At 41.1% G+C, this 144,179-nt stretch overlaps 1 protein-coding gene across 3 annotated transcripts; it reads left to right on the top strand.

Moving 5' to 3' along the window:
• The first annotated feature begins 38,909 nt into the window (after positions 1 to 38,909).
• LOC124723071 lies at positions 38,910 to 140,383 on the top strand. Of its 3 annotated transcripts, none has more exons than XM_047248246.1 (5): positions 38,910 to 39,020; positions 105,484 to 105,524; positions 112,634 to 112,873; positions 113,939 to 114,061; positions 139,784 to 140,383. In XM_047248246.1, the coding sequence occupies exons 1-4, from the start codon at positions 39,017 to 39,019 to the stop codon at positions 114,023 to 114,025; spliced, it is 372 nt and encodes a 123-aa protein (XP_047104202.1). In that variant the 5' UTR covers positions 38,910 to 39,016; the 3' UTR covers positions 114,026 to 114,061; positions 139,784 to 140,383. The 3 variants fall into 3 exon arrangements, with proteins under 3 accessions (XP_047104202.1, XP_047104203.1, XP_047104204.1); XM_047248247.1 differs by having other exon boundaries at positions 113,939 to 114,069; XM_047248248.1 differs by lacking the exon at positions 113,939 to 114,061.
• Positions 140,384 to 144,179: the final 3,796 nt, after the last annotated feature.

Below are 144,179 nucleotides of genomic sequence, written 5' to 3'. Positions count from 1 at the left end.
TGACTAGTTTGAACCTGGGACCTGTTGCTGGTAAGGACACGCCAGACCACACATGACATGTTGAGTTCAGAAGAGTTCAGTGAGACTAGCGATGATATAACCAAATACTTAATGATTTCAGTGTCAGCTCCACTGCACTCCCTGTAAAAGAATCTTAATACTAACTAAATTTAGTGGAAGGGGTTCAAGGCTTTACTATTTTTAGTTAGCTGGTAAAATAACGTCGAAAATGCAGTTAAGTTTACCATTGGAAATTTTATTCTACTCACAAAACATTGTTTATAAATTGCACTATTAATAAAAGGAAATGTTTTATTAAAGGATGATAAAAACCAACTGCGTTCAACAAAAATGTGAACGAATATTCCCTGAATGGGTTTCCAAGTTCTACAATGGATCGAAGGATGACCTATGCCATATCACATCTATAATCTAGGTATAAATTAAGTTTCACAAAAGAGAAAACTATCAAAATGGTCTACAGTGACCCTCAATTACCTTTAATTACTTATCTAACTTGTCGTAAATTACAGTGGCTGATGTGGCTTCTTAATAATTATATAACAGAAAAATCATCGCGTTTCAGATTTTTACTTCAAGTAGCAAATGTCAACACCATGAGATTTAATCGACGATCGACACTGGTATTATGTAAAAAGGGGGTGTAACAGATGAGACTTCTGGAGTTCTGAGTGAAGCTTTATGCGCTGTTATCACGTGCGTTCATTACCTTGTCGTTGGTTAGGCAGCATCAGGGGGCGGCGGGGGGCACAGCTCCATACAGCTCGCCGTCTGGGAAGCAACTCTCTCCTAACTTCTCCTTACTACAATTTACCGAAGTTGGTTTAAAAAAAATATCTGGCTGTGTTTTCATCTGACCAATCAGGGTCTTAATGTTAACCTTAAGCTCGGCCTACAAAAATTCTGTCTATCCAATGAGAAACGTTATACTTTTCGTGGTGGGGCAAGGTTTTTAACGTTTGCAACGTAACAGAGACGCGAAAAAGTCTCACGCTAAAACTTGCAGCTGGTGTGGCCCTTTTAGTGTTATCGTAAGATCTATACTGTTTTTCTGGAGGTCTCTATCTTTTAACATGGGCTGGGGGGTGGTCCTGGTGGTCGGCAGGCGATGTGGGTGTCCGTCCCTTATCGTAGGGCCTTCTAGCTTAACAAGGTTCTGCTCTCGGCTTCTGTTCTCGTTTCTTCCCTCGGAACTGCCTCTGTTTCACGGTGGGAAGGTATGACACGCATTTAGGTGTTCCTGTGTTAGTCTGTGATATTCCATTTGCTCACTCGTTGATCGTATTACTTTGGTTAATTTAATGTCAGGATTTATTCAGAGCTATGTGACATACTGCCGGATTTGCTTATCATGTCAGGAAGGTGTTGGATTTGCCTGACACCTTACAACTTCATTTCAAAATTTAGTAACTAGCTGATTTTTTCCTTGAGTATTACCGAGCTACACCACAGTAAAAACTGTTGTGTATATAACAAGATATATTCCACATGTTCATGTCGTGGAGCTACAATTTCTTTTTCTTTGTTGTTATTGTATTGTTCCCGTCCCAAATGGTCAGAGTGTTGGTAGTCAGCAGTACACAACATTACGCTCTTCAGCCAAAAACTTAAAAATAAAATAAAGACGAAATAAAAGGAGTGCAAGGTGAATATTTTACACACGCTTTTAAAGTTTACGGAAGGATAACTTTTGTTAGTGTTTACATAATCTTAAAAGTGTTGATTTCCTTCTTAAAATTAGGAAATGGAAGGAATAAAGAATTAAGAAAAAACAAAATAATATATATTTAAGGACTCGATAACGTTCTTTTAAAAAGAAGCATTGTACTTTTACTGTAAAGCTGATGGACCTGCACCTGGAAAGAAGGATTCAAATGGTTAAAATTGCTCTGAGTATATGGGACTAAACATCTGAGGTCATCAGTCCCCTAGAACTTAGAACTACTTAAACCTAACTAACCTAAGGACATCACACACAATCATGCCCCAGGCAGGATTTGAACCTGCGACCGTAGTGGTAGCGTGGTTCCAGACTGAAGCGTCTAGAACTGCTCGCCACTTTGGCCGGCGAAGAAGGATTCTGGGAGGGGAAAACCTGCTCTATTGGTTTGAAGAATGTAGATACAAATACGGCGGTCCGTTCGGTAGTACCTATGCATACGAAGGTCAGTGTTGGGGTGGATAGTGAGAGGAGACAGGATGAAGAAATATGGAGAGGGAAGACGGACGGAGCGGGGCTGATAAGTGGAACAAATTGGAAAGAGCTATAGTTAGAAGGAAGGATAAATACCGAGGTGGATTTCTCTGTCTCGGAGAGGAAGTCTGTTGAAGGAGAAACATTTTTTCCGTCATTGTTATTTCGGGCCCCTCGCCCCATATGGACGGGGAATGGGCTGTCAGCGGTACAATCAGTCCACTCATCAGCCAAAGGAGCTGTGAAGTACACAAAGGCAAAAAAACAATAAATTAAAAGATGAGATATTTGCAAGTCATTTTAAAACTTTGTTAAGGTAAATTTATTGAAGATTTTGTATAAAAGAAACTTGTTATTTGAAGTGTTGCTGGCTCGGACCACTCCGACAAGTAAACGTAAGAATAAAGTTCTATCTCCATCTGACAACAAAATGATTTTCCTCAACTTAACACAAAAGATCTTCTTAAACCGATACTGAACTCAACACAGACCAAGTGCAAAAATGTCAGTAACGTGGAAGGAAATCTTAGACTACATGGTAAGTTCATTGAATGTTTCATAACACAATCCTTTTATTACTGGAATACCCAAAAATATTCTCTATGATACGATACAGTCCCCACTCTTAGTCCACGCTCCCACTGGGAGGCGTAAGTCTGAACGGAATGAAACTTAAGTTTCCGTCAACACCGGTATAATTTCATAGTCCCTTCAATCTCGCCGGAAGAGTTTGACGATAACTAACGATACAAATAGTTCCCGCGAGCACGTCGACGAACTTAGAGCTGTCCACTGGAGGATAAGGCAGCGTGCGGTCGGATGCAGTGCGGGGTCCGTACCAGAAGACATCAGTTAACTGGCTGCGACAGAACTGCCTGAATCAGGGCCTCCGGTGTCTTAAATACTGACATGGTGGAGGTATACTTGCACGTAACACAGCGGATCCAGCAAAAGGTCCACAGCAGGAGCGACCCCTGTTGCAGTTGTGCGCATCACCTGTTCTCATGTCTGGTGTTGGCGAAGGCCCTCTGCAGGTCGAGCTGCAAATTTCTTGGCTCGCTGGGCAGTACAATCGTTGAGCTGCAGGGGATGTGCTTGCTGCAGCCCGGTTGGCAGACGTGTGTTGCAGAGTGGCGTCGGTTCCTGATGCCAGCCGCAACACGCCAATACTGTTTGTTTTTAATTAAATACAGAAATATGAACAGGAAAACGAAAACAACAATAATACGTTTAAAACATTTAAAAGAAGGTGTAGAACACTGATTGTAAAAATGAGGTACTTAAGTGTCACTATAAGTTGAAGAATCTTCCCTGGAAAAAATCATCTGCTGCTGGAGGGGGAAAAGTTAGGAATATAGTAGGGTAAGAGGGAGTGATTATAAAGATGGGGTGCTGATCGGTTTATCGATGGCGAAGGAGTGAATGTTGGGGGACAGGGAGGAAGAAGTAGTTAGGGGTGTCAGTAAGCCAATAACATGAAGGTGAAAACAGGGATTGGGAAAGATGGGGAGGGAAAGGAAATGAAGTCTTAGCCTTGACAAGGTAGATGGCAGTAGTGGAATTATAGTTGGTATGAAGGGTACATATGGGGGCAGAGTTCATGGTCTGGGAAAAGGATACGGTTGAAATTTCGTTGGGAGAGAATATGGAGAATGTGGAGGGTGTACAGGGGTAGAGTCGGTGGAATGTGTGTATAGGCGTGGTAACAAACTAAGACTGAAAATTAGAGGGCAGGCAATAAAATTACTGGAGTCGAGATTACAGATGATGTTGGTTGTCAAAAGTGTTCAATGTGAGTGATGAGATGAGGGCAGTTGATGACATGGTAGAAGATCCATGCGAGGGAAGGTAAACACATGCAAGAAAGGAAGATGGAATGCGTGACATTCAAAGATTTGGAGGGTCTGATAGAACTTAAGAGGAGCGGAAACCCATACAACATTTGCGTAAGAGAGGATGGATCGAATTAATGATTGGTTGGTGTAGAGAACAGTGGAGGGAGAGTCCAACCAGTTAATAGTTTTAGTCTATTGTGAGCTTTCTGCTGAATGGTTAGTAGGTGAGGTTTCCAATTTATTTGCTGGTTGAGAGTTAGTCCATTGTATTCTAGTGTGATAGTTGGCTGGTTAGGGCGATTGCAAATGGTGTGGTAGTAGTCCCTGAGTCGGAAGCTGCAGGTGGTTCCTCCTATAGTTAATGTCATGGTTTTGTAAGAGGGGATCTTGAAGAAGAAAACTGATTAGGATGGATTTGGAGGGATCTTTGGGATTTCTGGACGTACAGTTGAAAGCGAGGAAAGTGGTGCCATCATCATACTGAAGAAGGTGGACTAGTGGTGGTGGTCTGAGCCAATGGGCAATGTAGAGGAGATAAAGGTGAGGAGAGAGGGTGGTACCTTGGGGCACATGTGCAGTGGGATGTAAGGCATGAAAATCGATGTTAATACTAGTAACATGGGATGGGCAATTAGATAGGAAGGATGAAATGAGGTAGACATAGTTAATTGAAAGTACGTAGGTTTGGAGTCTGAAAAGGAACCAGAATGCCATGCAGGATCACAGGCATTCCCCATGTCGAGGGATAAACAAATATTGGATTTCTCGATGTTGAGGTGGTGTGGTAGAAGATGATTGAGTACAGGATTTGGTCATCAGAGGAGAGGTTGGGATGGAAGCCACACTGGTTAATAGAGAGGAGGTGGTGTTGGTTCACGGGATGGATTTTAACACCTTGCTAAACAATGAGGTTCTGAAAGGTACCGACAGTGATGTGGAGCCATACGACTCCAGTGCTGTGCTAGGTTTGTCGGTTGAGAGCCCATGGTGAGTACAGCGTGAGCGAGATGGTCCCACAGATTCTCAGTTAGGTTTAAATCGGGGGAGCGTGGCCAGGGGAGTACAGTAAATTCATCCTGATGCTCTGGGGAACACTCACACACACAGCTAGCCGTGACACGTTGAATTGTCCTGAGGCAGATGACAACATGCAGAGGAAAAACAAACTACACGTAGGGGTATACACGGTCCTCAAGGATAGACGAATATTTATGTTGATCAATTGTGCCTTTCAGGATGACGAGATCATCCAGGAAACGCCTCTAAAACATTCCCCAGATCATAAGGCTTCCTCCTGCGACCCGGACCCTTCTGACGGTTGTTGCAGGGTGTGTGCTTTAAGGCATTTCAAAAACGGTTCAAATAGCTCTGAGCACTATGGGACTTAATATCTGAGGTCATCAGTCCCCTAGAGCTTAGAACTAATTAAACCTAACTAACCTAAGGACATCACACACATCCATGCCTGAGGCAGGATTCGAACCTGCGACCGTAGCGGTTGTGCGGTTCCAGACTGTAGCGTCTAGAACCGCTCGGCCACTCCGGCCAGCTTTAAGGCATTTCGCACCGTACATGCCAACAGCTTAATTCATCTCAAAAGGCCATCTTTCACCTCTCAGTGGACGTTCAGCTACGGTATTGGCCGATAGATAAGTCAGCATGGGTGCATGAATCAGGCGCTTGCTGTGGAGGCCCATACTCAGCAATGTTTACCGAACGGTCGTTGAGGAGATACTGCAGGTAGTCCCTTGGTTCATATGGGTGGTCAGGTGCTCCACAGTTGCACGTATGTTCGCCTTTACACATCTCTGCAACTGTCGTTCACCCCTGTCTCGCCGGCCGGTGTGGCCGAGCGGTTCTAGACGCTTCAGTCTGGGACCGCGTGACCGCTACGGTAGCAGGTTCGAATCCTGCCTCGGGCATGGATGTGTGTGTGTGTGTGTGTGTGTGTGTGTGTGTCCTTAGGTTAGTTAGGTTTAAGTAGTTCTAAGTTTTAGGGGACTGAAGACCTCAGATGTTAAGTCCCATAGTGCTCAGAGCCATTTGAGCCAACCTCTGGCCTGTGAGGCACCACGGTAGCCTCGGCACCGGTTTCGGATAACGCCATTTTGCCATGCACGGTATATTTTAACAACGGCGGCACGCGAACCCTTTATAAACTTAGCCGTTACGGAAAATGCTACCATCCCTGGCCTGAAAGCCAATGATTGTTCCGATTTGGACGTCAGATAAATCATTCCGTTTTCACATTACGATAACGACTGCACTGTTTTTCGCGTCCATTCCCCCCCCCCCCCACCGCCCGCCCCCTCCCCACCACCTCCCCCCCCCCACCCCACCACCCACCAAACACGCTTTATATAGCCTCCACTACTAGTGCTGACACGAGTCGTCAGTGATTGGTTACTGCACGCGGACGTCGAACATGGGCGGTGGTCACATTAACACCACAACACTTCCTCTTCGAAACGTGAAGACCATTTTTGGCACCGAGCGAGGTGGCGCAGTGGTTAGACACTGGACTCGCATTCGGGAGGACGACGGTTCAATCCCGCGTCCGGCCATCCTGATTTAGGTTTTCCGTGATTTCCCTAAATCGCTCCAGGCAATTGCCGGGATGGTCCTTTCAAAGGGCACGGCCGACTTCCTTCCCCGTCCTTCCCTAATCCGATGAGACTGATGACCTCGCTGTGTGGTCTCCTTCCCCAAAACAACCCAACCGAACCATTTTTGGCGTCTCACATACTACACAAATTTCCTCCACTACCCTCACCCCTCCATCCAATTGAAAGCGAACGATAGGTCGTAAATGTTTGCCTTTTTTCCACTTGACACTCCAATTTCTATCAGGTGATAACATTAAAAAATACAAAATTCCATATGCAACTGCAATAAAAATATTAGATCTTCTAATAAAAAAATTGCGACTTATAAAATACACTCGTAGCAACATTTCTACCAAAACTCCAAACAAAAACGACGTGAAATTATACGCCTACCTGATATTTTAAGATAAATTTTAATCGTGATGGTTGTTATTAAATTTCTCAATGTTCCTCACGTCATATTCTGCATGAGAAATTGTCACACAGCTGTTACTTCGCGGTGTTTACACAGTTAAGTAAAAATATTTCATGCAGAATCTCACACTACAGTAAAAAACAGTTTTATGCTAGCCAAGCGAATGCAACAACACGTACTATATACACTCCTGGAAATGGAAAAAAGAACACATTGACACCGGTGTGTCAGACCCACCATACTTGCTCCGGACACTGCGAGAGGGCTGTACAAGCAATGATCACACGCACGGCACAGCGGACACACCAGGAACCGCGTTGTTGGCCGTCGAATGGCGCTAGCTGCGCAGCATTTGTGCACCGCCGCCGTCAGTGTCAGCCAGTTTGCCGTGGCATACGGAGCTCCATCGCAGTCTTTTAACACTGGTAGCATGCCGCGACAGCGTGGACGTGAACCGTATGTGCAGTTGACGGACTTTGAGCGAGGGCGTATAGTGGGCATGCGGGAGGCCGGGTGGACGTACCGCCGAATTGCTCAACACGTGGGGCGTGAGGTCTCCACAGTACATCGATGTTGTCGCCAGTGGTCGGCGGAAGGTGCACGTGCCCGTCGACCTGGGACCGGACCGCAGCGACGCACGGATGCACGCCAAGACCGTAGGATCCTACGCAGTGCCGTAGGGGACCGCACCGCCACTTCCCAGCACATTAGGGACACTGTTGCTCCTGGGGTATCGGCGAGGACCATTCGCAACCGTCTCCATGAAGCTGGGCTACGGTCCCGCACACCGTTAGGCCATCTTCCGCTCACGCCCCAACATCGTGCAGCCCGCCTCCAGTGGTGTCGCGACAGGCGTGAATGGAGGGACGAATGGAGACGTGTCGTCTTCAGCGATGAGAGTCGCTTCTGCCTTGGTGCCAATGATGGTCGTATGCGTGTTTGGCGCCGTGCAGGTGAGCGCCACAATCAGGACTGCATACGACCGAGGCACACAGGGCCGACACCCGGCATCATGGTGTGGGGAGCGATCTCCTACACTGGCCGTACACCACTGGTGATCGTCGAGGGGACACTGAATAGTGCACGGTACATCCAAACCGTCATCGAACCCATCGTTCTACCATTCCTAGACCGGCAAGGGAACTTGCTGTTCCAACAGGACAATGCACGTCCGCATGTATCCCGTGCCACCCAACGTGCTCTAGAAGGTGTAAGTCAACTACCCTGGCCAGCAAGATCTCCGGATCTGTCCCCCATTGAGCATGTTTGGGACTGGATGAAGCGTCGTCTCACGCGGTCTGCACGTCCAGCACGAACGCTGGTCCAACTGAGGCGCCAGGTGGAAATGGCATGGCAAGCCGTTCCACAGGACTACATCCAGCATCTCTACGATCGTCTCCATGGGAGAATAGCAGCCTGCATTGCTGCGAAAGGTGGATATACACTGTACTAGTGCCGACATTGTGCATGCTCTGTTGCCTGTGTCTATGTGCCTGTGGTTCTGTCAGTGTGATCATGTGATGTATCTGACCCCAGGAATGTGTCAATAAAGTTTCCCCTTCCTGGGACAATGAATTCACGGTGTTCTTATTTCAATTTCCAGGAGTGTAGATCACAGGTGGCGTATGACGGGTCACAGTCATGTGGCATCCAGTGACCGGCATCCGATAACGGTTTCCGCTGCAGCGAGAGCAAACTTTTTGCTAGGGGAGTGGGCGTTTGTATTGTCCTAATCATTTTGTCTCATCCTCACCTCAAAAACGCCTAAGTCGCCGAAGCGGTATCATATAAAGACTTGCACCAGGCAGCGAAATAACTCGAACGGAGTCTCTCAGCCAATAGTGCCTTACGGTCATTTCATTTCTGTAGGAGAAAGTATTATGAGCTGGACAGACAGCCACGAGCCTTTTCACGATTATGGAAGGTTTTGTTTTTTCTGGAGTCTAAGAAAGCTTGTGATTCCAGCAGAAGGGTGCTTCTAACATACAGACGAAATGTGGTTTAAAAGGACCTCATGATAAATGGGCAAGAACGCTCGCCTTCGCTTTCACATTGCGCTACATTAAACCCGAGACCACGAATCCATATAGTACCACAAATACTCGAGCGATAGGTATGACTTCCTCCAGAAACTCACACATCCTATAACGTTTCTAGGGGAGGAATATATTGGTAGTAGAGGCCAGAAGTGTGCACTGAGAATCCTTAGGGATATGTCTAGCGTATGTTGAGAATACTGCTCGATTTAGTAATGATAATTTCTGTGCATCAAAAAGTTTTGAGATTTGATGATCCTATTTTTTTGTTTCATGCCTCTGTTTGTTTTCTAGTGATGCTAAAAATGTTTAATTCAATCCTATCTAATGACCCTCTTATTCCTGTCACGCGAAGGCTGAACACAGAGTGAGGCAAAACATGCAGTATGGGAAGAAAATCTTCGGCGAGCAAACTGTCAGCTCAAAAAGCAATACAGTAATTTGAATGACGTTATAAAGACCTTGCAGATGCTAAGTTTTTCTGTATTTGACTTCTGATTCTCGGTGCAACTTTAACGGGCGTTTCATTCTACCTTGCGAAGTGCATTAATTTTGTCAGACTTGTGAGGCAAGAATTAGAAAGATTTGATTGTATTAATGTAGGTTTGACTGCATACTTATCTTGATGGGGTGTGACATCCCATTCCGTAAGTCGAGTAGCAGCTACTTGCAGTGGCTTGGATGACGATAGGGCTTTTATTAAATTTATTTAGAATAGGAACCTGTATCTCAGACTCTTAGACAATTTGATTAGGATAGGGCAAAGAATCTGTTGGGGTAATTGGTACTTGCGTTCAGCTGGTGAAATTGTCGGCATGTATTAGATGAGACTGTTAACTCGTAGAAGTCATTACGTTTGAAGGTTGTGAATCGTTACGCAGCCTACAGAATTGAGCTTGTAAATGATAGGTGTCTCCACATGGCGCGCAAGTGCTATGCCACCCGTCATAAATCACGAGGGCCGAGAAACCTACTATAGTCAGACACGAGGGGATCCTAAAAGGGTAGCGGGATAGGTTTAGATTACTTTTACCTTTTGAATGGGTTTACTTGGATACAAGGATCCTCGAGTAGAAGGCACTGAACTATTAGATTTCCAAACCTTTATTATCACAACCCAAAATAACGCAATAAAATTCTTGTAACACATACAGTGGTAGTATCACGAAGAATTTATGTCTATGAAACAACCCTTTTTAATAACAATAATAGTTTCAAGAACAGAGATGATGGAACTAGGTAAATGACGCAAGTAAGCATTATACTTCTTCGATTAGCGAGCTTTAAATAGCCCTTAGGGATATCGTTAGCACTGTTGTCGTATACTGTGCTCAATAAAGCAAATTTGACAGCAAACAGTATGTTTTTGCATTTACACATAACAACGAGCACTACCTCAGACTAACAGGTTAAATGTACCGTCACACATAATTTAGCAACCAATAGGCACTTTTTAAACATTAATCATTAATCACTGAAATGGCGGGCATAGTTTGCCCCAAATAATCAGGTCGAATAGTCAGTAAACACAACGGCACGTGGCTCTAGGAAAATACAAATGGATACTCCAGCTAAGAGCACTAGCCCACTAAAATTCACAATTGAAAGTCATGTAAGAGGGCTTGCTCACATGAATTAACAAATTTAAAAGGTAATTTTTAAAGCAGTAACTTTCAATCAATAAACTCACAAAGCTACTCCGCCGTAATTAATTAGAGATGAAACAGCTAACAGATTTGCTGCTACTAAAAAAGCGTCAGAAAATAGCAAAATCTTTAAATAGCTGTTCAAGCTAAGAGCGACAGACTCTTAAACTGACAACTGAAAATAACTTCTTTTTAAAAGTAACAGTAACCTTAAATCAATAGGAGGAGCACTAGCTAGCGTAAATTAACGAATTCAAAAGGCAATTTTTAAAAAGTAGCATCTAACCCAGATAACAGTGCATGTAAGCCTTAACCACTAGTTAGGGCAATCTGAGAGGTAACTCTAACCTGTTTTGTGGTAGAAGGATTTTTAAACAGTTGCTCAGATCAAGGGCGCTTGCCCAATAGAATTAAGAAACTGAAATGACAATTTTCATTTCTTTTTAAACAGTGATAATAGATTAGTTAATGACGGACTTAGTACTTTACAACCGCTTTCTAGCAAATAAATGTTGCAATAAACATATTCTTGACGTGCCGAGGATTCTTAATGAGGGATGTATCGTTTCTTATTTGAGCAAGTACACGCATCTTACAGCTTACTGTACCATCAGCCATGCTGAGCGGTGGAAATTAAGAACGCCGTTAGATAAACATTCTGCCATCGGTAGAGCAATGAGTGGCGTGAACAGGTGTTCAACAAGAATATGATTCGCCAGCTAGTACGCCACCACACTCACGTACAAAACTGATCTTATGCAGCACCTTGACCCACATGTTTCTGTAACAAAATAAATCAAGTTCATTCGTTCACAGAAGTAGAACAAGATCCCAAAGTTCGGAAAGCACGCTCTGTACAAGTTAATTCAGAGACAAACAAATTAACCGGCAAGCACCAGTTCGCACACAATGAGATGCAAAGGTATTACTCAAAGCATGAAACTGTTACGAAGAAACTTCCCTCATGGTCATTTCCCACATCAGGCTCAAGACAAAGTACAAACAGTTCCTGGAAAAATAGCTCTGGACGGATGTGTACACAGCACGTGATTCCGACTAGAGCACTGTATACGGGATCCACATCTCCCCTCCACGGCCGCACGCCAACTGTCTGCCGACCCGCACCGCCTAAAATCTTTCTGCTCTCGCGGCACGCTGCCTCTGGGTACCGTCCGACACAGCAGTCTCTCGGCCAATCGGACGACGGAGCGGAGTCGATTTACACGTATCAGATAAATTTCGTCACCACCATTCTTAACACACGAATCCCTTTTTCAGTGTTAAAGTGGCGCTTCAGTTTCCAACATTCTTGATGAATCTGATATATCTGACCATTTGTGATGAGTGACTGTTGAATAGTCTCATTTCGAATTTCGAACTCAGTCCCACGTAGCTTAATAGATCTGAATCCTAATACGTCATATTTAATAAGTACGGTAACGTAACGTACTTATTTCGTCCTTAGATGAAACAAAACCTGCCTCTTCGTTAAACCGAGAGACAATACACATGCAAACACCGTCGTTAAACTCCTTAACGTAAATGGTGTTCCTAAAGAAATAGCCATTTTTCCATGATTAGTTGGAAAACCATGGTACAAAGTGGTTGGAAGAAACCCATCAATGTGTGCAACTATGATGAACGTCTCAAATTTATCACTGAAGCCAAATTGTATATACTTACGCTGAAAATGAAAAGCACTGACAAACTGATCACTCACTCGAACAGGTGAACTGGATTTGTTACCATCCTAGATTGTGTCTGAAATTTACTGCATCATCATTAGAAAGTTGTAGAAGATTATATTTCTGGTGTGTTTGTTACAATAATCTGATTGCAAGGCAATTTCTGTCAGTGTAAAAGAAGGTTCTTATAAAATATGAGCTGAGAGAATCTAAAAAACTCTATTGTATTGAACTTGAGCAAGTACAAATCTTAAGTCTCAAGACGTTTCATGGGAGTGGTGTGTATCAGTTTGACACCAAACGGAAAGTTTATGCTTTCAGATCATACTGACTGCGCTGTTGCCCACGAACATGTTTCCGTCGTTGTTGCTGTGCAGCTGAGACTGGGGTAAGTTGACAAGTGAGCTGAGATTCGTAACCACTGAGTCTAAGTTCATATATATGGATAGCGTCATCTTACGGATTCTATACTGTCCAGCCACATGTCAGCTGCCTGAATAATCACCTTTTGTAACGGGATACGCAACGACACGCGCAGGAAGAGAGTTATGGAGATTCTGGAAGGTACCGACGGGGATGTGGAGTCATGCTGACTCCAGTACCGTAGCCGGCAGTGCTAGGTTTCTCGTTTGCGGATCCATGGCGCGAACAGCCCAGTCGAGTTGGTCCTACAGATTCTCGATTGAATTTAGATCCGTTGAATTATGGTGCTATTTTTCAACAGGACAATACTCGTCTACACATGGCTCTTGTCTCTCTGAACAGTCTGATTGATGTTGAAGTACTCCTCGGCCAGTAAGATCCCATATCTGTCCCCAACAGAATATGTGTTAGGCCAGCTTAGATGTTAACTCCATCCCAGAGCCTGTATTCAGGATATCAAGGACCAGTTCCAACGGGTGTGGACCAGCTTGCCACAGTAAATGATACAACGGCTTTATGGCACCCATCCGAACTGAATCTGTGCATGTATCCAGGCAAGAGGTAGTGCAACGTTATAGTGATAATTGGTCTCATATTGACAAATCCTTTATAAAATTGACTCGATTTTGTTGTGAGTGAAGTAACATCTCATACACTCTCAATACACAAAGTTTCATTTCATTTCGTCCTCCTCTTATGGGAGCTATAAATGTTTGTCAGACAGTGTAGTAATGGCAAACAAAATATACTAAAGAATCACTAGTTTCCCTACAAGTGCTCATAAAGACAATAGAAGGACTTTTAAAGAAGGTATTTTCTTAATTTATATTTAAATGTAGTCAAGAACTTTGATATCTGATAGAAGAGAGTTCAAAACGTTTGGAATAAAAAAGCATTTTTGTAATAGACTTCAGTGTTTTAGATCACTATCTAAATCATGTTTTAGACCTTGTATTACGATAAAGGTACGTACTTTTACGAGAGCGGGCTGAAAAGTAATGCCTCCGAAATTTTTATGTGAAAAATCTCTAAGCTTTTTAAACAAAACAAATTTTATTGACTTTTACAGCTTTATTCTTCATGTCTGCATATTTATTAATTTAGTCACCCGAGTGACGAACATATTTCTCCCAACGAGAAATTAATTTGTTGATACCGTCACTGTAGCATGTTCGACTTCGTTAACGGTGCCACAATCTCACCTCTCCTTGCACCGCTTTGTCACTATCAAAGTGAAGTCCTTGAAGGTGTTCTTTAAATTATGGAAATAAATCAAAATCAGATAGGACCAAGTCGGGACTGCATGAAGGATAATCGATGACAATGAACCCAGGGCATCGGATTGTTGCAGTTCTCACAGCGCTCGTCTGGCATTGTCTTGGTGAGGAGAGGTGCATCATGTGTGGGCGAACTCTTAAAATTCGTACTTCCAGGTTCAGTTTTTCAGTCTTGAAATTTTCGGGCGTCGGCGATCCTCTGTGGATGGACTCCATTGATGCCCTCTTGTTTTCTGGGTCGTAATGATGAACCCAGCTTTCATCATCTGTCATAATCACCGCCATACAAAACTTTCATTCTTCTACAGATTTAAATTTGAAGCATGGTTTCTGTGGCTAGAAACTCGATTACAGCACGCTGTTTCTTACTCATCGCCATCGTTACGTTACACACTGCCTCTAGCGGCAGAGGGGTACAATTTGCGTCAGCGAAGCGAGAAAATCGACCGAGTAATATAAATAACATGTAATACCTCAACCGGTATTGAGAACAGAATAAAAATTCAAAGGCATTACTATTCAGCTCGTCCTCGACTATGCAAAAAAAAAGTTATGGGAGACAAAAATCATCAACGAAAATAAGTACGATTAATTACGAGTCCTTGTGGGTTGGCCTTTAGGTGCTGCAACCTGAGGAGTAGTTTCCTGTATCTGTGTCGTCAATAACAAGAACACTGGCAGTGCTTTTGCTGATTGGCGACTCCATGGAGTGCTGTGTGCACAACGACCATATATGTTAAATTAAAAGGAAGGTCAGCGTTGGCCATAATATTGATGTTTTATTGACAGCAGATGCGACCTCTCATTTCTTGAAGCCATTAACAGCAGCACCGGCTGTCGCTGCTTTGAAACAAACAGAGAGCATTGATGACGAGGTCATCAACATGCCCCAATCGGCTATGTTAAAACTGTGAGGATGAGTTCTATTAGATGACACCAACACTGCATTTTCATTTGGTAAGATACAAGAAATCTTAAATATAATTCTATAATCAAATATCTAGACATTTATTTTGCAATAAATACGAGGTATTTGTTTTACTATTTCAGAGAAATAATTTTTTGAAATGCATCTGTGTTATTAGCCTGGACGGTTTGAAATAGACTGCTGAGATCAGTCTTCAAAGTCTTAACATTATTTTAAATAGGAGAAGAATATGACTTGAATAAATACTGTCTTTGGAACACATCTTGTCTATTTAGTCATCTATCAACAAGGACTGCGCACACAGTAGTGTTAATCACTGTGTTTTGCAGAGTGGAATAGTGTTATTTACGAGTGACGCTCAGCAAAACATGTATAGTATTTTTGTGTGTGCGCGTATCAGCAACACATGACGATGCAGATGAGAAAGGATTTTCGAACGCTGACTATGACAAACAACTAACATTCAATATCGTACAAAGGTTCCTACGTAATAAATGGCTCTAAGCATTATGGCATTTAACATCTGAGGTCATTAGTCCCCTAAACTTAGAACTACTTAAACCTAACTAACCTAAGGACATGCCCGAGGCAGGATTCGAACCTGCGACCGTGGCAGCAGCGCGGTTCCGGACTGAAGCGCCTAGAACCGCTCGGCCACACCGGCCGGCCTTCCTACGAAACACAAGAAAGTAAAATTTAAGAACTGAATAAAGAATACCCTGTGACGACGGCACAGAGGTGCTGAAAAATGTTTGGATTTTCTACGAAAAAAACAGTTGTTCTCATTACAGGCGGACCTTATATCCACGTATTACTATTTATTTCACAATGGTGAACGTCTTGAAAATTATAACTCGTCAAACAATGTACACAACATTATCTAGTCCATCCGGAACTGGTGGCAATGATTTTACGATGTATTTAGTGGCTTACCGTGTGAAGTGTTAGTGCACAGCCCAGTCACATTAATGTGACCACCGCCTATGTTCGACGTAAACGTGCAATAACCTCTTACAGACGGCAGATGGTACTACTAGCAATGGAGGGTATATAAAGAGAGTTGGGGGACGCAGAAAAGGAGTGCAGTCGTTGTCGTAAAGCGGAAACAGAGTGATTTATCTAACGTCCAATAAGGCATGCTCATTGACAAGGGTGGAAGCATTTCCGAAACGGTTCGTGTACCGAGTGTACCATGTATGGATAAATGGTGCTATATAAAACCGTGGTGTACCAAGGGCCATCCCCCTCCCTTCCTCTGTCCTTTCCCCGGGCTCTTCTCCCCCCCCCCCCTTCCATCCTGTTTTTTCCCCAGCTACCCTCTCTCTGCCTCACTTCTCTCCCCCGAGTCCTTTTGCATTGCCCTCCTCTGCCTTTCCCCACTCTCTCTCGCGTCTGCCCTGCCCCCCCCCCCCCCTATGAGTCATCTCCCTCGTTGGTCCCCCTCCCCACTTCGTTTTTCCTCTCCTCCCCCTATTTTTCCCCTCATCTGTCCAGCCCCCCCCCCTCAATCTGCCCTTGGCTGTGGTGTGTCATCTTCATGCCAACTTTTTAGTGCAGTGTTTCAAGTGAGTGTTAAGTGTTTTGTGTCTTTTCCAAAGTGTTACGAATGGAAATCATACTGTCGCTGGGTGTGATTTTTATATCTCTTGCGAACAGAAACCAGACTGTGCCCTGTTTTTTTTATTGTTTGTCTATTATTTTACCTGTCTGCTTCCTGTGTATTTTGTTAGTATCGCCAACCCTTTGTTTTATGTTTTAACTTCCACAATTTCCCGCCATTTTACAATTTAAGTCACCGTTTTTATGGCCTGCTTTTATTGTTTATTATCTTCTTCTTATGTTTTAAAAATTCTGTAGGCTGAAGAGCGGCGTACTAAGCTGCTGCCAGCCCGTCCCCTTCGGGGGGAATCAAAACTCAATAAAGGAAGAAAAAAACAACAAGGGCCATAGATGACAGGGTTCAATGACGGCTGCGGAGATGTGTTCAGGCGAAAAGACATGAAACTGACGACCCAGATGAACCAAGGGGCTACCCATAGTGCTTCCTCAACAACCGTTCAGCGAACATTGCTGCATATGGGCCTGTGCAGCAGGTGCCTGGTTCACGCACCCATGCTGACTGCTGTTCATCGGCGACGAAAGCTGAAATTTGCGTGCCAGTACCGCAACTGAACATCCACTGAGTAGTGACAGGTGGTTTTTGTCAGGTGAGCCACGTTTTATCCTCCAACGGACAGAAGCTCGTTGGTATGTACAGTTGGAACGTCTTAAAGCATACGCCCTGCAACAACAGTCGGAAGGGTCTAGCCTGCAGGAGGGAGTGTTATTGTCTGAGGAATGTTTTCGTGGTATTTCCTGGGTGATCTCGTATTGTGGAAGGCAAACTCACTAACACTATCCTTGGGGACCATGTCCACCCTTACATGCAGTTCGCTTTTCCTCAGCTCAATGACATCTACCAGGAGGACAATGCAACATGTCACACAGTTTGCAGGGTACATGTGTGGTTCGAAGAGCTCCAGGATGAGTTTACCTCACTATCAGATGAGACGTGATACATGAGTACGCAGGATGTTCGTGATGTACCATTGTGCTATCAAAGCTCCCTCAGTCACTATGAACTGTGACGTGATGTCATACCCAATGGTTCTCTCACTGCGATGCCGGAAATAACACTGCTACCGCTTTGCAAAACATTGGAAGAATGTGTCCTCTCTCCAGGTAACCATCATACCAGTCGATGACGGTCATCTGGGTTAGCTCGGAACCACTATTCCTCACTGAACACTGTGCGATGCAATTCATCAGCAGTCCATGCTTCCTGGTCATGAGAACTCCAAAATCAGATGTTTGTGTTGTAGTGTTGGTAACCTATGCGTGGGATGGTAATTCCCTAGCCTGGCTACTGACCAGTGGTGCAGGATGGCAGAAAACATTGCAGGGAATCAATTACTTGTTCTCCTATGGCCGTCGCAGATGGGAAAGGGTAAAAAGTGCTTGGTGCACAATACAGTGATCCTTCCTTATGGTGTTTAGACGTGTTTGACCAGAAACTTCACAAGTATGCCTGCCCTCACATTTCCATGCAGTCCAACATCAAGCCCTTTAACAATCGAACGCCACACAAATCTGTGTATTTCATGATTCTACCACTCGGTCAAATGGATATCCACAAAGAAGCCCCTATCAAACTCTGTCAGGTGCTGATAACAATGTCTCACACGAGTGCACACCATTTCTGAGTCCTTCACAGTGGTCACTCAACATCAAAGTCTTCGAACTCCTTATATACTCTGCCACGCCTGGTAACCACACTAGACAAAAACTACGCTAATGCACTGTGGTGGCCTTTCTACCTGTTACAGAGAGTTTCCGTTTTAATTAGTCACATACCCATTGATGGTGTGTACGCGTACAAAGCTATGTTGACATTCAGCCATTTCTTCTGGTTGCTCCACTGTTTTGCCAGGTAGTTTATTTTATGTCAATGGCCTTGCCGCGGTGGTAACACCGGTTCCCGTCAGATCACCGAAATTAAGCACTGTCGGACTTGGCTAATCCTTGGATGGATGACCATCTAGTCTGCCGAACGCTGTCGGCATGCGGGGTGCACTCACCCCTTATGAGGCAAATTGAGGAGCTACTTCCGGTCACGAAAACTGACAACGGCTGGGAGAACGGTGTGCTGACCTCATGCCCCTCCATAACCGCATCCATTGATGCCTACAGGCTGAGGAAGACACGGCGGTTAGTCAGTACCGTTAGGGTACTTCGAAACCTGCTCGGGCGGAGTTTAGTTTAGTTATAGTTTATTTTATGCTTTGAGACTTTCTGTTTTTGATCTGTTAGCCAAAACTCATTTTACTTGTTTATATTGGCACTTGAGCCTAATGAAAGAGGGCTCGTTGCCACAGGCAGCCACTTGCTGCAATCTGCTGGTGTGGCATTATGCCATGGCACCCATCTAGGCGCCACTGTCCACCTGTCAGTTGGTTACCGTTGTGTTACTGAAACCAACGATACATTAGCACATGACGTAATGACATTTGTGGCAGCTGCACAACAAGGAGCTCCCTTTGGCGTGTATAATTACTGGCAAGCTGGCCTGGCTGGCAGTAAGATTGAACTGGAAAGTCAGCGTCCGCCGTAGTGCTGGCTTGATTCATGAGACCGCTATCACTCCACTGTCATACTGACAGGACTATCTTCCAGAGGTCCAACTACAGCACTGTTGGGCGGAGGTTCGTACTACGGCCCTCTTGGCCACTTAGCCATTGAGCGTATGCCAGTGCCAGATGCCAAACCGACAACGTCTGATACATACGTTGCCAATACTTGCCATAGCTGGGGTAGGTGGCCAGCGCAAACTGTACTCGGCCGCGTATGCCAGTTTGCCACATTCGCCCTTGAGGACAGGAATTTATTGTGGTCAACACAGTCTGAGGCTTCAGCATGAACAATAAATCAAAGATACATATAATTCGGGAATTCTCTTGCCTCCCCTATAATCACTCACATGTTGGCGCTTTGATCTCTGGTCCCTCTTCTTTTACGATATCCAAATTGTTCTTCAGGTAGCTCTCGTCAATATGTTGCGCGACATACTGGTGAAAAGAATGGAATGAATGAGGAAAGCTTAGATCGCTTTTGATTATCTTGCATGAAACAAACCATTTGCGACTTACCGAGAAAGGGTATGATGAAGACTGGTATTGGGCAATGTGTAGCTCAGATTAGATATTTGGCTCACCATTGTTATAGAGGATGAGGCCCCATGTCAGCTTTAACGCTCTGCAGTAGCTTGGCTGCGTAATATACATCAATTGCGAGTGAGCTTACAGCTTAATTTACAGACATTAAGTAGACATAGACAATAACAAATAACATAAAGTGCAACTGGTTGCATTAAATAAAATAAATTATATCAGATAATGTCACAATTAAATGATGTAGTCGACCAAGAAGGTTTTAACTGAAATGTTTGATTTATTAATTCAGTAGCGCTTTGGAATAATTAAAAGTAGTGAACCTATAAAAATTATTTAAATAATTAATAATGAAATAAATCCCTCAGTAAATTTTACTATAGTCCATTAATGTAAAAATGTATCAGATTCCCCAATCCTAACTGTTCATACAGCTCAGTTCGACAACACGTCTCCACTTATGCGTTCTAAGTTCCACATCACACGAATATTTTCAAGTCCTGACAGTTGTTAAAGTATCTAATGCGACCGCATGCCGCCTAAGTCAAATCATCACTTGAAAACTGTTTGACGACTCCCCAAACGTAACTGCTTCTTCGCTCGTGTAACACTAACTCTCTTGTTCCCATTGTTCGCTGGCTACTTGCTGGCTTCCGGCCATCCCACTAGCACTACTCAGCGCTAGTGAAACGCGCAACCACATAAAACTCCTTTCCAACTTAACAGACTTTCTTTTAATAGAATGGAATACTTAATAAAATGGACCATCACACTTTGTCTTATAATGTTGCAATTTAAGTATTTACATTATACAAAAGTTCATTTGTTTCCGGTTCAAATGGTACCAGACAACATATATTACATTCAATAAATTCATATAAATAATTAATTATGCACTTCCACACAGTGCGGTATTAAAGAAATAATAAATAACTAGAATGCATGAATGATTGATGACGAACGTATTATTCTGAATTCATGATTGTGTTCATTTGGAAAGCACGATGTTCAGATATTGGTATGCACTAAATCTACGTTATAACTTAACGGTAGACTTCACGATCGATAGCTGGAATGCAATTCTACTGTCGGATATAATGTCTGTCTAGATCGTGCGTAGCGCTTGCTCGTGATTAAATTTTATACAATTCTTAACTGATTTGCTTGGATTCAAAAGCTAACTTCTGTATTACTAAAGACATCACAGATATCAGTATTTCAATAGAAGTGTTATGACTGCTTGGTGATTTCGGTGTACTCAACTTAGTTCTACGAAGTGCATTTGAATTACTGTTGGGTCATTAATATTTGGATATTCCTTCACTTTTAAAAGTAACACAAGTCTCAGTTCTTAGCGCTGGCCAAGCATTCTATCCGCCGCTGTCCCTTTAACGAGCATGTAATTGCCCGGTGCTAACAAGTCCTTTGTATCAACTCGCTAACAGCCGCTGGGTTAGGAATTCCCCGCCACTCAAACTGGACCGTCGCCTCCGCGGCTGACTGATGTTTTCGTGCTCTCCAGACTTTAACATCTTAACTTAGCTAGCTGGATCTTCTCCAGCAAATGTGTTATGTTACAACTGGCGGAGTAAGCTATTTAAGATTATGAAGCATGGTTTTTCTAGCTTGTGAGGTAAGTGTGATTGCTCGGTGATTCGAACATTCTTTACAGACTACCGTCTTTGAAATTGAGATGAATATTGAACTTTTCCAGTATATTCGCCACTGCTTGATTCTCCATATTAGCTGAAATACTGAATAAAACACTTTCACTGCATTCTCTCCAGTGATTCTGAACAATTCTATGGTAAATTCATTATGTCCACTAACCTAGTTTTTAGCGATATTTTCCAGTGCCCATTTGACTTTAGTTTCCAAAATGTTTGGTTTTGGTTCTATGCCACATTAATTTCATCATGACCAACACGCAATTCTTTCCTATATAGATCTTATACACATTCCAGACATATTACTTTAAGGACCTATGCTTGACTTTTGCTTTCCTTCGTCCTTCTGCAACTTGAAATATACCTGGCCTTGCTTTTTTATGCTGCCTCCTTTTTTTTTTTGTTCAGTTTATTGACTTTCGGGATGTGGCCGTTCAGCCATCTCTGTAGCAGAATGTCAGTGATGACGATACAAGTGTAAAGACGACACGACATCCAGTCCACAAGCAGAGAAAGTCTCTGACCGGGCTCGGAATCGATCCCAATCCACTTCACTTGACAAGCTGCCGCACTGACTCTGCAGCTACTGCCTCCTTGACAACACAGGATATTTCTGTCCACAGCTCTTCTGGGTTTTTGTCTTCTAAATCTGATGCATCAAATACGTGCCTGACTTCTACTGTATAATCAGAAGACACGCTCTTAAGGCGGTATCTATAAGACAGAACTTGCTTTAACTACTTTCGTTAGGTTTAGCAGGAATTTTGTAGTTAAAAGCTCATAAACTGATGTTCAGTCAGCTTCAGATATTGTTGTAGATCACTGGGTAGCACTCATACACCTCTGATTTCAAAGTATGAATACTTGCCATCCCAAACCGGTCGTCAGTAAGTTATATCGTGGAAGTGAGACTGTATACTACGTACTTTGTTCTGGCCACTTGCTGTTGTTCCTTGCCATCATGGCAATACACTTTTTGAGAAAAGTACGGAGCAGCGGGAAGAGAAGGACGAAACGAAATGAAACTTCACGAACTTAGAGGGTATGTGATGTTATTTCAGTGATTCAAACAACGAGTCAAATATTTACAAAGAAATTGGGGGTATGAGCCCACTTATTACACTCCTGGAAATGGAAAAAAGAACACATTGACACCGGTGTGTCAGACCCACCATACTTGCTCCGGACACTGCGAGAGGGCTGTACAAGCAATGATCACACGCACGGCACAGCGGACACACCAGGAACCGCGGTGTTGGCCGTCGAATGGCGCTAGCTGCGCAGCATTTGTGCACCGCCGCCGTCAGTGTCAGCCAGTTTGCCGTGGCATACGGAGCTCCATCGCAGTCTTTAACACTGGTAGCATGCCGCGACAGCGTGGACGTGAACCGTATGTGCAGTTGACGGACTTTGAGCGAGGGCGTATAGTGGGCATGCGGGAGGCCGGGTGGACGTACCGCCGAATTGCTCAACACGTGGGGCGTGAGGTCTCCACAGTAAATCGATGTACCGCAGCGACGCACGGATGCACGCCAAGACCGTAGGATCCTACGCAGTGCCGTAGGGGACCGCACCGCCACTTCCCAGCAAATTAGGGACACTGTTGCTCCTGGGGTATCGGCGAGGACCATTCTCAACCGTCTCCATGAAGCTGGGCTACGGTCCCGCACACCGTTAGGCCGTCTTCCGCTCACGCCCCAACATCGTGCAGCCTGCCTCCAGTGGTGTCGCGACAGGCGTGAATGGAGGGACGAATGGAGACGTGTCGTCTTCAGCGATGAGAGTCGCTTCTGCCTTGGTGCCAATGATGGTCGTATGCGTGTTTGGCGCCGTGCAGGTGAGCGCCACAATCAGGACTGCATACGACCGAGGCACACAGGGCCAAAACCCGGCATCATGGTGTGGGGAGCGATCTCCTACACTGGCTGTACACCACTGTTGATCGTCGAGGGGACACTGAATAGTGCACGGTACATCCAAACCGTCATCGAACCCATCGTTCTACCATTCCTAGACCGGCAAGGGAACGTGCTGTTCCAACAGGACAATGCACGTCCGCATGTATCCCGTGCCACCCAACGTGCTCTAGAAGGTGTAAGTCAACTGCCCTGGCCAGCAAGATCTCCGAATCTGTCCCCAATTGAGCATGTTTGGGACTGGATGAAGCGTCGTCTCACGCGGTCTGCACGTCCAGCAAGAACGCTGGTCCAACTGAGGCGCAGGTGGAAATGGCATGGCAAGCCGTTCCACAGGACTACATCCAGCATCTCTACGATCGTCTCCATGGGAGAATAGCAGCCTGCATTGCTGCGAAAGGTGGATATACACTGTACTAGTGCCGACATTGTGCATGCTCTGTTGCCTGTGTCTATGTGCCTGTGGTTCTGTCAGTGTGATCATGTGATGTATCTGACCCCAGGAATGTGTCAATAAAGTTTCCCCTTCCTGGGACAATGAATTCACGGTGTTCTTATTTCAATTTCCAGGAGTGTAGTATGACTTTGTACTTCCTCTGGTCTGCACGTATGCACTTATTTGGTTGGAAAGGGTACCCTAAAACCATTGTGCCCTCTCCTGGCGCAAGCTGGTCCATCATATTCTGGATACTGGCACTGGGCCGGAGTTGATAACCGAGCTGGTGCCACACATATTCTTCCGGGGTGAGATCTGGAGATCTTATTGACCACAGTGGTACCTCAACATTACGGAAACAGTTTATAGAGACACGCGCCATGTGTGAACGAGCATTGTCCTGTTGAGAAATGGCACCGTCGTACTGTAGCATGAGAGGTAACGTATGAGGACACAGGATGTCTATGACATAGCGCTGTACCATCAAAAGTTCCCTCTATCGTTACCAGTCGTAATGTGAAGTCATACCAAACGGCAACCCACACCACGATGCCCTGAGTAACAAACACTGCTGCACCTCGCCAAAACATTTGAAGAACGGGATCTCTCCCCAGGTCGCCACCATCCTCAACGACGGTAGTCATCCGGGGCAATTCATTACTGAACCCAGTGCGACGCCATTTATCAGCAGTCCATGCTTCCTGATCATGGCTCAAAGCCAAACGAAGCCGATTTTGTTGTGGTATTAAGAGCAACCTTTGCATGAGACGGTAGTACCCTAGTCCGGCTTTTTTCTCGGATGGCAGGCGCAGATGTGAAGGGGTTACGACGTGCTTGGACAAATAGTCCTGAACAAATAGTCCTGGACAAATAGTGAGTATCGTGACGAATACAGGGATTAGCGACCACAAGGCAGTAGCTGCTAGGCTGAATACCGTAACTCCTACAACCATCATAAAGAAATGCAAAGTATATCTATTTTAAAAAGCTGATAAAAATGCTCTTAACGCCTTTTTAAGAGACAGTCTGCACTCCTTCCGATCTGATGATGTAAGCGTGGAAAAGTTGTGGAATGATTTCAAAGAGATAGTATCGACAGCAATTGAGAGATATATGTCACATAAACTAATAAGTGATGGTACTGATCTCCAATGGGACACAAAACGGGTCAGATCGCTGTTGCAGAAACAGCGAAGAAAGCATTCCAAAATTTAAAAGAACGCAAAATCTCCAAGACTGGCAAAGTTTTGCAGATGTTCGAAATATAGCGTGTACTTTCAATAATTTCCACAACAAAACTCTGTCTCGAAATCTGGCAGACAACGCAAAGAGTTTCTGGTCATACATAAAGCACACCAGTGGCAAGACGCAATCAATACCTTCACTGCGCAATAACTGGAGTGGCAGTCATTAAAACAAAGGTGTTTTTCGTTGCGACGGGATATTCTCATGAAATTTCAATCACCAGTTTTCTCCTCCGATTTCGAAAACATTCTGTTGGAACCCACCTACAAAGGGTGAAATTGTCATCACGATAAAATGAGAGAAATAAGGACCCGCACAGAAAAATTTAAGTGCTCGTTTTTCCCGCGCGCCTTTCGAGATTGGAACGGTCGAGAGACAGCTTGAAGATCGTTCATCGAACCCTTGCCAAGCACTTTATTGTGAATAGTAGAGTAATCACGTAGATGCTGTAGATGTTGGTGCGCAAAACGGTGATCCTCCCTTGTGGTGGTTGAGCGGAACCTTGACGACAATTATGCCAGCCGTCTCGTTCTCGTCAGTTCCAACATCCAGCTACTGACACATCCGAATGCCCCATAAATCTGGATAATAAACGATTCTACAAGCGGGCTAAATGAGGACCCACTATGAGATCCCTTTGCCGGCCGGAGTGGCCGAGCGATTCTAGGCGCTACAGTCTGGAGCCGCGCGACCGCTACGGTCGCAGGTTCGAATCCTGCCTCGGGCATGGATGTGTGTGGTGTCCTTATGTTAGTTAGGTTTAAGTAGTTCTAAGTTCTAGGGGACTGATGACCTCAGAAGTTAAGTCCCATAGTGCTCAGAGCCATTTGAACCATTTTGATCCCTTTCAAACTTAATCAGGTGGTGATAAAACTGTTCCACCCGAGTACGTGGCATCTCCGTGCCCTGCACAGTGATCGCTCAACAACTGACGCTGTTCATCCTCCTTATGACACCCTACCAGTCCTGGAGATAATGCTAAACACGAACCACTTCAGTGCACACTGGTGGCCGTTGTACCTGTCACAGTGAATAGCAACTCCAACCATTTACTTACCCGCTCAATATTTGTACAAGTATAAAGTTACATTGACATCCGACCAAGACTGATGTGTGCTTAACGTTTTGTTGTCTGACAGTGTATTACCAGGGATGCGGAACAACATGGTACTCGATGTCACCTAGCGGTAGGTCTAAATTTCACAGATGCGCGCAAGACATTCACTATCTAAAAGGCCGCCTTTACTTTGGGTACTGCTCTGTTTTTATATCGCAGTAAATTTATTTTCTTGTCTTCATACAACTTAATCCTTCAGTCACTGGTCTTCTTGAACCTAAGTCCACACGTTCGTAGATGTGCATCTTATGAAAACCTTCTTGGAGCAGTTTATACTGAAATTAGCTGCTTCATTTTCAACGCTACACGTCTGTGAACAGACTAGCTCGATGGATACTACTATTCATTTGCCGGAAGTTGTGGGCCACTTTAAATTACTTGTGTGACGGAACACATGGGCTACAACACCAGCGCTAGTTCACCATCTCCTGCAGATCATCGTCGTCACCTTGGCGTTAATCATGTTTCGGGACATGGACTAGTGAAATTAGGAATTCTGTCAATATAATTGCTTAATCTTAAATGTATAACGAACTTTCTTTATTCTGCAGCGTTGAATATAGAATACGTAGCTGTATGTTGTCCATAAGTAAACCGATTTCCGTGTTAAAGACAGTTAAATTACAACATTGTAGTTTAAAGATAGAGACAGCTCTCATTGTTGAATTTTGAAAAATGCTATGCCACCCACAAATTTATTCCATTTCGACATACAAACTTTTGCTGTAATTGTGATGTTTTATTGTAAATGCTTGTATGAATAAAGTTGGAGCTGTTTCTTTGTGCTATGTTGGTGGAAACAGCGATATACCAGCATTGATTTGTTTGTTCCTAAATGAGTGAAGTACGTATTCAGATGTTAATAGATAAAGTTCATGAAAATGTTGTGTTCTTATCTGAGATGGCAGATACGAAGCATTTTCAGAAGTATACATTGACTTGAGGTAATATAATTTGAGTTACAGTAATAAAATTCTCTGATTGTTAATTAGTTTCTGTCTACAGAAAGTCTTAGCTCATTCGAAGTACAAGGTGACCCAAAAGTCCGTCAACATTTGAAAATTCAATACTTTATGCAATAATGTAGGTAGAGAGGTAAAAAATGACACACATGCTTGAAATGACATGACGTTTTGTTGAAACCTAAAAAGAGTACACAAAATGACCAACAGATGCCGCTTCATACTTAGCATTTGATAATAATAGCAACAGCAATATCAATAATTAGCAACTGATTTTTAGCAAAGACGGCGTTGTTTGTAACAAATGCTCAACCTATTGGCCGTCATGCATCGACAATGTTGTGAACAGCACTGTGTAGTATAAAAGTAGCTATGGTGAGAAATTGCCGTCGGATGTTTTCTTTTAGCGTCCCTAAGGAGGTCGGACGATCGTGGTAGACTTGCGACTGCGGATAGCCCCACAACCAGTAATCACAAGGATTGATGTCTGGTGGACTGGGAGGCCAACCATGAAGGACGTAGCGTCTTAGCACGCGATCCTCACCAAACTATGTCCACAAGACCTCCAGCAGGTGTTTATGAGCTAGGTTAGCTATCATGCCATTCTCTAAAATATATGCGTACCTCGATCCCGTCACACTGACAATTCGAAAAACAGCATCCCTCATTTCCTCGAAGAAAAACTGTCCAGTCATGTTTGATGTAGTAAATCAAACCACATTGTGACTTTCTCGTCATGCGGTGGGGTTTTCACGACAGTTCTAGGATTTTCGGTTGCCCAAATTCTACACTTGGTGTTGACATACCCTCGGAGTGTCCGCTGAAGTATCCATTTCTTCCTGAACTGTCCGGCCAACAGTAGCACTTGTGTCTGGTCGCCCACTACGTGGCCAATCGTTTAAACAGCCCGTGCCTTCGACTTACTTCGTGATCATTTTCTTCACAGCGACACTTGTCACATGACCTTCTCCCGTTCGAATCCCCTTTTTTGGCGACAGGAGTGTAAAGCTGCAGCAGCGGATTCTCCATTCTGATAGAAAAGCTTTACCAACAGTGCCTTTTTCTGGTAAAATTAACATGCCGCGATTGCCGGCACACCTCTCTCTCTCTCTCTCTCTCTCTCTCTCTCTCCCTCTGTGTCTGTCTCACCAGCACGTGTTATACTTAATACACGAGTCTTATGCGGCGTAGCTGACGTGTTGCTGTCCAGTGCCATCCGTTGACCGGTTTATGCACTAATTTTTGGATTCAAGAAAACTCCATATCATTTCAGGGTAAAATTTTACTTCTAACGTTATCCCATGAATTATTCCATTTTCAAATGTTAACGGATTTTTGGGTCATCCTATACGTTGTAATCAACTTGCTCTCTGACATCACTTAAATCGATTATGAAGCTCCGTTAACTGATTCAGAAAAAATGGGCGTGTTAGGCACTAGGAGATGTAAGACGTGGCCTGACGAGTCGTTTTTTAACTAATTGTGCGAAGTATTTTTCAGAACAAAACGTTTAGAAGAATCTCATGTGAGTACCTGTCTCTGGCATCAGTTTTAAACGCATGATTTTCCCATTCCATAACTGTCAAAGAGAGGCTCTCCTGTTATATAAGCATAATTTACTCACGATATAATCCAAGTTTTCATCTGAAGTTCTCTGCTGTTACAGGTTCTGAGACAGGCAGTTTATAAAAGCACCCGATTGCCATGTTTGACCCACGTTCGATGCTTTCCTTTGCCCATATTATTTCACGTTCGGGGTATGAAATAATATCAATATATATAACCGAATTCCTTATTGCAGTAAGTACGCTTCCGCCGTTCGATTCATCGGTTATGTCAGGTAATTCGTAATTGACTTTACGAAAGGATTCTTTAAAAAAAGAAAAAAAAGCCCCTTCTGCACGCCACATTTACTCTCTACCAGCGCCGGCTCGTGACCAAAAAAGATGGTAGTGCACTTTACTCACCAAGAAATACATTAACAACGGAGAGAAAATCAGCGTACTGCTCATATTGTTGTAATGCATGATATAAAGAGGTCGCTCGCTCATGTTACGACAACATCTACTTGTAATAACACCATGATGTGTAGAGAGAGTAAAGTATTACTGTGCAGGATAAAAGAAGTAAAGATGAATTACAACTCTATGTACACAAAAAGCAGTAAGACTGCCTCAGTAATCTTTTTCAGCAGGAAAGATGTTAACGCCGATTTTCTGTATCTCTGTATTTTGTTATGGTGATGATCAAATGGTTCAAATGGCTCTGAGCACTATGGGACTTAACTTCTAAGATCATCAGTCCCCTAGAACTTAGAACTACTTAAACCTAACTAACCTAAAGACATCACACACATCCATGCCCGAGGCAGGATTCGAACCTGCGACCGTAGCGGTCGCGCGGTTCCAGACTGTAGCGCCTAGAACCGCTCGGCCACCGGTGGTGATCACTATTACAAGAAATTCATTCTTCTTTCCTTATATCTGCAAATTTTTCAGTCACTCTTTGACTGACGTCAGGAATTCCTAAAACGATGTCTCTTGATGTCCCGTTCATTAGAGAGCATTGCGAGTGCTGTCAGTCTTTCTTGGTCCACAGTATTTCGTGAGAAGGTTTTGATGCGTTTCAGTAATGAAAAACAACGTCCTGCTTCTGATGTGGTCATTGGAACTCTAACTATCGTTTGCAGGAGTTTCACAGTTTCGCTCAGTATATCACAAAGATTATTATCTGTTATGTAATCTAGCAAGCTCAAGCTCCACTCTTACTCCTCCCTTCCATGAATAGTAGAGAGTTCGATTCGCAGTTTCTTTGCCTCCATGAAACAACAGCCTTCAATAGCAGCTGTTACAGAAATTTCTCGAAAACTTGAAGAGTAAGTGGTGCATTTGTCTGATTTTTAAAGAGGCTGCAACTAGGTGTCCAGTGAACTTGAATCTTGCTTTTGCCTCGTAACTTACACATAATATACTTCTTTTGCTTCCCACGGTAGATAACACATCACTTCTCCATATTTAGTACTCCCTCTTTTGTGATACTCATGCAAATCTGTTGAATTTTCATTCACTCCTTCACAATTTTTTTAATTTCACAGTCAAAAGCTGTCAGCTGATTTTGTGCATAAGTTGACTCAATATGTCTTTTTTGAAGCTGATTACACAAAATATCCACATAGATCATAATTTTGTGAAAAAAGGAGAGGTAGAGAATGAACCTTTCACCTTTTAAAATCGTTACTAGGACACAGGCTTGTAGGATGGTGTTTTCATTGCACAGTTTTAATTCATTCCTCTCATTATTCATGCACTTGATAACATCTTCCCTATATTCGGAAACAATATTGACACTCCTTGACGCGAAATTACATCAAGGAGGTACTGAACGTGGCAGTTGTTTTCGTACTATTTCCTCGAGAACTGATGTTCTTTGTGGAGATGCTGAAAAGAAAGTTGCAAAGTCCCTGAAGCTCAGTGAAAAATATTCGCACATTTTTATTAATCAATGGGGCTATAATCATGATGAAATTCAACTACTGGACATAACAATGGATGTATCAAGCATTGGAAAACTTTTCCTTCACAATAGCTAGCATCCCACGTGATGAGCCACTCATGACTGTCTCACCATCAAATGTTTGTGCTATTAGTGTGTGTGGGCAATTCTCACAGTGATGATATATCTTCTCTATAATGTACACTGCCAAAAAATCTTTCAGCTAGCTTTCCATTAATGATGTACGTATATACTACAACCATCTGTAAAACGCAGGCTGCATCACTGTTTTCGGCAGCTATTACAGGCAAAAACCCCACATCCTTAAATTCCTCTTTAATTTCCTCTTAGCATACTTGAAGCACGTATTCGAGGAAGTCTTTCTGAATGATTTTAGAGATGCCTTTGAAAACTGTTGTTTTTTCAAAATGCGATTTTAATACTGAGCGTAATTATGCACTAAAATTCGTCAAGAAACGAAAAACGAAATGATTGTAAGATTATTCAGTCTCACCATGTTCTAGTATACTTGCCAAACTGCTTCCCACACGCGCGGAGAAGTAGTTTCTTGATTGGGATGCCGACTGTGACGCCAGAGGACGCACCGATGGACGCCTATTCCTTGTCATGTATAGCGGTAGAACTGGAGGAGGAGAATTTGCTCATCTTCTGGGGAGAGGCTGCACGAAGAGCGGAGAATTTTTGTGATTGACATTTGAAAGCTCTGGCGAATTATTGTTGGTCGTTTTAGCTTTTTGAGAGTGCAACAAGTGGAGTGTTTTTGGAAAATCATAGTGAGGAGATGGAGAAATCATTTGGGCAGAGGCCACGCTATGACTGAGATTCGGGCTTACGCCGTGAGAGGTGCTGGATCGAATTCTTGGCCAAGGGCCACGACAGACGTTAGAAAGGGGATTCGTTACTTGGGCGCAGAGAATGAGACGGAGGTCCACTGTTCGAGTGGCTGCAGATGTGCACCGATCGCTGCATTGCTGACTCCAGCTGGTGTTTCGTGTGCATTCCGCCGTTCTGGCATAGTAGGAAGTTTTAAGGTGAATTTTCGCCGCCCACGGTGAGCGCTTTCAAACAGCAGCAGTCGCTGTCCAATTTGAATTTCATGGTAGCTAGCAGCTTTGCAGTTCACAGTCATTGTTAACTAATCAATTTTAGTCAGATCGCGCACGTTATCCATAGTTAATCTTGGAGTATGATTTAATTTTTCACCCACTCCATAACTTCGTCAACCATACATAGCTACACACAATTTATTTCATTGCACAAGGACTTGGATATAATGGATGTTGTTTATGTCAGTTTATGTCCAATTTCTCCGCACCCGGTAGCTGAGTGGACCGGCACGGTAGCTCAGCGTGCTCGGTCAGCGGGTTATCTACCTTCTGTAATAAAAAAAAACTGAGTGAACGTATCAACAAAGAACCTGAACGGCTGTCATCGGACGTCCGCCACGAACAAATTCATCGATCAATAAAGAGCAAAATGAGATTTAAAAAAAAAAGGTGGTCAGCGTGACAGAATGTCAATCCTAAGGGCCCGGGTTCGATTCCCGGCTGGGTCGCAGATTTTCTCCGCTCAGGGACTGGGTGTTGTGTTGTCCTAATCATCGTCATTTCATCTCCATCGACGCGCAAGTCGCCGAAGTAGCGTCAAATCGAAAGACTTGCACTCGGCAAACGGTCTACCCGACCGGAGGCCCTAGTCACACGACATTTTTTTAATGTCCAATTTCATTCTCTGTTAGTGTTATAAATCTGTAGTTAGTTTAAATCTGATACGTTATTTCAGAAGATATTGTTAACTTAGTCATTTATTCATTTCAGTCATTTATGTGGTACTTGATAAGAATTATTATGGAATATTATATGTAGTGCCAACTTCAGCTTCACTGCGAAGGGCAAAAAACAGTTATTTGCGTATTGTGTAACATTCTACAGTAGTGTAACTGAATGGTAGTTCTGTGCCGTAAGGTATTCTGAGGCAGAAGATAAGTAAAGGTACCCCACTTACTTTCCTCCAAACTAGACACGTTGTAAAAGATGGGTCTAATTTTCGCACAATTTTATTTTGGTCATGTCCAATGAATAATTTTTGCCTGGTTACCTCCAGTTTCTCCCCCCGGTGTACAGACGAATCTCGTTGCCAACGGTTTCGACAATCTTCTTAGGGTACTGGCGGGCAGGGCATTTCACGAAAATAAAGTCACTTACATGGAATTCCGGGTGATCAGGATGCCCTTGAGATTGTCGGGGATTCATTGTTGGTCTTGTTCGATGTGTGCCGTTGGCATCTTTTTTAGGTTCTCCAGGATTGAGGGGAACTGTAGAAAGAGAACCGCCAAGATCAGCATCGTCTAGACAGGAGGCTGGGATGGCAGCTCTTCGCCGCATCACATCGAAGTTTTCTGGGAAGTTTTTTCTTCTTCGACTTGTCAACCTTAGACGTGTCTCCCTTAGTGACTGTATATGGCTTTTTCTTCTTATTGGCCCTTTCAGCCACAATTCCATCTTTGATGGGATTGTCTGTTGCAATAGCAATAAACCTTATTTTTCGGCCATGACTGTATTGCTGTTGTGGTCCAGCTGAGCCCAGAGGGAGAATTTTCGTTGAGGTAATGGGTATTTATTCTTTTTTTTTTACAGAAATTGTTTCTTTTTTAAGGAAAAGTAATTGAGACGTTAGTTGGCATAAGTAGGGGGGGGTGGCGATTTGTCATAGGTATGGCAACGGACCCCATATTTAACTATGCCAACTTTGCCCACGACGGTATGAAAAACGAAATGGATACCACACGATCTCAAACATCACAAACAAGAGATTATGATACACGCATGCAACCACCGTTAGACACTCTTTCGAAAACCGCTATCAGTGGCGCCTCAGCTCGATTTACAGGTTCACCAAACAAAAAAATTAACAACTGAAAAATTTAGTCACCAGTCAAAAAAACGATGAAACTGGAGTCCTTCCTCCGTGAAACTTCCAAACAGACTGAAGTAACCGTGGATGGTACACTCTTCGACAGCACGACGACGGCGCTCTACCTCCAAGGTGTCAGGAAATAGAAGCTATGTGCCAATTAGCCCATTATGCCAACCATCTCCAGTCTCCCCTACAGCTAAGTAGTTTTCTGTTGTGAGGGAAGGTGGTGCTTCTGAAATTTCACTTATCGCAATCACAAGCTCACTTTTCCTTTTGAGTATGTGGTATGATAGACACCTCTTACATCAGTTTCAGCTCTTTTCTGAGCATTTCACAGTTGGTCACTGACAAGTGTGCAGGCAGGAAAAAAGGTCACAATAGCATTTGTTTTCAATATATTTTCTGAAAATAATTCTACTTTAAAAAATCTTGTACTGTTAAGTTGATGCAGTGGGCAAAACAGGGCGAATGTCGAATCTTCAAGATTTCGGCATTTTTTTGCATAACTGAAGTGTTGTCTGTACCCAGTACTGCTGTCTTATCACTGTCACTGACAACCGTACTTCTACGGATCTCGGTCCATCGGCCGTCGCCAGCAGCCATAATGGCGGTGATAAGCCTGCTAAGATGGTCTGAGGAAGTGGTCGAAACTGGTTTCCAACAAATAAAAAATCTGAAAACGCGATCTAGACTGTTTTTATGGATTTTTAACATTTTATACCGATCGCTGTGCTCCAGTCAAGACTGCTTTCTAAAATTTCAAATGATGATTTGACTTGCATCTGAACCTCACTGATGACAGCCATACAGCGGTTGAAATCTAGACCTTCAACAAACAGATTATTAGCGATCGATTGCTGTACATGCTATCAGCATTAAATGCACAAAATTGCTAAACATAATCCTTACATATGGAATCTAACCTGATACGACTTTTTTACATTGCTGCCGACACCAGCGATTCGACAATTACGTGATGAATAACAATTGTGTGGCGTTTAAACAAAGAAATGAGTGACAAAGAAGCTACTGTTGGCACACTAAGGTCGCCTCCTGCGGTACTATAAAGAGCTAGAAGCTTGAGGGGCAATATTTTTCCACGTGATCCTCGAAAAATTATTAATCTGGTCTCAGAATGCTGAAAACTCGAAAAAATAAAAAAAGTAAAATTACGGGGAGTTAACTCATCCGACGCACAAGTTTCAATAAGAGGTTGCAGCAGTAACAGGCAAGTGCTTAAGAAGTCTCTACAGGATTAGGAGTTTTTGCAGAAACATTCTCAGACGTTCACCGTGAACTCCTAGCAAGAAGAGGTTATTTTTGTCTCAGATCCATTGAAACATACATATTTCGTCCAAATTACTTATGAACGTGCATTGCATAATGTGAAAGCAGATAGTATGTAACTGTAGCTGTATATTTTAATGATTATGTACAGCCGCTATGCAAATAAAGAACCTGACACCCGACGGATTGTGGAATCATGTGTTTTTACGATATTCAGTTTTTCGGGAACTGGCGCGCCTTTGAGGGAACAACCTCTACAATTCGAACACAACGCAGGCAACCAGGTCATGCACGAGACTTGTGCTTTTATAAAAGCAGAAATGACGTAGGGGCGTTAGGGTCGCGTCGATGTATTGTGCGTTCAACTCGTCTTATACATTAACATATACAGCTTAAAACACTTTTAAGTACAGTGAGGACTTAGGAATACAAGAGAACAGTAGTGGGTGTGCTTAATTAAGAACGATAATAATCATATTTATTTTAAAATGCATTACGCGACACAATCACAAACGCTTAACAAATCTTTAAAATACGTCTTTCCCTCTACCAACAGAATTGTATTATAACAGCCGTATTTACATTTGCATTCCTTGTTACAAATAAGTAGGTTTACAGATGTGAAGATGACCTGTGTAATGCGCATTCACGAATCCATGCTACTTAAATTTGTAATTCTTAACGTGGCAGCTGATCGACGCGAGACGCGCACGCTTGTGAGTTATCAGCACTGGAAGACAAGGAATAAACATTCCTCCCTCACATCCCCTCGCTTGCAGCGGTAATCTGTTAATACCTATAAACAGAATAGAATGGCTAAGGCCCAGTCATATTTTATGTTGACCAAATCCTCCTTGCTATCTACTTTTCCTCTGCACCCCGCACGCCATGGAGGTAACAGGATCGGACAACTTTTCGCGAGCCAATTCACAAAGAATTATAAACGATACGACTATCGATAGTTGAAGCAGATATTACCAACTAATCGATAGTTTAATGATGTTTACGTAAAGCTAATTTAAAAGTACTTGCATCAGTGACTGAAAGTATGTACTGCAGTAGACGGTGGTCATTTCGAACACATTATTACCTACATGGAATTTTAAGGAAGTTTTTATGACCACATTCTTCTGTAATTTACTTTTTGTTGCTGTTACTGGTGTATCTTGACGTTGAATACACGACAAAAACGTACACCTTCCTTTCAAGGCTCAGATAGAAACAAGAGCTGAATTGTTACCGTATTTAATATTAACTGTTGAAACATACTTTGATGCCACGTCCTTCACCCTGCAGTTAGTGTATTGGACCAGCCGCATGCAGCCAAGTATTATTAATATTAGTTTTGAATTAATTTTTTCTTCGCTAATCACATTTGTATGTGGACTCTCTTAGCCGCGTCAAGCTGGAGCTCTACATCAGCGAAACGCAACAGTTCAGTATATCAACAAGAACTTCCGCATAAGACAGCACTCAGTCTCATGTCCAAAACGGATAAATCCTGAGATATAAATATTACAATTTCTCCAAAACTAACAATCACGTTTTGAAGAGTAAAACGACGTTGAATCTGTTTCTTTTAGAACTACGATACAAGCAGCAGAAATTTCCGTAGTTCGATTTGAAACAAGGAAGTTGCCACCGATATCTCCGTAATTATTACAGATATGAAAAGAGATTTTGCTCACAATTCTTTCGGGTGAAAAGAAAGTTACGGTATCTTAAACTGATGAGGAAATATTTGAAGTGAACAGCTTAACTGAATCAAGACTGTCTTGAAAATACAGGATGGTCAGGTGCAGCCTGAAAAGCTTGTAATAGTGTTGCAAGGTAGGTTGTGCATAGAAATAACTGTTAAGAAAGAAATTCGATATGATGTTCAGTTTGAGAGTTAAGTAACACTTAAGTTAGTCACTCAGGACGTTGCCTGCGCGAATACAAGCGGCATGCCAGATACAGTTATTGTCAGTTGTTCTCATTGCGTGAGTAACCGCGCGCGACACTGCTCAGCCTTTGACTCGGGTTCGAACCTTACTACCGTCCCATGTCCAATTTTTATATCGCTCTCTTCTTCGGTTTTAGCAAACCAAACGAAGAGCACATTTGGCGACACCGTCTCTGGCGGGCCACTTGAATTTGTGCGCGCAACGGCCTGACTGGCTAACTTCAATGTTAATTAACTTGGAAACGGCGCAACGTACTGAATTTTTTTCTGAACAGTTATTTCTCAGCACATCCTACCCCCGCAACACCCTCACGCACTTTTCAGACTGTTTTTGACCAACCTCTAACTGTGTGTTGCGTAGCCTTACGTCTACCTGAAACGTGGATGATAAAGACTGCAGACAAGAAAAGAAAAAAGTTGTAGAAATGTGGTGCTTCAGAAGAATTCTCAAAGTTAGATGGGTTGATAGGATAACTAGCCAATAACTGGATAACTACTGAACAGATTCTGGGGTAAAAAAGCTTAGTACCGTAGGTTGAGTAAACGACGGGATAGGGCGATAATGCTTGTTCTGAGGCTCCTAGGAACAGTTTATTTGGTAACGGAGGGCGAAAATATTGTAGAGGGCGCTCCTATTTGGCCACAGTAAACAGAAACAAACTGTTGTAGGCGCAGTAGTTATAACTGCATCAAGCCGGCCGCGGTGGTCTTGCGGTTAAGGCGCTCCGTCCGGAACTGCGCGACTGCTACGGTCGCAGGTTCGAATCCTGCCTCGGGCATGGATGTGTGTGATGTCCTTAGGTTAGTTAGGTTTAAGTAGTTCTAAGTTCTAGGGGACTGATGGCCACAGATGTTAAGTCCCATAGTGCTCAGAGCCATTTGAGCCATTTAACTGCATCAACGTCTTCAGTTGCGGGTAGACATACTGTATGTGTACTTCGAGTTTTCACTTCGTAAAATTATTAAACGGCTTTTACCAACTCGAGATCTGTATGAAACATTCATGCAGTCTGCGTAGTTTCTATTTGTCCTGCTTGATCGGACCACAATCCGCGTCCGGGGCCACTTACGAAAATTTGAAAATATAGCTCAGCGGAGTGGTTGTCCACAGCGCGCGTTCTGGAGGTATTTCGAAGCAGTGCGTTACTCTATAACTTAAATTTAACTTATCTGTTGCCTTTAATACGTGAAAAGAGTCGTTTATTTGACTGATTTTATATATGCTGGAATTATTTCGTATGTTGATTACAGCAGACGTCGAAATTCAAAGTACAAATCGTGTACTGCAAATCATATCCTCAAAGCTTTTCTGTATTTCCTATACGGTGTAAATAGTAGCTCTTTATTTTGAGTGAGGAAACCCTCATCATTATGAAATGCTTTGGCTATATGTAACTTGACTGTTAGGAAAGATAGTTGTAATGTCAACGATTACTGTAGGTTACTATTTTCACTTATCAACGGTGAAGAAATACTGCCGGCCGTGGTGGCCGAGCGGTTTAGGCGCTACAGTCTAGAACTGCGTGACCCCTACGGCCGCAGGTTCGAATTCTGTCTCGGGCATGGCTGTGTGTGACATCCTTAGGTTCGTTAGGTTTAAGTAGTTCTGAGTTCTACGGGAGGGTAAAAATCGTAGAGGGAGACCAAGAGATGAATACACTAAACATATTCAGAAGGATGTAGGTTGCAGTAAGTACTGGGAGATGAAGTAGCTTGCACAGGATAGAGTAGCATGGAGAGCTGCATGAAACCAGTCTCAGGACTGAAGACCACAACAACAACAACAACAACAATAAAAATGCGTATCAAAACGATGTAATTTAGAATGCAACTGTGTGGAACCACAATAAAAGACACGATGAAAACATTTTTATTTGCTCATTTCATCACCGGGACTGAAGAGGATAAACTGATCTTTGGACTGAAGACTATACCAACAGAAGAGTCGCTGAGATGGCCCGGCCTAGTCCGGTGACAGGGTAGTGGCGTGTTGCGGAGGACGCGGAGCAGCGTGTTATGTCCTTCTGCTTGCCTGATGCTGGCGCCAAGTGCGGACTGGGGAGTGGAGAGGCCGTTTGGCGGTGGCTGTGTTCCGCGTGCTCCCACCACCGCGCCGCACAGGTAACGGGTCGCGCGCTGATTGGAGGGGGTACCCGGCACCGTGCGCCTTGGCCGTGTGCACATCTTTGGGCAGTAGCGTCCAGTGTTTCCAGGACAGCCGACGAGCGCAGCACTGCATCATGAGTGAGTCACACTTCTCATTCCTTCTCATTGTTTGTCCCTAACTCTTGTCTCCATACTCCATAAACGTCACAGAATGTGTCATTCTTCTTTGGTGCAGAGATCACACTGGCTACTTCTGTCACAGCTTACTTTTATGTTCGTCGTTGGACTGACAGCTCCAATCCAATGCATCCGTTGGCCAGTACAAGCTTCTAAACGTTTTAGTATACGCTAATGCCAGTCAGTCCCTAACTATTCTCTCTAAATATTTATTTGCTACCACCCAACATTCGGGCCTCAACTGCTCCATCTTCATATGGTGGTATTTACAGTACATTACTTGAAAGAACCGAGTACAGATCTAGATGTTTCTGAAACATATAGATAGAATCTGTCACCAGAATAAGTGCAATTAAAAAAATCGTCATCATTGTTAGGTGAATAGATGTGTGATGGACAGAAGAAACACTTGAGATACTTACATTATGCAGCTGTGAGGAAAAATAGTGTGTATTACAATGTAACATTAGCTGTTGTAAATGCCACTCACCAACGAAGATCCAGCTGATGACTAGAAGTTAGCTCACGGAGGAAAAAATGAGTAGAAAAGTAAAACGCGACTGGATCTGGTTCTGCTGGAAATGCTTTATTTTCACGCCACATTCAAAATACTCAACAGTGTTTACAACAGACAACATGACTTCCCGAAAATTTTGTTTCCGTGATTGATTAGATGTGTCTTCGATGTTGCGTCTCTTCACTACACTAACCTGTGAATACTCACTCACCTAAGTATTAGGTCACTAGTAGTACTCTGCAACTACTGCTGAACACAAATCACAATGATTTGCACAGTGTCACAGGATGCCGTAAATATTTAAGCCTAGTACGGTACGTGCAGATGTTTATTATGCTTATGACAATTCGTGTCTGAGTTGAGAAAGTTATATTTTAAAGCGAAATGGTAAATTTTCTGAAGAATAATGATTATATCGCACAGTTACTCACTGTTGTATTCCAAATGACTAAAATTTAATTTCCTCTGTTATATTCGTGGTAAAATACATTACCTATCTTAGAACAAAGAACTATAATTTATATGTAACCCGATGTCTAGACATACCTAACTGATAAAATATATGTCATTTTCAGCACAGAATGGACTGCACATAACCTCTTATAAAAATTTAATGGAAATGGGGAAAAAACCTTTCTTGTTTGTTTCTTTCCTGGTTTCTTTTATCACTTAGGAGGTATTTTAGACAAAAGAAGGCAACTTCCTGTAAGGATTCAAAAAATGGTTCAAATGGCTCTGAGCACTATGGAACTTAACATCTGTGACCATCAGTCCCCTAGAACTTAGAACTACTTAAACCTAACTAACCTAAGGACATCACACACATCCATGCCCGAGGCAGGATTCGAACCTGCGACCGTAGCAGTCGCGCGGTTCCGGACTGAGCGCCTAGAATGTAAGGATTCCCTTGCAGAACTTACCGTGAGAGGCGGTGTCGTATTTAATCGGGAGGAGCTGAATCAATCTCCTTCTTCTCGATCTACGTTTCCCATAATTTCCTCAAATTACTTGTGGTGAGTGCCGTGATGGTTCCTTCGCATACGTCATGGCTCATATCCTCCGAAACCTTGTCCAACCGAACTAGTTCTAGTTCACTAACCGTCGGTGGTGACCTTATGTCTGCAAGACATTCTAATTTTTTTCTTCCTCTTCCTTCTTCTTTGTTCTTTGCTTTACTAAGAATGCAGTGGGTACGTTCGTGAGGCAGTATCTGTAGGCGGTAGAAACTGGCGAAGCGTCTGAGAATATATCGCATACGAGACTACAATGTAACATCAGTTCTTCCTCCAGCCTCGTAGATCCAGAAACGGGTGGCTCTGATCGCTCCAGACACTAGCATTTATATTTCTTTTGCAAAACCAACTGGCTGAATACATATGAACGTCCTATCGTATCAGTAGATACGATCTGTCATAAAGACTAAAAGCCATGGATAGAAGTTACCCAGTGGGCCAGGAGTTTTTAGATTTTTGAAAAACTTTCAGTTCACTACCACACTGACACAAAAGAAACTACTTTCATATGAGATATCTAGCCAGGCTTGCGTATGGATGGAGGACTTCTTGACAGGCAGCTCGTATGAGATTATCCGGAATGGACACACACTCATATACATCCAAGTAATTTCGAAAATGTCCCAGTGAAATGTGATGGAGAAATCAACGGTAGTGTTATTTGTTAATGGTTCAGAGGGCGCTGTCTGTTGTGACGACAGATTTTTCGCAGACGTCTCAGTTGTCTGTGATAATAAATGTAATATCCACTCAACGTATCGACATGACACAAAGACTGATATCTAGCTCTTATGTACAAAAAATTTTAAGTTGCTCGCTTCAACAAAAATAAAATTGCACATTTATTGAGTCGCAGCTGTGGCCACACATGTAAACTAAGTGACAAGATTCGGCCCATTGGTGAGATACGTGGATATTCTAATACATCTATTACAGAAATTGCTTGTAAAACAGTAGTAGGGGCTGTAATGCAATACAGCTCAAATTTGTCGCGTCCATATTAACTGCGCTAACAGAGGACACTGAACATATACGAGGAAGAATTGATTAGTTGGCTTGTTTGATTAGCGAGAGACAGTAATAGGAAAGCTACAAAATCAGAGCTGGTTGGCTCTTGATGAAAGACGACCAATGCCTTGCGAACGTACTCTTAAAACATAAAGTACCGATTTTTAGGACAAACTCTACGAATTTTCTTTAACGGTAGGAATTCTTAACATAAGGAGCAGGAAAAAGGAAATTTAAGGATTAACGCCCCGTAGAAGAAGAGGTGATCAGAGACGACGCTTAGCATAAGGTGAATGGAAAGTTCTCTTTGTCACCCGCCACTCACAACACTGAGTATAAATGTGAACTTACATTTGTTGCTTTAAATTCGGAAATGTTCTCAACTTGAAGGACGCCGCTGGGATGTTGCCTGCCGTTTCTTTTAGCCAATGCGGACAGCGGACAAGATGGCCGCACTGTTGGTCAAGGCATGAGTCACCCGCCACCCACGGGACGCCGCCCACCACCGCCGCCCCCACACTGGCTCGCTGCGGCCTTCCAGGTCGCGCCGTCACCGCTACGTGAGCGGTTGCGCCAGCCACTACCGACACACCTTCAGAACAGGTGTTGCTGTCCCAAGACTGGAGGTTGTCTCTTGAATCTGCGATGTGTGTGTATAGAACGTCCAGCTCAAAACTAAACCGCTGACAATCCCCGATTTGCCTTAGGGCACGTGAACGAAATATACTCCTGGCTCTACCTCACTTGAGTAGAAATGAAAAATTAGTCCCAAGCTGATAAATCTTAGTGGGAAGCTTTTATAAGTGAGTTATTCTAGTAATGAATGCAACAATATTTCGTTCTCGGAGCGAGCACTGGTATGATTCCTCTCTACCTGTTTTCACCAAATCCTTACTCACCATATGGGACGAGGGAGATCAAACAACACTCACCGACTCCTACCGACCCAACAGCCTCATCTCAGTGTTTATAAAGGTCTTGAATCTACACTCTTCGCGTGCAACCCTAAAGACCTAGAGGAAAACGCAACCCTTTATGTCAAACAAACTGGTTTCCGTCCTAGCTTCTCGTCCTCCGACCTGCGGCTGTGTTTTACCGACCTCCTATTTTACCATCTCAATAATTATAAATTTGCCATTTTTATGTTCCTTGACACTGAAAAAGTGTAACATCTATGGTATTCCAGACTACTTTTCGAGTTCCAAATTATGCACATCTAATAAACTACGTCTACCCTATTGAACCTTTTCTGTCCAACCACACATCCCATGTAACCAAACATCGCACCAATGCCCGTGTCTACCGGCTCACAGCGAGTGTGCCAAAGGTTTTATTCATTAATCAGTGCTCTGGAGCCTCTACACTGCTAATATGTTTAAACCGTCCTACTCCAGAACGTCGACAGCACAGCTTTCTTAGCCCTATACCACACCGTCCAGAAATCCCAACAATTCCTTCAACTCAGTCTCAGACAATTTATCTGCTAATGTAATCAGTGCTTCCTTTAGATGAACACTTCCACGACCCAGGCAATAATTGGAAGACGAACCATCTTCAACTTCCACCCCTATGACTTGGATCTCACCATTTACAACCATGCTATTATGTTAACTTCCGGCTGGTGTGGCCGTGCGGTTAAAGGCGCTTCAGTCTGGAACCGCGTGACCGCTACGGTGGCAGGTTCGAATCCTGCCTCGGGCATGGATGTGTGTGAAGTCCTTAGGTTAGTTAGGTTTAATTAGTTCAAAGTTCTAGGCGACTGATGACCTCAGAAGTTAAGTCGCATAGTGCTCAGAGCCATTTCTATTATGTTAACTAATACACTGAAATACCTAGCGCTAAAACTTGCCGTAGGTTAATATCTCTGAACCACAAAACAAAACGGTAGCAACAGACCAGAACTATTAACCGGACGAACATGGGGAATACATCCCTCCACTATAGCTCACAACTAAAAAACTTTAATCCCAGTTATCCTCTTTTGTGCTAATGTTGTTTGCATTTCTGATGCAAGAAGATATTTTCACTCCCACAAAATCCCCGAACGCCATGCACTCCGCTTCACCTTCCGTAACCGACTACTTTCCCAACTCGAATCCAGTACGAAATTAATGACATCTCGTCCCACCTCCTCTCCCACACTGAACACCTTCAGGTTTCTCTCACGTCCCGCAAACACGGTACCAAGTAGCATTCAATCTTTTCATCCCTGCTTATCAACCCTCGTACTCCGATTCGCATGCAGCACCACACCCCTTCTCCCTTCCCCCCCCCCCCCCCCTATCACACTTACACACACTCCGTTTACTACCCCAACGGAACTTCAATCATTTCATCCTATCTGACCGTGAAATCCGCCCACAGTTTTGCGCTTCCTTTCAGCTGTAACAAAACATTACCTTCCTTCTCCATGTCACGACACCTCTTTTCCTGACTTTTCCTTCGTCCATTTACAGTCACCTTTATTTCTGTACCACATATTTTCCAACATATTCCCCCACGAAAGCTTCGTCAGATTTTCTCAGTTTTTTTCTCAAACTCAAGAAAATCTCATTTAAACTCCTACTGCCTTCCTGTCCCAAAATCGTTCATCACCAACAATGTCAAACACTGAACACCAGTGGAAGACATCAGTTTCATTTATGTATCTATACAAATTCCTTTTATCTTTTAAGAAAAGCTCAAGGAAACCATCTATATTTTAGCTTATATACCTTATTTAATGAAACAAATTTTAATGTTTTAAATCATTTTTACATATTTTTAGATCTCTCTGACGGAAGAGCGGGTGTCTTACCCCTAAAATCCTCGAGAGAAGTAACAAGGATGAAAGGAAAATAAAGGAAGAAAACAAAACCTTACTTACTTTTGTTAAACAGCTGCGTGTTAAAAAATCCTCAAATGAAAATCAGTCCAATGTCTTTAGAATTAGACTATCGAGAGAGAGACATGAGAGACTAATATCCAGGAGAAGCGGTGTTGAAATTGCCATCCGAATAACTTCAGGCGAATGTCGGGATGTTCCCACAACTAGGCCATTGGCCATACTTTGCTGCATACTTGTCAAATCCGAGCCCATGCCCAGTCTGTAAAGACCTAGATGTCGTCCCGACATTAAAACTTCTGCCTTCCTGTGCCAATCTTTGTCTGCAGCGGAGCGCACAATGCAAAGAAATTTCCTGTAGGTTAAAATTGTTTGCCCGATCGGGATCTGAACCTGGACTCTTGAATTTCGCTCTCACCAGCTGAGTACTCACAGCGTGATTCAAAGCTCCACTCTGCTAGTATCTCACCCAGAATTGCTGAACGCCGTAGAGGTTCTGTTCCAAATCTTCCTAGAATAGTGCCCCTGAGAGGTAGATTATGATGGAGAGCGGTGAAGCCACAACCTATTTGTCTGCTCCACATCACTGTCACTTTCTCCTGAACCTTAATAATCGCCACGAGGTCATATGTGCGATATGACTTCATTTGGTTTTAGTTTACTTTTCCTACAATACAAATACTGAACGTATGCGCTCTGTTAAATACGTGGTAAATTGTTTGGTTTCTCAGTGTACGATAGTTACGAAGTGTTTGTTCTGTGGCGTCTGTTCTAAATACTACTTATTCTACACATTTTCATGTCTGACTGCTGGTATGTTTTTATCCCGAAATATGCGCTTATGTTGATAAACAGAACATAGGATGTCCTACCCCCAACAGCCCCGTGTTGGGTAGCGAGGACGAAATGAAAATAAAAGAAAAAAACAGAACTTTATTTGCTTTTGTTAAATAGCTGTGTTGAAATAATCCCCAAATAAAAAAAATTCAGTCCAGTGTTCTTCGGATTAGATTATCGAGAAAGAGAAACGCGAAACTGGTATCCGCGACAAGCGGTTTCAAGTTCCCATCAGGATAAACCGATTTAAACAAGAGATCAATGGACTGGAAACAACAGCTAATCAGCTGCAAAATACAGGTTTGTTAAACATTGGCCTTGGTTTCGACAGTTTTAAAACTGTCTAAACCATGGTCAAGGTTTAAAAAACCTTTATTTTGTAACTGGTTGGCTGTTATTTCCAATATACTGAAGGTCTTCCATGAACAGTTGCTGGAGAGGTGCAAAAGAGTGGCACTAGTATCGGCACTATGAGGATGTAAATCAGGTTTACCTTAAATACAGGCTGTAACGGTCGTGAGCGTCAGTTACCTTTGAGATTGGACGTCGTGAGCTGACGATAGTCAAGAATGCCTTTAAGACGAAAAAGACGCCAGTATCAACACCTCATTGAGTTTCAACGAGGTCGTGTAATACGGCTACGAGAAGCTGGTGGTTCCTTCTGCTATGCTGCAGAAATACTTGACAGGAATTTAGCCACTGTACATCACCGCTGGCAGCGGTGGTCACGAGAACGTACGGTGGCAAGAAGACCGGGCTCTGAACGGCCACATGGTAATAACGAGAGGGAAGACCATCGTGTTCGGCGTATGGCTCTGATGCATCGTATTGCATCGTAGCAGCAATATGAGCAACAGCTGTCACCACAGTGACACAACAAACTGGTACAAATCAGTTATTTCAAGGACAGCTCTGAGCCAGATCCCCTGTACTGTGCGTTCCACTCACCCCCAACCACAGCCATTCGCGACTTCAGTGCTGTCAAGCGGGAGCTAATTGGAGGGCAGCGTGGAGGTTTGTTGTGTTTTTTGATGGAAGCTGTTTCTGTCTCGGTGACAGCGATGGCCGTGTCTTGGTTAGTAGGAGGCCAGTGAAGGGCCTGCAACCAACCTCTCTGCGTACTAGACACACTGGACCGCCAACTGGAGTTATGACGTGGAGTGTGATTTCATATGACGGCAGGGGCACTCTCGTGGTTATTCCATGCACCCTGACTGCAAATTTGTACGTCAGTCTGGTGATTCGACCTGTTGTACTGCCATTCATGAACAGAATTCCAGAGAGTGTTTTCCAGTAGGATAACGCTCTCCCACATACCGCTGTTGTATCCCAGTGTACTCTACAGAATGTCGACATGTTTTGGCCTGTTCGATCACAAGCTCTGCCTCCAGTTGAGCACATATGGGACATCATCGGAAGACAACTCCAGCGTCATCCACAAACAGTATTAACGGTCCCTGTATTGACCGACCATGGAACGGGCATGGGCAACGGGCATGGAACTCCATCTCACAAACTGACATCCGGCACCCTTAAAACACAATGCACGCACGTTTTCAGGCTTGCATTCAACATTCTGGCGGGTAAACTGGTTATTTATGTACCAGCATTTCACATTTTCAATGGCTTATCTCGCGCTAACATTAACCTGTGATCTTGCAATGTTAGTCACTGAAATATGTTACCTAGTTAAATATATTCCCGAAATTTGATTACTCTACATTAATAGTTTTTTGATGTGCGACTTTTTTTCGTCAGTGTAGTTCTGGTGTGAAAAAAATCCTGAGTATATGACCGTTGTCGCCACAGAAAGAAGGGAATGTTACGATTTAATGTTCCTTCAAAGTCGAGAAGATACGAAAAGTAGGGTGGATTGGACAGTGATGGTCAGGGAACTGTGCCGTGGCTATGTGCATGTAGCTAGTCCTATATTCACCTGAAGTGATTTAGGAACGTACGGGAACACTAATTCAAAATGGTCGGAAGTGAGTATCTTGCTATTTCCGAACAGAAGATGGAAATTTAAGCTTGAATTAATGTCCTGTCGATGATGAGGTCATTAGATACTTGGGAAAAGTTCGGAGTCGGGAAGGAAATTAACTGTTGAAAGGAACGCTCCCGACATGTGCCTCAAGCGATTTAGGGAAACCACGGAAAACCTAGATGTGGATGATCGAAGGGTGATTCGAATTCCACTCTTCTGGAATAATCGTGCAGTGGCTTAGCTACAGTGCCTTGAAACTCGCCTTCTTACTGATTAGGCCCGTAAGTAACCAACGCTCGTGTTTGAAGGTCATATTGGTCACGTACGTATAAAGTGCTCGGTGATGCAGAGCTGTTTGCTGAGGGCGGATCATACGCAGGCGGACTGGAAACCCAGAGCAGCGGTGCGTGTGGGACGCGACTGGTACAGTTAGGCGCTAGCGCCGCTTGGCAAATCAGATTTCCCCCACTCAGAGCCCCATCGATATAGCTAATTACTGAACTGCTATTGGAATGCCAACCGGGGTCATCCTTTATAAGAAGAAACAGAGTATTTTATTCTTGACGACTGGTGAACGAAAAGGTATAACAAAAAGGTAAGTCCAAAGTTTCAGGACACATTCCTGTCACATAGAAGGAGGAAAATATGTTGTATGGAATTGAGTCCAGAAGCACATTATTTTCGTGTTGGAAATCATTTTCTACAACTCTTCATAGTATATCAGTCACGGTAAACATACGTAAACAAAACTTACCACCAAACCGTATGAAATTATTTCTTTCACAAAATGTTTGAAATACCCTATTTGTTACCTCTGATAATTCACAGGTTAATTGCCAGTGTTTTGTATTCCATTTCGATGAAGGTATTGTTGACATGCGGCTTTCGTCATTGCTTGTACTGACATGTGAACCACTTCATTTCTTAACGGCACGTAGTATTACCTGATATTGTGACCATTATGGACTAGGCGAACATATAGCTTCTAAATAACAAGTTCTGTGGTAGATACGTACGAGTAAGTGGACCATTTATCTGACTTTCGTGTTCTACGGAACTAAGCTCACTAGACTTACATTTATTAGGGGATTTGAAAGCTCTAGTGTATTTTGTAACACATTTCCAGGGGCAGATGTGGACTCTGACCACAATCTATTGGTTATGAAGCGTAGATTGATACTGAAGAAACTGCAAAAAGGTCGGAATTTAAGGAGATGGGACCTGGATAAACTGAAAGAACCAGAGGTTGTACAGAGTTTCAGGGAGAGCATAAGGGAACAATTGACAGGAATGGGGGAAAGAAATACAATAGAAGAAGAATGGGTAGCTCTGAGGGATGAAATAGTGAAGGCAGCAGCGGATCAAATAGGTAAACAGACGAGGGCTAGCAGAAACCATTGGGTAACAGAAGAAATATTGAATTTAATTGATGAAAGGAGAAAATATAAAAATGCAGTAAATGAAGCAGGCAAAAAGGAATACAAACGTCTCAAAAATGAGATCGACAGGAAGTGCAAGATGGCTAAGCAGGGATGGCTACAGGACAAATGTAAGGATGTAGAGGCTTATCTCACTAGAGGTAAGATTGAGACTGCCTACAGGAAAATTAAAGAGACCTTTTGAGAAAAGAGAACCACTTGCATGAATATCAAGAGCTCAGATGGAAAACGAGTTCTAAGCAAAGAAGGGAAAGCAGAAAGGTTGAAGGAGTATATAGAGGGTTTATACAAGGGCAATGTACATGAGGACAATATTATGGAAATGGAAGAGGATGTAGATGAAGATGAAATGGGAGATATGATATTGCGTGAAGCGTTTGACAGAGCACTGAAAGACCTGAGTCGAAACAAGGCTCCCGGAGTAGATAACATTCCATTAGAACTATTGACAGCCTTGGGAGAGCCAGTCCTGACAAAACTCTACCATCTGGTGAGCAAGATGTATGAGACAGGCGAAATTCCCTCAGACTTCAAGAAGAATATAATAATTCCAATCCCAAAGAAAGCAGGTGTTAACAGATGTGAAAATTACCGAACTATCAGTTTAATAAGTCACAGCTGCAAAATACTAACGCGAATTCTTTACAGACGAATGGAAAAACTGATAGAAGCCGACCTCGGGGCAGTCAATTTGGATTCCGTAGAAATATTGGAACACGTGAGGCAATACTGATCCTACGACGTATCTTAGAAGAAAGATTAAGGAAAGGCAAAACTACGTTTCTAGCATTTGCAGACTTAGAGAAAGCTTTTGACAATGTTGATTGGAATACTCTCTTTCAAATTCTGAAGGTGGCAGGGGTAAAATACAGGGGGCGAAAAGCTATTCACAATTTGTACAGACAGCAGATGGCAGTTATAAGAGTCGAGGGGTATGAAAGGGAAGCAGTGGTTAGGAAGGGAGTGAGACAGGATTGTAGCCTATCCCCGATGTTATTCAAACTGTATACTGAGCAAGCAGTGAAGGAAAAGAAAAATTCGGAGTAGGTATGAAAATCCATGGAGAAGAAATAAAAACTTTGAGGTTCGCGGATGACATTGTAATTCTGTCAGAGACAGCAAAGGACTTGGAAGAGCAGTTGAACGGAATGGATTGTGTGTTGAATGGAGGCTATAATATGAACATCAACAAAAGCAAAACGAGGATAATGGAATGTAGTCGAATTAAGTCGGGTGATGCTGAGGGAATTAGATTAGGAAATGGGACACTTAAAGTAGTAAAGGAGTTTTGCTATTTGGGGAGCAAAATAACTGATGATGGTCGAAGTAGAGAGGATATAAAATGTAGACTGGCAATGGCAAGGAAAGCGTTTCTGAAGAAGAGAAATTTGTTAACATCGAGTATAGATTTAAGTGTCAGGAAGTCGTTTCTGAAAGTATTTGTATGGAGTGTAGCCATGTATGGAAGTGAAACATGGACGATAACTAGTTTGGACAAGAAGAGAATAGAAGCTTTCGAAATGTGGTGCTACAGAAGAATGCTGAGGATTAGATGGGTAGATAACATAACTAATGAGGAGGTACTGAATAGAATTGGAGGGAAGAGAAATTTGTGGCACAACTTGACTAGAAGAAGGGATCGGTTGGTAGGGCATATTCTGAGGCATCAAGGGATCACCAATTTAGTATTGGAGGGCAGCGTGTAGGGTAAAAATCGTAGAGGGAGACCAAGAGATGAATACACTAAACAGATTCAGAAGGATGTAGGTTGCAGTAGGTACTGGGAGATGAAGTAGCTTGCACAGGATTGAGTAGCATGGAGAGCTGCATCAAAGCAGTCTCTGGACTGAAGACGACAACAACAACAACAACAACAGCAACAACAGTGTATTTAACCCCATTGCAAGATACAGTGTGTTCTTCTGCCGCTATTCGGGAAAACTGATTTTTTTCCCTTTATTGCTGTTTCAATGCCCTGCTCCTTATGGGCAGGGGAGGGCTGACAGCAGCACAGTCCGCCGCTCTTCAGCCGAGTTGCTTCCTAAAAAATATAAAAATGGTAACTCCACATAAAAGGGGCGGAAAAAGGGGATATAAAAACACAGTAAATGGAAACAATGGAAGTTAAAATATATGCTAACACGGGGACGTTCATTAGGGACAGTTAAAAAAGTCGGCATAAAGTTAAAAGAGCACAATTGGCGATTTGTGGGGCACTTAAAATACGCTGTGGAACACTGAAACCATACGCAGTATATCATGGATACATTAGTATATCTGTGATTCGTTACGAGGACTATTGAAGCGTTTATCATTGCTGAGGGAATTTTCGACATGTATGTTTGTTGGTGTGTTTCCTATGATTAACGTAGTAGAAAGAGCTGTAGAAAATGAATTGTAATCTGTCCTGCTAATGTTGTTGTTGTTGTTGTTGTTGTGGTCTTCAGTCCTGAGACTGGTTTCATGCAGCTCTCCATGCTACTCTATCCTATGCAAGCTTCTTCATCTCCCAGTACCTACTGCAGCCTATATCCTTCTAAATCTGCTTAGTGTATTCATCTCTTGGTCTCCCTCTACGATTTTTACCCTACACGCTGCCCTCCAGTACTAAATTGGTGATCGCTTGATGCCTCAGAACATGTCCTACCAACCGATCCCTTCTTCTGGTCAAGTTGTGTCACAAACTCCTCTTCTCCCCAATTCTATTCAATACCTCCTCATTAGTTATGTGATCTACCCATCTAATCCTCAGCATTCTTCTGTAGCACCACATTTCGAAAGCTTCTATTCTCTTCTTGTCTAAACTATTTATCGTCCATGTTTTACTTCCATACGTGGCTACACTCCATACAAATACTTTCAGAAACGACTTCCTGACACTTAAATCAATACTCGATGTTAACAAATTTCTCTTCTTCAGAAACGCTTTCCTTGCCATTGCCAGTCTACGTTTTATATCCTCTCTACTTCGACCATCATCAGTTATTTTGCTCCCCAAATAGCAAAACTCCTTTACTTCTTTAAGTGTCTCATTTCCTAATCTAATTCCCGCAGCATCACCCGACTTAATTCGACTACATTCCATTATCCTCGTTTTGCTTTTGTTGATGTTCATCTTATATCCTCCTTTCAAGACACTGTCCATTCCGTTCAACTGCTCTTCCAAGTCCTTTGTTATCTCTGACAGAATTACAATGTCATCGGCGAACCTAAAAGTTTTTATTTCTTCTCCATGGATTTTAATACCTACTCCGAACTTTTCTTTCGTTTTCTTTACTGCTTGCTCTATATACAGTTTGAATAGCATCGGGCAGAGGCTACAACCCTGTCTCACTCCCTTCCCAACCACTGCTTCCCTTTCATACCCCTCGACTCTTATAACTGCCATTTGCTTTCTGTACAAATTGTAAATTTTGTTACGCTATGTGCAGCTCCCTGACGCCTTCATAATTATAGGAGACGTCGTTAAATTATCATGCTATAAATTTAGTCGCCAAGTTAGCAGCAGACAAGCTAACAAAACAAAAATAGCTAAGAAAAACGGTCTGTTAGTTTCAGCAATATTATTTATTCTTCAGGTTTATTTGAAGCCTTTAACTATATTGGAACAATAAGTGTTCTTGAAATAAGTGATAATGAACCAAAACATTATTAAGACCGTCCACCGCATGACTGAATGCCGCCTAGTGGCATTGCGGGCAGGTAACACGATAAGGAAAGTATATAAACGGAGGGCAGACGAAAGGGAAACCATTATAGGAACGAAATCCACTGACATAAGCAACGTTGACAAAGGGCAGATTGTGATGTGCACCTGTGGAAAGCACTGGAATGGCGGTGAAACCACGAGCAGGCGACAGGGCGTTTTAGGTCTAAGCCTCATCACAAAAAGTGGAGGTTGGAGATTTACACCCTCTGTAAAGCAAAATAGGCGGCAATATGTGACAGATCTGACGACGGAGTGCAGCGCTAGTGCAGACAGAGGTGTTACGGAGCACACCTTTTGGCAGGTTGTTGAACATGGAGTTCCGCAGTAGACGACCCCAACATGTTCCCATATTGACCCAATGACATCGACAATTACGATTGAGTGTGCTTCGAATCATCGAGATTGGAACGTGGATCAATAGAAACGTCTCGTCTGATCAGATGAATAACGTTTCTTGCTACACAGGTCGATGTGTCAGGATACGCTGTCATTCAGGCGAAAGGCTGCTGGAATATGCACTGAGCCACGAACGAAGGCTAGTGGGGGAAATATTCACATTGGCTTCTACGGGACCTGTGTTGGCAATAAAAGGCACCGTGACAGCTGTAAAATTCGTGAATATTATTGCAGACCACCTTCTTCATGCTCGATGTCTTCCTCGTGTGTGAATTACGTGATCTGTGCGTAGACATCTGGTTCCAGATAACTTTAAAAACACACAAAGGGCTCGTCGAATCCGTATCATTGAAATCGCTTCTTTATTGCATTCCAAATTGGATCTATACGCTACCAAGCAGATAATCATAATACTTTGGTCCATCAATGTGTATCCACTGAAGCCGCTTCCAGACAATTCCACGGAACGAGATGGCACTTTGGTATGACACTGGACTCGTGTTCGTGAAAACGGCAGTTCAAATTCCCGTCCGGTCGTCCAGATTTAGATTTTCGGTGATACCTTCTCACTTCGAGATGGCGCTCTGGCTCTAATGACCTCGTCGTCCCTTTTGTTTGTTTCCCTTTTTCTCCTGGTAGTTTCCAACATGCATCCCACCATGGCTCGCTGAGCATTCTCCTTTTATTGGTTTTCGCGTAAAAATTGGTGTCTTCCTGTTGCAGTCCAAAACTGATTAGAGAGACTTTAGAAACATCTGAAGCTTGGATATAGAAACCGTAGTTAGTTGACCAAAGGCACTCTATGCCATTTTGACTCCTCTGTTAATTTTCTCCTTTCCATTCAGTCATTACAAACGACTCTGTTGTCAGTGCTTCCGAAGCTGTGGTAGTAAATTTTGTAGCCAGAACTCCACAAACAGCTTTAGTTTGAACCAACGCCACGCGGAGTAGCCGCGCGGTCTTGGGCGCCTTGTCGCGGTTCGCTCGGCTTCCCCCGTCGGAGGTTCGAGTCCTCCTCGGGCATGGGTGTGTGTGTTGTCCTTAGCATAGGCCTAAGTTAGTTTAAGTTAGATTAAGTAATGTGTAAACCTAGGGACCTATGACCTTAGCAGTTTGGTCCCTTAGGAACTTACCGCAATTTCATTAAGGCAAACAACAAGGCGAAGACTGTAGAAGGCCCAGCCTTCTTAGTTAAAACCGTAACGTCCGTAGTGCGGGGAGTCAATGAATAAAAACTTGGACGACGGAAAACATCCACATATCAACATTAAAACTTCACCACGTTTCTTACCGTGTTATAAGTTCATGTGGCCAAGCGGTTCTAGGCACTACAGTCTGGAGCCGCGCGACTGCTACGGTCGCAGGTCCGAATCCTGCCTCGGGCATGGATGTGCGTGATGTCCTTAGGTTAGTTAGGTTTAAGTAGTTCTAAGTTATAGGGGACTGATGACCTCAGAAGTTAAGTCCCATATTGCTCAGAGCAATTTGAACAATTTTATAAGTTCATATGTAGATGTTTTTCCTCGCCCAACTTGTTGTTTATTGCCTATCCGCCCTACAGATATTGTGTTTTTAATGCAGGACGTTAGGCCTTCTACTAGTATACTCTTCGCCATGTTGTTTACCATGTTTTAATGTTCAGATGCCGCTGTTTATGTGGCTACAAGCCACGTAACCGGCAGTGCCTATACAAAATTGGTTCAAATTATATATTATTCATTGATTTAGACTTGCTGCAATTGATTTTAAAGTCTACTTTCAAACTCTATCAGTTCTTCGACTCATTGCTGGGGTTTATTTGTGCTAGAAACAAGCATTAAAATATGATCAGCAAAACGAACGTGGTTCAGCTACGCTCTTCGCGTTTCTGTTAATGGATTTGAATACGTGCTCTACAAATACCGTAAATAGTTTTGATCCCATAGAATGCCTTTGCTTCACTACAATTACAATTCTGAACTTCTCTCTATTCTGATGAAACCTAATGAAACTGTAGCACTCAGGTATATATTCTTCATGGCTGAATCAATGCTTTGGTTTTCAGGAATTGTCAATAAGATTTTGTTGAAACAGTCAAAAACTTTCTCAGAATCTATGAATCCTGACAAAATGATAACTCATTGTCATTGCTCCATTATACACTTTTGTTGACGAATTGCAAATAGACCACCGCACTACATCAACATCTAGAACTAGCTTATTCAGTGACCTGATTAAAATTAATTTTCTTATGCTGTTGGTGATGTTTGCACACTACGGAGAGGAATCTGATTTAGAAAAATATATTAAATGTGATATAGCAACGTACATGAAGAGTTATATGCCAGCGTAGTGAGCAGGAAGTGAAGTGTGAAGCGGTTACGATGGAGAGGGCCTGGCGGACCGGAACAGACCGCGGCGGCCGGCCCGTGACTGGAATTCTCCCGGAGCGGCGAGCTCCCCCTTTCCTCTCTTCATACTTCCAGCGCGTGGCAAGAGTAACACCAACTCCCTCGTCTGAAAACACTTTAGGTCACCGCCTTGCAGAAAACACGGTTAAATGTTTGTGCTTTTAATACAGTGATGGAATACTATAATAAGTGGCTTCTTTTGTTACGGTGGAAAGTACGTTCTGTTGCATACCACCCACGTACTGGTACGAAAATGGTCAAAAACTGCACCGAAAATTTAGGAAACGTATGTCATGGGCTCAAATTTGATTACAATGATTTCGTTTGCGATGGTCTGCCCTATTTAATACACTCGTACGTTTGGTACAAGAGTAACCAAAGTAAATGAATTGTTATTGCAGATGAGAAGTTATTGTTGATGTATGTCTGTACAAACCAATGCAGGCTGCTGCATATAAAACCAAATATGGGATTGTGGTACAGATTTGATTAATTTCCACGCCTGTATGCGCTTGTGTTTAAACAAAACATTTGCAGTGATAAAAGATCTCACTTGTGATAGTACAGTAGCATTGTAGCGCATCTGCGCTGAAATAATAACAATAAGAATAAGAAAACATTCTGTTTTTGAGCTTCAACAGCGCACAAGAAGATTACCTGACGTTTTAATTAACACTGTTACTATGATTACTTTCACAGGCTAGACGAGTAGAAAAATATACACAAATTATGGCTGTTTCTTATTTTAATTAACTAAGCTGTGGCAACGGTTCCAGATACAACAATGTACACATAATGCTAACGACATTCCAAACTACATGTAAAATAATTTGTATCAATTTTATGCGAAAACGCAAAAATAATACGTATTAATATAACGTGTCTGAACCATATTCGTTTTGTTGATGGCACTACACTGTTTGCCTCTATGCAGATAAACTTAACAACAAATGGAAGAACATTACTGATAAAGTTTGAAAACAGGCCTAAAAGTTAATTAGGACAGTACTAAAGTAACATATAAATAAAACGTCGGAAACAAAATAGTACAAATTACCCATGAACTCATAGAATCACTTAATGCGTTTTGGTATTTAGTGCACTTGAAGGCAAGACAGATGGTTCAAATGGCTTTGAGCACTATGGGACTTAACTGCGGAGGTCATCAGTCCCCTAGAACTTAGAACTACTTAAACCTAACTAATCTAAGGACATCACACACATCCATGCCCGAGGCAGGATTCGAACTTGCGACCGTAGCGGTCGCGCGGTTCCAGACTGCAGCGCCTAGAACCGCTCGGCCACTTCGGCCGGCGGCAAGACAGAATACAGACCAAAAGGAATAATCAGAAGATTAAAAATGGGTGAAATACTTTTGGTAAATTATGTAAGGTTCTCAAATCGAAGGTTCCGACATGTCTAGAAAAGGAAGGAAAATTTACAACCAAAGACTGTTAACAATTTTTGATGGACTTACAAAAACCGTTCAAAAATAGAGAATTACACAGCGAGTATTAGAGAGATATATTTTGGGAATGACAATGACAGGCATGAAAACGAGAAATGGATCAGGGAACAGACTGGAGTGGAAGGTGTTACGAAAATGAAATGTAGTTTACGTGACATGTAGACAGGTGACCGAGTTGGTTCTTTGCTTGATACCATGAAACCCGCTAACATCGGAACGACAACGTAATTGAATGTGGGCAGACGACATCAGAAAGCTTAATGGATCAACTTGACTGCTTAGAGCGAAAGACCGAATGCATGGAAAAGTCTAAAGGGGGTCTTCATATAGCAGTGGATTCCAAACTGATAATAGATTTGAAAGGTGAGACAAATGCAGAAAATAGTAACAGCTTTTTCACTTCATTGTTGAATATTGTAGGAAAGGAAGAGTTGATATTCCCGTCTACAAGAATATCATTAGACAAGGAACGAGTTGAGCAAGAATGGGAGAGAGATTCGTCCGTTATTTCGTTGAAAAACCATCTCGCTACTCGCACAAGATAAACGCCGATAGGTACCAGTCAGAATGAGAGGTCCGTACTCTAGCTGGTCAAAAGTATCCAGACGCCTATAAGTGGACATTAATGTTCATAAAGGCTCAGCTCTCGACCGTGGTGGCCATGCGGTTCTAGGCGCTGCAGTCCGGAACCGCGCGACTGCTGCGGTCGCAGGCTCGAATCCTGCCTCGGGCATGGATGTGTGTGATGTCCTTAGGTTAGTTAGGTTTAAGTAGTTCTAAGTTCTAGTGGACTGATGACCTCAGATGTTAAGTCCCATAGTGCTCAGAGCCAAAGGCTCAGCTCTGTCCGCGCAGCTTTTTTTTCCTTAATGGATGATATTACAGAAGTGTGTACCGTGGAAAATGCTATATGCTGACAATATAATACTTATGCCAGGTACCATGGAGAATCTTGAAACTCAAGTCTAGAAATGGTATGATTGTCTGCGAAGATTTTACCTCCGTTTAAACATCCACAAGACTGGGCGCCTCGAAACGATTTCATCTCCTGGAACTATACAAATAAATGGAGCTCTTATTATCAAGGTGGACGTATTCCAGTACCTAGGTTCTCGACTACAGAATGACGGGGCTATGTGAATGAATATGTGCGAGCAAGAATCAAAGTGACCTGGATGCGATTCAGTGAAGTCAGTGGTATTTTTTCTGACGAGAAGATTCCTATCAACCTAAAATCAAAGTTATGCAGCACAACGGTATGGCCAGTTGGATTATAAAGTACTAAATGTTGGCCTGCACCTAGAAGTGCTGAGCACTCACTACGTGTTAGGGAAATGGTGATATTGAGAAGATCATTAGGCATTTCCCTGCTCCACCAGATCAACAATATAACGATACGACAAATAGCTGGAGTGGCTCCAATCAATGGATAGAAGTAAGAACGGAGACTTCAGTGGTATGGATACGTCATATAGACATCATCTACTTCAGTCATCAGCCCTGCCTATCATCTGACTGTCGAAGGCCAGAGACAACGTGGAAGGCTTAAATTAAGGTGGCTAGACACTACAAACTCACATCTAAGCTCAAGAAAGATAATCCACAGCAAGAAATCACGTTTGACCCAAAAAGCAAAGCACGATCCAAGAAGAGGACTGCACAAAAACTAAAAGACATGCAAAAACAGACGCAGGTCAGTGGACAGAGCACCTCTCCAAGTTTTTGACATACATTACAGGTCAAAATTTTTGATAACATTTTTGGGATCAGCTATCTTGTAATCTATATAAAATCAGTGAAAAAACAGTTTAGATCGCGATAGGTATTTTACTAAAATTATCGGTTTCAGCCTAGCCTGAGGCCATCTTCAGACAGCACCATCAGCTGGAGTCGACGGTGCGTTTCCAAAAACGAAAAGCCTACAAGTATTTGAAAGTTCAGTGGGGCTGCACCTGCCCGGTAGGAAGGAGCCCTGTATCAGCGCATAGGAGCATTACTTAACTGGAGGAGGTGTCTGATAAAAGTAATAGGGATTACAAAGTGCAATTGAAGCCAATAAATTACATTTGTTTCCGTGGAAATTTGAAACATGATGTTTTGCGTAACTTTTTAACGGCTGAGTTTGATCTGTTACCCTGTTTTGTCTTTTTGGAAGTTATACTCATAAATTGCTAGAAACCAGCTGAACGCGATATTCTGACTGTTACCTATGTATGGATTCCAGTCAAGTGGTCGAATCTTGCAATCTTGCTGAATGCAGTTAGATAGCTGCAGAGCTCTAATCATGGATGTTGAACCATGTTAACCATGTCTCGTGGGTCAAAGTGAAGCTGGAGACAATTATTTAAGTGGATTTAAAAGAATCCCAGTGCAGAGACTTAATACGGGATCGCTAGTAAATGTTTCCTAAGCGAACCTTCGGACCAATACATAGCGTAATTTCTCTCGCAAGCCGCACGTCTTTAAGCGTGCGTGATTCTTGCCGAGCGCGCGAGTGAAACTTCGCGAAACGAAATGGAATCTCCTAGAACGAGAGGAAAGAACGCTTTAGCTTACACGTTTCCTTGAGGAACTATGAAACTAAAGTCTGAGCAATAGCAGCTCGCCCAGTGATATATAAACAGGTATTCTCCCCGTGGTCTACCTATGAATGGAGCGGGAAGGAACAGTAATATGCTGTACAGTAAGAAGTACTGTCTTTAATGCATTTTACTGTGACCTGGAGAGAGCAGATGTCGATTTAGACATAAAAGATCATCTAATTCTCTCAAGTACTGAAGTTATGGAGAGTTACATCTTTTCAATTCGTATGTGTTTCTGTCACCTACTTTCTTTTGTGGTAATGAGAATATAACCTGAAATGAATAAAATGTGGGATCGTCTTTTTATTTTCTCCTTTATGTCTCAAAAGTAAGACGTTTCATCTTATGGAACTGTAATAACAGTGATCAGTGTTACTGAGTGTAGTTCGCTCTGTTCTTTCAATGGGACTTCCAGTTGAACTAGAAATGAAAAGAGCAGAGCGCCAAGGGGTCTCAAAAAATAACGTACACCTACAAAAAAAAAAATCTGTCTCCAGTAATGCGAAAATTATTCGTAAAACCAAAAAACACTCTAAGCAGCGGAGTGCATTTCCACACTTGACTTAGGACGAAGAAAAAAAAGAAAGGAGAATCCTTCGAAAAACTCTGGGGCCTGCCGTAGAAGAATATAACAACTATAAATTAAGAAGCAACATAGAACTCTACCAAAAAATTTCTAAATTCTCAGACCCAATCTAGAAAGGCGGTTCAGTTCCTTTCGACATATGAAAGGAATTGAGCACGATAAATTTACTAAAAGAATCTAATATTTCAGTAACAAAAATCAATGGATCACAGATACTGAGAGAGACTTAGAAGAAATGAACATAACTAAAGAATACATTCAAAACAGAAAAATTCAGAACCAAAATAGCAAAATTCAAGGGTTTTCTGTAAAAAGAGAAGAAACGTGGAAGTTTCTTTACTCAAAAAACAAAAACAACACCAAAGCGAGAAAATAAAAAAGCACTGCGAAGATAGGAAGAGGAACCTCATTCGAAAGATCAACTCCTCTTATCTGTTTTTTATAGTCCACACAAGAAGAAAATACATAACAGAGAAACATTTTCAGGTAAAGAGCACAAGGACGTGGTACAAAGAGTGTAGCACAAGAAAGTTAGATATAAGAAACAAGAATCGCATGTAAGCATTTTGAAGAGCCATTATTGCTTTAAGAAAAATAATAAAACTTATATTTTGAAGAATTATATTTGACTCACGCATTAGTAAAACTTATTCTTTTTGTTTTGTTGACCGTACCTCGTTTCCTCATGAAAGGATCTCCGAAATTTATTCTGTGTTGAGCCCACTGGGACATTAAATTCCTATATACGTAGTGTTTCACAATTCATGTTATACACTTCTAGGGAATGTAGAGGGGACTTAGAAGATCAAGTTTTACATGGGAACCCATGTCCGGGAACGTCATCTAAGGATGCTACATAGCGTCAAAGTTATAGGCACCGGCGCCTGTAAATGTATGTATATACAGGGTGATTATGTGATGACGCAAAAAACTTTCGAGGATGACGCAGAAGGGTAAATGTAGCAATCTGGGATTAGGGTTCCTGGTTCGGAAACGAACGAGTCGAAATTTACAAGCGAAAATAATTCTGACACCTCTGATTGTGGAATGCTTGCACTGGTTCTGTTGTGACTAACAATGTAGGATATGGAACTTTCAGTGGTGGTAGTGTGGACCAAGAAAAGAAAAAAATGTCTTGCAAACGTAGGCTCTGAAATGCATACATGAGGAGCCAAGAGCAGTTGTTCATCTTCGCTACTGTGAAAAACACAACTCCTCTACTGATCACCTCTAGAAACGTGTAACGTGAATTGTGAAACACCCTGTGAAATAATCATAAAACTATATAAATAATAGGTGGGACTTGCAAATACTGTCTTACACACCATGTATTCTAGAAAGAGTTCACAAGTTATTGCAGCGTTATGGGGTATAGAAATTAATTTAATCTTGAACACGTTAAAGTGTAATTTCAATGTGTCTATCATATCCCCTCCGCTGCTTCACACTTTTTGCAGGCGTAGCTCGTCTCAGTTGTTCTCAAGCATTTCTGGGATCTGGCGGCGGTATTCGAAGTTAGGACGCAAGTACACAGACATCGCGTTCTGAGATTGTCCAATGCCATTCGAGACGATGAATGACAAAAATTTTTATTTATTTTTTAACTACCCATTTATTTTACTTTTGACTAAATTCGAGCTTTTCAGAGGGCAAGTGATTGTGACTAGATTAACATGGAATGACGAAGAATTGGCTGCGGCGTTTCTGGAGACTGGATCTCGTGGTTTGCAGCTGTACGTCAGGGAATCCAGTGGTACGACAACATAATCGGGAGTGTCGAAGAAGCCAACATACCGGCGCTCTAGCAGCAAGGCTGAGGTGTCCTTCGGGCGGAAGCGCTAACCAAGGCAAAGCAGTGCGTAATGCCAGAGGTCTCGGCCGCACCTTGCTGTGATTAGCGGAGTTAGAGATAGATTCACAAATGCATGAGACTTCCTGACCCCTCTGGCGATAAGCCTTCATCTCTTCCTCGTTTTGGTCTTCCTCCTTTAAAACTGAAAGGTAAATTCTCACGTGAACATATTTTTTGTCAGCGCAGCGTCCTTGTTGGAGGTACGTGTTTACAATGACTCCCTGTAATGACTGCATTAATACCTTTCAGTAATCCGTACAGATGTTGGAGAAAACTATGGAGACACCGAGAGATATGTTTCCTTGAACAAAAATGCAGATGCTTGTCAAGCCTGCAGATAGCGCTGCTGTCTTTTACCACGAGCGACATATGTGCAAATGTCATTTGTGGTCAGAACAGGGTTCTGTGTAGTTGTGAGGAGCTGAGTAAATTCGAACTTGGGCAAATTGTTGGTGTTCGTATGGTGGGTGCTTCTGTAACCAAGGTAAGCGATGTGTTCGGTGTTTCAGGAGGCACCGAATAGAATTTATACCGCATACAGGAAAAGTAAAAAAACATCATCCGCTAAGTCACAACACGGACGAAAGTGAGTGTTGACTGATTGTGACAGTCGGTCATTGAAGAGGAGTGTGACGAAAAATAAGAGGACTACAGCTGTAAATGTCACAGAAGAACTGAATGTCCAACTCGCGAACCCTGTCAGCACCAAAACAACACGAAGGTAACTCCGTAAGGTGTGAATTGCAGGGCGAGCTGGAACTCCAGAATCACTCGTCAGTGATGCCCTTAACAAGAAAACGCGTTGCCGAAACCATAAAACCTGGCCTATAGAGCAACGGAAGAAAGTCATTTAGTCGGATGAATCTTGTTTCTTACTGTTTCCAACTTCTGGTAGAGTTTACGTCCCAAGACTGAAACATGACGAGGGTTCTGTGGTGATTTGGGTAACTATACCGTGGTATTCCATGGGCCCCATGACTACTCTGCAAAGTCGCATTAATACCAAGAATTCGTAAATTTTGATTCGCTAAAACTAAAATTCTCCCTCTCTCCGCACATAAATTTTTTTCGCAGTTTCGGATAAGTTTTGTTTGTTTGGGTCAACATTTGTAAAACTCTAATTCCTCTCCCTCAAACCCCAGCCTATGGGGAGAGAGGGAGTTTTTTAGTTTTAGCGAATCAAAATTTACGAAGTAAATAAGTATTTTTTATTTAGCCGTAACCATTTTCCACGCAAAAATGAGAACATGGAAATTCTTTAATTAAAGCGCCAACTACCAAGAATAGAAACAAATGTTTAAGACAAAATGTACGTAGTTTTTATGTAGAATCTGATTTTACAATAAAAAAATGGGGGTTCCCATTTGAAATTTTAAAGTTGTCTCCCGCCCCACCCCTACGGGGCTGGGGTGGTGGGCTAATTTTAGCACCAGCAGATGTCCCACTCGAAAATAATAAACTTTGGATTCTACACATTTTTTTGTTTGAAGCTTATTTTTCGAGTTATTTTGGTTTGTCAACTTAAAATTTACACCATGTGTAAGCCACTTCTTTTGTGGGTGAATTATTAGGCCTATATCCTTAGGATTCTACTGCAATCAGCTTAACGTATCTAAACAACACATATACTTACTTATGTTTCTGGTACAGATATTGTTTTTACGTAAGCTTGAACAAACCGATATAACTTAAACGCACAAAGATAGATCAAGACTATGGGCAATTAGAATTTCCCTTTTTTGTTGCAGTCAGTAATAGTGGAAGAAAAGCGACTTTCTGTCACTGTGCGCATTATAATGTCTCATATTTTGGTTTCATGGCACGTGAGATTTGTAATGGGACGGTAAAATCGTTTTGTATGTTGTCTCGACTATTGGTGTATGAAACATTCCAACTAACGTTTGTCGAAAATAAGAACGCCTTTCTTCCAAAGACTCCCATGTACGTTCCCTGACTGTCACTGTAACACAGAACTAGCCTACTACAATCCTGGCAGCATGCCTCAGATTTCTTCCTATCCTCTCCGTTGAATCCGATTTGGTAAAAATCCCAACTCTCGAACTATATTCGAGAAAAGGTAACGCAAGGATCTTGTTCGTGATCTGCTTCATTTTCCTAAGACACACGTAATAAATCTGTCATCCATTGTCCTACCTGCAATTGATTTTCTATGTGCTTACCACCTGATATCGCTCTTTAATACTGACATTTAATCACTGTATGTTATACCAGCGGCAGATTATTATGCTGTGCTCATAACCTACCGAATTTATGTACCTTCTGGTGGTACACGTAATTTAGAATTTTCCTATAGTCATCAATGACGAAACTTTCTGGTAGTCTACTGAGTCGTCAGAATACAGTGTGAGTGCGTTTGTAACACAGGGAGACTAGTTGTGTCTGTGCTGAGGATAATAGTGGTCCCATCACTCATTCTTGGGACACTCGCTACGTCACCTTTGTTTATAAAACTTCTGCAGTCTAATGAAACGCACCGGGTTCCATAAACAAAAATTCTTCGTGTGAATCAGATTACTGCGAAGACATTCGGGAATTCATCCATTTGATATTAGTCGGCAATGTGCCACACTGTATATCTCTCGCACGCAGGGAATCACTCGGTTATTCCTTCGAGACTAGCAAACCCGTGTTCTGGAAATGAAAAAGGAAAACGATCGCGATTCGTGCAAGAAATATAATCTCAGATCCACACGCGCATGTTTATCGACAGATAAAATTAAAAGTAAATGACACCTCCCACAAATAATCCTCATTTGCATCACTAGTGATCCAGAGCTATTGAGCTATTAACATCCACGAAGAAACACACAGTTACCAATTTACCGATTAAATTACATGGTCGAGCGAGCGAATAAATTTGTAAGAAACAAGATGCGTCAGAAACAGGCAACAGTACAGGCTATATTGCAGGATACCTGTCAACTTAAGGACCCCCCCAGGATCCACCCACAGTCAAACGCGACCTGAAGCAGGAGACAGCCTAAATGAATACTGGCAAGTGTATGCGTTCCTTAGTCGCGGACGACCAGCAGAAAGATTACTCCGGCCACAGAGCGTCTCCCAGATAAGGATGTGAAAGTCCTTTCAATTTGTCTGCCTTAGATTTGGCCTCAATCGTGAGAAACTCGTTCCTGTAACATATGCATATTGTTCATGGGTGTTGAATAAATCTATGCTTTCAAATGTTCCCTTAATCATAAATACGAAGTATTAAGGTCAGGAGAAAGGGGAGCCCATACTACTTGACCCGCTCGGCCAAACCATTGCTGATGAAACTTTTTTGTTGGGTACTGTCGTACGAAGCGTGGAAAATAGGGTGGTGTCTCACAGTGCATAAATCATGTTCGTTGTTTCAGTGCTGGAAATTTCTCTGGAAATTAATAGATAGCACTTGCTGATGTGTTCGATAAAGCGCACGATCTTACGAGTCCGTCACTCACAACTCCTGCCTAGATGTTGATACCCTTAAACCTTTCCTCCATGATCGATTGAAGCTTTGCATCTGTCCACATGTGGTCATTACGTTAATTTCTGCCCATTTTTACAGTCCCTCCTATCCTTTTGCTGGTGTCTCATGGTTTCCATACAATAGCACCAGGAGAACGCTGACATATACTGGAAAATTTTAAAAGTGTGACGTATATATCCACTTGATATTTCTTGACACAAATACTTTGACAGACTTAACAAGCAAGAATTACAAAGGCACTTAATAAATAGGCCACCTTCGTCAAATTAAGAAAAAAAGTAAAATCGTATGGCAATGTCGGCAGGGAAGCCGCGAAAGGCAGATTCAGCCTTTTCTCTTCTTCGTGCACACTGCACCTGGCCTTCGCGAAGTGTGGGTTGGGTTGTTTTGGGGAAGGAGACCAGACAGCGAGGTCATCGGTCTCATCTGATTAGGCAAGGACAGGGAAGGAAGTCGGCCGTGCCCTTTGAAAGGAACCATCGAGGCATTTGCCTGGAGCGATTTAGGGAAATCACGGAAAACCTAAATAAGGATGGCCGGACGCGGGATTGAACTGTCGTCCTCCCGAATGCGAGTCCAGTGTCTAACCACTGCGCCACCTCGCTCGGTACGCGAAGTGTGAATTGTGTGTTTAAGTGTATGTGGTACGTGCGGGTGACTCTAATGGACGTGTGTATCGTGTGGTGTCCTATTTTTTGTTGGATAATGGTGTGCGAAGGGAAAAGGTGAAACTCGCTGTCAGCATATAGCCTACTCCTCTCTCGTAACACCAAGGAGCCGCTGAACTTAACGTCCCCATCCGACGGAAGGATCACCATCAACAGCGTTGCATGCCCTCACTTCATCAGACACTGCGGAGAGGCTTGGAATTTTATCCTGAACAGTGGATTAAGGACTGATGATCACGGACTTCCTCTCCTTTACCGTAAAGGCAAAGGGAAGCAACCAACAGCATGAGGTGTACTCAGGAAGTTACCCATCTATGTTATTGGCAACGCCCATCGTTGCTTAACTTCGGTGATCTGGCGAGAACCGGTGTGTTCAATGAAAAAATGTCGTTGGTTCATATTAAGAAGATTACTTGAGTTGACAATGAAGGGCACAAGACAAAAGTAAAGGTAAGAGATAAAATAGCCTAAAAATTGGCTTTACAGTTGGTGAGAAGCAGGTTGATGGTTTTCTCTGCCGTCCTGTTTAATTTATCACTGCCTAGGCTGATACAAAAATAGACAAAGAGACACAATAAGAGTGTCTTGGCTGGCCTTACCAAACTGGAGATCCAAGGATGGTGGAGGAACGCGGAGAACAGAGATGTGTAGACCCAGACTAATGTGGAGACTAAAGCCCGTCAAGGGCTGTAGTGACAAAGAAGATGGAGAATGAAAAGGATAGGCGGCCGCATTGGCCGAGCGGTTCTAGGCAGTTCAGCTGGAACCGCGCGACCGCTACGGTCGCAGGTTCGAATCCTGCCTCGGGCATGAATGTGTGTGATGTCCTTAGGTTAGTTAGGTTTAAGTAGTTCTAAGTTCTAGGGGGCTGATGACCTCAGATGTTAAGTCCCATAGTACTCAGAGCCATTTGAACCAATGAGAAGGATAATAATACCAAGATGAATTTTCCGTAGGGTCACGGCCGATTTCTTCTCTCATCCTAATGGTGAACCTAAATCACAAGTTTTTCCTTACCGTTCCAATTTTTAGTAGTAAATTCGGCGCAGGACTCTAAGATCTAATCGGTGGCAACGTTCTCAACTTTACAGACTGGAAAAGCTGATAACCTTTCAACCGCAGCGCGTCAATGAACCTTGACGTAAAATCTGAGGTGAAAGGTGTTGCATCGGGGCCAAACGTTTGTTTGGTTGATGTATCCGTGCTGCATCTCATAACGTCAATAGCTGACTTTCAGAACCGCTGCACTGTGTGCAAGTCTCTGGCTTTTTTTACTGGTCTCGGATAGTACGGGTGGGGGCGCAAGACGAAGGCCAGGTGTCCCGCGTGACGTAGCCTGGGGCACAGAAAGGCGTTGCAGAGCTGGCGCAAGCAGCTGGCGGTCGCTGTGACTCTCTTCCAGCACTTCAGGCGGCGACCTACTCCTGCGCTGTGATGTAAGGACTGACCGTACGTGTCCAGCAGCAGGGCACCGCTACAGAAAGGGAAGATTCGAAAGTTAAACTTGCACGCTACGATGGGGCATTGGATCACTAGAAAAACGGTAGGGAAGCATTCGGCAATGGCTTTACCAAAGCAAACAACCCAGTATTAGTCCGTAACGATTTACAGGATCCATGTGAAAATCAAATCAGAAGAACTGCAAATCCACTACCCCTGAACACGTATCGAAAGAAGATGGCTGTCGGAGGTCCCTTTAGCCATTTCTTGTCTCCAACTACTCGTGGTAGCTGCCTGACTCTACTGCAGCCTGCGACAGATTCACTATCATATATCAATTTGTAACTGGATTATACTTACACATTGATTAAAAAGCTTATTACAGCTGTTTAAATTACATACTTGTTGTCTCAGAGATCCTATTACAAGCTTCTAGAGACTACAGAGCTGAGTTAGAAGCTCCTAATAGATAAAGTTTTGTTAAGGAACCTATATCCGGAAATGTACCATTTGGATATAAAGTAACTTCGAAGATCGGATCACTTTCAAATATTCCACTTCACAATACACGCACATACTGAAGGGGACGTCGTCAATCCCTGTTGTAATTAGGACATCACATTGCATTTTCGTCAGACTACAACGGCTGCACGAAATTGTTACGCTCACCGCTAGGTAGATTGACTGTGGTGCTCCACGGACGCGCAGCACTCTCGACTTTGTAGAGGACATCCTTTGTCACGCAGAAGAGAACCCGGCGACGAGTACTCGACAAAATGTCTGTGCCATGAGCTCCCAAGGAGCACACAGGTGAGAGCTCATTATCTCCGCTGTGAGCGTACCGTGAAGCGGAAGATCTAAGAGTGATCCGATCTTAAAACTTATTTTACCTCCTAGCACTATATTTCCGGACTTGGGTTCATAATCAAAAATTTATTTACCAAGTAACCCTCTAGAACTCGTCTATACTTCAGTTCATACGACAGGGCCAACGCGTTAACAGCCGACCATTGTAATAAGTAAATAGATAAATGTGTAGAAGATTTACTGACATAGATTCCAGTACTGCGACGAATCTGTGCCCAGTATAGGTGTAACGCAGCATACACGTTACGTGACATTTAAGAATGTGTTCAGAAATTGATTCTGCTAAAAAATTTTTCAGTGGAATAGAAGCAGCTGTCCATCAATGAATCCTTTAAGCCCCTGTTAAACTGTATTTTATCAGGAGTAAAACTATTTATGATTGCATGCAAGCTAACGAATGGGTTTGTTCCTGAATAATGGATATGTTTCTGGACCAAAGTAACTTCATGAAAACTGTTCTTCTTCCTAGAATTGATTCTGTAAACTTAGCTTTTGGTTTGAATGGGAAATGTGTAACTTACGACAAATTTCACACAAAAATAAATGTAGTGCGAAGCAGTAGCTAGTATACCTAGTTATTTCGATAGACCTCTGCAAGACGTTTTTGAATTTACACCACCCTATATGCTATCCGACCGAGATCGCATTTGATTTGCTTGATGAGTTACTGAAAAAAATGATACCGTATGACATCATTGAATGAAGGTCACGTTTTAAATAAAAATTGTTTAGGCGTTTCAGTACTTCCGTTTTACGCGTTTTCCAACTGAAACGACTGAGCAAATGCGTCTGCTGTTCCGTCTGGCACCTATCGTAGGAAGTTCTGGTCTTACGTTAAATCAGTAAGTGGATCGAAACAGCATATCTTGACACTCTGGGATGATAATGGCATTGAAACAGAGGATGACACGCGTAAAGCTGAAATACTAAACACCTTTTTCCAAAGCTGTTTCACAGAGGAAGACGGCACTGCAGTTCCTTCTCTAAATCCTCGCACGAACGAAAAAATGGCTGACATCGAAATAAGTGTCCAAGGAATAGAAAAGCAACTCAAATCACTCAACAGAGGAAAGTCCACTGGACCTGACGGGATACCAATTCGATTCTACACAGAGTACGCTAAAGAACTTGCCCCCCTTCTAACAGCCGTGTACCGCAAGTCTGTAGAGGAACGGAAGGTTCCAGATGATTGGAAAAGAGCACAGGTAGTTCCAGTTTTCAAGAAGGGTCGTCGAGCAGTTGCGCAAAGCTATAGGCCTATATCTCTGACATCGATCTGTTGTAGAATTTTAGAACATGTTTTTTGCTCGCGTATCATGTCCTACTCTGTAGGAATCAACATGGATTCCGGAAACAGAGATCGTGTGAGACCCAACTCGCTTTATTTGTTCATGAGACTCAGAAAATATTAGATACAGGCTCCCGGGTAGAAGCCATTTCCCTTGACTTCCGGAAGGCGTTCGATACGGTTCCGCACTGTCGCCTGATAAACAAAGTAAGAGCCTACGGAATATCAGACCAGCTGTGTGGCTGGATTGAAGAGTTTTTAGCAAACAGTGCACGGCATGTTGTTGTCAATGAAGAGACGTCTACGGACGTTAAAGTAACCTCTGTCATGCCACAGGGGAGTGTTATGGGACCATTGCTTTTGACAATATATATATAAATGACCTAGTAGATAGTGTCGGAAGTTCCATGCAGCTTTTCGCGGATGATGCTGTAGTATACAGAGAAGTTGCACCATTAGAAAATTGCAGCATAATGCAGGAAGATCTGCAGCGGATAGGCACTTAGTGCAGGGAGTGGCAACTGACCCTTAACATAGACAAATGTAATGTATTGCGAATACATAGAAAGAAGGATCTTTTATTGTATGATTATATGATAGCGGAACAAACACTGGTAGCAGTTACTTCTGTAAAATATCTGGGAGTATGCGTACGGAACGATTTGAAGTGGAATGATCATATAAAATTAATTGTTGGTAAGGCGGGTGCTAGGTTGAGATTCATTGGGAGAGTCCATAGAAAATGTAGTCCATCAACAAAGGAGGTGGCTTACAAAACACTCGTTTGACCTATACTTGAGTATTGCTCATTAGTGTGGGATCTGTACCAGGTCGGGTTGACAGAGGAGATAGAGACGATCCAAAGAAGAGCGGCGCGTTTCGTCACAGGGTTATTTGGTAAGCGTGATAGCGTTACGGAGATGTTTAGAAAACTCAAGTGGCAGACTCTGCAAGAGAGGCGCTCTGCATCGCGGTGTAGCTTGCTGTCCAGGTTTCGAGAGGGTGCGTTTCTGGATGAGGTATCGAATATATTGCTTCCCCCTGCTTATAACTCCCGAGGAGATCACGAATGTAAAATCAGAGAGATTCGAGCGCGCACGGACGCTTTCTGGCAGTCGTTCTTCCCGCGAACCATACGCGTCTGGAGCAGGAAAGGGAGGTAATGACAGTGGCACGTAAAGTGCCCTCCGCCACACACCGTTGGGTGGCTTGCGGAGTATAAATGTAGATGTAGGTTTGGACATAAAATCTTCCCTGTTAAGTTTCAGGTATAGCACATTTATTTATCGGGGCTCTAACGGTTTATATATTTGTTTGTGTCACAACCAGTGTATTCTGTCTACCTACGGGATAACGACATGCATTTTAATCGCAGCTACTTGCTTCAGTATTTTGTAGACACGGCACACGGATAGGAACCTCGTGGATATAGCAGCGACGACGATAGCTATCGTTATATTACAGGAAAAGACGCCACCGGACTTTCCTGGTAATTACAAGTGTAGCACCTCGCTCGGTCATACCTCGCTCGGTCATACTTCGTTTAGTACTGCAGTAATTACCTTGAGCAGAGGAAGAATTCAGAAGTTCTCACTTTCTTAAGTTGAAGCACGTGAGGAAGACAAGTACTTTCTTTGATCTGGACATAGGTTTCCGTAAACCTCTTAAGATAAATCCCGGGTTAATTGCTTTGAAAAGGACACGGCCGGTTTCCTTCCCCAACTAGAGCTAGTGTTCTGTCACTAATGGCCGCTTCGTCGACGGAACGTGAAACTCTAACCTCCTTTCCTCTATTTTTGTTTTGTTTGTCTGTATAAGTTTCACCTTCGAGGAATTTTTTTCTGATTCTTTTGAAGTCAGCAGAGCAATGGAGTCTGTAATTGCGAGCTTTATCCCGTACTTTGCGCTTTGATAAATCTGCTAAGGTGAACCACTTTTTCTGCACCGAGCTCGAGCCGGACGAATAACGGCAGGAAGTACTTGCGTTTTGCAGTCACCTCTTTGAAACAGCCTTGCAACTGGAAACTGGCTGACCTCGCACCAGCGGCGATATCCTTTCACACAGCGGAGAAAAGAACGTAGAAGCAGGTATCACTCCCGTCATCTTAGACAAGACGCCACTCATATGCATTGGAAATGGATCACGTTCCGGAGAAAGGTCACAAGCTCTGACCTATGCAGCAATAAAGAGCAGAGTCTTGGAGCAGCGCCTGGATTTTCCAGCAAACAGAGGGGGCGTCCTTGCAGGGCGCAGCATTCCACCTGCCTGTTGGCTCGCCATGTCAGTGGGGCGCAGGCCAGCAAAAAACTTGCTCAAGGCTGTGCACCGCATAGCAACAAACTAGAGTCGTGTCTTCTATCGTAAATTTACGTTACTGAACATTTTCAGCTCCAGATCAGCGGCAGCGACAGTTATGTCGTTCGCACGCTGTGATCGTGAGCCTAGTTAGCGGAATGCTAATAGCTATTCGCGGCACTATCAACAACTAGATCATTATTTATATCCTATGGATCTCTATACATCTCAGACTTTTAATCTGACACAGTATACAGTGGATGGGTTTGAAACAATTTCTATTACAGTTGTGCATGCATCGACCTGACAGCTGATTACGATACTGTCAATCGCCATATACTGAGAAAAAAATATTTATGGGCATACCAAAAACTACTGTTTCACCAAACTCATTTAATTTTTCTTGGAGATATATATAGACTTTGAGAAACAACGCCTCTTTTCTAGATCTGTATTAAAGAACAGCCACTTCCAGAGTACATCATGAATTTTCTTTATGCAGATGATTTCGCTTTGCCAACTCAGACTAAGTAGTTTGAAAAAGTGGGAGTTCATATGACAAATGTTTTGAAGAAGATGAGTATTTATTACTATAGCAGTCTAGATCGACCAAACCCAGTTAACTCTACTGCGTGTTTTCCATGTTAAACACAGACAGGAAAAACGTAAGCTCTGTGTCTCATCGTAACGAGAGCCTACACCATGTCCTACACCATACAGAAAATATTTGGATCTCGCACTTGATTGCGCCTTAACACAAGGCTGAAAGTGGGAGCCAGAAAAACATCCTAAGGAAGATAATTGGCAGGATATTTGTATCTCAGATAAAAAATTTAACAATAATGCCATTATCAGTCTGATACTCTGTGGCAGAATACGCATGCCCAGTCTGGTACAGGCCTGCCCGTGCCAAAGAAGTCAACAAGACGCTGCGCAGAATTACCACCTTAGGGTGGGCGTTAGGATAGGAGGAGAATTTAGTGCTGATAAAAGGCATACTTAACACACAAGTGGTTTGTTCAGAATGGGGTACAACGGAAAACTTCAGTCTCTTGAATGTCAGGATTTAGGATAGGTCCTTCGCGATCAGGGAAAGACAGAGCGAGCAGCCACTCAGGTCCACTATAAGTAAAACGATCTGCTTGGGAGGAGGTGGTTGGTTGACTGTGTAGAGCCGCACCATCAGTGCAGACACTACATCGTCAGCAGTGGCGATACGGCACGTGGGCGCCCGCTTCTCTGTCCTGGCATGGGTAGGTGGGTTGGTAGGTATCGAGACTGTTACAATAGTTATTAATAGCTATACATTTCTAAACATTCTGCGTGGTGTCTGTTTGTTCTATATCGTGTCTCCCTAACACTTTCGCGCAACGACGCTCTGAGCGTGTTTTTTAGGGAATTGACTAGTTTGAACATGGGACCTGTTGCTGGTAAGAAGACGCCAGACCACACATGACATGTAGAATTCAGAAGAGTTCAGTGAGATTAGCAATGATATAACCAAATACTTAATGATTTCAGCGTCAGCTCCACTGCACTCCCTGTAAAAGAATCTTAATACTAACTAAATTTAGTGGAAGGGGTTCAAGGCTTTCCTATTTTTAGTTAGCTGGTAAAATAACGTCGAAAAAGCAGTTAAGTTTACCATTGGAAATTTTATTCTACTCACAAAACATTGTTTATAAATTGCACTATTGATAAAAGGAAATGCTTTAATACAGAATGGTAAAAACTTTCTGCGTTCAACAAAAATGTGAACTAATATTCCCTGAATGGGTTTCCAACTTCTACAATGGATCGAAGGATGACCTATGCCATATCACATCTATAATCTAGGTTTTAATTAAGTTTCACAAGAGAGAAAACTATCAAAATGGTCTACAGTGACCCTCAATTATCTTTAATTACATATCTAACTTGTCGTATATTACAGTGGCTGATGTGGCTTCTCAATAACTATATAACAGAAAAACCATCGCGTTTCAGATTTTTACTTCAAGTGGCAAGTGTGAACACCATGAGCTTTAATTGACGATCGACACTAGTATTACGTAAATAAAGGGGGTGTAACAGATGCGACTTCTGCAGTTCTGAGTGAAGCCTTATGCGCTCAAAAATGCGGCATCGCGTGCGTTCATTACCTTGTCGGTGTTCGTCAGGGGACGGCGGCCGGCGCAGCTCCGTCCAGCTCGCCCTCTCGGAAGCAACTCTCTCCTAACTTCTCCTCACTACAATTCACCGAAGTTGGTTTAAAAAAAACTATCTGGCTGTGTTTTCATCTGACCAATCAGGGTCTCAATGTTAACCTTAAGCTCCGCCTACAAAAATTCTGTCTATCCAATGAGAAACGTTATACTTTTCGTGGTGGGGCAATGTTTTTAAAGTTTGCAACGTAACAGAGACGCGAAAAAGTCTCACGCTAAAACTTGCAGCTGGTGTGGGCCTTTTAGCGTTATCGTAAGATCTATACTGTTCTTCTGGAGGGCTCTATCTTTTAACATGGGCTGGGGGTGGGCCTGATGTAACAGAGACGCGAAAAAGTCTCACGCTAAAACTTGCGGGTGGTGTGGCCCTTTTTGTGTTATCGTAAGATCTATACTGTTCTTCTGGAGGGCTCTAGCTTTTAACATGGGCTGGGGGGTGGTCCTAACGTAACAGAGACGCGAAAAAGTCTCACGCTAAAAACTTGCGGGTGGTGTGGTCGTAGCGGTTAGCTGGCGACGTGGGTGTCCGTCCCTTATCGTAGGACCTTCTCGCTTAACACGGTTCTGCTCTCGGCTTCTGTTCTCGTTTCTCTCCTCGGAACTGCGTCTGTCTCACGGTGGGAAGGTATGACATGCATTTAGGCATTCTTGTGTTAGTCTGTGGTATTCCATTTGCTCACTCGTTACTCGTATTACTTTGGTTAATTTAATGTCACGATTTATTCGGAGCTATGTGACATACCACTGGATTTGCTTATCATGTCAGGGTTTTCATGGAAGGTGTTGGATTTGCCTGACACCTTACACATTGCGCAACACTAAATGAGATGTGCAGGCTTATTACTCAATGTTTGTATCCTGCACTACTTGCCAAAAGACGCCATATGGTAGGTACTGCTGCTCCAAACACCCATTGTGAGGTTTCCGCCAGTGTGAAAGGAACAAATTTGGTCAGGAAGCCTAGCCATTTATCACATGATTACGTGCCTACCGTCCAGAGATTGAGGTCCAGGAAAACTTCATGAACACCAGCAACATATTGCAAATGACCCCCATCCAAAACAAGAATGGCAATACGAAAACGTGGAAAGTACAGGTTGCAAATGCTACCGATTGGTCTCAACCATCTGAAATCGTCCTAGTGGTCAAACAGACGTAGCGTTCTCTCAGTCGCCTACGCTCTGGATTCAGAAGATCTAGACATGATCTCCAAAATTGGGGATTGCTAGTCAACGATGAACGCATCGTAACATGGCTAAGCTATTGGGGTCAGACATTCATTTATATGAACACGTAACTATACAATGCTTCAAGGAATAGGCTAGAGTGGAAGATGTAACTATGACTGTAATGAAAATAAATGGGAGGTGGCGGAACATGTAACTAGGCGAATGGCTTTTAGCTAGGTTCAAAGAGCTAAGAGAAGAACGAGACGACGTCGTGATGGAAGGTGCATGTGAACCAGAAAACATGCAGGAATACGTGGATGCTGCAAGCCATATTGCCTGGGTGGGGAAAGAGGCCGGGTTGGTTCAAAAAATGGTTCAAATGGCTCTGAGCACTATGGGACTTAACTTCTAAGGTCATCAGTCCCCTAGAACTTAGAACTACTTAAACCTAACTAACCTAAGGACATCACACACATCCATGCCCGAGGCAGGATTCGAACCTGCGACCGTAGCGGCCGCGCGGTTCCAGACTGTAGCGCCTTTAACCGCTTGGCCACCACGGCCGGCCCGCGTTGGTTATCAATAAAGAAAAAAAGCAGTTGACTAAATCCGCTTGCTCATGGAAATATGGCTATTAGATATACAGCTGTTACTGCTGCAGGCTCGGTACGTAATGGATCAACAATATAGGCATATCGCTTTATTCTTCAAAAAATGGTTCAAATGGCTCTGAGCACTATGGGACTTAACATCTGTGGTCATCAGTCCCCTAGAACTTAGAACTACGTAAACCTAACTAACCTAAGGACATCACACACACCCATGCCCGAGGCAGGATTCGAACCTGCGACCGTAGCAGTCCCGCGGTTCCGGACTGAGCGCCTGAACCGCTAGACCACCGCGGCCGGCCTTTATTCTTCATCCCGAATTCTCCTCTACTTAAGGTATGTATCATGTCTGTCCCCTTTCTACAGATATTGATTTAATATTCAGTAATTCTGTCAAATTAAGCCTTTCTTGGAGCATTTTGGAAACTATTTACGCGTGGCATATACTAATGAAACGGAATATGTGGGTCAGTTTATCAGCCGTCTAAATTTCTGTAACGGTTCGGCATCATTCCCGAAATGTTCCTCATTAAAACAATTACATCAGAGCGACGTTGAGAACTAAACATAGTTAAAAACACTTATTTTGAAATCGAATGTGGTACATTCAAGAAATGCATTGGATCCTCCGTGTGCTGTCAGAAAGACTATAGCGATATAACGAATTTGGTTTCTATAATGAATTAAAAACCTCCCATGAAGAAAGAAAAGTTGGAGCAGCCACAACAGGAACGATATAACCAATAGAGTTTCCTTCAATGAATTAAAAATCTGCAAGGAAAAAAGAAGAGTTGGAGTAGCCACAGCAGGAACACAGCAGCGTCGAGGAGCTGGTCACAACACGAACAAGAGCTCGAGGGCAGCAAACAGCTACATGACAAGCGTAGAAATAAATCACAAAACCTGAAGAAGACAAAGGGAGAGGATTACCGAGATATCATGGACTACCTATTGCGAGGGCATCTCATCGATCTACGGTTCCAGGGATCCAGACAGGCATCGGTAGGTACGGTCGCAGGACGCGTCCTGGTGTGTTACGTGCAGAACCTTAAGAGAGAGAAGGCCAGATGCGTGGTAAGACGAAGGACATAAGCCACCATGCGGATAGCTGGCTATCTCCTGGGTTCAACTTACTGTTTACTGGAGACGAACACAGTCTGAAGTGTAGGTGCAAGTGCAAGAATACGAAACGCAAAACTGATGTAAAAAACATAAAATCTTTTACGTTTTTTAAATAAATAAAAGTAAATTTAAATAAATACTTCATTTCATTGAGGAAACCCCACTATTTATTCGAGGAAAAAAACAACTAAAGTATAGTTTTTCTCAAATTTTTAAGGCATAAGACATAAAATAGACCATAACTGACTGCCCTTCCCATCCTTGTCTGGGTGAACTAATGTAAATAATAAGCAGGCCCTAAAAGTAAGGGACCGATGACCTCGCAGTTTGGTCCCTTCCCCCTCTCTTTTAAACCAACCAACCTAAAAGCAAGTATATGTGATAACGATAATACTTTTAGAGGGCTGTGAAATACTGTACGGCAATGTGCAAAATAAATAAACAAATAAATAAATAAATAAAAAACAGTACATAAAAGAAAAATTTTTCGGCCACGGCTGTTGTTTAAGGAAATCTCTCAGTGATTCAACTCGGGTAATTTAGGGAAGTCGCGGAGAACTCGACTCTGGGTGGCCAGACGGGGATTTTAATCCCGTGCCAAACAAAAACGACTTAGAAGCGCTCTATCGATGCTGGCCTTCACTTCGAGTTTCTGGACAAAAAATGTTTTCCGGTTTCCTAAAAAATGCATTCCATTCACTAATTGGTAGCAAAAATTCAAACGTATGACACTGGTGGCCAGGGATTAAATGTTGTTTCCAGAATGAACCTTTCACTCTACAACGGAGCTGAAGGTTCTGAGTCCGAGGCCCGGCCCACCACACAGTTTTAATCAGCCGAGAAGTTTCAGAAGAGCGCTCACTCCGCTGAAGAGTGAAAAATTAATACTGGAAATAACCCTCAGGCGACGCCAAAGCCCCCACGATAGCTTTTATTCCAGTAACTCTAGGCTTGCAAGGTATGCAGGAGAGAAACTGTAAAGTTTCCAAAGTTAAGAGAACTTACAGGCAAACTGAGGCTGTAACGGCAGGTCTTCGTTTCTACTAGGATAGCTCAGTCCATAAGAGCATTGTGCGTGAACGATAAGGTTCCAGGTTCGAATCCTAGTTCAGCACACTGTTTTAATATTTTTATCTCTGCCAGAAAAAATTCATAGTAAAATTGTTCGTTGCCTTTCTGTGCTATCTGCGAATGTACCGCTGTCTGCAAATCTCTGCACACACTTTACGTGAAGTAAATTAGGTGGCACCAAAAGACTTAAACATTTATCAGTGTACAGTGAATACAGACTTTTGTAATTCTGTCGAAATACTTTCATTGAAGTGAGGCAAGTTTTTTTTTTTATTTTTTCTTATTGAGACCTACGTGTGAGACACTTTCGTATTCAGTACACGAAACCATTAAGATCTGAGCGCTGTTATCGTTTAGTTTTATCTGTTCCGTCGCGTCGACTTTCCACAAGTATGATACATTAACTCGCGTTTCGGGAGTAGCTTTCAAGAGGTTCTGCGGATAATCTTTTCAGCAGAACAAGCTCCACTATTTTGTTTAGAATTCACTTTAAAGATTGTCCATTTAACGTGCACGTGGTCTTACCTTCTCTTTCCTCTGAGTTAATAAGTGTAGTGAAATGTCCATATTCTTGTGATGCCTGCTGTACACCAGCAGTTCTTTAAACTTTCATGTGCATCGTAACAGCTTTTGTGTAATGGCTTATAAGTGTACGGCTAGATAATCATCATAGGATATAACGTGATAATTTCATCACACGCATAACGAAAAGACAGTAGTCGCTCGGGAAGTAGCGCCAGAAATTTATCCGGATGTAGTGGCTGGTTGTGATGAGGAAACAGGTAGCAGGGACCTCATTAGGCTCAACGGCGCATCAAACGATGTGAAAGCGGCTGCCACGTTCTCACCGTCTCCTGTACATGTCGGTACCTCACCCGGGGAGACTCGTAATAGAACCGTAGAATCTACTCTCTGTGTTTTCAGCTTGGTCACGTGTTCGGCTCCAATAGTAAGCAAGTGTGAAGTTTTTTACACGTATATTTCGATTGCGTAGATTCTGGTCTGCGCTGGCCTTAGACAATAGTAAGTGTCCATAAATGAGCTTATCAAGTAAAGGACACACTGTGGTGCAGTTGATGGAGCAAGAAAGAGCGAGAGAGAAAGAGCGAGAGAGAGAGAGAGCGTCTCTTCCTCCGACCTATGAACTTAATTATTCGGACAGTTGCTGACGGGCCCATATCGCTTTTCTGGTTCCCGGACGGTCTATATAACAACGTGCTTGCCACACGGCTAGCTACCCTGTGTTCAAGAGTGATTTATAGTAACTACTTCTTTTGCGATTGCTTTAAGATGTAGTCAGTGCCATGGGGATTCACTGAGTAAAGTAGCTGTCAATACGAAAAGATACATTTTTCGACTCGGCTCACTAAAGTCACTGAGAAGTCGTGCAAAAATCATGGATAAGCTTCGAGTTAGAACTATGATTTATAAATTACCATTGTCATCAGTGAACCATCTCATTGTCTGGCAGAAGAGTTATGCTTCAGTAGAAAACAAATGGTTAGATGTGGTAAGTAACAAATTGCTGTCAATTAAATCGACCACCCACACATGGCAGACCTCATGCCAACCACACCGATGGAAGGAAGTGCTGCTCACCAGAATCAGAATAGACACTGTCCATTTTCACAGTTTATCTGAGTGGAAATGGTCTAGTCATAAGATACTTCATCGTAATCGAATATTAAGTTCTGTTATCGTGCTTGCAGAAAATAATAATGAATTAAAGAAGGTCCGTCTTCTTACAAGAATACGATTAATTTTTGTTTTATTTACTCCGAAATATACATACAAATTTTATGTAGGTTAGAAATACGTTGACATCAGATTTTGTTACTATTAAGTGAATATTGCGAATATTAATGGCACCAGAACACTACCTTGGGGTACACTCGAGGTTAATTTTACGATTGTATTGGTAATATTCTTTGTATCTACGAAAAGGTCTTCTGGTGTGAATTGGGTCTCATATCAAGGGGCATGCATCATTGCAAGCTCGGAAAGAGGATGGTATCCACTGCTGCAGGAAACACGCTTAAGCCGCTCCCTCACAGGACGTGAAAGCATTCGTGGAAGAGGAGCTGATCGAGCTGTGTGACGTCACAGCGTGGAATTCACGTTTCACAGCATTCTGAAGCGTGAAAGACTGAATAAAAGCCGGCCGGAGTGGCCGTGCGGTTCTAGGCGCTACAGTCTGGAACCGAGCGACCGCTACGGTCGCAGGTTCGAATCCTGCCTCGGGCATGGATGTGTGTGATGTCCTTAGGTTAGTTAGGTTTAATTAGTTCTAAGTTCTAGGCGACTGATTACCTCAGAAGTTAAGTCGCATAGTGCTCAGAGCCATTTGAACCATTTGAACTGAATAAAACAAGTCAGGCTATTGCTTCGTGGAGATTAACGTGACCAGTCAGATGCAAGATCATGCTTACGTCACAAGCAGGACTTGGAGACGCCATACTGGATTACGTCGTTTGCAGTTAAAGCCCATATTTGGTGGGTATTTTAACTTACGTCCTATGCATATTTCCTCTTTAAAAGCATGGACACGTTGAGGATTTCTGGAAAAAGCGTCGTTCCTGTTATGATCTATTGTAACAAAATGGTGGGTAACATGATGTTGGTGGTTTTTAGTAGTTCGTTGTTTTCGCACTGTGACTTGCGTGTTGTGAAAATATGATTTTCAAGGCAGCGCTGCATAGAAGATTTATCAAAAGCGCTTTATTCTAGGTACGATTTATTATACCTGTCAGTGACATACAGCTGGTTAAGCCTTTTGGGTATGGCAACTATAAAGACATAGAAACTACGGTAGTACGATGTGGTATGGTGGATAGAAGTGTGAAGTTGTAACGTAGTTGGTTCTTTTCCTGCTACGTCCAAATATAATTTTATTCACCTTTGTGTTTCCTAAAATATTCTGGGACTTGGTTATTAATTTAATAGAAGTATGTTCTGTAATATTCGATGTTATGTATACATAGGAGCATTTCCTCTCAGGATTGAGTTTGTTCGGTGCTAAGAACTATCCACCTACAAATTGCAAGATTTCTTTGTTGCAGTTGCACTATTCCATGGCAGTTCAGTACTCATTTATTCATCCAAGAAGATTTCCAGGTTGTGGGATTCCTCTGTAAATATTGTGACTGACTGAACACACACACACACACACACACACACACGCACGCACACACGCACACACAACGCACGCGCGGGCTTGCGTGCACACACACCCTACCCACACACTCACATGAATCATAGAAAGGTGAGGTCTAGTTGTTTTTCCAAGGTCGAGAAACTGAAACCACAATAAAAATCCGATTAAGCTTTGCGCAGATAAGTTGCGCAATGTATCTATTCCGCCTGTCAAATGCGTCACATCACACTTTTCATTTCTGAGTGCACACTGAGCACGTAATAATGCCTCTAACAATAGAGTCTCTCGCCAAGTGTGAAGTGCGTGCTGTCATTCGATTTCTTCATGTTCAGGCATGCCGCCTGATTTCATACAGCTCACGTAACATAACTGTCACGTGTGACAGCAAGGGGGTTGATTCGGCGGAAGAGACCAAACAGCCAAGTCATCGGTCTCGTCGGATTATGGAAGGATGGGGAAGAAAGTCTACAGTGCCCTTTCAGAGGAACCATGCGACATTTGCCTGAAGCAATTTAGGGAAATCACGCAAAATCTAAATCAGGATGGCCGGACGCGAGAATGAACAGTCGTCCTCCCGAATGCGAGTGCGTGTGCTAACCACCGCGCCAGCTCGCTCGGTCTACAGCGGAGGTGTGACGACTAAGCAGGACCTTTGAAGCAGGATGTGAAGACGTTCATGATGCAGGCGGCCAGAGAAGGAAGCGAGTGTCAAAAAAAAAAAAAAAAAAAAAAGATTTTGTCCTGCTTCATCACAACGCTCAACCGCACTATGCAGCTGCAACATAGACCCTCCTGCAGCGTTTTCGATGGGAAGAGTTTGATCACCTACCATATAGCCGGGATTGGCTTCCTCTGATATTCATGTCTTTGCTCACATGTCGAGGGCATTCGAAAGTTGGTATCGCGCTACAACTGTGTAAGTCGGAGGGCGATTATGTAGAAAAAGAGCTGGCAGGTGTAGCTAAATGTTACAAATCAAACATTTCCGATTTTCACTGTGGTTTCAATTTCGCGACCGATGGAAAACCTAGCCCTAGTATTAAGGGTCATTCTGCAGTAAAAAAATGACCTTTTTGGCTTTGTCTGCAAGAGAGTTTGCATCACTTTCTGTAAAAGATTTTGCACTGTCTTGTTGAAAGTATTGTCTTCACAACTTCTATAAATTCTGCTAATGAATAGAAGTAATCACAAAATAAGAATGACCTTAACGTTTTACTAAAAGTCAGATTGATGAAATAGTTTTTATTTTATGTGAAAGACTAATGCAAATTTGTATTGCTCTGTTTGTAATGGAAGTTTAAAAAATTGATGTCCTTACTGTCTGGACATGGAACTTTCCTTTTAGCCTTGTGTCATGTTCATAGATATTGAAGTATTGTGTTACAGATTTTAAGCGTGCACAGACCACGATGGAAATCACATCTGTGGTGCTCTACAGTGAGAAATATGTCCCGTGTGAGAACAGGTTTAGCAGACCCGACGTTGAGATAACGTTTAATAACCCTTCTTTGCTTCAATGGAGACTTGCCTCGGGCATTTACGCAGGGAAGCACGTCAACAGATGCAACAGCGAGGGACAAAAAGCGAATATAAAGGTAGAGTTGAGACCTACGTTCCGCCATAACTCGGTTTCATGAAACGAATAGGACAGGTTACGAGTTGCGGTAAGAGAAAGGCCATTTGTGCAACTCGCCAGCCGCCACATGCGAGCGTAACAAGTGGTCGCCTGTTCGAGTGCAGGCAGTGGAGCCTTCTAAAGCCAACTCCTTGCGTCAGTAAAGTTTTTGATGAAGTGTAGTCACTTACAGTTGTATTAGCTCGCAATTATGGCTAACATTGTGAACAGAAAATTAACATATCTCACTGTTCTCACTGTACATCACAAGAATACATTTATAATAGTTGATCTTCCGCAATTATTCTTTATTACTAATTTTTATTACTTATTACTAAACTCACATGGTCAGTTGGCCATTTACGAAACAAATATATAAACTTGGCTATGTTTTCAGGGAAAGTGCTAAAGATATTCCGTAGTAAGTTATTCTATTTCTTAACAACAAATAAGTATATATCCTGCTATTGTTCCAGGTTTAACTCTTACTTCATAATGCTAGTCTTCCGTTTTTTTCCTATTTCGACCAACTTGTGTCCTTTTCTTGCCAAACATCCGCACCTACATATACTGTATATACTTTTTGGTTGACCTCAAATCTGGCCCTTTCTCTTCTGTCTGCAAGACCTATCCATTTCAATAGCCTTGTCATTTCTGTAGCACTAATTGTCATCCGGTAGTCTCCACTATATACCTGGATGCCTTTCGTTGTACTCCTTGTATCTCCTACGATAGGTCTGTTTGCGAAGGATCCCTTATCCCTGGAACATATTAAACTCATATCTTACAAGTAACAAGTATGCTTCCTCCTGTGTACCTCTGTACCATCATACAGTATCCTCATTACCATGTATTAGAGACTTATTTCACTGCTACTCTGATATGGAAGGGTATTTTTGTTATTTGTCATTACATCCCCCTCGACCTTCACAGGCGAAGAGATGGCCGTATGCTGTGTAACTTACAGCTAATTGAAGTATAAAAATAGTTTACAGTTGGTTGAAATTCATTCATTTTTAAAACTGCAGATGATTTAGCATGTGTTTAGAGCAAAATTTGATGTGACGATTGTGTTGACGTTGGACTTTAAAAAATGGCGAATTACGCTGGTTTTTTTTTTTTTTTTTTTTTTTTGCTTTAAAGTCAATTGTGGAGAGAGGGAACGGAGTTTTAGGTGTGGAAATGATGTGGACTTGATGGACGGGAAAAGGTGTTATGGATTTATGTCAGGGGATTTTTGGGAATGAATGGATATGCAGTAGCACAGAAAAGAATGCACAGCCAAGCTGTTGGATAGAAAAGGAAAAAGGATGGATACTCGTAATATGGAAGACTAGGAAGCAATTAGGTCAGATCTGATGGCCAGGTAGAGAGAAACGATTATAGTTTGGCTGGGGAGAATATGGAGGGTGTGTGCATATCACTTTTGGGGCGACATATTGGTTATTGGTTTCCTACTTTCACCTGCACCCTTCCATGCAATCAACCATTCCCTGGCGTCCTCAATCCTCATTATCACCGAGCGAGGTGGCGCAGTGGTTAGCACACTGGACTCGCATTCGAGAGGACGACGGTTCAATCCCGTCTCCGGCCATCCTGATTTAGGTTTTCCGTGATTTCCCTAAATCGTTTCAGGCAAATGCCGGGATGGTTCCTTTGAAAGGGCACGGCCGATTTCCTTCCCCATCCTCCCCTAACCCGAGCTTGCGCTCCGTCTCTTAATGACCTCGTTGTCGACGGGACGTTAAACACCACTAACCTAACCTCATTATCGCCAGGCCTCCCACGCATTATTATTGGGAACTGTCTATTATCCATTATTTCAATATACATCTACTAACCGCATCTTCACACACATAGCAAAAACATTCAAAACAACGACACCATGCAAAGCCCATGCCCTTCACACCAGCTCATTTTTAAAGATTTGTTGCTGAAAGTAATCACGTGTCCTATTTTGATCTCGTCATTGCAATCCAGTAAAGGAAACTAGCCGTTCTGACATTTCGAATTAAGATAGGCTAATGAGCAACATACGGCTGTTACCAGTCGAATTCCATGTCAGAAAAGGAATTAGTGATATAGAAAAAAAGTCAGAATGATAGACATAGGGTGTTGCGATCATTGTGAATAAATTATGTATGTTTCTCGTGAGGAAATACAGAACACAACGTCTCAGTCAAGAGGCTAGCGACCCTGCTACAATAATGTTGCGTACAGTACCCTGGCACTGCGTCAGCCGTGTCGAGGGCAGTAGGCGCTCTGCATTATTCTCAGCACAACACCTCCATTGTTTATTGAGAGCACAATTGCTGGCCCATTTAGAATAGGGAACATGTGTATATTCAAGTAACTTTTCTCAGGTGCGGCTGTGAATATGCATTGATTTGTTTAATGTTGGCCATTCTCTCATTCTCTCCCATCGCCCCCTTCCCCCCCCCCCCCCCCCCCCCGCCACACACACACACACACACACACACACACACTCACTCATACATAACTCAGTAACATTGTTCAAAGGCACTCTAATGTCATACTGAATACTTTTACTACTTTTCTCAGTGTTTGCGAAAGTGCTTTAAGAATAAGTAACGAGAGGGCTTGACTGCTTGCATAGACACACTAACAGGTATGTTAGACACATCAACATGTGTGAATGAAAAGGGAAACGAAGTGCTTTCAACAATGCTCGTAGCCCTTCTGTCCAAACGCAGATGCCGATATAATTGTGGAGAGGTACAGCACCGTAGTAATAATTTACTATTCTGAAAACATTTGGAGACATCTGACTCTTTACAGAAAGTAAATACATTGTGATGCTAAAGCAACCATTCCTATACTTGCCCCAAATGATTTATAGACAACGTGAATAACTACGAGTAATTTGGGATGCCCAGACAGAACACCCACTCCTCCTGAGTACGTGTCTAATGGCAATGATTAGTGCGCCACTTTCTCAAAATTACTTCCACCCGTGGTTGACAACAGCCTACCTCTGAATTAAGCACCGAGGTCTTAGCCACGTCAGCTAAGGAGACAAGTATTATTCTGATGTCGTTGTTTCCTACTCTGTGTAAGTATTGAGAGTATAGACAGTATCATGTTAAAAATGATATCGCGTATGGGGCTATCTTTGTGATTGAATTAAGGGTTTCCAAGCAGGTAGAAGCCAACACGTTGTTTTTTATGTAGCAAAATAGTCACATAAATGCCCAAAGGTGTGCTATAGGGCTGTTATCGTTCAAGATGGTCTGCTGCATGACGTCGTAAGCTCCCTGAGAGTATCGAAACACCTGGAACACCTACAGAGGATCGACTATTGGTGCTAGGACGGGCATGTAAAGTGCGCGGAAATACCCACTATTCTGCGGTTAACTACTGCAGTAAGCCAATGAAAATAGTAACAACCATAAGATATCTTGGAGTAACCGTCTGCGGTTATCTAAAGAAAGTGAAAAGACAACATAAAACCAGCTCTTGGAAATGCAGATACCAGATTGAAATTCATTGGAAGAATGCCAAGGAAACGTAATTTAACAATCAGGAAAGGACTCACAAAATCATCGTTCTACCGATTTTTCATTATTGCTCGTCAGCTTGGAAACCTCACCAGGTAGGGTTATCAGAACAGATGGAGAAGATCCAAAGAAGAGCGGCACGGTGCGTCACGGGTTCGTTTAGTAAGTGCATGAACGTCATGGAGTTGCTCAACGAACTCTAGTGGCAGACGCAAGAAGAGAGCTGTTTCTCTTGGAGAGGACTGCTGCTAAAATTCTGAGAGCGTACATTCAGAGAAATTCTTCCCATATGTTGTTGTTTCTGTAGTGATCTTCTGTCTTCGGCTCTCCACGCTGGATTGACGATTCCTCGATGTCCCAAGATATGTCATATCAACCGATCCTTTTTTGTAGTCGAACTGTGCCATAGTTCTATTTTTTCCTCAATTCTATTCAGTACCTCCTCATTAGTTACGCCATTTCTCAATCCAATATTCAGCATTCTCCTGTGTCACGACATTTCGAAAGTTTTTATTCTCGTCTTCCCTGAACTGTTTATCATCCACGTTTGAATTCCGTACAAGGCTACGCTCCAGATAAAAAACTTCAGAAAAGACTTCTTAACATTTAAATGTATACTCGTTATTAACAAATTTCTCTCTTTCAGAAATGTTTTTCTAGCTATTGGCAATCTACATTTTATATCCTCTCTAGTTCTGGCATCGTAATTTATTTTGCTGACCAAATAATAAACTCATCCATTGCTTCAAGTATCTCATATCCCACTCCAATCCCTCAACATCGTCTGATTTAGCTCGGGTATATTCCATTACTCTTGTTTTACTTTGTTTATATTCATTTCACAACCTGATTTGCAAACACTAACCATCCGCTTCAATTTATCTTCCAAGTCTTTTGGCGTCTCCGGCAGAATTATCACGTCATCGGTAAAAGCCAAAGCTTAATTTCTGCTCTCTGAACTTTAATTCCCTTTCCAAATTTCTCTTCGGTTTTCCTGACAGGTTGCTCTGCGACCAAATGGGATAATAGGATGCAACCATGCCCCACTCCATTTTGAACTACAGCATCTCTTTCATGTCCTTCGACTCTTATAACTGCAGTCTGATTTATGTACAAGTTTTCGCATTTTATTCCCACCTCCTCCAGAATTTCGAAGAGTCAGCAATCCAGTCAACATTCTCGATAGCTTTCTCGAAATCTACAAATGCTATAAACGTACCTTTGATTTTTGAGTTTATCTTCTAAGGTAAGTCTTGTCATCAGTATTACGTCTCGTGTTTCTACATTTCTTCGGAACCCAAATTGATATTATTCCAGTTCGGCTTCTATTCGACTTTTCATTATTCCATAAATAACTCGTGTCAGTATTTTGTGACTATGAATATAACTTGTGAAATAACCAGGGAAATTCGGCCTCACACAGAGAATTAGCGACAGTAGTTCTTCCCACGAACCGTTAGTAAATGGTACAGGGGAGTGGGCAAATGATAATTTTACGGGAGTGCCCTTACCCATGTACTGCAAGATGGTTTGCAGAGCACAGATGCACAGGATTGTTATGATTAAACTTTCGAAACTTGAGAAGGCTTGAAGAAAAACGAATGAACGTAGGACAACGAAACTTTATGGAAACATTTGTAAGGGCATGGGGAAGAGAAATGACGAATAAACCATTGAAACAAATACATGTTAATTTCCACATGAGAGGGTACCATTTGTTAACTGCGTACCATGTTAACGTACCAGGTTACAAATTTTGCTCAGAGTGATGACCATGTGCACCCATGGCAGCCTGGAACCGTCTAGAGATTGCTCCTGCTGCCCGAAACATCTCACGTGGCATGTTGGCTACCTCCCTCGATATGCTCCTCTTGAAGTTACAACGTGTGTTAGTGTCCTGTTGATGAATCTTGTCCTTCAGGTAACCCCATAACATGAAATCACTCAGTTTCAAATCTGGCGAACTTGGTGGCCACGCAGTTTGGAACGATGGGCCAGTGATTCAGTCTCCTCCAAATGTGTTACGGAGTAACCGAGTGACCTCACGAGCAATGCGTCGATTCTCACTAAGAGCAGTAACGCAGTTGTTTTGATAAAACAGTTTTACGAGTAAATTGCTGCTCACATTTTCCAGATCCATGTTGACTGGCTGCAAGTGTACTGCACACTGATGCTTGTGTTTCGACCCTCCGTTGCCGTACCAGTACCGGCGCCTAGTGGCAAGTCATGGCAGTAACACTACTAACAACGCAAATCCTGAAGCACATAGGTTTGAACATAATTTCTATAAAGTGAATAGTTTCCGTCTGCACTGGCTCAAGTATCGAAAGTTTCATTATACCCATCCTGTAGATGTAGGCGTGAATGTACAAGCGGACTACAGAGACGCCCTCCCGTACTTCCGTTGTCCTGTGCACTGGGAGACAACTCAACATAATGAGCTCAGGAAGGTGGGCTTCTTGTTTGCGCAACTGCAGTGGAATAGGCCGTGCTCGTAGCGCTCCCGAAATGTGGGAAGTCGTTAGCTCGTTGTGGTGCCTGGCGCGTCACGCTTTCCTAATAAGCCACGACTCGAGCAGAGAAGAGGCGCTCATAGATGCATTATCCAGCTACAGCCGCAGGAAAGTTACGCAAGCCGGCGGCCGGCTTTCTATCAGCGTGCGGGAGAAAGCTGGGATACTCGTCTGCGTTTCCCGGAGTCGCTGCCCGAAGTAGAGGCGGCTCTCGGCGTTAACACCTCTATTATGTATCCAGGCTAACTGGAAATTTAGAGGCACCAGACGAGAAATTTCTTTGTGCCTTTCACTCCACGGCTTTTCACGGCAACAACCCTGAGCGACAGTTCGCTGTTGTGCTCGCGACAGTTTTTCCATATTTACGCACGGTGTCCCGGAAGAGGTGGTCAGTGTTCAGGGTTATAACAGAAACGATCATTCAAAACGAAAAATTATAGTAAACATGGGCTCTAAACTGCATGCCTTAGGACCTATAAGCAGTTGTTCATCTTCACTACTGTGAATCACATGTCTTCTTCTGAACACGTGCTCAAGTGGTTCAAATGGCTCTGAGCACTATGGGACTTACCTTCTGAGGCCATCAGCCCCCTAGAAGTTAGAACTACTTAAACCTAACTAACCTAAGGACATCACACACATCCATGCCCGAGGCAGGATTCGAACCTGCGACGTAGCGGTCGCGCGGTTCCAGACTGTAGCGCCTAGAGCCGCTCGGCCACTCCGGCCGGCCCAAAACAGGTGCTAGTAGCTGTTAAGCTATGCATTTTAGAGCCCATGTTTACTAAACCATTTTGCTTCGAATAATCGTTCCTGTCATACCTTGAATACTGACTACTCATTCTGGGACGCCCTGTATTACACCGGTGCTTTAAAAAAAAAAAGTCTCCCATATTCTTACATGAGGTAGTGACGGTCAAAATTAGAAAAAAACTATAGTAACGAAATGTGCGGAAGTAAATGCTGGTTGAAATATCAGTCACTTAACTTGCTTAGAGAACGGCCAGTACTCAGCAGCGTTGGCTGTCTTCTTGTTGACTTCCATTGCTCTCTTGTTATTGGTTGCGTCTGCCTCTGTACCTAGTCCTCTGATTGTGACTGCATTCTCAGACATAGCATTTACAACTTTTTCCTGCATCAGCCATTCCCTACATAATGTTTAGAGCTTATGTTGGCATCAGAATTCGTGGAGTGTGAAAAACTAATCACTTAAATGGAATTCTATTACCTCAAGCTGCACTACGTGCCTTGTGGAGTAGCGGTTAGCGTCACTACCTGAGGTGTTGTGGGTGGTCTGTTCAAATCTCATCGCCAGAAATTATTTGTTCTTTAGTATTTATCATTTCTGAAAGAGTGTCGAAACTTTTATGTTTGGAATGTTTATGTTTTATTCACTAACGAAAGTCTAGTGACCAATAGCTAAGGTAACAGGAAGCGAACTTCCTACCACCTTACAGCGTATGTGATCATGGGGCGTAAGCTCTAAAACGGATAATATGGGCAACACAATACGAAACATGTTAGAAAAAAATGGTTCAAATGGCTCTGAGCACTATGGGACTCAACATCTGAGGTCATCAGTCCCCTACAACTTAGAACTACTTAAACCTAACTAACCTAAGGACATCACACACATCCATGCCCGACGCAGGATTGGAACCTGCGACCGTAGCAGTCGCGCGGTTCCAGACTGAAGCGCCTAGAACCGCAAATCACAGCGGCCGGCTGCGCGCTACTAGCCCAACAACAAATGTACATTAAATGTGTTCTATCTGGGAAGTCATTCGGAATAGGACATAAGTCAACATGAAGTTTTTTTTTGCTTGAAATGAACATTCTTGTTCTATCCTTGAATACTGACTATTCTTCCTGCAACATCCTGTATATACAATACTCAACATGGAGTGGAGATAAGTGCGTGGTACTGGATTTCAAGTCCTATCGTCAAACCTAACACATTGAAAGTCAACTGTCTAATCTATAGAGTTCCCACTGCAGCTGATACTTTCGGCACGTGAGAAAAGAAACTATACTGCAATTTAAAAAATTCTAATGTCGTTCATTCTTTAGTCCCCGTTGCACATTTTTTACTAGTGTTGATCTCTCTGGATCATCTCCAGACACGACGGGCCGCTGACCCAACTACATAGATCCAGGGAGATCGAAACTCGTCATGTATTTAAAATATGTGCAACTGGGACCGAAAAATAAGCTGTACATCAAAATTGTTTTAAATGTAGACTTCCGTTTGGTACTGGTCTATGACAGTCATTGAACTGAGTTGATGAATCCGAATTTCATTAGAAACTTGGTGTTTAACTGTACGATGGTCACTCATAAATAGGCACTTGCTTTTACGGTACCAACAGAGGATCAGCGTCGGGTGCAACTGCAGACTGTAACTGTAGCATGTAAGAACTGCATGAAGAGGCAACCACGACTGTGGAATTGTAGGAACCGTGGAAGAGCGAGGTCACACGTCTCCATTTACCTCTGACTGACAGAATAATCTTGCGTATGCGACCTCGTTGGCGAATCCAGAAACGTAATCCCTGCTGTCAGTGCCCTCTGTGGCGGCTGACACAGTTGTACGTGCATGTAGTGAACTATTGGAAGATCGTGTCGGCAGCATGAATTGACCCTAGCTTATGAGTGCCATCTAGGCGGCGATTGGTCGGAATTTTCAGGCGCCTGGCTTCACGAGCGCCTGCCTGGCGGTGCCCTCTAGTGATACTGCTACCAATCACCAAGGAGACAGGTGTTTGCATATTATGGGATGGTTAACGTCTGTTTAAATGGCAGATTACTCTCCGTCCAGGATTTCAGCCGTGTTCTGGCTATATGTTGGTATCTGTAATAAACGTGCTTTCAGTGCTAAGTATAATTCTTCACAGACGGTCCAGTTTTCGGATTTGGAATTGATTGTGGTTACGACGTGATACTATTAATTCTTAGATGGACCACTGAAGATCTTCAGTCCTCAGGCTGCATTTGAGGCGGGATTTAAAGAGGGTGGTATAATAAACTAACACAATAACCACGTGTGGGCAGATCCAAATACGCGACCGATCATTGAAGCAAGGCATCGTGTTCGCTTTAGTATCTACGTGTTGTTGGGAATTGTGAGTCACAGACTCATAGAGCCATACAGTTTACTGGACAAATTAACTGATGCTGTTTATCACCAAATTCTGAGCGACAAAGTATCCGCGCTGTTGGAGGACGTTGCACTTGCAGAAAGACAACGTGTTTGATTCATGCACGGCGGGGCACCACCCATCTGCAATATGTGCCTCGTAGGTCAGTATCTAACATCAAACTTGCATCAGTACCCTTAGTCGTCAACTACGCTTGTGCGGTAGCGTTCGGCTCGGAGATAAGCAGGTTCGAATCTTGATGGTGAATGAAATTTTTATCACGCCGGCAAGCGGAGGAGAGCTGGTGGCGTAAATTTTTTGATCATCAATTTCCGCGTCAGTGTCCTGGATTAAATTCCAAACCTCTCCACAGTGTCTCATGAAGTGAGGGCATGTGACATTGTTGATGGTGATCCGTCGTCGGAAGGGGACGTTAAGCTCAGCGTCCTTGAAACTATCCGAAAGGGGTAGCTTATGTGCCGGCACAGGGTTCCTTCTATCATCGTCTCATCACCCTCATACGACACAAACATAACACTACGCTACACATGCATCCATCGCACTAACCTACACTCCACAAATAAGCATGCAACACAACTATCATATACCTGCGAGGAAAGGGGCCAGTGTGCGCGGAGGAAGCACAAACTTTCAGCTAGGCGGCTAATCCCGCCCGTGGGATAACTCAGCCAACAACGCCATACAACATTTTTGCTTACAGCATGTAAAAGCTCTCGGGGCACAATACTACCATGTCTTCGTAGATGGAGTGCTGAAGATGAGCTGTCCCCCGCCTGCATTTCATTTACGATGGATAAGGACAACGTGTAAGTAGATGCAAATCCACGTCAGATCACTGAAGCAAGGCATTAGGTTCACCTTATTATCAGTGTGCTGTTGGGAATTGTGGGTCACAGGCATACAGTTTACTGGATAAATTTGTCGTCAGTTTTTGAGTGACAAATTATCCGCACTATTGGATCACATCACACTTACAGAAAGACAACGGGTGTAATTCATACGCGCCGGGGCACCAGTCCATTTATATGCCTTATAGGACAGTCCCCCCCCATGAACCATGGACCTTGCCGTTGGTGGGGAGGCTTGCGTGCCTCAGCGATACAGATAGCCGTACCGTAGGTGCAACCACAACGGAGGGGTATCTGTTGAGAGGCCAGACAAACGTGTGGTTCCTGAAGAGGGGCAGCAGCCTTTTCAGTAGTTGCAAGGGCAACAGTCTGGATGATTGACTGATCTGGCTTTGTAACAATAACCAAAACGGCCTTGCTGTGCTGGTACTGCGAACGGCTGAAAGCAAGGGGAAACTACAGCCGTAATTTTTCCCGAGGGCATGCAGCTTTACTGTATGATTACATGATGATGGCGTCCTCTTGGGTAAAATATTCCGGAGGTAAAATAGTCCCCCATTCGGATCTCCGGGCGGGGACTACTCAAGAGGATGTCGTTATCAGGAGAAAGAAAACTGGCGTTCTACGGATCGGAGCATGGAATGTCAGATCCCTTAATCGAGCAGGTAGGTTAGAAAATTTAAAAAGGGAAATGGATAGGTTGAAGTTAGATATAGTGGGAATTAGTGAAGTTCGGTAGCAGGAGGAACAAGACTTCTGGTCAGGTGACTACAGGGTTATAAACACAAAATCAAATAGGGGTAATGCAGGAGTAGGTTTAATAATGAATAGGAAAATAGGAATGCGGGTAAGCTACTACAAACAGCATAGTGTACGCATTATTGTGGCCAAGATAGATACGAAGCCCACACCTACTACAGTAGTACAAGTTTATATGCCAACTAGCTCTGCAGATGACGAAGAAATTGAAGAAATGTATGATGAAATAAAAGAAATTATTCAGATTGTGAAGGGAGACGAAAATTTAATAGTCATGGGTGACTGGAATTCGAGTGTAGGAAAAGGGAGAGAAGGAAACATAGTAGGTGAATATGAATTGGGGGACAGAAATGAAAGAGGAAGCCGCCTGGTAGAATTTTGCACAGAGCACAACATAATCATAACTAACACTTGGTTTAAGAATCATGAAAGAAGGTTGTATACATGGAAGAACCCCGGAGATACTAAAAGGTATCAGATAGATTATATAATGGTAAGACAGAGATTTAGGAACCAGGTTTTAAATTGTAAGACATTCCCAGGGGCAGATGTGGACTCTGACCACAATCTATTGGTTATGACCTGTAGATTAAAACTGAAGAAACTGCAAAAAGGTGGGAATTTAAGGAGATGGGACCTGGATAAACTAAAAGAACCAGAGGTTGTACAGAGATTCAGGGAGAGCATAAGGGAGCAAGTGACAGGAATGGGGGAAAGAAATACAGTACGAGAAGAATGGGTAGCTTTGAGGGATGAAGTAGTGAAGGCAGCAGAGGATCAAGTAGGTAAAAAGACGAGGGCTAGTAGAAATCCTTGGGTAACAGAAGAAATATTGAATTTAATTGATGAAAGGAGAAAATATAAAAATGCAGTAAGTGAAACACGCAAAAAGGAATACAAACGTCTCAAAAATGAGATCGACAGGAAGTGCAAAATGGCTAAGCAGGGATGGCTAGAGGACAAATGTAAGGATGTAGAGGCCTATCTCACTAGGGGTAAGATAGATACCGCCTACAGGAAAATTAAAGAGACCTTTGGAGATAAGAGAACGACTTGTATGAATATCAAGAGCTCAGATGGAAACCCAGTTCTAAGCAAAGAAGGGAAAGCAGAAAGGTGGAAGGAGTATATAGAGGGTCTATACAAGGGCAATGTACTTGAGGACGATATTATGGAAATGGAAGAGGATGTAGATGAAGATGAAATGGGAGATATGATACTGCGTGAAGAGTTTGACAGAGCACTGAAAGACCTAAGTCGAAACAAGGCCCCCGGAGTAGACAATATTCCATTGGAACTACTGACGACTGTGGGAGAGCCAGTCCTGACAAAACTCTACCATCTGGTGAGCAAGATGTATGAAACAGGCGAAATACCCTCAGACTTCAAGAAGAATATAATAATTCCAATCCCAAAGAAAGCAGGTGTTGACAGATGTGAAAATTACCGAACTATCAGCTTAATAAGTCACAGCTGCAAAATACTAACACGAATTCTTTACAGACGAATGGAAAAACTAGTAGAAGCCAACCTCGGGGAAGATCAGTTTGGATTCCGTAGAAACACTGGAACACGTGAGGCAATACTGACCTTACGACTTATCTTAGAAGAAAGATTAAGGAAAGGCGAACCTACGTTTCTAGCATTTGTAGACTTAGAGAAAGCTTTTGACAATGTTAACTGGAATACTCTCTTTCAAATTCTAAAGGTGGCAGGGGTAAAATACAGGGAGCGAAAGGCTATTTACAATTTGTACAGAAACCAGATGGCAGTTATAAGAGTTGAGGGGCATGAAAGGGAAGCAGTGGTTGGGAAGGGAGTAAGACAGGGTTGTAGCCTCTCCCCGATGTTGTTCAATCTGTATATTGAGCAAGCAGTAAAGGAAACAAAAGAAAAATTCGGAGTAGGTATTAAAATTCATGGAGAAGAAATAAAAACTTTGAGGTTCGCTGATGACATTGTAATTCTGTCAGAAACAGCAAAGGACTTGGAAGAGCAGTTGAATGGAATGGACAGTGTCTTGAAAGGAGGATATAAGATGAACATCAACAAAAGCAAAACAAGGATAATGGAATGTAGTCTAATTAAGTCGGGTGATGCTGAGGGAATTATATTAGGAAATGAGGCACTTAAAGTAGTAAAGGAGTTTTGCTATTTGGGGAGCAAAATAACTGATGATGGTCGAAGTAGAGAGGATATAAAATGTAGGCTGGCAATGGCAAGGAAAGCGTTTATGAAGAAGAGAAATTTGTTAACATCCTGTATTGATTTAAGTGTCAGGAAGTCATTTCTGAAAGTATTTGTATGGAGTGTAGCCATGTATGGAAGTGAAACATGGACGATAAATAGTTTGGACAAGAAGAGAATAGAAGCTTTCGAAATGTGGTGCTACAGAAGAATGCTGAAGATTAGATGGGTAGATCACATAACTAACGAGGAAGTATTGAATAGGATTGGGGAGAAGAGAAGTTTGTGGCACAACTTGACCAGAAGAAGGGATCGGTTGGTAGGACATGTTCTGAGGCATCAAGGGATCACCAATTTAGTATTGGAGGGCAGCGTGGAGGGTAAAAATCGTAGAGGGAGACCAAGAGACGAATACACTAAGCAGATTCAGAAGGATGTAGGTTGCAGTAGGTACTGGGAGATGAAAAAGCTTGCACAGGATAGAGTGGCATGGAGAGCTGCATCAAACCAGTCTCAGGACTGAAGACAACAACAACAACAATAGGACAGTACCAAACACAAACGTTCATTGAGGTATAGAGGTACAGCAGCATGGCCTCCCCCCCCCCCCCCCAAAAAAAAAAGGTTCAAATGGCTCTGAGCACTATGCGACTTAACTTATGAGGTCATCAGTCGCCTAGAACTTAGAACTAATTAAACCTAACTAACCTAAGAACATCACACACATCCATGCCCGAGGCAGGATTCGAACCTGCGACCGTAGTGGTCGCTCGGCTCCAGACTGTAGCGCCTAGAACCGCACGGCCACTCCGACCGGCCGGCCTCCCCATTCACCTGACCTTAGTTCCTTAGATTTCTGGCTACAGGAACATTTAAAGGCACTAGTCTATTCCACACCTATCTAAGAGCACAAGTTACAGGAGAGTATGTCCCATACATGTGCTTTTTGCCGGCCAGTACACCAAATAGACATGAGTTTCTTCGATAATAAGAGGAATGTTGTTACCTAAGCTATTTGATAAATACCTGATTTGTTTTTAATCGAGCAAAAATAAAGATCGAAATCCACCCAGGTAAAACAGTCCCAATATATCGCACCACTTCCACTGAATTTCTCTGCCACGATATTTCCTGTTTTCCTTTTTTTCCCACATTGTGTTTTTCTGTACAAATTTCTTGTTGTGAAAGCTTCTAACTAGTGTTTGGGCTATAGTAGCCGAATTCCACCAGAGAAGCACGGGCGTGAAAGTAACTGCAAACAAACAGGAAATCATCATTCGTAAGAGAATTACTCGAGTCTTCGAATCCCATCAAGACAATACATTGTTACGAAACTGCTTAGTAGTTGTTTTATGGTATTCATATACGAAACAGTTTTTACACAGAAGGTAACACATTTCATTGTTGCATGTTCTTGAATAGTGAACGCGGGGGTGTCACACGGCGTACACTCAACTGCTCCGTTCCGTGAGTGCTGGGACAGCGGTTTCTGTAATCCGATAAGGCTGCCTCGCTAGGGATCTCACGTCTCTAGGTTTCTGCAACGGCAGTCACCCGTAGACAGAACCGCACGAATCGTCCGCTCTCTTAAGTCTTGCAATCTCTCTCTCATTGTGTATGTGTGTGTGTGTGTGTGTGTGTGTGTGTGGACGCCCGCGCAACATGGAGAGAGACGCGCACAGACAGAACACACACACACAGTTTGAACAGAAAAAAAAATAAATGTCGAATGTGTATTTGTGGAGTGTAGGTGGATGCGGTTGATGCGTGTATGGTGTAGTGTTATGTTTGCGTTGTATGATGGTGGTGATGATGATGATGATGATGATAATGAGAGAAGGAATCCGGTGCCAGCACATAGCTTACTCCTTTCGAATGGCTCCGAGGTGGCCACTGATCTTAAAAACCTCATCCGAAGACGGATCAGTATCAACAATGTCACATACCCTCACTTCATGGGACACTGCAAGGAGGTTTGGAATTTAATCCAGGAACTGACGCATAGGCTGGTGATCAGAAGTTTTACGTCACCACCTCTCCTTCCCTTGCCGAAATTGCAGTGAAAATGTCGTCCACCACCAGGATATGAATCGGCTTATCTGCGAGTTGAGCGCCACCGCACAGGCGTGCGTTAGCGACCTCGGCTCCGGCGGCGGGTTAATGATAAATAAGAGTCACGAGATTCAGTACTGCTTTGCATGTAAGTACTAGAAAAGAAGTAAAGAAACAAGAGTACCACGAATTTATCTGCCCAATATTCAGGTGACTGTATGATATTTCTGGTAAGGTATGGTAAAGCTGCTCTCAGCCTAGAGGTTGATTTTGTACAAGATGCGGAGCGGGACGCGTCGGAAGCGAGGTGACTAAATAAAAGAGTTCATCTCACTGAACTTGGAATGAAATACAGAAAGGATGTGCACTGGGGGCGGCAGTAAAGGTTGACTGCAAGTCTACGAGTTTAGGCAAAAATATTAAACGATTAGTAGACGGGAGTTGTGGCGTTTACGCGTTCGTGTGTCTATCTTGGGAAGCAGGGCCAGAGACAGACGGAGGGACCCGTCTGCTCCACCAAAAGGCTGAAGTACAAGAGAGATGAGAGATTTGCTCTGTCTCAGAACTGGAAACCACGAAAGAGAAGCAACAGTGCTCTGTCCACCAAGACTCTGCAGCGCCCACACATGTGATTCACTTCTCACGTTCCCTATTGGTTAACACGGTGCACGGACACGCCAGTTTATTCAGCAGAGGGCTGAAGGCAACTTTTGTCGGCGGCTTTTGCTGTAATGAACTGCTTCCTCAAGGACAGGCTGGTTTGGCACGTAGGCGCTGGTGGTATTATACTGGGAGAATACTTGACTCAATGGAAAACCGACTCTGAAATAAAACTCTGCAAAAACTCCTAAATATTCCCAACTAGCTGACCATCCTGTGCAGTTGCAAAACTGCTACGGTTTAATAGGTGTGGCACTATCTGGGGCTCGTATTCCTTTGTCTTTCCCCAAACTATGAATTGAATTGCCCAGGCAGTTACAAGAGGACCCGAACCAAGCAGCAACTTGGCATTTTTCACACATACAGATCATGGCTAGTGGTGGAAGAAGCGGTAAGTTATAGAAAAAATCCTAGTAGCACTCAGGATAGAAACATGAAGCTTTCCATTTGCAATTTTAATACCTAGCTCCTATATACTGACTTGATGAAGGTCATGGATAGCGATATGCACATATACAGATGGCGGTGGTATCGCTTACACAATGTATAGAAGGGCAGTGTATTGGCGGATTTGTCATCTGTACCCAGCTGATTCGTGTGAAAACGTTCACGACGTGATTATGGCCCCACAGAAAGAATTGACAGACTCTGGACGCAGAATGGTAGTTGGAACTAGACGCGTGGGACATTTCATTTTGGAAATCGTTTTGGAATTCAATATTCCGAGATTCACAGTGTCGAGAGCGTGCCGAGAAGGCCAAATTTCAGGCATTACCTCTCACCACTGACAACGCAGTGGCTGACGACTTTCACTTAATGATGGAGAGCAGCGGCGTTTGCGTAGAGTTGTCAGTACTAACAGACAAGTAACGTTGCCTGGAGTAACCGCAGAAATCAATGCGGGGCGTACGACGCACGTATCCAGTAAGACAGTGTGGCGAAATCTGGTGTTAATAGACTATGGCAGCAGACCTCCGAAGCGAGTGCCTTTGCTAACAGCACGACGTCGCCTGCAGCGCCTCTCCTGTGCTCTTGACCATACCGGTTAGACCCTAGACGACTGGAAGACCCTGGCCTGGCCAGATGAGTCCCAATTAATGTGGTAAGAGATGATGGTAGAGTTCAAATGTAGCGCAGACCCCGCGAAGCGGTGGACCCAAGTTGTCAACAAAGCACTGTTCAAGCTGGCGGTGGCTCCATAATGGCGTGCGCTGTATTTACATGGACTTGACTGGATCTCCTGGTCCAACTAAACAGATCATTCGCTGTAAATTGTTATTTCCGGCTATTTGGAGACCATTTGCACCCATTCATGGACTTCATGTTCCCAAATAACGATGGAATTTTTATGGATGACAATGCGACATGTCACCAGGCCACAGTTGTTCGCGATTGGTTTGAAGACTGTTGTGGACAATTGATGCGAATGATCTGGCCACCCAAACTGCCCAACATGAATCCCATCGAACATTTAGGGGACATAACCGAGAGGTCAGTTCGTGCACAAAGTCCTGCACTGGAAATATTTTGGCAGTTATGGACGACTATAGAGGTAGCATGACATAGTATTTCTGCAGGGGACTTCCAATGATTTGTTGAGTCCATGCCACGACGAGTTGCTGCACTACGCCGGGCAAAATGAGGTCAGACATGATGTTAGAAGATATCCCATGAGTTTTGTCACCTTAGTGTATAGCTCGGTGGCTTAGTAAGTGTCCGATTAAAAATCGAAAGGTTGGGGATTATATCTCAGTTTTTCCTCGGATTTTATACTGTGTCTAATGTCACTTTTCACTCCTTTGGTAATGATTTGTGTGTGTGAAAAATACATAGCTGCATCGTGGAACAGGATCCATGTTAAACTATAGATGTCTCCAATAACTGACTCAAGTAATCTCCTTTTTTTCCCTTTCCCTTCCTTCCTCCCTCTTTCTGTCACACACACACACACACACACACACACACACACACACACACACACAACTGAACAGCATTTAAGATTCAAGACTGCTAGATACGTAAGTGGTAATCAAGAGTAAGTATCTTCAGATGAAGTTAAGAGCGTACTACCTCGAATGGGGACATGCCTAATGAATCTCTGTGGCTTTCGAATCAATCTGGGGACAACTTCACCTTATTCACTCACTCAGTCCTGAGCCGTGTGATGGTATAGAAAAGACGTTAACTAACGTTATTTGAAACGAAAAAGCCTGACAAAGAAGTGAAGCACCCAGAAAGGGAGGAGGAAACGAACTGAAATTTCATGGATTGACAGTGATTGGAAAATCGAGTCAAATTTGTAAAGAACTTGACAGCATGATCACACTTATCAGTATTACGTTGCGCCCCATGTGGCCTGTCACAAAGACAGTTCATAGAAACGTACCACATGTGGAAGAGCACTGCCTGGTTGAAAAATAACGTCACAATACTCTCACATGAGAGATAACACATGAGGACTCAGAATTTCTGTTACACACTGTTGTGCCATCAGAGTTCCCTCAATCACTACCAACTGTGACCTGAAGTCATACACGATGGCTCTCCACACCATGACACCAGGAGTAACACCACTGTGCCTCTCCAAAACAATGAAAGAATGGGTCATCTCCCCAGGTCACCACCATACTTGTCATCCGTTAGGTAGTGCAGAACTGCAATTCATTGCTCAACACAATGTGACACCATTTACCATCAGTCCATGCTTCCCAGTTGCAGCCAATCCAGACACAGCTGCTTGTATTGAGGTGTTAATGGCAGCCTTGTGCATAGGACAGTAATTCCCTAGTCCTCCTGTGGCTATTCGTCAATCAGTGGCATGAGATCTAACAGAATGTTGAGAAATCCCATTACTTTTTGGATGGCAGGCGTAGTTGTAAAGTGTTTTTTGTGCACAATATGGCGATCCTTCATTGTGGTGGTCAGATGTGGTATGCTTAGAACCTTGATAATAAGTATGCCTGTCTTCATTTTCCAATGCAATTCAACACTAGCCCATTGCCATCCAGAGGCCTCACAAATCTGCATATTGCATGATTTGACCAGTCAGCTAAATGGTGACTGTGTCAAGTGCCGATAATGCTCTCTCGTACGAGTACTTCACATTTCCATACCCTTCACAGTGATCGCTCAACATCTGCTGCAGTTCATGCCCTTTTGTACCCTTTCAGGCCTGGTAACAATGCTCAACACAAACAAGACTAATGCACTCTGGTGGCTGTTCTACCAGTCACAGAGAGCTGCACCTCAAATCACTTACATACCCACCAACTGTGTTTATGTTTAAAAAGTTGCATTGACATTCAACTATCCCTACTGGGTGGTTACTTTCTTTGTTAGACAGAGTAATTATGTACACTTCTGAGGATTCCTCTCACCTGGTGACTGAACTAAACAAAAGAAGAGAAGAAATATATCATCCAGGCTATTCAAACACCACACCCATAGTGCACAGGTGCTGCTGGGCACCCCTCAGCTTGTTCATGAGTAGGTGCAGCTCCTATGGGCTATCTCCATGCAGCCCTATTACACACATTATGGGCACACCCTAGCCACAGGGCCAACCCAGTCTGCATGCACCCAGGCTTTGCAGAACTGGTGCACAAGTTCTGGCCTGGCTGCCACGAGTCAGCCTTTTACCCAACACTGCCCATCTGTGCCCATGGGCACTTTGCTGCCCGCCAGTAGTCTCGCAGGCTGCAACAGTCAGTGATTAGTACCGACCTTGTGATGTGGTATGTTAACTACAAGATCCTCATTGCCTTCAGTGCATGCTGTTACACCATCATAGTGCTAACCACCTCCTAGCTTGGGAGCACAGGGTTTGTCAATCCCTAATTCAGTCATTATGGACTAAGCTGCCTAAGGTGCTGCCACTGACACCACCTAAAAGGCATATGTATCTGATGCTCTACTGACCCAATGTATCATAAGTATACTGAACAAAAAGTTAGTCATCCCTTGGAGAGATCATGCTAATACAATGTAACATCACCTCTAACCTTGATAATAACATCATTTCAGTGGGAAAAATAATCCAGAAGTTTCTTCTGGTATACCGTATTCAGCTGAGATCATTCATTGACGATATGGACCCATGTAGCTACTAAATCATGGGGATGTTGTTTGCAATGTTTCACCTGCCATTATAAATAGTCCCAAATGTATTCTGTAGGCTTAAGATTGAGTTATTTAGAAGACCACTGGAAACCAGCAACATGTGCATGCAGTGGAGTGATAACAAATATTACAATCTTGGAAGAAAGAAGTGTCCATAATATACTCATCAATCAGATGTAGAAGAAAGGGAAACAATTGGTCACTGAATAGCTAATCTTAATGAGTGGACCCCAGTCATGCTATGAAGAACCCTCCTAAGGGATCATAGAACAACCTGAACTGCAACCACTGCACGCTGCCTCATTGTTGCCATGGTAGATTTTGCTTCTTTTGCCATCCCAGCAGAGTTTACAAAGATTCATCTTGTTAACATTCTATCCAATATCATTTTTGTCCCTCATCCATATGCAAAAAGTCATTTATTTTAACTACAATGATTCCAGATGTAGAGTGTATGGATTAAAAGTAACTGCTTATGAGCTGGTGGATTTCAGCATGTTACCACAAGCATCCTATTAACTTTGATAATCCTGTAACATTTGTTTCCAGAGCAACTGAAAGTCTAGGACTTGCTGTATATCCTATAGGAGATGCTGCAGGCTGTGTCCTTGGAATATCTCTCATATTCAAGGGGTAATGAGGTATATTTTGTTTTCTAAGGATCTGGTAACAGTCTGTCATCTGAGTTGTAGTCATAATTTTGTATTTAGTGTCAGTTGTCATAAGGATGACTTAGAGGAATATTCAACATAAGGTTTCAAAATCTTAAATGTTGATATCAGGAATGTATCTGGAGAAACAATGGTAGCATAATTTTGGTCTTGTCTGGATGAGGGATTAATTCCTTAAGACAGCTCTGTGGCACCTAACACAATTTATATATATATATAAAAATAGAGGATTATGTTGAATCCTGTATCCCTATATATATATATATATATATATATATATATATATATATATATATATATATATATATATATATATATATATATAGTCTAAACATGGTGACCAATGATAAAATACATAGGTGAATGTACAAATATTAAATATTAAAAGCCTTCTGTGTGTCAGTGCTGTGACATATAAATGGTTTTCCTTATTCTTCTTGTTTGTATGAAGCATAACTGGGGCAGAAATGTTTACTCAGGACGTCATTACCTAGATGAGAGCAAGTAACTGCCTGAAAACTAAGTGAAGCAAATGAGCAGTGCGGGCTCAGATACACCTGGGGATGAATCGAGACAGGATTTGCCTCCATGATCTAAGAATCTTGACACTTTACTGTCTAGCCATTAATGATGTTTAACACTTTTCTTATTATGAAGGAACTCAAATAACCAATTATCATGTAACTAGCTATGGTGCTTCTCTAAACAATGACTTTTCCTTGCTGTGTGACTGAAGCTAATAAGACTCATCTGTCTGGATTAATTATGTTGCTCAGATAATGGTTATCAAGTACCTATTGTTCATCAGTACTATGGGTCTCACATGATCTTAAATCAGGCCTGGGTACATTATGGGTGCCCATTCAGTCTAAAAAGTGTTAGGCTTGGATTAATAAAAAAATAGAGATAAGTTAAGATGGTGGTTTTAATGCTTCAGGTGTTATACATTGACACTCACCCACCCCCTTCCCCCTTGAGTACAATGCACAGGATGTTCATAAAACCATATGAAATTGTTAGAAAAGTCCTTGTTTCAGACATTGCGCAACTCCCATATCATATCGGCTTGAATGTCAGTTACCTCATCAAAGTGCTGACCTTTCATATAACTTTCTGCACTTTGTCTTTTTGTGGCAGGTTCATATTGATATCACAAACTCTCATCAGCCCTGATGACTTTTTTCAGAAAATAATTGTTCTCCTTTTTTTTCCAGTCTCATATCCACTACTTAATACTGCCTGCTCACAACTGAGTGGCTGAATGCACATTTGTTGTTTACAGTTGTTAGCTGAAGCTGGCATTGTAATTTCTGTGCTGATGTCTCTTATATGCCAGGAATAAAATCTATCTCAGAACATTTTGGATGGACAGTATACACAAAGAAAGGCAGCATGAATGTTCACAGGCTTAATTTCCTTGCTGGTGACTTTGATGGAAATACTGAAAAGTCTCAAACAACTGACACTCAACAAAAGATATTCAGTGTACTTTGAAAATTCCAATATAAACTCTACAAATATCTCAGAGCCCCATAGAAATTGGTTCCATAGAGATCAAGAAGAATTTCCCTTGACATACATTTAGTATAAGATAATTGCTACTAACATTGTGATTAGAAGGACGGTAACAAGTAGAGGCCTTGAAGTGCTGCTGTGTCAAAGAACATGAGATAATGACAAATGCAAGCTTTTGCCTCTACACGTTTGGTAGATTAGTAGGGATGCATCTACCAACCACTGACTTGTAGACAAAATCAAAGTGATTTAAATCCACTTTTCAGAATTTACATAAAGGAGCTTGCCTGATTCAGAAGTCTTGTCTAATCTGCTCCATTATAAATGTGCATAATGTAAACTGTCTTTTGTCACTTTTCTGATGATGGCTGCATAAACAACATTTATGGGAATGGGAAAAATAACACTTATTTTGCATTTGTTTGTATCAGTCAATGCATGGCCAAAGTGATAAACCCACTTATAATAAATCACCTCACAAAAACATCAGTGTTAATTAACCAAAATTGTAGAACATATCATGTATTTTGACAAGTTCTTTATAATACAGCTTTACATTAGATTTCAGTTTTCTTGATGGTTTTTGTAGAGTACATACTGCGAGCTGTCTCCTATTTTTAGCACCACAATTTTATTTCACATCTTTTACTGTTTTCAATTAAACTGGACTGCTGATGTTGTTAGAATTCTGTATTAAGCTATATGTTGCATCACAATGATCATCAGAATTAATTTACTGATGTTTGCAATTACACTTAGAGAAAGAGTATAACTTTGTCTACTAAATAATGATAAAATTAATAACAGTATATTTTCTTCTGTTCCAGGGTGGTTAACAGTTGCTGCTCTTCTGTTATTTACCATACTTGTAAGTTCTGGTACTTTTTCTGTTCTAGAAATACTGAATTTTTCAATAAAGTAATGATCACCATAACATAGTTACTATAACTGTTACTGGTACTCCTCTTGCTATATTGACCATAGTCTTACTTTGAGTATGTTTTCCTGGGGGGAGGGGGAGGGCTGTATAATAAAACTTTCTCTCAGCATTGTTGAAAGTGTGACCTTTTGAATATTATCTACTTAAAAACTGTTCTGCATATAATTCTGCTGCTCTTGATGCATTTTCATGACCATATGATCCAAGTCTTTTTTGTAAAAATGATTGTATTGTAGAAAGCACACCTCATGCACACATGACCACCAACTCCAGCATCTTGGCCCCAACAAGATTGAGTTAGTGGTCATATGTGGATGAGATATGCTTGCTTGTTTGTATGAATGGTGTGTGTGTGTGTGTGTGTCTCGCTTTTACTGATGAAGACTGTGGCTTAAACCATTATGTAAGTGTCTTTTAATTGTGCCTGTCTGCAACTTAATGTGTCTTCTTTATAGTAAGTAGCAATCTGTCTTTTCCTACATTGTTGATATTCCTGCCAGAGTTTCCATTGTTTGTATTTTAGAAAATTATTTAAATAATAATTATGATTCAATATTGTAAATGTTTTATAAAGATCATACAGCTTGTTGACTCAGGGCCAGTCCTACAGTGTATGCAAACTGCAGGCCCCTCTGGTTCCAAAATTTAGGGAGCACTAAATTTTGAGCAAATATTTTAACAAATTGGATTTTCTGTTTATTTATGAGAGCAAGCTCTAAAGTAATAGTTTCAAATTTTTTATTCTGTTCTCAATATTGACTGAGGTACTTTGTGTCATGTATATTACTCAGAAATCTTTCCAACTTTGCTTATGCAAATTGCAATCCTCTGCTGTTATAAGGTTCTGAATTATAGCATGTATATGGAAGAGTGTAATGTAGCTATTTAGGTGTGTGAGAGACCCTCAGAAAACTGAAAGCATGAATTTGAAGAGTTCATCCAGAAATGGAGCATCCTCTCCATCAGCATGCCAATGGCAGATCACACATGAGTGCTGCAACATCTGCAATGATCCAGTGCCTTGGGTTCACTGTTATTGATAATCCTCCATAGAATCAAAACTTGGCCCCATCCAATTTCCATTTGTTTCCAAAACTCAAAAAACACCTCTGAGGACTTCACTTTGATAGTGATGAAACAGTGTAAGCGGAGGTGAGGTTTTGGCTCTATCAACAGAGTCAAACACTCTACAGTTACAGCATTAACAAACTGGTCTTTCATTGGGAGAAATTGTTCATCACCAGGGTGATTATGTTAAGAAATAAATATGTAGACTTGAAGAATAAAGATGTAGAATGTTAATAACATTTGTTTTATGCAAAAACCTTTAAGGGTTTGCACATACAAAAATTGGAGGTATTACTTTTCTGCATGCCTTCATAAATTGTAGTGGACTTGCCTCCTGACTATCAAAATAATATAAAGACAAGTTTCATGGCCATACAGCATCCACATGCAGTGTCATCCAGCAGGGAAGCATCCCAGTGAAAAATAGCCTATAGCAGCCAGGACATTTCTACCAGTTTGCTGCAGTGACAAAGAATACACTTCTGCTCAAACCGACAGGATAAAGAATGTAACATAACACAGTGTGACATCCTAATTAAGAGACAAGGCATTAATTTATAATTCTGGCACTTGGTTTTTATCATTATTTTGCTATCACTTCTTTTTATGATTAAATATTGCAAAAGTATAATATTGCAATATTGGTACAGACAACGCAATACTGACGCTAAAACTTATCTCAGAAGAAAGATAAAGAAAGAAAGACTTATGTTTATATCATTTGTAGATTTAGAGAAAGTGCTGACTCGATTAAACTCTTTGACATTCTGAAGATACGAGGGGGAAAATACAGGGAGTGAGAAGTTATTTACAACTTGTAGAGGAACCATACTGCAGGGTCAAAGGATATGAAAGGGAAGCAATCATTGGGAAGTGGGTGAGACAGGGTTTTAGTCTATCTCTGATGTTACTCAGTCTCTGCAATGAGCAAGCAGTAAAGGAAACCAGGAGAAATTTGGAGAAGGAATTAAAGTTCCAGGAGAAGAAATAATAACTTTGAGGTTTACAGATAATATAAGAATTCTGTCAGAGATGGTAAAGGACTTGGAAGAGCAATTGAACAGAATGGACAATGTCTTGAAAAGTGGTTATAAGATGAACACCAACAAAAGTAAAATGAGTGTAATGGTTTGTAGTTGAATTAAATCAGTTGATGCTGAAGGAGGTAGATTAGGAAATGAAATGCCAAAAGTCATAGATGAGTTTTGCTAACAAATCATGGTCCTAAAAGATAGGTTAATAAAATGCAGACTTGGCATAGCATGGAAAACATTTCTCAAAAAGAGGAATTTTTTATCATCTAATGAATATTTAAGTGAAAGAAAGTCTTTTCTGAAAGCATTTGTTTGGAGTGTAACCTTTTATGGAAGTGAAACTTGCACTACAAACAGCTCAGACTAAAAGGAAATAGAAGATTTTCAAATGTAGTGCTATAGAATTGCTGAATTATGGATGGGTAGATCAGGCAACTAATGAGAAGGTACTGAATCATATTGGGGGAAAGAAATTTATGATGTACCTTGATTGAAAGGAAGGATCAGTTGATACGACATATCCTGAGGCATGAAAGAATTGTCAGTGTGGAAATGAAGGGAAGTGTGAGGGGTAAAACTTGTTGAGGGAGCCCAAGAGATAAATACAATAAGTAGCTTCAAATGGATGCAGGTTGCACTGTTTATTCAGAGCTGAGGAAGCTTGTACAGGGTAGTGTACTGTGAAGAGCTGCTTCAAATCAATCTTTGCACTGAAGGCCACAACATTAACATTGCAATTTGATATAAAAACAACTTTTGATACACTGTAAAAGTTACTTTATCCACTTAAGCACAAAATGTTGTAATGCAGTGGTATTGTTTTCCTTAACTGGGGGAGGGAGGTGAGGTTGGACTGAATGACAAGGATTTGTGGGAGGAGGAAGTAGGAGTACTCAGAACACATTACTCACCAAAGGAGTCACAAAATAGATATAGCCAATCCAGAACCCACTGCCACTGATTACACAAACAGTTCATTAGTAATGCTACCCATATTGATTCTTATGTAGTATTGCAGTGCTGTGATGATCAGCAGCTATTATTCCACTTTGTGATTTTTTATAAACTGACCAGTCACATAAACGTGACCACCCATCAAAAGCCAGAATAACCACCTCTTGCGGCAGCCACCACTGTGAGACATGCAGGAAGAGGGTCAGTGAGGTTATGGAAGGTACAGACAGTGATGTGGAGCCATGTCAATTCCAGTTCTATGGCCACCTGTGCTAGGTTTTCAGTTTAGGATCCATGACGTGTACAGCCTGGTCAGGTGGTCCCACAGATTTTCAATTGGGCTAAAATCAGAGAAGTTTGCTGGCCAGGATTGTACAGTAAATGCATCCTGGTATTCTTTGAACCACACACATACACTGTGAGCTGTGTGATATGTTGCACTGACCTGCTGCTAGATGCCATCATGCTGCCAAAAATCACACTGCATGTGGTAGTGGCCATAGTCACCAAGGATAGATGCATACTTGTGATGATCCAGTGTTCCTTACAGAATGATGAAATCACCCAGGAATAGCACAAAAACATTCCCCAGATGATAATGGTCTCTCCTCTGGCCTGGACCCCTCCAATGATGGTTGCAGGGTGCTTGCTTTCAGACATTTCATGCCATATATGGCAATGGCATGATACACCTGGAAAGGCCACCTTTCACCACTGAGTAGACACCCATTTGTGTTAGTGGCATGCAAATTGCAGCTTTTGTTGCTCATGAACAGCAATCAGCATGGGTGCACGAACCAGGTGTCTGCTGTGGAGGCCCATACTCAACTACGTTCACTGAAAAGTGAATGAGCAGACACTGTTGATAGCCCCCTGTTTCATCTGGGTCATGAGTTGCTCAACAGTTGCATATCTGTTCACTTCTACACATCTCCATAGCCATTGTTCAACCCTTCATCTGTGGCCCGTGGTGAACCACATTTGCCCTGTGGCCATTTTGGATAGAACCATTTTGCTACACACAGTATACCCTAACCATGGGAGCAGTTTACAGACTTAGCCAATTACAGAAATTCTTTTATAGTTGACCCAAAAGCCAATGATCATGGCCTTTTGGACAGGAGATAAATCACTCCATTTTATGCATTATGACAACACCTACACTGTTTTCTACATTCCCTGGACATGCTTTGTACACCCTCCACTGCTAGTGCTTCCACTTGACATCTATGAGTGGTTATTGCACATTGATATCAAGCACAGGTGATGGTCACATAAAAGTGACTGGACTGTATTTACGAAAGTAATACCATGCCTGAAACTATTTTCAAGAATGCTGCTACTTTTATTATAAAAATTCATAAAGTACCTGGTTTACATGCGTATGTATTTATTCAGATTACATTATTCCATTTCCTCCTTCCCCCTCTCTCTGTCCATCTTCTCTGCCCACCTCTCTGTCCATCTACACCTCTCTGTCCATCTCCCCCTCTCTATCCACCTCTGTCACCTACCACTCTCTGTCCATCTCCTCCTGTCCCTCTCTCTGGCGACCTGCCGTTCCCCCCTCTGTGTGTCCATCTGCTCATTTCCACCCTCCCTATCCATCTGCTTCTCCCCCTCTGCCCATTTTCTCTTTCATCCTCTATCCATCTCATCCTCCACCTTAGAGTCCATCTCCTCCTCACTCCCATTATCATCCCCTCCCCTGTTCTCTGTCTCTCTCCTCCTCTCTCCTACCCCTAAGTTAATCCAGGGATTTAGGAGGAGTTTCTTGCCCATGGCTTTGCCTGCATATGCACATATCACATATATTTAATATATTTCACACATACTTGTACACATATTTCACTGGTATCTTAAGCAAATTTCTCCCTGCAGATTCATTTTCATGCAGCTAAATGATTATGATGTTGTATCTCCAAAACTACATGTCATAGAATGATTTAATTAAGCAGGTACATTCACTGGAGTATGTGAACATTGTCTGCAAAATGTGTAATGAATACAGTTAGTAGTAAAGAAGTAAAAAATTAAACCATCATGTATGATGCAGCAGTTTTAATGTATGAACAATGAAAATGTATTAACAGCTATGCTTGTTTCCTTTTATCGTTTGGGGGGGGGGGGGGGTTGTCAGAAAGAAAAGGTTTTATAAAGGTTTGAAATTATGTGTAAAGTTCATCCCAAGTTGCTAAGTACTCTCATTCTTAAGTACTGGCTGAATAAAGTCTGGGTATTCATGCATTGTGGGCTAAACTTTGTTTTCATGTCCAACCTCTGTGCCCCTCCCCACAATAGATAGGTGGTTCTTATCCCTATAAAAATTGTTTCCAGACAGTAAGTGATATGTGTACCAGGTTTGCTTGAAATCAGTGCATTGCTTTAGGAGGAGATATGGAACATGCATACAAACATACATATAGACAACCATTTTTATAATATGAATGGATCTATAATAATTCATGATGTAATGACACTACATTATTCAAGCAGCCACTTGTTGGATAGCATGTGCCATTATAAAAATATGCAAAATGTTATCAGAAATTTGGCTGTTTCTGTACATAAAAAGAATATAGGTGTTGCTGGTATTTGATTTTACTTACATGTATTAAGGATTCCATGGAGACAAAGAGAAGTAGATGACTTAAGCAAACATAAGAAGATATTGTAGATAAATTACAACTTAATTTGCATTGTTGTCTGCTTGTAGAAATTATTTAACTCTGTCCGATAGAAATGTTAGTAAAAAATTAACTGTCATACAGATAAAAATGGAATGTGAAATTTAAAAGTTTTCCTGCATATAGATTGTCCCATTAAATTTCAGGTAATCTACTGTATGTCAATAACGTGCTGTCACAATCTTTGGTTTAGAGTATTTTGGTGTTACTAACATCTGAAATAACAGTGGAATGAACAGACATAACAACTCACTGTGTAGTGAACCTATTTAAAAATACTAAAAGGTAAAACTGTCAGGCACAAGGTTGGTTTGAACACCACAGTGCTTCACTAGGTGCAGACAAATTAAAGGTGGTATCCCCGTGTCTATCTCAAACATTTGAACTGATGGACTCAACAATTTTTAGGGGACCTAGGGTTTAATGTGGACTCCTAATCACAGCAATTTTTAATATTAATAAAGCATTGTCAAACTCTTGACAGAAATAATCCTAAGAATGACTGGGGTTCAACACTGAATCTTTAGATTTGCGGTCTGCCACTCACACATTAAGCCATTACATAGGTATGAAAATATGAATTGAGACATAGTAGCTTAGCTTACATACTTGTGTTCTGTTTCAGAGCATGTGTGCATGTGGGTGCACATTATCTCTCTCTCTCTCTCTCTCTCTCTCTCTCTCTCTGCCTCACACACACACACACACACACACACACACACACACACACACACACACACACACACACATACATTGCCTGTTAGTGACACCTGACTCAGTGCTGACACACTGGAGCTTCCATGCACATGGAAGAAAGGTGCAGGTTTGATGTTGAGTTACCACCTTCCATTTTTTGTTTCTAAAGCTTAATGTCTCCACTATATGGTGAGCAGTTATTTTTACTCATTCTGCTGTTTGTATTCCACATAAAATTTTGCAGTTTCTTAATTATCACATTTAACTGAAATTTTTGGGATGCATCTGATTAAATGATATCTTGATAACTCTTTTATATTCTACACCATTGGAGTTAGAAAGTAATAAGACTTTCTGTATCAGTTTATTTGGAAATGATGAATTAGGAGACCTTTTTCCTTTTCTTTGAGATGTGCAGTAGAAGAGAATTCTGTTATCCTTTTTTTGTATTACTCCAATGCATCATAGTGTTTTCTTCATGCGTTATATGTAAAATCAATACCAATTTTTTTTGTACACCTGTTTTTATGGTTTTATTTATGAGTGTTCAATCTGTATGCACATGCTAATGATATTTAAAATGCCTTTGTGATTCTAGGCCCTTGCAGAGGCAGGAGATATGATGAGGAAATCTATTGTGTTTGACAAGAAAACTCCGGATGTATTTTACTGTCCACAACACAAACCAACAGGTTTTGATAAATTAATAGTGAGGGCAAGACCTCTTAGTAAGCTGTGTGAACATGGTGGGAAGGCATTACCAGATGATTACAAGTCAGACTGTTACAATGATGTGGATGAATCAGAATATGCGTGCAAAGAAAAGAACCGTATCATGGTGAGTGCATAACAAGTGTCAAATTATGGTGACATTCTGTTGCAAAAAAGTGTAACCTTTAGTTTTTTTTAAAGAAATTAGCTCCTAATATTATTTGAATCTGTGTTTATCACATAAATATACCTAAGATACACTATTAATTTGTGTATTTTTCAAATGATAGGTTTTTATTATTACTGAAAACAATAAACAAATTGTTTGGAACATATCATCAAGTGTATATGATTAGTTATTGTACAGTTTTATTCTTTAACAAGTATCTTACAGACTGGGAGTAAGTTTGTATTGAAATAGAGTAATTTTAAATAATGAAAAACACACTATAGACTTGATTAGTCCCTTCCCAAATTGATTTACTTAAAAAACACAGCAAAAGGTTCATACATCTGTATGTATTTTAAATATGTGAATGTCTGTTATTGAAATTATTGTGATTGGTACACACAGCATGCAAGGAAAGGCAAGTATGCTGTACATGTACAACACTGTGTCATGACACTCTCAATGTTATTGATTAAAAATTGCAAATATTTAAGCCAAGAACATTTTAATTCTATATGTGAATTGAGAGATTAAAACAACCAGTGAGTAGAATTTAACAACAAACCAACCTAATAAGAAAAGAAATCAGACACTTCATGATAGAGTGAATTATTAATTTTGAAAGATTTGTGTCAGAAAACAGTGAATATCTTCTTCATGAATCATGATAAGCAGTCACTAAATTCGCTCAAACTCATCATAAAAATATTCACTGTATCCATCTGAGAAAATAAATATTTGTATAATACCTTTCCCCCCACTAAAAATCAATCACATAAAACTAAAAGACCCGAACTGATGGTAAATTGAATAGAAAGATTGTAAATGCTTTTCTTTTCTGTTCTTTGAGCTTTAGATTCATAAAAATTGGGACATTTCATTTCAGAAAGCTCATTGGAAGGCAAAGTACCTTTTCTGAATTTTAAGACATTTTTCTTCAACACTAAAAGTTACTGTAACATTAATTTTAGTTCAGAATATAGAGAAAGTTTTTTAATGCAAGTGCTAACTGTTTCATTTCAGAAAAGACTTGTTCCAAAGAAGACAAGTGGATCCACTGATGCAGACTTCTCAGCAACAACTGAAATATTTACAGTAGAAGAGTATTAAAATGGCTTTTGTTAATTTCTTAGAAATTAACATTAGGTATTTAGGTATTTTATTACAAATTTCCTTTACAGCTTCTTCATTAAACTGTCCGGTGATGTTTCCTCCTATGTGCTCTGCTGTCTTCACTGCCTGCTACTGTTCTCATTTGTTTATATTTTCAGCTTTTATCCACTCATTCTTCACCTGTTGTAGATTTCTTTACATTGTCTCTACCTTACAGTTTGTTTTTGCACATACATATAGTTCATACACAAGACACCTTACTTTTTGTACATTCTTGTAATTCAGCCTGTAAGCTGCTGCAGAATTTATGTATGTTCTGTTTCTACTGTTTTATTTTCAGCTTTACTTACCTGTATCTATGCTTATTTCATACAGTACTTTTCTGTTTTTGTAACTGAATGTGTATAACAGTATTTTGTAGTACAATTTTGGCACTTTAACTATAAGATTAGTTAGACTTATTTTCATAGACTGTACAAATTTTCATTAGTGAAAATGTGTAATTATAAATACTGGTACTAAATTATAGAAGTCATTGAAATATTCTGTAAGTAAGCTGTGTGATATTGCTTGTTATTTAATGTTCATTATATATGGACAGTATTCAGCAAGAAAATTAATTGCTGACAATTTTGTGCATGCAAAAGACTAAAAAATGCAAGTAACAATAGACACTATGTAGAGTAGAAAGTTGTTCATCAATAAGTATTTGGTTTTAGAAGGAAATATACTTCGTAGTAAATCTTTTTACTAAAAAAATTTCACTCACATGGTAATCTCTATCCTCTGCTGATATGAAGATTGGTTACCAACATTGTGACTTAAATGCTACTTAAACTCTCACCTGAGAGTACCTGGGTATTGTAGGAGGAATTTGAACTGTGAACAAAAGCTGTCTGTGATAATAACATATGGCCAAGTGGCTGACAAGTATAGTAAGCATTGGAATAGACTTATATTTCAGTGGTAACATTTTCACAACTGTACATGGATGTGCCAAAGAAATAATGCAAGAAAATACCTTAAAAGGCACACATTTTAAATTTACACTTGCATTTACTGAGCTGAACATCTAGCTGTATTTGTATTCAGATCAACATTCAAGTGTGACAAATATCATTATAAGGAGCTATCAGAATTTTATAGTAGTTCCAGGAAGTTTAGGGGCTTAATATTTCATTAATTACAAAATCAGAAGGGTCAGAACTCAAGTCAAAATTGAACAAAGATGAGGCAGGAATTTGACAAAGTCATTTTCAGAGGCACCATCTCAGTATTGACTCTAAGTGATTTAGGAAAACCACAAAAATCTTAAATTTTGATGGCTGGACAGTGATTTGAAATATGTTCCACCTGAATCTGAGTCCACAGTCAAAGTAGTTTACAAGCTAAACTGGGCACTTCCTGATTCTCTGCAACATGTTTCAACTGAATTAGTTATAGTAACACAAAACAATTATTTTGTTTAGTCCTCCAGTTCTTTTAGTCCTGTAACATATTTTGACCTAGGTCCACCTACTATTGCCAATAATCTCAAGCTGTGCATGAAATATTCTATGTCTGACTACATTTATTGCTCTACCTTAAACTATTCCTTCTGATAGAAAATTAAATAACTTTTTGTCTCTTAAAATTTTCCCTTTGTCATATCAATCACTTTTATAAAGTCTCTTCCAAGATTTTTTTCTTTGCTGATTTGTCTGTTGTACATTCACTTGGAAAATGTGTATGTGGATTGAACCAACCAAAAGAATAAAAAGTTGGATACAGTATTATTGTGGGTTGTTGTGTTACTGAGTACATTTCTCTTACTCTAACAAAAAAAGGAATACAGTCAGATATAAAGATCTGTCCCCTTCATGAACAATGGACCTTGCCATGTTGGGTTGACATGTTTGTCTCAGTGATATAGATAGCCATACTTTAGATGCAACCACAACATAGGGGTATCTTTTGAGAGACCAGAGAAACATGCAGTTCCTGAAGAGGGGCAGCAGTCTTTTCAGTAGCAGCAGAGACAGCAGTCTTGATGACTGACTGATCTGGCTTTGTAACAGTGACCAACATGACCTTAGTGTGCTGGTACTGCAAACATCTGAAAGCAAGGGGGAAACAACAGCTGTTATTTTTCCCAAGGGCATGAGTGTCTACCATGTGGTTAAATGACGATGGAATCCTCTTGGGTAAAGTACTCCAGATGTAAAAGCCCCAGGTTCAGATCTTCAGGCTGAGACTCTTCAGGAGGATGCTGTAATTAGGAAAAACAGAACTAGCAGTCTATAGGTCAAAACGTGGAATGTTAGATCTGTTAATGAAACAGATGTGTTACAAATTTAAAAAGGGAAATTGATAGGTTGAAGTTAGATATAGTGATGATTAGTGAAGTTTGTTGGCAGGATGAACAGTCAAGTACAGGGTTATATATACAAAAATCAAACAGGAATAATGCGGGAATAGGTCTAATAATGAATAATAAAGTAGGAATGTGGATAAGCCCCTATTAACAGAATAGTGAATGCATTATCATAGCCGAGGTAGACATGAAGCCAACACCCACCACAGCAGAACAAGTTTATTTGCCAACTAACTTCACAGATTATGAAGAGATTGAAAGAATGTATAATAAGATAAATGAAATTATTCTGATAGTTAAGGGAGAAGAAACTATAATTCTGATGGACTGGAATTTGGTAATATGAGGAGGACAAGAAGAAAAAAATAGTACGTGAAAATGGATTGAAGAAAAGGAATGAAAGAGGGAGCCATCTGGTACAATCCTGCACACAGAATAATTTAATCATTTCCAACACTTGGTTTATAAATCATGAAACAAGATTGTATACATGGTCCTTAACATAAAATGAAAGTTATTTCCTCACTTTTACTGTGTTATAAATACTTAAGGGCATTCTTGTTAGATGACTGCTTCTATTCACTGGCAGAATTTTTAGATCATACAAAATACAGCAGACTTGAAGCAAGAAAATGCAAAACTACCAACTGCTCCTAAAGCAATATCTAGTAAAATTAATTTCTTGCACTATTACAATATATTTATTTTGATGTTACATGTAACTTTTGTGTGTGTGTGTGTGTGTGTGTGTGTGTGTGTGTGTGTGTGTGCACATGATGGTGTGTATGCCTGTGTGCATGCTCATCTGCAGATGACATCCCATAATCTGTGGATATTTTTACTGAATGAATAAAAAATGAAGAATTATAGAAAATAATTATAGAAAGGGAAGAGGATGTAGATGAAGCTGAGATAGGAGCTATGACAATGCGAGAAGAATTTGACTGAGTGCTCAAAGACCTAAATCAAAGCAAGGCCCTTGGACAGACAACATTCCCTCAATTTTATTTATTTATTTTTTTTAATGATATCCTTGGGAGGACCAGCCATAACAAAATTATTCTATCTGGTGTGCAAGATGTATGAGACAGGCAAAATACCATCAGAATTCAGGAAAAATGTAATAATTCTAGTTCCAAAGAAAGCAAGTGCTGACAGATGTGAATATTAGTGAACTATTGGTTTAATAACTCATGGTTGCAACATAAATTATTTATACAAGAATGGAGAAACTGGTAAAAGCTGATCTTGGTGAAGACCAGTTTGGATCCTGGAGAAATGTAAGGACATGTGAGGCAGTACTGACCCTATGACTTACCTTAGAAGACAGGTTAAGGAAAGGCAAAACCTATATTTATAGCTTTTTTAGATTTGGCAAAAGCTTTCAACAATTTGAGCTGGAATGCTTTCTTTGAAATTATGAACGAAGCAGGGGTAAAATACAAGGAGTGAAAGGTTATATGCAACTTGTACAGAAACCAGATGGCAGTTATAAGAGTCAAGGCCATCAAAGGGGAGCAGTGGTTGAAATAGATGTGAGACATAGTTGTAACCTATCCCTGATGTTATCAATCAGTACATCAAGCAAGTAGTAAAGGAAACCAAATAAAAATTTGAGGGAAAAGAAAAATGACTGGAGGTTTGCCATTGACATTGTATTTCTGTCAGAGACAACAAAGGACTCGGAAGGGCAATTGAATGTAATGGACAGTGTCTGGAAAGGAGGATATAAGATGAACATTAAAAAAAGAAAAACTGGAGTAATAGAATGTTGTTGAATTACATCAGGCAGTGCTGTGGGAATTAGATTAGAAAACATGACACTAACAGTAGTAGAGTTTTGCTACTTGGGCAGCAAAATAACTGATAACGATCAAAGGAGAGAGTATATAAAATGTAGGCTGACAATGGCAGGAAAACTGTTCCTGAAGAAGAGAAATTTGTTACCATTGAATCTAGTCTTAAGTGTTAGAAGCCTTTTCTTAAGATATTGTTCTGGAGTGTAGACTTGTATGGAAGTGAAACATGGATGATGAATAGTTCAGACAAGAAGCAAATAGAAGATTTTGAAACATGGTGCACCAGGAGAATCCTGAAAATTTGTTGGGTACATCATGTAACCAGTAAAGACATACTGAATAAAGCTGGGGAAAAAGGAGTCTGTGACATAACTTCACTAAAAGAAAGGACTGGTTGTAGAGACAAATTAGAAGACATCAAGGGAGTGTCAATTTAGAGTTCGAGGCAAATGTGGGGGTGTAAAAATTCAAGAGGGAGACCAAGAGATGAATATTGCAAGCAGGGTCAGGTCTTTGGACTCAAGACCACCACAAAAGCAAACAACAATTAAGATCTGTAAATAGATTTGAAGGAATATGGAAAGTAGGAAATGTTTCAGAAGAGCAGAAAGTTGCCCTAGTTCCCCAGTTGCATGCAAAAGGTGATCAAAAAATTTGTTGATATCTAAGAAAAATTTCTCCTACCAGTTCCTATAACATGTTTTCAAAAATTCTGGCAAACAGGAATTAAAAAACTTAAAACAGACAATTAAATAAATATCAAGTGCAGATAGTTGGTAAGAGTACATTGAAGGCCACTATGAGAAAGAGGACTTGTCTAGTAATGTGACAGAAGAAGAAGCAGTGGTTGAGAGCAAAGACATAGGGGATTCTATATTAGAGTCAAAATTTAAAAGAGTTTTGGACACCTTAAGATCAAATAAGACAGAAGGGATGGATAACATTCCATCAGAATTCCTAAAATCATTGGAGGGAGTGGCAACTGAATGACAATTCAAGTTGGCATGTAGAATATATGAGATTGGTGATGCACCATCAGACTTGCAAAAATGAGTAGCAGTTCTGACATTGTGGTTGATAGTGGAAGTAAGCCTGAAGAACAATCTAGACACATTCATAGGTTATGTTGGCCTTGAAAAAGCATTTCACAATGAAAATGGTGCATGATGTTTTAAATTTTGAGAAAAATAGGGTTAAGATATAGATAAAGAAGGGTAATATATATTATGCATGAGAAACAATAGGGAACAATAAGAGTGGGAGACTAGGAACAATGTCCTTGGATTGAAAAGGGAGTAAGACAGAAATATAGCCTTTTGCTCCTACCATTCAATCTATACATAAAAAAAGGGCAGAAATAAAAGAAAGTTTCAGGAGTGGAATTAAAATTCAAGATGAGAGGATATCAATCATGCAATTTGCTGATGATATTGTTATCTTCAGTGAATGTGAAGAAGAATTATAGGATCTGTTGAATGGAATGAACAGTCTAATGAATGGACTGAAAGTAAACCACAAAAACAAAAAAAGTAATGAGAAGCAGCAGAAATGAGAGTAGTAAAGAACTTAACATAAAAATTGATGACCAAAAAGTAGACAAAGCTATGGAATTCTACTACCTATGCACCAAAATAACCCATGAAAAATCAAGCGAGGAGAACATAAAAATCAGAATAGCTCAGGCAAAGAGAGCCTTTCTGGCCAAGAGAAGTCTGCTAGTACCAAACATAGGCCTTGATTTGAGGAAGAAATTTCTGAGAATGTATGTTTGGAGTGCAGTATTGTAGACAGTGAAACATGGACTGGGGGTAAAGTGGAACAGAAGAGAATCAAAGTGTTTGAGATGTAATGCTGCAGAAGAAAGTTGAAAATTAGGCGTACTGATAAGGCAAGGAATGAGGAGGTTCTCCATAGAACTGGTGAAGAAATGAATATATGAAAAACACTGACAACAAGAAGGGACAAGGTGACAGGACATCTGTCAAGGAATCAGAGACTAACTTCCATGGTACTAGAGGCAGCTGTAGAGGATAAAAACTATAGGGGAAGACAGAAATTGGAATATGTCCAGCAAATAATTGAGGCCATAGGTTGGAAGCGCTACTCTGAGATCAAAAGTTTGGCACAGGAGAGGAATTTGTGGCAGGCCACATCAACCAGTCAAAAGACTGATGACTCAAAGGGTAATAAAAGTTGATCCTGCTCAGAACAGATGTTCAATTGCAAATTTTTAGCCCATCATAGACAACTGAATTCTGAAAATACAGTTGTAACATTTGTGGATTTCTAGAAGGCTCTGTGACGCTGTTGACAGAGAAACCCCAAACAAAGTCATCTGAGAATTTGATCTTAAACCTAATTTGGTGAATGTAATCCGTAAAGTGCATCTTCATGTTTCCATGGCATAATAACTGCTCCATTAAATTTTGGTTGTGCAGTGCACTACACCCCTGAAATTTAATGGAGCTAATCCATGAAACTTTTACAGACTTAATCTTAGAATAATTAAAGTTCATGGTCAAATTCTCTAACCCATTTAAAATACATACAGGTACACTGAAGAACCAAAGAATGGTACACTTGCCTAATATTGTGTACTGCCCCTGTGAGCATGCAGAAGTGCCTCAACATGACACGGCATGGACTCGACTAATGTCTGAAGTAGTGCTGGAGGGTATTGTCACCATGAATCCTGCAGGGCTGACCATAAATCTGTAAGAGTATGAGAGGGTGGAGATCTTGTCTGGGGAGTCTGGTGGTGAGCGGAAGTATTTAAGCTCAGAATAGTGTTCCTGGAGTCGCACTGTAGCATTCCAGATGTGTGGGGTGCTGAATTATCCTGCTGGAATTGCCTAAGTTTGTCAGAATGCACAATTGACATAAATGGATGCAGGTGATCAAACAGGATTGTTACATATGTGTCACCTGTCAGAATCTTATTCAGATATATCAGGGGTCCCATATCACTCCAACTGCACCCCCCCCCCCCTCCCTACCACTACAGGGCCTCCACCAGCTTGAACAGTCCCCTACTGAAGTGCAGAGTCCATGGACTCATGAGGTTGTCTTCATACCTGCACATGTCCATCCACTCAGTACAATTTGAAATGATACTTGTCCTACCAGGCAACATGTTTCCAGTCATCAACAGTCCAATGTCAGTGTTGATGAGCCCAAGTGAGGTGTAAAGCTTTGTGTCATGCAGTCATCAAGGGTACACAAAAGGACCTATGGCTCCGAAAGCCCATATCGATGATGTTTCATTGAATGGTCCACATGCTGACACTTATTGATGGCCCAGCATTGAAATCTGCAGCAATTTGCGGAAGGGTTGCACTTCTGTCACATTGAATGATTCTCTTCAGCTGTCACTGGTCCCCTTCTTGTGGAATCTTTTTCCAGCCACAGTGATGTCAGCGATTTAATGTTTTACTGTATTCCTGAAATTCATGGTACACTCATGAAATGGTCATACGGAAAATCCCCACTTCAACAATACCTCGGAGATGCTGTGTCCCATAGCTTATGTGCCAACTATAACACCATGTTCAAACTCACTTAAATCTTGATAACCTGCCATTGTAGCAGCATTAACCTATGTAACAACTGCGACAGACACTTGTTGTCTTATATAGGCGTTGTCGACTGCAGCGCCATATTCTGTCTGTTTACATAACTTTTTATTGTAATATACATACCTATACAGTTTCTTTGGTAATGGCTTTTCTTTGGTCCATTAAACTGTGCACAAGAAAAATATCACACCTACGAAACTGGGAAGAGACAAACAGTGAAATAAAATAAAGTGCAAAGTACTTGCTGTGCTATTTGAAAAAGTGACAGATGCAAAAGTATATGTCAGTCTCTTGGAAAAGATAGTCACTAGGGCAGGTTTGTAAAACTTTCACGACAAAAAAATTTTTAATAATATACAAAATTCACAAAACTTTCTATTAACAGGCAATGATAGGATAAAAGGAATTAAAAATTCCAATATCTAGGAGAGATTATTCGAGAAGACATTAAAATAAAATCAGCCACAAACTGTAAAGGGCATATGGAATAATTAGAAACATTTATAATAAAAATTGGATGTTAAAGGAAAAAACTGCATCTAAGTAAGCTAATGTAGAGCACCAAATTATAAACCAGACACTCTAGAAGTATTAAACAAAAAGTTATGAGTAACATTCTAGATCCATCAATAAGAACAAAAGCCTGGAAGCTAAGATGTGATTATGAATGTAACAAAACAAAGAAATATAACAGAAAAGGCAACAAAGGATGATATTCTTTGTGCATTTATACAGAATGAGTGACAACAGGCTAATAAGACAGGCCTTCAAATATTCTGTAAAAAGAAGTAAACAGCAAGCTAGGTCCAAAAAGTTGGAAAAAATTTAGAAATACACAACATAAAAGAAGAGGAATGAGCAGAAGGAATTTTTTTCAGATATGATGTGTTAAAAATTAGAAATATTCCAAGGAAGTAGGAGAAAAAACTAACAGTTTGCAAAGATAAAAGAATATTGGGAACATTGGCTGTTTTTCAAGGAGTCCCTTGAGGAGTGCGGGAGTGGCCATGTATGTAAAAAACAGTATTCCATTTGAGTCCACAGATGTATCACAGCACTGCACTGAACAGGTATTTGAATGTTGTATAGGGGCAATTGAATTTAGTGAAACTAAACTTCCAATTTTTGTTGTCTAAAGGACCCCTAACTCTGACTTCAGAGCATTTCTGCTCAAGCTAGAGAGGGTTCTCGATTCACTTTATAGGAAGTACCAGAAAGTAGTTGTATTCGGTGACTTCAGTATTAATTTTTTATATGATGGTGCAAATAAAGGATGTTGGTAGATTTCCTACATTCATATGAGCTGATGCACCCAGCTAGGGTTCAGGGGAACAGTAGCACAGCCATAAACAATATTTTTATTCATTCTTCATTACCGTTAGTCAAATAGTGAATGGCCTTTCAGACCATGATGCACAAATTTTAACACTAAAAGGCTTTTGTACTCAAACAAATGTCACATATAATTTCAAACTATGTAGGAAAGTTAATTCAGTGGCAATAGAGAGTTTTTTACACCTCGTCATGGAAAAAGAGTGGCGGGATGTTTATAGTGCCGACAACATAGATGAAAAATATAATTCTTTCCTTAACACATTTATCATGCTCTTTGAGAGTTGCTTTCCTTTAGAACATTCTAAATGGGGTACTAGCAGTAAAAGGCAGCCTGGGTGGCTGACTAGTGGGATGAGGATATCATGTAGCACAAAGTGGGAATTATATCAAAATGTAAGAAGTAGTCACAGTCAAGCTACGGCAGCCCATTACAAACAGTACTGTAAGGTGCTTAAAAATGTTATTAGGAAGGCAAAGAGTATGTGGTATGCAAACTCCTTACATTGAACTAATACAGCTGAAAATGGTAGATAGCCATTCATTTCCGATTGCATGGTAAATCTGATATTTTCATGAATGGAGCTAAGATATTCAAGGCACAATCAATTTGTCCTTGCTATGAGGCAAAAATATGAATACATAATTGACATACCTACAAAACATTGCTGGTTTTGAAACTGCAGAGTTAGGCACCTTTTCTTCAGATATTCCATAAATAAATTAGCGATTATGGGGGAGTGAAGGCCACTGTAGGTGACACCATATCATGGGTGAGTGAGGGCTACCTATGGTGACACCATATCATGGGCAAGTGAGGGCTACCTATGGTGACACCATACTGATTATAAAATAAAATTGAAGTGGAGATTAGTGCATATTTATATAACGCTGCTATATCTTCCTCAGATTCGCTGCTAATCAATGACAAAGTGTAAAAATTATGTACTTTTATAAATAAGGAGGTGCCATCAATGCTAAAGCATTAATACATACCCAAAAGATGATGAAATATTCTACTTGTTGGAAAAATTTCATAAAAATGTAGGTTTGCCTTTATTCAATGTATCTTCTAAGTCATAGAGTCAGTATTGCCTCAGTGTTTTGCAACTACAACCTATTAAACTGATTTTTTGGTAATATTCACCCTTGTCAGCACTTGCTTATTACATCCTTCTTGATGTCTGAGATTATTTTGCCTGACTTAAATATCTTACATGTCTTACATATTTTACATCCCAGGTGGAATAGTTTTATAATGGCTGACTGTTCAAAGGATCTCTTTAATTCTAAGGGGATTTTGTGTGCTGCAGTTTCCTTGCATTGACTTCAGTCTTTCAGTGTTATGTCAAATCTTTCTCACTGTATCACATCTCCCATCTCATCTTCACCCACTTCCTCTTTCCCTTTCTGTAATACTGTCGTCAATTTCATTTTCTTTCTATATATTTCTTCCACTTTTCAGATTCCCCTCCTTTGTTTAGAGCTGGCTAGTCATCTGAGCCCTTAATATTTATCCAGGTACTTCTCTTCTCCTCAAAGGTCTATTTAATCTCCCTATCTGTGGCACATGTGTTTTCCATAGTCACACACAGCTTTCCATATTTCCTATTTTGCTTCCCTTTTTTCAGGGATACTCAATATCCCTTGTGTTATCCAAGGATTTCTACTGTGTCTTGTCAGTTTACCTACTTGATCCTCTACTGTCTTCTCTGTTTCATCCCACAAAATACCCATTCACCTTCTATTTTATTCCTTTTTCCTGTTTCAGTCAGTCTCTGCCTAATGTCCCTTTAAGACTTTCAACTGCCTCTAGTTCTTTCAATTTATCCAGGTTCCATTTCCTTAATTTCCCACCTCTTTGTAGTTTCTTGATTTTTAATCCACTTATGATCAATGAGTTATAGTGAGAGTTCATATCTTTCATAGAAATATTTAGCAGTTCAAAATCCAGTTCCAAAATCTCTGTCTTACTATCATGTAATCTATCTGAAACTTAACAGTGTTTCCAGGTCTCTTCCATATATACAGTCATCTTTACTGATATTTTAACTGAGTGTTAGCAATGATTAAATTGTGCTCTGTTCAAAATTCCATCAGTCAGTTTCTTCTTTTATAACTTTTGTCCACTCTATGTTCTCCTAGTGTTCTTCATCCTCTTCATTATTCTACTATCAAATTCTAGTCCCCCACCACTATCACTCCATTAAAGTTATGATAATTTCCTTTAATCCATACATTCTTTAAATATCTTCATCAACTTGGTGTTATAGACATATAAACTTGTTACAGTGTGTTGTGTATTGATTTTGTATGTATTACAGTTATTAAATATTTTATTACTCATTATGAAGCATATTCTTGCTTTACCTCTGTACTGATCTGACCATAAATCCTGTTCTTGCTGCCACTGCACTTCACCAATTCTGACTGTATTTAATTTCAACTTATCCATTTCTCTTTTTAAATTCCCTAACCTACCCAGTTAAGAGTTTTAACATTCCATGCTTTGACCCACAGAAAACAAATTTTGTTTTTCCTGTTGATACCATCCTTCTGAGAAGTTCCCTCCCCAAGTTGAAAATGTGAGAGTATTTTACATGTAGGGCATTCTATCTACAAATATAACACCACTATTAAGCCAGAGTAGGATTTTGGAACATATACTGTATCTCAGCATTATGAAATACCCCAGACGAAATGATCTGTTAAGACACAGTCAACACAAAATCCGAAAATATTGTTCTTGTGAAACACAACTCGTATCTTTTTTCACAGGAAGTAATGAGTACTATCAGCAGGGGATCTCAAGTTGATCCTATATTTCTATACTTTCAGAAGGCTTTTGACACTGTTCCTCAGAAGCGAATTCTAATCAAATTGTGTCCCTATGGAGTATTGTCTCAGTTGTGTGACTGGATTTGAGATTTCACGTCAAAAATGGCACAGTTTGTAATAATTGATGGGAAGTCAACTAGCGAAACTCATATGATATCAGAGGTTCTCCAGGAAGTGTTATAGGGCCTCTGCTGTTCTTAATCTATGCAAACAATTTAGAGGACAATCTGTGCAGCCCTCTCAGACTATGTGTAGATTATGCTGTCATTTATGATGTAATAAAGTTACCAGAAGATCAAAATAAATTGTAAAATGATTTAGACACGATATTTGCATGGTTCAAAAAGTGGCAGTTGACCTTAAACTATAAAAAGTCTAAGGTCCTCAACATAAGCTCTAAAAAAGTTCATTAAATATTAATTATACAACAAAAACATTAATTTAAAGGTTGTAGATTCAACTAAATACACATAGATTAGAAAATGTTATGGGAAAAGTGAACCAAAGAATATGTTTTATTGGCAGAGCACTTATAAGATGCAACAAGTTAACTAAAGAGACAGCCTGTGCTACAGTTGTCTGTCCTCTTCTGGAGTATTGCTACATGGTGTGGGGTACATACCAGGTGTAATTAATGGAGGACATTGTGTTGTGGACTGACAAGACAGCCAGTCCACAGTGACGGGTAACCGAAAGGCACGCGCTTAAACTCACGCAGGCTGGCGTGAGGTCTGAAACAGGATACGTAATGAATGCTATAAAGAAAAGTACGTAGCTGCTGGAATACTTAGCTTTAATCCACAATTGGTGAACATTGGTCTTGTTACTGTACATGCTTCATTAGATACATAGCAAAGGATAAATGGCGCCTTGCTAGGTCGTAGCAATTGACTTAGCTGAAGGCTATGCTAACTATCGTCTCGGCAATTGAGAGCGTAATTCTCAGTGAATCTTTCCTAGCAACATCGGCTGTACAACTGGGACGAGTGCCAGGACGTCTCTCTAGACCTGCCGTGTAGCGGCGCTCGGTCTGCAATCACTGACAGTGGTGACACGCGGGTCCGTCGTATACTAGCGGACCGCGGCTGATTTAAAAGGCTACCACCTAGCAAGTGTGGTGCCTGGCGGTGACACCACACATTGAAAATTTTCAAAGAAGTGTAACTCATTTTATATTATCATGAAATAGTGGTGAGAGTCTCATGGATATGATGAGCAAGTTGGGGTAGCAATCATTAAAACAACAGCATTCTTTTTAAGAAATTTCAGTTACAAATTTTCTCACCAAAATGCCAAAATAATATGTTGACTCCCCCTACATAGGGACAAATTACCATTGTAATAAGATAAGAGAAATCAGAGTTCAGATGGAATGTTAATTTTTCCCTTGAACTATTCAATGGTGGAATAATCAAGATATACTCTGAAAGTAGTGCTAAGAACCCTCTGCCAAACATTTAAGTGTGATTTGCAGAGTAATCATGTAGATGTAGATACAGCAGAGCTGCACATGCTCAGGAAATATAATGGTTGTATTTCCTCATTGCTTTCAAATGTTTGTAGTACCAATATAGCGAGGTCATATTAGCCAATGTTACTATGCCAAATCAATAAATCATCCAGATTGTTATCTATGACACCATCCATTCTTTTCAAACATTGATTATCAAATAAGAAATATATGAAGTAAGCACATGTTTAGACAATGCTACAATGTTTTCCTCAAACCTGCCATTAATAAGCTCTAAAGATATATGTAAAGCACTTTTGTACTTGATGATACAATGTCAAAGTTAACCGAAAGATCCAATGCTTCAATTAATCTATTAAATCCTCTGAATTCTGAATATAATGGTCACATTTGCCTACAAGGGGGCATAATAGTTATGTCAGCTATTCAGCCAAAAGAAGGTAGAAACTTAGGACCCATCCTTCATCTCCAGCAGACCGCAGAGTCTTTGGAGTACCACAGCCTGTTGGCACAAACCCCTGATGACATCACCTGGCATACAGCTCTTCTTGAGGAGGTCTAGAGTTTTCTCTGAATCCTATGAGCCAAATTGTCTCTTAGCTTCCAGTATTCAGGGTCTTTGAGCAATGTATCTATCTTTCTATTATACTCAATTCATGAGATGAAGACAATGGTGTTTCCCTTGTCAGCAGGTAAAATGATGAAGTCTTTGTCTGCTCTCACAACTCACAGGGCCTTCATTTTAGCTGAAGTAATATTAAATTTCTTCAGCAGAACCCAGATTAAAGTATGGGAGGTGGCTTGAATAATGTCCTCTGCACATCACCAGAAAGTTTCCAGATAACTCGTCTATTCCAGAAATCATACCTTGCATAGAGGTATTGTGAAGTACAAACTTTTTTTGAGTCCCAAAACCACTGCATCATTCAAGATCTTGTCCATGAGATTAAATGTGGTGCATCTTTATGGGGGTATTTTCCTGCATTTGGGCTTCAAGTTGGGAATACTTTGTCATTCTGTGAATGTTTGTTTGTCATTTTTCCCAGTCAGCTAGTGCCCAGTCAGTGCCATCTCTTCAGTCTCAGGATACAGCTGAAATGTTCAGTGAGATTTCCAGATGTAGTGGTAGTATTTCATGGACACCATGCGCAATTCCCATCACATATAACTAACCCTTTCCCTTGAAAGTGCTGCACTTGTCCGGCACATAACAGAATGTCGGAGGGAAAGAAAATAATATATTAAATATAATTACTGCAATTGCAAACTGAGTTCTAACTGATATGCTATAATTTGTTCTGACCATTTTCATACAATAGTTTACTCTATAGTAATGCAGGAAACTGGGTAAAAACCTCAACTAAAATTAACTGAAGAATGAGTGCCAGGGCTATTATGAAAGATAGTTATAATCAAACTCCCTTGAATTATCCCTCTGTAAGTGAAAAGTGAGTTACTATACAAACAAGAGCCATGTTGTTAATACTGGTAATGGCATGATATGGAAATGCCATGTAGCTAGGGCCTCCTGTCGGGTAGACTGTTCGCCTGGTGCAAGCCTTTCAAGTTGATGACACTTCGGCAAATTGCTTGTCAATGGGAATGAAATGATGATGATAAGGACAACACAACACCCAGTCCCTGAGTGGAGAAAATCTCCGGCCTAGCTGGGAATCAAACCTGGGCCATTATGTATGACATTCCGTAGCGCTGACCACTCAGCTACCAGGGGCGGACTTATGGCTTGATAAAGAGAAATAATTCGTAATTCCACAGGATATTGATTAATATGTGTTTCTATGTCATATAGTATTTCTGGTTTTATGAATGTTTTGTCAGTTATACAGCAGAGTGTGTTCAATAAGACTCATGTAAGTATTCAGGGCACTCTAAAACCATGGAATAGAATACTGTAAAATGGCATAAAAAAATCTCTATCTACAGGGCTGTAAACACTTTCATCATATGTGTCTTCTGATTGGTATATGTGCACGTGCTTCCTTACAAACCTTTTTTCAGATATTCAGAATTTTTTGAACCATCTTCCAAACAGTGGATTCCAGAGGGCTCAGCTACTAAATACTACATTTGCACTGTTTGTGAGTCAACAATTGTACTTATGGTTGCCTACAAAGCAATGTGACTTTGTTAACCTCTTCTGAGGTGGAGTCAGTCACCACTGCGCGGGATTAGCCGAGCGGTCTAAGGCACTGCAGTCATGGACTGTGAGGCTAGTCCAGCCGGAGGTTCGAGTCCTCCCTGGGGCGTGGGGGTGTGTGTTTGTTCTTAGGATAATTTAGGTTAAGTAGTGTGTAAGCTTAGGGACTGATGACAGCAGTTAAGTCCCATAGGATTTCACATGCATTTGAACATTTTTGAGTCAGTCACCAGTGTTTTCCTGAGGAGATTGTCAGCTCTCAATTTTCTTCTTCAAACTTCTTCTTGAGATTTTGCTAAACAGGTTCTCCTGTCAAGTGAATTTTTGAAAGCGCAACTACTGCATTGTTGTTATCTTGATAAAAGACCCTCATCAGTAATGCCCAACTATTGTTGTCCAAGACAATGTTAACTTTTCAACAACTACACATTTGATGATCAGTTGAGCTATTAGCATCTGTGATCAATACTGGCTGGAACATCATGGTGCAGTGTTGTTGTAATAGAAGCAGTGGAGCAAGAAAATCATTTATTACATGATCTGACATTATTCTTACTGAGTTTGCTACCAGTACCATAAATAATATTCTGTCTAGTATGGTTTAATTTGGGAAAGTTAAATACCATACCCTGTAAACATTTTTCAGTAAACTGACAAATGGTACATTGGCTAGTCACGCTGCAATTCCTTGGAAGACATACATATGTGAGTTAGTAATTCCTACCCACTGCCTTTTACACATTACAACCATAGAAATTCTTCTATAGAATAGAAGGAGTTGTCAGGAGAAACTTTCTCAGTTTGTCATCAAATTTTACTTTGCTCTCTGTCAGACATTTTGTATCGCTGGGTAAATGATCAAAAATTTTTGTTGCAGCATTGTGCACCCCCTTTCTTTCTAAAGACAACCTTAACATGGAGTAATGAATGTCATTTTCCCTTCTGGTGTTGTAATTATGTTCCTCCTTGTTCCTCTTGAACTGTAGTGGATTATTTACAACAAACTTCATGACAGAATAAATATACTGAGAAGCAATAGTCAGAATGCCCAACGCCTTAAACAGATGTCTACAAGATGATCACGGGTGAGCATCACATATTATTCTCATGGCATGTTTCTGTGCTATGACGATTTTCTTTCTTAAAGATGAGTTGACCCAGAACAGTATTCCATATGACATTATCAAATGAAAATATGCAAAACATGTCAACTTCCTGATTTGCCTCTCCCCATGATCTGCAATGATTCTAAGTCCAAATGTGGCTGAATTATATTGTTTTAGGAGTTCCCAAATGTGTTTTTTCCAATTTGAATTCTCTTCAATGTGGTCCCATAAGAATTTTAGAGTTTCCACTCTATTTACTATTTCCTCACCATGTCTTACAGTTATCATTTGTGTAGCACCTGTAAATGTGCAGAACTGAATATGTTAGGTCTTTTTAAAATTGAGGCTGAAACCATTTGCAGAAAACCAGTCAATGATACTTTTAAGAACTTTGTTTACCATTTCTTCTGTTTCTGTATGTATACTTGAACTGATTACAATACTAGCACCGTCTGCAAAAAGAACTAATTCTACTTGTTGTATACTAGACAGAAGACTATTTACATATACAACAAACAGTAGTGGACCTGAGACTGAACCTTGGGTAAACCCATACATGATTTCTCCCTTGTCAGAATTATGTCCCTGGACTACACTGCTTAAATTACTAAGTACAACTTTCTGCATTCTTTTGGTTAGATATCGCACCATCTATTGATTGGCTGTAACATCAATCCTATAAAATGTTAATTTGCCTAGGAGAATACTGTGATTCGCACAGTCAAATGCCTTAGAGAGGTAGCAGAAAATACCAATTGGTTCAAATGGCTCTGAGCACTATGTGACTTCTGAGGTCATCAGTCTCCTAGAACTTAGGACTACTTAAACTTAACTAACCTAAGTACATCACACACATCCATGCCCGAGACGTGATTCGAACCTGCGATCATAGCGACCAATTGGTGCTATTTTATTATTTACTGCTTGTAAAATCTGGTGAGTGGATGTGTAAATGGCATTTTCAGTAGAGCAACTCTTCTGAAACCCAAACTGTGATTTGCAAAGGATACTATTGTTGCTAAGGTGAGATAGTATTCTAGAACATATCACCTTTTCAAAAATTTAGGAGAATGGTGTAAGCAGTGAAATGGCTCATTGATTATTGACATATCTCCTATCACCTTTCTTAAAGAGGGGTTCAGCAAAGGCATATTTCAGTCTCTCTGGAAAAAAGCATTGAGTTAGTGATGCATTAAGTATTTCAGATAAAACTGAACTCATTATATGGGAATAAATATTAATACTCTATCGGAAACAACACCAAGACCAGATGAGCTCTTATTTTTGAGAAAATGTGTAAGTTTCTTAATTTCAGTAGGAAAAATTGGTGATACAGTCATATAATTGAATTTTATGACAGTAACATTTTTGGCATACTACTGTGGACCATGGCATGTGTCTTGTGATCTGAGGGTAGTTGATGATGGCCAAAACTGGTAATTGTGGATTGAAATTTTTGTGATTGTGCTGGACAATCAGGCATCTAAACAGGTATTCAGAATAGTCTGCCTCATTTAGATGCAAAAATAATACCCTATGAGATTTCATGTGAACTCAGATACAAGAATTGGGGTATATGCATATGTGGCACTTGATTTCCAATAGAAACTGACCATAATCTACAAAGGTGAATCAAACTATTTCTTCTTTTTCTCTTAAAAAGACTTTTAATAGAATTTTCTGCTAATTGTGTACATGGAAATAGATGTAAAGCTATTTTTGAACTTAGGCACTATTTACATTTCATTATAATTACTAATGGTGATGACTCAAATAGAGCAGTAAACATTTTCAGATAAATGATGTAAAGTGACCCACTAATTCATTGAAATATAAATTTCCCTTCCCAACTTCTGCAAGAATTTTGACAAATGGTAGACATTCAGTGATGAAAGGGGTCACGGGAAGATATCTGAGGTTTTCCCTTGTCGCTCTTCTAATTTCAGTTTCATAAAAGCAGCTCAGCTGAGACATGTGTATTTCTGTGCATTCTTTCCATTGTTTTGTTGGTGGTTGACAGCCTTCTTGTCTTACATTGTTACACAAAAGCAAAGTGATGAAGATCAGAATGTGAGTTTGAGACAAGAAAACTTACTAAACATATTCATGACTTGATACTAGTACATAGTGCTGGTATCTTACCACCCATGCAGAGAGTCATTACAATAATTTCTTAGGTGATGATCAAGTATTTTACATCACTAACATTGTTCGTGTTTTACCAACAGTTACATACTTCACCTCATTTAAATGCCAAAAAATTATCACAAACAATAGCCTCAAAATTCTGCTTGACTTTCATCTTTCACATGTTGTAGCCTCAAAATTCTGCTTGACTTTCATCTTTCACATGTTATAGCCTCAAAATTCTGCTTGACTTTCATCTTTCACATGTTAAGTTTGATTATAATTCAATGTTCAACGTAAGTACTTGATGTTCACATATTGTGATTACATCTAATAAACCATGTAAATGCAAGCTGTTTGCTTTACTCATTCAATAAATTTCTGCACTTGTTTCATATTTCATTCGTCGGTTAATGTTATGGTGGCCTCCTCAAAATGCAGAAAATATTGTTCATAAATACATTCATTTTGACAGTTAATGAGTTTCTGCAGACAGTTCAACTCATGAAAATTACATTTTTCAACATATATTTTACAACCTAACTAGTTTTGTATGGGAACCCACCATCAGATAATCATGTGCATTCATTGAGACTGTTAGAATGTACTTATTGCATAAATGTTCCATTATTCATTCTTGCAAATTCAAATAAGCAATGAATGAATACATAGAAGGTATGAGTAGTGGAAGTGATCCACAAAACTACCATCCAATATCACTGACATCCAACTCTTGTAGGAACTTGTAACAATATTCTGAGCTCAAACATAATGAGGTATCTTATACAGAATGACATCACTCAAGTCAACCAGCATGGATTCTGAAAACACTGGTCAAACAAAATTCAACTCGCACTTCTCCTGCATGACGTCCTGAATGCCATGGTTCAGGTCAATCAGGCAGATGCAAGTGTGAGGCCAGTTTCTGCTGTAACGCACTGACAATTTCAACTGCCCTTAAGCACTCTCATTCTGATTCATCTCAGCAGATACCACAGGCCATTCCACTCGGTTAATTACTGTTCCTGGAAGGTGTTACAATGTTCATGTGATGTGCTCATGTATTATCATCTTGCAAGATGAATCCATCGCTGAAATGCTGACTGTAGTGTTGGACAGATGGTTTGAGGGTCCTCCTCCAATGCTGCACAGCCATCAAACTGCTCATGACAGCAATGAGAGGTTTTCAACATCTGTGCATGATACTAATCTAAAACATGACTGACTCACCTCATATTAAACCACTGGCAATGCGTATCAGAGGAATGCATTGTTATAGTACTACACTCCTGGAAATGGAAAAAAGAACACATTGACACCGGTGTGTCAGACCCACCATACTTGCTCTGGACACTGCGAGAGGGCTGTACAAGCAATGATCACACGCACGGCACAGCGGACACACCAGGAACCGCGGTGTTGGCCGTCGAATGGCGCTAGCTGCGCAGCATTTGTGCACCACCGCCGTCAGTGTCAGCCAGTTTGCCGTGGCATACGGAGCTCCATCGCAGTCTTTAACACTGGTAGCATGCCGCGACAGCGTGGACGTGAACCGTATGGGCAGTTGACGGACTTTGAGCGAGGGCGCATAGTGAGCATGCGGGAGGCCGGGTGGACGTACCGCCGAATTGCTCAACACGTGGGGCGTGAGGTCTCCACAGTACATCGATGTTGTCACCAGTGGTCGGCGGAAGGTGCACGTGCCCGTCGACCAGGGACCGGACCGCAGCGATGCATGGATGCACGCCAAGACCGTAGGATCCTACGCAGTGCCGTAGGGGACCGCACCACCACTTCCCAGCAAATTAGGGACACTGTTGCTCCTGGGGTATCGGCGAGGACCATTCGCAACCATCTCCATGAAGCTGGGCTACGGTCCCGCACACCGTTAGGCCGTCTTCCGCTCACGCCCCAACATCGTGCACCCCGCCTCCAGTGGTGTCGTGACAGGCGTGAATGGAGGGACGAATGGAGACGTGTCGTCTTCAGCGATGAGAGTCGCTTCTGCCTTGGTGCCAATGATGGTCGTATGCGTGTTTGGCGCCGTGCAGGTGAGCGCCACAATCAGGACTGCATACGACCGAGGCACACAGGGCCAACACCCGGCATCATGGTGTGGGGAGCGGTCTCCTACACTGGCCGTACACCACTGGTGATCGTCGAGGGGACACTGAATAGTGCACGGTACATTCAAACCGTCATCGAACCCATCGTTCTACCATTCCTAGACCGGCAAGGGAACTTGCTGTTCCAACAGGACAATGCACGTCCGCATGTATCCCGTGCCACCCAACGTGCTTTAGAAGGTGTAAGTCAACTACCCTGGCCAGCAAGATCTCCGGATCTGTCCCCCATTGAGCATGTTTGGGACTGGATGAAGCGTCGTCTCACGCGGTCTGCACGTCCAGCACGAACGCTGGTCCAACTGAGGCGCCAGGTGGAAATGGGATGGCAAGCCGTTCCACAGGACTACATCCAGCATCTCTACGATCGTCTCCATGGGAGAATAGCAGCCTGCATTGCTGCGAAAGGTGGATATACACTGTACTAGTGCCGACATTGTGCATGCTCTGTTGCCTGTGTCAATAAATGATCTTGATGAAACTTGCTGGGTGTGTAGAGGTGGCAAAATAATGTAATACATATTTTTTTGTTAGTGTCCAGTTTCACTTTTAAGGTGTAAAACACAGCCAAGTAGGTACTCTGGAATTTTAGGTTTAGAGGGAATATCTTTGAAATGATGATATATAAAAAATGTTTCTCACATACAAGTTGATATGAAATTGATGTTCTTAAAAACTGTATAATCAACTTTTTTAATAATTTGAAATTTTGCAAAATACTCGATTGATATTAATTAATTTGGAAAAATGAAAACTTTTGTTACAACATAAATTAAAGAAGCTTTCAAGCCACACACATCCCTGTGTAATAAAACTGTTTTCTGAAATATCATTTGTTGAAAATAAGCTGTACACAATGTGCTGTAAGAGTATTTTCAACATTCCTAATTAAAATATCCAAACACTTATTACTATTGTAATTATTTATTTTCGTATATTCATTTTATGATTTACATTCATGGTTCTTTTTGTGTTTTAGCTTATCATTTCACATACATGTATTTTGTTAATTGAAAATAAAAATAATAAGTAACTTACTACTATAATAGAGAATAATTACAATAATGATAATCTGCAAGTATATAAAATGAATGAAATTTCTTCACATAATGTACACAACGAAGAAGCCAATTTGAAACAAAATTCAGCAAGATTTCAAATTGACTTGGGTGATTCTCTAAATATCCCGATTTGTATGAGGCATATTTCAGTGCACTGGTAAGCCCCAGTGAAGAGAGTTGAAGAGAAATTATTATGTACTGGTGTCTGCAACTTGATTGTACTGTTTCTTAAGTGGAGACTGACATCATAATCATTCAACAAAACTAGATCTGAAGACTTCTCACAAGGTTCTTCCAAGGTCAAAAGCCGTATGAGTTCCACAGCTGCACTTGTGCCCCATTGAGCCCTTTGGGTCACCATATATTTCTTGTCCATGGGTACAATGCTCAAAACAGTTTTATCACACTGATAACCTGAATTTCATAGTTTTAAAACAAAATTACTGGTGAGTTTGGGCCCAGAATTTGAGAATCTCACTTTGAAGCCACAAACATTGATGTGACACCATCAGAATTTGGTAAACAAATGTTTGATCAGGTTAAAATATATTTGAAATGTGTTTCCTTTCCTAGTGGTGGTGAATATGAAAGAACTATTTAGAGCATCGTACCTGAAGACAAGGAACATGTTTATCTGGTGATCCGAAAGGATCAACAACACAGGTACCGCCATTGGAAGGACTTTGCAAGAGGACTTTCAGATTTAGTTCTGCTGAATGATTTTGATTTCAATCTCCACCAGAGAAACAATGCACTGAAGCTGCAGTGACTAGTATGTAATCAATTCTCTTCACTGAGGCTTACCAATGTACTGAAATATGCCTGATACAGATCAGTAGATTTAGAGGATCACCTATGACAGTTCGAAAGCCTGCTTAATCTTGTTTTATATTGGCTTCTCCATTGTGCATATTATGTGAGAAATTTTGTTCATTTTTTGTAGATGGTTTAACAAAATTTTATGCTTTAAGCATTTCTTTACAGATTCATTATTTTAATTATTTTCTATCATAATAATGAGTTACTTATTATCTTCATTTAACAAAATATGCATATGTGAAAAGGTAAACTAAAAAACAAAAAAAGCCATGAATCTAAAGCATAAAACAACAATTTAAAACACAAAACAAAGATAAGTAAAATAAATAATTAGAATAGTAATTAATGTTTAGATATTTTAATTAGGTATATTTAAAATACTCTGACAGCGCATTATGTACAACTTATTTTCCAAAAATGATATATCAGAAACCAGCTTTATTACACAGGGATGTATGTGGATTGAAAGCTTCTTTAATGTACATTGTAACAGAAGTCTTCATTTTTCAAAATGTTGGTGGGGTCTTTTACAAAATTTCAAATTATTACAAAAGTTTATTATACAGTTTACAAGAACATTAATTACATGTCAACTTTTATATGGAAAACATTTTTATATATTATCATTTCCAAACGCCAAATTACTTTTTGGGATGTGTTTTATCCCTTAAGAGTGAAACTGTGCACAAACAAGAAAATATGTATTGCACTACTTTGCCCTTTCTACAACACCCACCAAGTTCCATCAAGATCGTTTATTGACACTTGCGAATGTTCCCTTGGGAGGTATGCTGAAAGACAAAACAGTGTTCAAGATTGGAGACACAGTACACTCAACTGAAGTGCACTGAGAATGCATATTTAGTTTTAACTCAATTACACAGAATGGTTGGAAGTAGCAATTTCCTGTGGGCAAAATGGTAGTGAGAAACAGAACACCAGTCAGAAAAATACAAACTGCGCAAGACATGAGGATGGTGCCAAATGATTTCTTGAGCAATGTATTATATAAATAAACAGACTCATTTTTCCCTGAAATTATCTGATTTGCTGCATAACAAGATGATGGCCAAATAGATGTCTAGGAGAATGACCATTAAAACCTCCAAAGTTTTAAATTTTAGTTGACATGAATCCTTCGAATGTGAAGTAAATATGTTCCCATTAATTTTTTTAGTATGCTTCAGTATGTGCATTAAATTACTGGAACTCTACATCAGTACCCACATCTATACTCTGCAACCCACTGTGAAGTGGGTGCTTCATATTGCAATAGTTATTAAGGCTTCTTCACATTCCATTTGTGTATAGAGTGACCACGAAAATGCCTCTCTGCATTTTGTAGTAAGTCCAATCTTGTCTTTGTGATACACCATGGGTTGCAGTATATTCCAAGATTCGTCATGTGGCTGGTACTTGAAACTTTGTTTGTGGCTTTCATGAGATAGTTTGTGTCTCTCTTCAAGCATCTGCCTGTTAAATTTTTTCAGCTTCTTGGTGAAAATCTTCCATAGGTGGAACAAACACGTTATCATTTGTGGTGCTCTGTTTTGTGCAAATTCCATATCCCCTTTTAGTCCTATTTGTTACATATTATACATGCATGACCAGTATTTCAGGATGGGCAGCATAAGTGTTTTGCAAGCAATCTCCTTTGAAGACTTTTTGTATTTTCCTTGTATCCTACCAATTAATCAAAGTTTGCCACCAGTGGAACCTACAACTGAGCGTATGTGAGGGCAATATACCGTAATCTTCCTTAGTTCACTGATTGGTACTGAAATGTACCATAAAGTTTTCTGAAATGTACATAGTCAAGTCAGTTGGCTGGATCCATTTTGTAAACTATCAAGTGTATAATCATGCAGTCAAAACAATTCTGCTGCTTTATTTTCAGTTATTACAGTTACGTATGATTTGCAGACAAGAGTCACGTGGAATTTACAGTGATAGACAAATGGCTAAGATAGAACAGAACAATACCAGGTGCTAAATGTAATGCTGACTGAAAGAGCCAATTAAAATTTTATCCTCTGGAAATTAGTTTATTACAAATATTTTCAGTATTAATTATTGCATTAAATGTTGGCAGTATGTCACTTTCTTCCATTGATGTTCCATCATGCAACCCATATTTCCACTTTTGCACCAAAGTATTTCATTACCATGTCATTTTGAGATACAGTATGTTTCATAAAGATGTTTTAAAAAGAAGTTGATCATAAAAAAAGTTGTACCACTACAGAGAAAAACTTATGCCCAAGGACACACTAAGCTATTCCAAGGAAAACAAGAAGATGAACTGATAATCCACAGTTGCTGGGGGTGAACAGGGAAAGGTTTTGGGTGATCTCCCTCACTGTTAACACAATCTTTTTTTCATATGTTTGTGCAAATTCATAATTTCAACACTGTATGTAATTAAACCAAAAACAACTAGTGAACTAAATTATCAATGTGTGTGGCCACAAGTAAACACCATAAGAAAGTATCTGACAGCAGATCCTTCTCTTCATCTCCATAGGCACTCAGAGGAGACTGAGTAAATGTAAACTAAGTGTATATTATCTGTAAATGTTTAAATCATTTAACAAAAAAACAATAACCTAAGAGCTGTAAGATACGCATTCTAATACATTATGTCAGAGTAAGATTTATTTTCATTTGTTGCATATGGAAACTGATTGCATTTGTAAATAAATTATGTACATATGGCCTGTAACTTAATAGAAAATTACACAAAATTTTTACTTAACAAAGATTCTGCATGGTATACATGCTGTATCAAAAGTGAAATGATATCTTACATTCATTTTTTTATTATAACTAGTTACAACATGTTCAGTAGCTACTGAGAAACAGATTTATAAAAGGTGGATTAATTTAGTGGTACAGTTATTTCATGTGTTTAAAAGTTAATTTTATGAGAAAAGCAACCCTGCATTCTGAGTTATTGTGATATTTTAAAGTTATATTTCATTACTTTATTTCAGATGAGGCTGCATCCTCCAGGGATGGAAAAAGCAGAACCATACAAAATAAGAGGAAAAATCCTCAAGAAACCTTGAAAAATTGCATATTTCCTTTTGAATTAATTTATTTACTGTGAATGACTGGACTCTGTGATTCTGTGGCTTTCCTTTACAAAGAACAGGAGGCTAACAAAAGTACTGAAATACTACTTATTTATGACCTTTACTGGTTCTGTGATGATTATAATATAAAAGTGACAGTAACAAATTGATAGGTGGCTGAATAGGGATTCATGTTACACATTTTGTTCAGTTTTGTTCCTCAAACTGATCTGATCCCTTTATCTAAAATACTTTGTTACATCTAATATTAATCATGATAATATTGCTATTAAAATTACTAGAAGAAGTCCGATTTAATACTGTTGCTTTTTTCATATTTTCAGAGATATGTACAAGTTTATGTTGTGAAGTAACACTATTGCACATGAGAGATTTATCCTCACAGCTCTAAAAATATATGGTGACTGAAACACTAGAGATTTTGTCTAATGTTTATTAAAATGTTGTATACTTTTGCTTGCCATTATTTGTTAATAAAATACACTCCTATTTTTAAAAGACCATTTTTATATCTAATGTACAGAGAAGCTATTTTCTTTCAAAACATTGGTGATAATAATAAAGGCATTTGAACATAACATACATATGACTTGTATGAAACACTTGGGCATAAAGATAAAAATATGCCTTCTTCGCACAATAACATGGTGTTTAATCTTCTGTCAGCTGTGAAATCAGTTTGAAGTACAATTTTTGTTTTGTAAGTACACCAGCAGTAATGTTTACATATGAATATGGTTTTAATTGAATGTACACTCTACAGTGGTTACACATTAGCTATGTGATTGTTGTGTGTTATTACAGCTAATAGGACTATGGCAACTTTTATTTATGTACATTTCAGATCATACATGTCACAGTGATGCCTGAAATAATATTATCTGATTAGTATCCTTTACCAACTGCAGCTTATCACATCACCTGGGAAATGTTTGAACCAGTCAAGTGTCAAAACTTTGAGACTTATAATGCAAACTCAGATGTCACTGCTTTCAGTGAATTATTTTGTGTACGTGAAAAGATGAACTTCAGTTAAAGAAAAGCTACAAGGCTAGTAATGTGAAAGAACAGTTTCACACTGACAATTAGCAAGAATGAGCATACCATTTTATACAGCGTAAAGGAAGGAAATTCATGAAATACAAAGACACCATACATAACCTGTGCTGGTCACATGATCGAATTTTCACAGTGCATCTGAGGATTAGATTAGATTAGTACTTGTTCCATAGATCATGAATACGACACTTTGTAGTGATGTGGAACATGTCGGGTTAATGAAAGGTGTGTATACAAGATATTACATTAGACAAAATATTACATGACACGTAATATTTTTGAATTTTTTTAACTTGTTTTTTTTTTTTTTTTTTGTGGGGGTTGGGGAAATTACCCACTTACTATATCCAAAAATTCATCTAAGGAGTAGAAGGCGTTACCATTAAGAAATTCTTTTAATTTCCTTTTAAATGCTATATGGCTACCTGTCAGACTTTTGATGCTATTGACCAAATGACTGGACTCTGTGATTCTGTGGCTTTCCTTTACAAAGAACAGGAGGCTAACAAAAGTACTGAAATACTACTTAATTATGACCTTTACTGGTTCTGTGATGATTATAGTATAAAAGTGACAGTAAAAAATTGATAGGTGGGTGAATAGGGATTCATGTTACACATTTTGTTCAGTTTTATTCCTCAAATTGATTTGATCCCTTTATCTAAAATACTTTGTTACATCTAATATTAATCATGATAATATTGCTATTAAAATTACTAGAAGAAGTCTGATTTAATACTGTTGCTTTTGTGGCAGCACAATTTACCAACTTCTGCGCCAAAGTTAGATTTAACCTGAGTAGTGAAGATCATCCTTTCTCCTAGTGTTGTAGCCATGTATACTGCTATTACTTTTGAATTCATTCAGATTGTTAATAACAAATTTCATAAGTGAATATATATATTGTGAGGCTACAGTGAAGATCTCTAGCTCTTTAAATAAGTGTCTGCAGGATGATCTTGGATGGGCTCCAGCAATTATTCTGATTACACACTTTTGTGCCATGAACACTCTTTTATTCAATGATGAGTTACCCCAGAATATGATGCCATACAAAAGCAGAGAATGAAAATAGGTGTGGTAAGCTAATTTACTGAGATGTATATCGTCAAAATTTGCAATGACCCTAATAGCATAAGTAGCTGAACTCAAACGTTTCAGCAGATCCTCAGCGTGTTTTTCCAGTTCAATCCCTCATCAGTGCATACACTTAGAAAATTTGAATATTCTACCTTAGCTATTAATTTCTGATCAAAGTCTATATTTATTAATTGTGTCATTCCATTTACTGTGTGGAACTGTATATACCGTGTTTTGTCAAAGTTTAATGAGAGCCTATTTACAGATAACTTCTTAATGATTTTCTGAAAAACATCATTTACAATTTCACCAGTTAAATCTTGTCTGTTGGGTGTGATAGCTATACTTGTATCATTGGCAAAAAGTACTAGCTTCATGAATTTATAATGGCAAGTCATTAATATATATTAAGAACAGCAGAGGACCCAAGACCGAACCTTGCGACACCCCATTCTTGATTGTTTCCCAGTTTGAGAAATCACCAGTTTTTTGCATATTATGTGAACTGCTTATTTCAACTTTCTGCACTCTTCCAGTTAGGTATGATTTAAACCATTTGAGCACTCTCCCATTCATACCACAGTACTTGAGCTTATCTAGAAGTATTACATGATTTACACAATCAAAAGCCTATGATAGATCACCCAACGGGTGACTTCCGGTTATTCAGAGCATTTAATATTTCATTATTGAAAGTATATATAGCATTTTCTGTTGAAAAACCCTTCTGGAAACCAAACTGACATTTTGTTAAAACTTTATTTTTACAAAGGTGTGAAGCTACTCTACAATACATTACTTTTTCAAGAATTTTGGATAAGGCAGTCAGAAGAGAGATTGGATGGTAGTTGTTGACATCAGATGTATCCCCTTTTTTATGCAGTGGTTTAACAATGGCATACTTCAGTCTATCTGAGAAAATACCCTGCTTCAGAGAGCTATTACATATGTGGCTAAGAATCCCACTTATTTCTTGGGGACAAACTTTTATTATCCTGCTGGAAATGCCATCAATTCCATGTGAGCTTTTATTCTTGAGAGAGTTTATTATCTTCTTAATTTCAGAAGGAGAGGTGGGTGGAATTTCAATTGTATCAAATGGTGTGGGTAAGGCCTCTTCCATTAACTCCCTTGCTTCTTATAATAAACATTTAGAGCCTATTTTCTCTACAACATTTAAAAAATGATTATTCAAAATGTTTTCGACTTCCAGCTTGTTTTTTTATCAAGTTTCCATTCGCTTTGATGGTGATGCAGTCATCCTGTACTCTTGGTTGCCCTATCTCCCTTGTAATAATATTCCAAATTGTTTTGGTTTTGTTACCAGAGGTATTAATCTCAGACATGATGCACATGCTTCTGGACTTTTTAATAACCTTTCTTAGTGTATCACAGTAGTTTTTAAAATATTTGGCTGTTTCTGGGTCATTACTCTTTCTTGTTGTTAGATACAGTTATCTTTTATGGTTACAAGATATTTTTATTCCTTTAGTAAGCCAAGGTTTTTTGCATGGTTTCTTATAATTAGATTTAACTACTTTCTTGGGGAAATAGTTTTCAAATTCTCTTACAAGTGTATCATGAAATAAGTTATATTTTAAATTAGCATCAAGTTCATTGTACACCTCATCCCAGTCTAACTGCTGAAGATTTTCTCTGAAATTTCTAATTGTTGAGTCGTTAATTGAACACACAACTTTGGAGGGTAGTTTTGAATTACTGAATGGAGCTATGTCATATACTGTAACTAGCTGAGCATCGTGATCAGAAAGGTCATTCTCAACAGGACAAGAATTTATGTTTTCAAAACTATTTTGGTCTATGAAAGTGTTATCTATCAATGTGCTCCTGTCCCTTACTACCTGAGTAGGAAAATTAATGACAGATGTCAAATTGAAAGAACCGAGCAAGACTTCCAGGTCATTCTTCCTAATACACTCTTTCAGTGAATCAACAATGAAGTCCCCACAAACAATAATTTGCTTTCCCCTATCTGACAGATAGCACAACAAGGCATCCAAGTTTTCCAGGAATTAATGAAAGTTTCCTGAAGGGGATCTATATACTGTTACAATTATAAAAGAGCCCTCCTTCAGTTTAAGTTGACAGGCACCTGCTTCTATATGTTGCTGTAGACAAAACTTTTTTGTATCTA

Source organism: Schistocerca piceifrons, chromosome X, assembly GCF_021461385.2.
Source record: "Schistocerca piceifrons isolate TAMUIC-IGC-003096 chromosome X, iqSchPice1.1, whole genome shotgun sequence".
Taxonomy (NCBI): domain Eukaryota; kingdom Metazoa; phylum Arthropoda; class Insecta; order Orthoptera; family Acrididae; genus Schistocerca; species Schistocerca piceifrons.
This window is presented reverse-complemented; position numbering and strand designations above follow the sequence as displayed.

Bases quoted from the DNA above. Each gene is read 5' to 3' on its own strand.
- LOC124723071 (XM_047248246.1), top strand. The intron at 105,525-112,633 runs GTAAGTTCTGGT...TTGTGATTCTAG, and splicing joins TTCTGTTATTTACCATACTT to GCCCTTGCAGAGGCAGGAGA. The intron at 112,874-113,938 runs GTGAGTGCATAA...GTTTCATTTCAG, and splicing joins AAGAAAAGAACCGTATCATG to AAAAGACTTGTTCCAAAGAA.